We start from the raw sequence: 144,179 nt of genomic DNA on the forward strand, positions 1-144,179 counted from the left end.
TAAATAAGCAATGAAGTTTGCTATGATGTCAGAGAGTTGCTTTGGTTTTTTTTTGGAATGTATCTTGGCTCTAGAGTCCAAAAATAAATCGAATGACTACTATTGCACCCTGGGCAGGTAGTGTACTCAGGCAAAAGAAAACCAAATGTCCATGTTGGGTTATTGATGTTATGATGGTTTATTTAGTCACAAACAAACCCTTTGTTTCTTCTGCTCTGTTTAAAAAAAAACAAAAACAAAAAAACTCCATATGCCTGCCACCCAGGTGCACACAAGTCCAGCTTCCTGCATTTATACTTGTGAGTGCCCACAGTGTTTAAACTAATAAATAACTTCATGCAAAAACATGACTATAATGTAAAGAAAATAATCTATAATAAACAATTATATTGTTCTATAAACACCTGCAACAAAGACATCACTGGAGGTCATTTGGCTTTGTCTACACTATGTAATAAATAAGATGTTAAAACAGCAGATTATCTGAAGCTTATCAGTTATCATAAGTGCTGCCAGTGACTGTATCACATGTATTTTTTTTTTCCATAATTATAAAGCCATAATCATTGAGCTATCCGTGATAGGACCTGACCATGACCTGTCAAAGATGAGTGAATATAAATCGGGCTGATTAAAGTTGCTGGCAGAAGTGTACAGACTAAACACCACCACAGACATAAACATAAGAGGTTCAAAGATTAAGATCATTTATTACAGTTTCGTGTTATAATACAAAAGGACTGTACATGATATAAATTATTAACACAATTGCATATATTACATTGTTCATTTTATGTTTAATTCCCAGTCAATCAAATTGCACAAAACGGTAATAAAAAACATTCAAAATGAAAATAAATTAAACAGAGAAGGCAAAAAGCAGTATGAACGTGTGTTAACACAATAATGTTATTGTGTTGCCATGGCCATTTTGTTTCAGTGTCATGATAGTCACGTTGTTTACATAAATCTACATATGCCGTTGGCATTTTTACAGTCTGGTTGAAAGATGCTCTGTGTCCTCAGTTGAGCTGTGAGTTGCTGCATCGTCACTCAGCCTTTCACCCTCAGCTCCTTCACTCAGTATATCTACCACTGTTGACAGCATGGCGTTGGGGTCCAGCAGCTTCACCAGAGGCACATTCACACCTCTTTCCTGGAAGATCCGATTCTGCAGAGTCATGGCCTGCATGGAGTCGATGCCTAAGGACGAGAGAGGCGTTTCGTCTTTTAGCTCACTCTCATCCGAGCCAACGGTTTCGCTGAGGAGAGAGATGACGTAGTCTTTCGACGAGACAGAGTCAGCTTGGTTTGTTTGAGATTCTTTCTCTCTCGATTTTTGGAAAGAGTCCTCAACTAACGCGGACAGACGCATGGTCAAGGCTGCATTTTGGGAGAGGATATTAAACCGGATGTTTCTGAAGTGAAACCTGCAAACAGCCTGTTGGGGCCTATTGAGGACGAGGCATTGCTCCAAGCTTTTATGAATTTCAGGGACTTCTAAAATCATCATCCCCTTTGCCTCCAGAAATCGCTGGAAATGCTCCTTGTTCAAGAGAAGACCGACATTCAGGGCTCCCCAGTTGATGGACTGTCCGGGCAGCCCAAGTTTGCGCCTGTAGTGACAGAACATGTCGAGGAAGGTGTTGGCTGCTGCATAGTTTGTTTGTGATGCATTTCCCAGAAAAGCAGAGATGGAGGAATAACACACAAAGTAGTCTAACGGACAGTGTTGTGTTGCATGGTGCAGATTGAGTGCACCTTTTACTTTTGGTGTGAGAACTTTCTCATAGAGAGATCTGTCGAGTGTCTCAATCAGCCCATCTTGCAAGACAACTGCACTGTGGAAGACGCCTTTGATTGGACAACCAGGGAACTTGTGGCCTATGGCACTGATAACCTTGGGCACCTGCACGGAGTCTGATACATCACATTTCATGCTAGTGACGCAGTTTCCACACTGATTCTCTACGTTGTGTATGTCTTGCTGCACTTGCACCGTGGGCTGGCTCCTGGAGAGTATGACAACATATTCACCGCCTCTTTGTGAGATGAACTTGACAGTTTCAAAGCCCAGGCCAGAGAGACCACCTGCCACAATGTACACCGATTTCTTTCGGAAAAGCTGCTTTTTTGTTGGCATTAATGGAATCTGAGTGTCACTGTTATCCTTTTCTAGAGCGACAACAGCCAGTTTCTTTGTGGTGAAGTATGATTCTGGTTTCTGCAAATCAGATTCCACATTCTGGAAGGTGAAGCTGGTCAGACCAAGCTTCCTGTTTAACTTCAGTGACTTGAGCCACTGATAAATATGTGGCCTTTGTGCACTCAGTGATCCCTTTTGTAAAATGACTGGCATCTGAATTGTCTGCACATGAACACTGTCCTTTATACCTTGGAACAAATCCTGAGCAAATGAACTTTGAGTCTGAGACTCACAGATGACAACAACATGCTTCACCTCTGGAAAATTCCCAAGTTTTTCAACCAGGGCTTCATCAAATGGAGGCAAGAAGACAAATGCATCCATTTGTTTGGCATTTACAAATGTGCCATTACGTTGTGCTCCGATAATGACATTCCAGCCAGACTTGTAGGCAGTAAGAGCCAAGACTTTCATTAAAGCAGAGTCAGGGACACAGGATATGATTCCGAGATTTTGTTTGGCTCTGGGCAAGGCTCGGTGTAGGATTTCCCATGCTAGCACAAAGTAGGAAACACAAGGTGTGTTTTGAAGGAATGGGAATTGTTTTGTGCTGTAGCACACATACTCTGGCACTGTGATCTTGCTGCCGGCCAGCACGGGATAACAGCAGGCAACGTGGTCTCCCACTCTCAGTTTAGCAACATCTTTTCCAACTGCTGTTACAGTACCACTGAAATCAAGAGCTAACAGCTTGTGGTTCTGTGATGAATGTTTGTTCCAGTAGAGGGCCTGGCCAAATTTAAGATGTGAAGCACTGACAGGGAAGTAATCAGATGAATGAACACATATTGTACTGGGTTGGATTTCAACTGATTGGTCAGTGATTGTCAGGTCCCCTTCATTCATGTGAATGGCACTTAATTGGCTCATTGTATGTGCATCAGCCGTCTGAAAGATGCAAGGCTCGGACTTTGTTGGGGAAAAAATGTCCTGAGAACTGTCAATGATCTGAGGAGGAGTACGGGCAATGGAGGGTTTTAAAACCTCACCATTTTTTACCACCAACTCTGGGTACTTGCTGCAAGGATATGATTGTAGTACCTTAGATAGCGCTGTGATGTCCTGAGCAGAAACAGTGCTTAGATCAACAAGCTGAAATGAAAGCTCTGGTAACTCTGCAGCCAATGATCTGGTCATGCCAGCGAGAGCAAAGCCTGGACTTATGTGATCCACTGTGATATCAGAAGAGCAGTAGGTAACTGCTCTGATAGCGTGTGGAAAGTGAATTCGCTTGAGCTCAAGGACGATTTGACGGAAAATCTCACAGCAGTTCACCAAACTCTGTAGCACATCATCAGCTGTTTGTGAAGAAAGTTTGTCGTTGCCCCACAAAAACAACACTTCATCAAACTTTTTCTTGATATCTGTGATCTTGAGTTGTTTCAAGAGAGAGGGGAAGCCATGGCTCAAAATGTCTTTTGCATGTGTGAATGGAATGTACTTCGATTTTGAGTCTAAATGCTGTTGCAGACCTGTAGCAATCCCTATTTGGTCACAAAAGACCAAGGCTGTAGGAGGAGCAGATGTCACACTTTCAGGGAGTACACTGAAGGAATTATGGTAGAAGTACTCCTCAACCACATGCGAGTGACTTCCAAGATACTTGATAATCACATGCTTAACCTCAACTAACACTCTGCCTTCTCTGTCTGCCAAACAGCCACACACCTCAAAGTGATTGGTACCCACGTCGATTGCTCTCAAGTAGACAATCATCTCCTCTTGCAAGGGTTCAAACACTGTCAAACTTCCTATTTGGGCAGGAAAACCTGGCCGACCAGCAAAAATGTGCTCGACTGTAACTGGAAGAAGCTGCATCAGATAATCCAACACAACAGGATGAATGCAGTAGTCATGCAGCTGAGGCTGCAGCTCCTCTGAAACGGAAACAACCGCATAAGCCTCCCTGAGGTCTTCTCCATAGTGCACATTTGCCTTGTTCTTGAAGACATCGCCATACTGAAATCCCCCTTGTGACAGATACCCATAGAACTCCTGATAGCTCACGACAGATTTGCACCTTTTGAAGATGGAGCTCAGTGAAATGCACTGTTCCTCAACCAACCTCTCTCTCTTCGAAACAACTTTGCCTGATGCATACAATGCAGATGAAGAGAATACTGTGAAACTTGCCTCTTTCTCTTGGTGTTCCAGTTGCACTTTCACTTCAGGAGAATTCAGGGATAAAACATAAGGATTTTGGAACCTGACATTAAGCTGCAGAGAGTTGAGCGCTACTTTTGGTTTGGAACTGGCCATGAATGCGGCTAAACCCAACTCTGCATAGAAGGCACCAGGGATGATGGGTATGTCATTGTGTGTGTGCTGTTTCAGGTAGAAAGTCGAGTCTGATGTCAGATCACAGCGAAAAATGTTGCTCTCACTTCCTGTCTGAGAGAGCACAGGATGATCACTTGCTTTGTTGTTTTGTGCTGCTCCGATGATAACATCTCTGTCTGAGGTATCAAATTTGTATTGTGGGAAAGGCAGTGGCAAGGTCTCGTAGCCTTTGTAGAAGGTGTTCCAATCTACATGAACTCCCAGTTCAAACAGCTTAGAAACAACAGACACAATTGTTTCATGATCTTTCTCTGGTTGCACCGAGGCCAGAACAGCTGTGTTATTATTATTATCCAGACATTCAATGATGTTCCTCTGCAGTGCCCTTCGTGGTCCTATCTCTACAAAGATTGTGTTCTTCTTTCCTTTTGTTGCTGACCTGACTGCTTGCTCAAATGCTACTGGCTCACGAATGTTTCTAGCCCAGTATTCACCAGTGCAAAAATCTCCCTGCTGGAACTCCTCGCCTGTCACCGTTGAGATCAACTCTGTCTCAAGATCATTCATCTGCAGGACACCAATTGTGTCCTTGATTTCAGGCAGAATTGGATCCATCATGTGGCTGTGGTAAGCAGCAGGGACATCCAACACACGGAGGAAAAGATTCTGACCACTGGCTGAAGTGCTTAGCTCCTTATGGATGTTAATGATTGCATCTGCATCACCTGATAGGGTGCAGGACTGTGGACTATTGAAAGCAGCAAGGCAAACTCTACCAGAGTAACGAGGGAGGAGAGCAGTAACCTCTGATACAGCCATGTTGCTTATCACAAGCATTTTACCCCCAGTGACTTTCCTCTGGAGGGTGCTGCGGAAATAGATGACTTTTACTGCATCTTCAAGGGACAAGAGGCCAGAACAGTGAGCAGCTGCTACCTCACCCACAGAGTGTCCAAGTATTGCATCTGGCTTGACACCCCAATGCCTGAGGAGGGTGCAAACGCCAACCTGGATAGCAAAGAGCAATGGCTGGACAACCTCTGGGCTGTTGAAGTCACTGCTCTCAAACTCGCTCTCGAGTGTCTCCAGGATGTTCAGGGTACTCAGCCTTTTAAAATGTTGTGCAATTTCCGTGATCTTTTGTCTGAATATAGGCTCGTGTTTTAGCACCTGCGTGCACATGCCAAGGTAAGTGACACCATTTCCACAAAAGACAAACACTAACCTTGGATCTGAGGAGGATGCACTGATATTTTTACCAACAGCAGAAATTAGCTTCTCTTTAAGATCAACTACAGATGATACTACAATGGCCTTTCTGTATTTATGTTTCAGGTGGCTTCTTCTGCAAGCTGCCGTGTACAGAAGCGAGTTTAGATCAACTTGACTATCTGCCTCCAGCTGTCTAACGGTGTCTTCCATCATGAGAGAGAGTGATTTGGTTGAATTTGCAGACATGACAAAGTACTTTGGTTGTGTCTTGACATTCTGGTGCCTAATGGGTGACTGCTTATACTGTTTGACGATAGCATGTGCATTTGTACCCCCAAAGCCAAAGTTGTTCACCCCTGCAATTCTTGCACCAGAGGCTTCCCACTTTTCCACCTCTTGAGGAAACTTGAGGTTCAGAGCTTTGGCATCTACACTTGCCGTTTCTTCAGAGTAGAACACAGAGGGAACAATGGTCTCATGTTTCATCATTAGAAGAACCTTAATGAGTCCAGCCACTCCGGCTGCAGATTCTGTGTGTCCAATGTTGCTCTTCACAGAACCAATCCGCAGTGTCTTTGAACCAGGAGGTTTGGCTTTGGCGATGGCATTTGCGATGCTTCCTGCCTCCGTTGGGTCCCCGACCGGGGTTCCAGTCCCATGTGCTTCTATGTAGTGGACATCTGCGATATCAGACTCAGAGTAGATTCTTCGCAGCAGCTCCTCTTGTTGGGTCATGGAGGGTTTGGTGATTGGAGTCACTGAGTGTCCATCTTGATTGACCGCCGTTTTGCTGATGATGCCCCAGATATGGTCATGGTCTTGTATTGCCTATGAAACAACATCAAGTAGAGTTATTCGTTATTTTATTCTCCTTCATATCCGATGTAATATAATTATGACTTGGTGAAGGATATTTTTATATTTTCCAGCGTATTCTGACCTTTTTCAGTGGCTTCAGGAGAACAATTCCACAGCCTTCTCCTCTACCATAGCCATCTGCTTTGTTGGAGAAAGCTTTGCTGGTCCCGTCAGGTGAAATCATCTTGGCTTTGCTGAGAGCAACGAACACTCTTGGCTCTATGATACAGGTGACGCCTCCACAAACAGCCATGTCACAATCTCCTGATAAGATAACACAGGATTTTAACCCGGTAATAAAAGTCACCGAGCTCTGTGTGTGCTTTAATTGAGGAGATGTGCATTTTTAAACAAAGTTTTTCAATAAATATAGTATCATAAAAAAGTTAGTGACCTTGTTTAATGGCTTGACAGGCGAGATGGAGAGCCACCAGGGAGGATGAACAGGCACTGTCTATGGTCAGCGATGGCCCAGTAAAGTTGAAGGTGTACGAAACTCTGTTTGCTGCGATACTCATGGCAAGTCCTGTTCCAGTCCAGTGGTTGATCACACTTGGGTGGACGTGTGCAGCATTTGTTTCGTAATCGCGGTTCATTAGGCCTGCATACATATGACAAGAATATAAATTAGGGTTTTTCCAACATTCTACATATTTATGCACAAAATCAGCCAATTTTACTGTGTATTTTACAAAACAGTAAAGACACATGCATGTTTTTTAAGAGTCTTACCAAAGAAGACACCTGTCCTGGTGCCACTGGCCTTCTCCATAGGAAGTCCAGCGTTCTCCAAAGCTCTGTAAACACACTGGAGGAGCTGCTTTTGTTGGGGATCCATTTGTTCCACTTCACTGTCACTGATGCCAAACAACTTGTGATCAAATTCATTAAACCTGGAAACAATTGATCGAAAGCACTCAATCAGTATAAATGGCTGAGAAAAAATCTTTTTGACTAGAATTATTAGAATCAGTTTTACAAATACTTACTAATAATTCATAATTACTGGGGGAAGTGTACTAAGAGTATATAGAATAATAAAAATGTCAATAGACATTTAGCATAGAAAAGGTAAGTGGACTAATGTGCAGATTAAATGCAAAGTAAATGAATCACAGTTATACTCTATGTTGCACAGTAATACTTACAGCCTTGGTCTATTGTGTTATCTGACACAGTGAGGGTGGAATTCTACACTCTGAGTTAAAATACGAAGCTATTGTTTCATATCATTTTACAATGACTTGAACTCAGTGACAGGAGTTGGAATCTAGCAATATATATAATCTCTAAATGCAAACCATAAATCAGTTATTACAGCATGTTTATAGCAGGCTGGCTGCAGTTGTACTATGTTAATTTGCTTTGTTGCAACCAACTAAAGTATGTAAAAAATAAATATACAGATTTCTACATGTTTGTAAAGGTAAAAACTAGTTTGTTAGATGTAGGTTACCATTCTTCATTTTTGATTATTGAAAGTATAATCACATAAACCATGAGCTGAAAGGGTCATTTTGACCATATGATGGGTTTAAAGACCATATTGAATAGAAGATGATGCTACTTTCTGATTTTATATAGTACTGTATGTCACACGGCCTGATTTAATTTACTGGTGTAGTGGTTTACACTCTTGCCTTTGCAGCAAGAAGACCCTGGTGTGCGACCCGGTGGGAACAAGGGCCTTTCTGCATGGAGTTAGCATGTTCTCCCTGTGTGTGTGGGTTTTCTCTGGGTTCTCCAGTTTCCTCACACACTCAACAATATGGGGATTAGGCAAATTGGACGCTCTAAATTAGGTCATAGGTCTGTGTGTGTGAATGGTTGTTCGTCTCTATATGTGGCCCAGTGATGGACTGGCGAACTGTCAGCTGAGATTGGTACAGCATCCCCCTGGAACCCTCATGTGGAGGATAAAGCGGTAGAAGGTGGATGGATATAAATTATATATACATTTAAATTTGATTATATGATGAGATTAGGATACCGTACCCATCAATGAGAGCAGCCTTGGCGGTGCGGGATTTACCCGCCTTGTTGTCATCCGGATCATACCAACTGGCCAAGTCAAACCTCTCTTTGGGAATCGTCTCAGAACAGTTTCTTCCCGCTTTAAGAACCTTCCAGAAATTATCCGGCCCTTCTCCTGTTTGGAAACATCACTTTTTATTAGATTATTCTTTCCCAAACTTTAGTTTTTTTAGGTTGGCAAACTCTAGTGACCCAAATCACAATTTAAATTGTGACAAAGCGCAAATTTCAGTCCATAATTTAGCCATAACCGAATTGATAAATTAATAATTTCCAAGAGAGGTTTCGTTTTTCAATTTCAACTTAATTTTATGCACGTTATTTAAAACATGTACAAATAAATATTAACAAAAAAGGTTGGGAAAATTCTGCAAATATGTTTGGGGACCCAAAAAATATCTCCCGCGACCCATCTGTGGGTCACGACCCAGACTTTGTCTTGGCAGCAAAATAACAAACCAGCCCCTGACTAAGACGTCAACTCAACAAAACCATAAATGAATAGAACAATAAATGAATAGAACAAAAGCGAGCAAAAAATCTGAATACGTTTTCGTGAAATATGATGAAATATTATATATCTTACCCCCAGGAAAATTGCACCCAATCCCCACCACTGCGATGCTGTCTTCAGCTTCCTCCATCCTCACTGTACATCACTGTGAGAGAGAGAAAAATCAAAAATCTTTACTGCACCATCGTGGTCACTGTCACTCTTCCTCCCAGGCTTCACCACATCCAGCAGTGAATGTGGTTAATGGTCTGTTTCATTTGTTCAATTAGTGCCGTTTTAAGTCACGCACCATATCATCCTCACACATCCATACCGCTCGCCTTTTCTCCCACTGATGCTATCAGTGCCGGACCCGCGGCCGACTCTTATACTCAGCCTCTTGACCTTATCAAACATTAATGGTGGATTGTATACGTGGCCATGGAGATGAAGGACCTCAGTGCACACACATTTATGGTGCCTTTGCGAATGATTAGACCGAGTTTGATGACAATATGTTATCCAACAATTCTAGGTCTTGTTTCATTGCAGCTTATCACAGTTATAACACAGCAATCAAACACTCAAGGAGTTTAACTTTAAAATCTTCCTACTGGGAAATAGCTACACACCCGATTTCCTCTTAAAGAAACCTGAGCATTCACTCACAGCTTCCCATCAAGACACAACATGTAAAAAACACCCTGTATAATCAACTGTATACTACAGTTGTTGCGTAACAACGTGGCCCTAATTTTTTACTATGTTAATTGTGTGTTTTGATTAGATAATCTGAGGTCAAGGTAGAAGCGAAAGAGCAGCCGAATCAAACACTTTCAGTCCAAATCTTGACGTCTACAGTATAAGCAGCTCATCTATACATCGTATCTGCTACTATTTATGACATTAACATTGATCAGACATGAGTTTTTTTTTATTTATAGTGATAGTATTATAATATTTTAAGACACAGCCACTCTTATTACATTTTGGAAGAAAGCTCTCACTTGTAGAGGCCAATTTCCAGTAAGATGTGGGGTATTAAACTATGGAATGGCTTTTTTGTGAGGTATGGATGTGTATGTATGTATGAAACTAATCCTATATTCCGTATAATATTGTGAATTTACAAAAAAATGTGTTTTGGTGGAGGAAATAAGCCCATTGATTCCCCTTGAACTTGTGTATATTTTAAATTGTACAAAATAAATCAACTAAAATCAGCTAAAACATACAGTAATATCCATAATATACATATGTAAATCATTATTCATCTAGTACATTTTAAATACTGACAAAATAGCAGTATTACATAGGTTCAATGTATATCAACGTGTTATATTTGACAAAACACACACTTGCAGTCACTATTTTCCCCTTGGTGTGTGAGATGTTTCTCTGTTTAACTAATGTTTGTGGTTTTAAAAAACACAATTAACTGCTTTCGCCGACTTTAACGCAGCAGCGAAACTATTATCGATATCAACTCTAGACATCACCCAGACACACACATATTCATGCACATGCACGTACACAAACGCATTCATTTACATAGATTAGGCAATAGGAAAGACACACACAAAGGAAATGTGGAAACACTTGCTCACCAACCCACAAATGAGAAAACGGTTGAATGAGTAAAACATAAACTATATTGTCAAGTTAAATCAAACTAAACAGACTCACAATGTTAATATTTCTTGGCAAACATAAATACTTTTTACTTTTTATTTTCTGCAGAACTTAAGTTACCTATTGTAAAACCCCAGAAGTGTGTGGCAGTGTAACCTTTGATTTATAACCTTTATCAATCCACTGCAGTTGCACAGAAATCAAGTTTATAACTCCGTGTCACCAAGGACAGGTGTAATAAAAAAAAATAATCACTTTACTGACACGATAAGAGAGAAACTTTGATAAAATAATAATTACAGTGGTTGTTTACTTTTTCCGTATGCCGTTGGCCAAAAAAACCCACAGCGTATAATAACACATACAAGGAAATACAGGCACAAAATGATGGAGTGTAACAAGAGTTTATTGACAAAAAATATAGCACAGGTACAAAAATACAGCAACCTGACTTGTAACAAAACTTTTGAATGATCATCATTGAATATTGATATGACAGTGTTTGAGAATACGGACGGTCGACTCTGTGATACAGGAATGACGTAAATATGTGCGATTTTGTTTCCATAATCATAAAGATTGCAGCGTTAGCTAAGCTAGCAAACTAATGCAAACAGGGACTGTTAGAAAGCACATGTAGTTTTATCAGTGGAATAAGAATGCTTCAGTGTAACCCATTTTAGCCTCATTCTGATGTGATGGAGAGCAAACGACAGGTCAGCTCCCACAACTTCTCCGCCATGTTGTCGTCTTTTCCTGCCGCCGAGCAGCTGGCAGGAGCACAGTCGCTGTTGGTGGAGACAAAATGGAGGAAACTCTTAAAGCAGCAATTCCCAAAACTTATTTCCTTATTACTTTTAGTTTTGTCGCCATCTCATCTCCTCAGGCTGCAGCTAAAACCTTTCAACATTCAAAATACAACCTCAAACATGAACTGCTTATAATGTATGATATATATCTCATATATAAATGATGTTTATTTCAATGTTTTGCATTTGAATGTGTATGTCTTTGTGCTTTCTGCTTGTTTTATGGCGTTGTAGCGTCTTTCTGCATCGAAGGGTAGAAAGTGAGATGACTCGGCTCCACAACGTGAACCACTTTTGCACAATTGGCACAGACAACTATTGGCAACTAAATTAGTTGCCAACTACCGGGTACGCCTGTAATAATCTACAATTAAATCTTCGCCTACATTTTCAGCCAATTTCAACAGCTCCAACATCAAAACATTCAACTCAATCATGCTAATATTCTATTTGTTCAGCTATTTATTGATACCTTTTGAAACTCTTAACTATGATCTACTTTTATCTGTCATTGTTTTCCATTGACAATGAATATGTCCTAATCTACCATTAATCTGAAGCAGAAACCAGTTTACACCCCAAAAATATTCTTGTGTTTACACGTATATGATGTAGTACCATACCTGTAGTATCCGCCGCTCTCTTTCTCCAGTGACGGCTCCACCGCACAGTAAATGGTGGTCTGAGCTCCCTGAACAGAGTCTTTAGTGAAGGGACTGACCATCTTCATGGCAAACTGCTGAGGGCCGCTCAGATGACGCCACAGATCTGTCTGGACGACGCCGGGGTGGAGAGAGTACGCCGTCACTCCTGTGCCTGGAAGAAAAAGTCAAGTAGAGAAATGGATGGAGTCTTGCAGGTTCAGTCTTGCAAATAGGAAGTCAAAAGTTGCCAGTATGAATGAAAGTCTATGGGAAAGTTAGCATTTTTCTGAGGAATTTATATACTAAATTGCTTATTTCATGTCTTTTCTTTGATAGAACATGTCAAATTCTCTTCCCCTTCAGAGGAAAATAGACAATAAAGTGTGTTAAAGCTACATTTCTCACCTTCCAGTCGCTTCGCCAGCGAGCGTGTGAAGAGGACGTTGGCTAACTTGCTCTGAGCATAGGCCGTCCCCTTGCTGTAACTCTTCTCGCTGTTGATGTCGTCCAGATTCATGCCTCCCCAAGAGTGAGCAGTGGACGACACGGTGACAATCCTGGCCGGGGCCGATCTTTTAATCAGGTCGAGCAACAAATGTGTCAACAGGAAGTGACCTGGAGAAAAGAAGTAAAGGGGTTACGATGTTTTGAAACAGAGGTTTTAACAGGTTAAAATTCAACCGTTAGAGGACACTTGATTGACAAGTGACATTTGAGACCTTCGTCTGCAACAGGAAGTCAAAAGTCTTACAGTGACAATATGCTGTTGTAAAATATTGTTAACAGCTTTATACAAAACAACATTTATAGGAGTACCGTTCATAAAATAAAAAAAACGTGGACTGTAACTATGTGATCAAAACGATTAAACAAAAAATGTTTTTCCTCACACGGATGATCTGCTTGTTCGTGCTAAACCTGATTAGATTGTACAAAGAGCTCATTGTTTTCATATAGCACCTGCTCTTTTAAAGGTCCAGTGTGTAAAATTTAGGTGAATTTATTTCAAATTGGCAGAAGTTAACATGATTTTACAGGAGCCTGCAGTGGACAAAACTGCACATCTTTTGAGTTTTGATGATAACTGTAGGCTACTTAAATTTAACACACTGCAACATTTGATTATAGACCAGCCCCTTAATTTTTCCTGCAGCTCATTTTCTATGTATAACAATAAAATGTGGGGAAACAAAAGCTCACTTTAGTTATGTGACTCGCAGACAGAATACTGTATTTACCCATGTGATTGACACCGATCTGCATCTCAAATCCATCTGCTGTTTTCCCATAAGGACACATCATCACGCCAGCGTTGTTGATCAGGAGGTTGAGTTTTGGCTCATCTTTAGAAAAAAGTCAAGTATATATATTTTTTCTTTGAATCCATTCATCTTCACAATGTTTTTTTTTTGTTCGTTCTCTTCATACCTTTGTTGATGCCTTCAGCGAACTCTCTGATCGACTTTGTATCTGCCAAGTCCAGTTTCTTGCAACTTATATTTTCGTTCCCCGATTTTTCGATGATCTCTTTCACGGCCGCTTCTGCTTTCTCCATGTCCCTGCACGCGATGATGATCTTCGAGCCTACGCAGAAAAAAAAAAACAGTAGTAGAAGGCATCAGTGGTTAGCACTCTTGCATTTGCATCAAGAAGACCCAGGTCTGTGACCTGGTCGGTACAGGGGCCTCCCACAGTCCAAAAATGTGCAGATTTGGGTATTAGGCAAAGTGGACCCTCTAAATTGACTGTTAGTGTGAGAGTGGATGGTTGTTTGTCTGTGTCCCTGTGTCGCCTTATGTCAGCTGGTATTGGCACCCTTCCCACAACCCTCATAAAGTGGTAGAGGATAGATAGATGGACAGATATGATGCATCGGAGTACGAAAAAGCCATATAAACTAGTGGTGATCTGTGTTTATGCACAGATTATCAACAGATAATACTGTAAACTGTAATGTGAGGGTTAAAGGGCGGAGAGCACCCTCTCGCGACAAAATGTGTCCATTACTAATTTATTTATATAGCATATCGGGATGCAGGATATTGGACTTTTTGCTGATAACTGATACCAAGTGAAATTAACATCTCACTTTCCATACTCATGTCACACCAGTTGTAGATATAAATTGTCTTCTTTAAACAAATAATAGTTGTACAGGGTGCCAGAAAAATAAGGAGGGAGCATTCTTTTTAGCCAACTGTTGTAGTTATTAGTCATATCAGCAGTGTTTGCCAATATCTGCTGATACTTATGATAATCCCTAATACTGTATGTATATAATTAACACTAAACTGGGGAATATCATTACTTTTAAATCAATAATATAATGATATTTACTGTAAAGCATACTAACCCACCTTGTGGCAGAACCTAAATGTAATATTGAACTGTATTCTTTACTATTATGTCTGTTTGGTAATACAGCAGCAATAGTCACCATGACAAGGCAAAAACTCATGTGACTTTGTATCAGATTTCCACACATAAGGTGTTTCTGAATCACAATTCTCTGTTGTTTTCACCTCTTTTCGCCAGGTCGATGGCTGTTTCTTTGCCGATGCCAGTGTTGGCCCCGGTGATGAGCGCAGTTTTCCCATCGAGCCTTGCGTCAGAAGACCAAGGTGTCCGGAAGAAACTTCTAGGATGTTGTGAAATCACCTTTTTAACGTCTTAACCAAAATGACAAACAAACAACAAAAACACACGTATGACGAGGCCGACTTACAGGTAAACTAAAACAAATATTTGAGTTTACAAACAAACACACCAGAAGCAAAAACACACTATTCCAACAATAAAAAAACGAATCATTAATCAAACTGTTAAGCTATCTTTCCTCGAATAATATGTACACTTGTTTGAACAGCTCATACACAATTTAAATATAAGCGTCATGGAATATAGTCCTTACCTTATCGTTTGCATCTCACTACTAGATTTAAAGTCGTAACTTTAGGGAAAAAAATTAGAAAAACTGTAAAAAATAAACCTTTAATATTCTTTTCGCTCCCTGACTGAAGTGGACTGAAACAGAGACGAGGAAGTGTCTTTACATCAAATCCACTCATGTTTGATTAGCAGTTGTTTCAGCTAATCAACTGCTACGTCATCCTTCATGTACGATGCTGATTGGTTGAAGACTAGGACTCGCTCCTCCCTCTGTGGAGTTGTGTTCGATTGTGGATAAGGGCTGCTCCGGACGGGCGGGAACACTGTCCCCCGTTTTCTATTTGAAAGGGCGAATCTTAAATAAAACAAAAATAAAATTGGCCCATGTGATTGTATTATGATGCAATATTGTTTCTTCTATTAATGATGTTTTCCATTATACTGAAGTAAATAAACAAATAAATACATGAATAAGCTCGTCATGCAAATCTTCCTGCGCTGTCATTAACACCTTTTGTCCAACAGATGGCAGCAAATCATCATATATTTCGGACTTTTACTCCAGTAATATCATAAAAACAAAGAAAAGTGACGTAAACGTCCACCAAATGCATTTTCTGGTAAGATACCTGTACTTTTACTCAATTATCCCTTTGAGGACTTTATACAAGAATGTCTTGAAGTTAGTTATGTATGAAAAGCAACAAAAACGAGACAGAAACTCGTCATGCAGATCTTCCTGCTCTCTGTCATTAGCACCTTTTGTTCAGCAGATGGCAACAAATCACCGTCTGTTTCTCCTAGACAGAGCTGGAAAAGCCTGTTTCACTGTGACCTGTGTTTGCAGTGTTTTGTCTGTAGACAGCTTAACAAGCTGGTATTTGGGTAAACCGTGTCCTTGGCTGCAGTGAAACCTCTTACTACAAGGAACAAGAAAAAAATAAATACATCATGAAAACACCTATTCACTAAGGAGATTGAATGAATCATTAATTCGTACATCACAGATATTATTACAGCAGAGCGTGGGAGTTTACACTGTGTGGACACAAGGTCACTAAATCAGGAAATGACAATGCTCATCAGCTGATTTTTTTTTGTGTAAGCAAACGTTTCCTTCCACTTTTATGTTTTTTTTTTCTTCTGCTGGATCAGCCAGTGTGTGTGTGTCTGTGTATGTGTGTGTGTGTGTGTGAATCTGCATGTAGATTCACACACAAATACACACAGACTGATGTGTGCATTTGAATTTGCTCCACTCTGATTAGAACAAGTTAAAAATCAAGTTTGTGTGCACTTCTCCTGATTGCACACACAACCCTCCCTCTTGAGTTCTCCATGTTTACTTTAGCAGAAAGTGGCTGTTCATTAATTTTTCATATGCTCTACAACAGTGATTTCCTTTATTTTATATATATATATATATATATATATATATATATATATATATATATATATATATATATATATATATATATATCTTTACCACAAAGTGAATCTCTACAAAAATCAGACATAACAGTTGACCGATAAGATTTTAGTGGCGCCGCATTAGCAGCATCCCAGAGAACCAGAGACAATGAAGAAGGCAAGAGGATGCATTCAGTAAACTATCAGAACAATCCATTAGCTAAAATGGGACTATTAACTTTGGCAGATGTTGCGGAAGAGGATGCAGGTTTTTGTTTTGATTTCGAGCCGGGAGAGGAAAAAAAGGGGCCAAAATAAAACAAATTCACAAACAGGAGATGAAAGCAAAGCTCTTATTTTGAAAGTAACTTTGAAATGATGGAACAGTGAAATGAAATTGTTTGCTTTTGTGACACATTACATTACACCAAACACCATGTACTGCACTTTTCATTTATGGAATTAAAGTTTATCGTGAGATATAATATTTCACATCATGATAAAACAGTGAAATACAACTTTATTAACATAACAGTGAGTGAACAATAACGTAACATAAGATTTCAAATCAACTATTTGCGGAAAATAAGTTGAAAAAATACTCTTAAGACATTATTTAACTTAAAATAATAAAAGTGTATGAATAATAATAATACAAATACATCCTCCAACCTCCTTTTTCTGCCTCTAACACTAAACTATAAGCAGAAATGCTCTCAATAGCAGCCGTTTGTGCATCCTTATGATTTATCTATAGGTATAAACAATAGAAGAGATGATGAAAAACTACCTTGTATGTCATATCTGACATTTTTATCTATGTATGTCTATTTTAACGCACATTTATGCAATGAAATGTGATCGATTGTTTATGTTAAGTGTCTGAGTGTTTGCTTTTAGCACTATACAAATGATTTGATGGTGTAAATGTGTTTTCCCCCCTGAAGTTTAACTGCAATATGGAAAATATCTTCTTATGCCTCTGACACTAAACTATAAGTCGTAACTATGGCAGAAATTTTGATTGTGCAAAAACTACTATGTATGCCATAGTATCCTTGCATGTCTATACGCATGTGTTCAATGGTCGAACACATGGGGTAAATACAGGACTTTAAAGTGGAGACTGCAGTATTTACAAAATACAGGTTGCCATAATTTGAATGGCGGTTCTATAAAGGTCGTCTCAGGAGAAAGAGTTCAAAAGAGGACATTTTCTGAAAACACTGACTCAGCAAAGCTCGGACGCAGAGTTCAACAACAAACAGCCTAAAAGTAGTCATTTGGAGAATAACCATGTTTAAAAATAAGGAAACCTCATTTCCCTGCCCTCTGCAGCTTCTCGTCCCGCTGCACTGTTTACATTATAACATTATCATTTCTAAGGTCACATCCCTCGATGCCACACACACACTCGGCGGCCATCGGTCTGTCCTGTGCAGTGACCTTTCATCTAAAACCCTACAATAACCTGAGGCTGTGGGACGATAAACATCTCCCAGTGTCCTCTGTGTCCGTCTCCTGCCCTCACCTTCACGCTGCAGACTGAACCTCATCAGCCACGTTCTGTCTAGTCTGCCTCTTGTTTCCCCGTCTGCTCCGCTCTATATTTGGTTTCTCACCCTTTTAGTCTCGCTCACCTCTTACATAACACTTAATCGCTGCCATTCATTCGCTGTGGAACTCTAAATCTCTGTTCTCCGATCCAATCTCTGACGTGCGACGGGGCAACGTTTCCCCACAGATACAAATCTACGCCTCCCGTGATTACAGTTCGTCTTTTCCTGTTAAACGGTGGTGTTTGTTGTGCACCAGCGATGACAGAGACCTTCATCTGACCACTGTGCTGTGGTATCATTTAGCCGTGCCACGCCAGCTTTCACCATAATGGAGCTCAGGCTCTTTTTCTCCCCCCTCATTCTTTGAAATGTGTCTGGAGAAACAGAACAGAACTTTGTCTGACACCGGGGTTAAAGGTTGTCTTAAGGTTCACATTGTACAGACTTAGTCTCATAAAGAGTCAAATTGACTCCCTAAATGAGGACTTTTTAATAGAGTGTCTGAGTTTTTCCTTTCAGACCACATTTACTCCTGGTCCTGGGGATTTCAGGTGGGACACACCTGAATGTGTTGGAGCAGGGAAACATTTAAAACATGAAGGAAAGTGGCTCCCCACCACCAGGAGTAAGAAACCCTGGTATTTAACATTTCTTTAGGGGAAAAATGTTCTCGTTTAAGGGGGGAGGGGGGGGGGTCATGAGCCCAGGGTGCTTTTTCCTTGTTTGTATGTGAGATGGGTTGCAGGTGTGCATTGGTCTTAAGAAACCTCTAAAAACATTTGTTTTACTTCAATAAGGAGTCTTATTATTCTTGTTGCAGTCAGGTTTTTCCCCTGGGTCTGGTCGTAAAAACGGGTTTCGTCTGGGTTTGGTCCAGATATGAACGTCCATGAGGTGAATTAAGTGTACGTTTAGTGGCTTTTTATTTGAATGCGTTAGTGTTGTAGTTATATTTTGACTGCACCAAGAATAATGGAACTGCGACGTCTGCTGACCACCTGGCTCTGAGAGGTTTGAGGAAGTCACCTGGGACAATCGGGCCTCTTGTACTGGTACTTCCTGTGCAGGACCAATCAGCTCCCAGGATCCACTCGCACATGTGATTCACTCAGACATGCACACCTGCAACCCATCTCACAATCCCACGCAGACACATCCACACAAGGAAACGTCAAACCAAGAACACTTTACACAGATGTAAATAAACTTAAATAGTAAGATAAAATAAGATTTCAAGGCCTTTAACTTGTATATGATTGAAACAGAAGCAGTGCAGAGAATAAGAAAATAATACCACAAAACCGTAATAATCAAAAGTAATAGTAATTCTATTTTCTCACACATGATCCACTTTTCATTTCATTTGCCCTTCACGTCCACCTTTTCATCTTCACTCTTTTCATCTCGGCTGCATCATCACACATGTGAGAGGCTAATGTCAGATAAACGGAACGTGGCAGCGTTTGCTTAAAACCGGGCCCCTTTGAAGGCGAGCGGACGGTTATTACAGGGATCTGCTCTGAGCCGCAGGGAACAGGCGAGCAGCTGCTATTTATAGAAGTGTCTCAAGGCGTCAGTGTTGAGGAGTTCTGAGAGCTGCAGCAGAGACAAGTGTATAGTCCTGCAGAGGAGAGAGGGCACATGTGTTTGGCTACTTTATGACATTAATAGCAACACTGGACACAGAGTCGTATTTCAGTGTGAAAGTCTGGGAGTATTTTTTTTTTTAATAGCACATCACTAGAATAACTATTTTTGATTTAGTTGTAGTTGCAGCCACTGGTCTTATGTTAGTTATCAATGCGTTTTTATTATTATTGTTTATGAAACCTCGTTGCACTTAAAGGCAAATCATTTCTGCAAACTGTGTAAGTGAATGTGACGTGTACATGCACATGACTGCAGCTCATAGTTCTCTGTACATATTGTCAAAAATGACAAGTTTTGCTTATTGAAGAGGTGACCATTTGACAAAATAAGTCAAAAAATTATATTTTTTGAAGCAGATCAACATTTGGAGTGGATTTGATAGTGGGGATGGATACGGGAAATATTTTTTTTACGAGGTACAGTGTGTTCATTTTAGCAGCATCTAGTGGTGAAGATGAATGTTGCAGCTAAATATCCGTCACCTCACCCCTCCATTCCAAGGGTGTAAGAGAACCTATTTAGCTTTCATTTAGCTTTGTTTAGTTTGTACTAGTGCGGTCAAACATTAACGCGTCAACGGCGTTTAACGGCGTCAACGTTAACGCACGTTAACGCGCTTCCGTGACGACTGACCGGAAAAAGACGCCATGTGTGTGACGTCATGTTTACGTGACTCCGGATTGTTAAATTTAGTCTCTAAAGTAACGCTAAACTTTAAAAACAGAGGCACACATACTCAGTTACACAGGTACGCTGGTTATTTGTAGCGCTGCTCTTTTTCGTTTAATAAACGGACCGCTCCAGTTCGACTGTAGGCGCGCTAACGGCGCTAAAAGGAGCTAATGCAGCTAACGGAGCTAACTGGTAAACGGTGCCTGGAGTCTTTTTGCACGTTTAACGCGCGTTAATCTTTTACACAGCACTAATTTGTACCGTCAAAACACATGGCCCCTGATATAAATATAAATGATTAATTCTGGGATTTTGAAACACATACAAAATCCTCCAAAATGGAGGTTCTTTCTGTGGAACAACAAATACGTTTAAAATTATTTATTTTATCTCATTTCATCTTCCAAACAACACATGGGCCTTTATTACGTACTGTATCTTTTTCATATACAGTCATACCTCTAATATGTTTATGCACTTTAATGTGTTTATTCTTCTCTAAACCGTTTATTGTAATGGCTCATGAGCCTTTGAATTGTCCCCTGGAGACAAATAAGGTCTTTTAAATTGAATTAATTAGTGACTAATCTGTTTTTTGCATTGTGTCTCTTTTCAAGTCTCAGAAGAGAGAGAGAGAGGGATCTGGGTCTTGATAAAACTGCTTGACACCATTAAAGGTTAAATAAAATAAAACAATTAAATTAATACTTACAAAATAAAGCACATGATTACATTTTTGTGAGCTAGAGATTTCTAAACTGGCTTAATTTATGCAGATTTTTTAGTCTAATCTCTAATCAGTGTTTGAATCTCTCCCTTTTTTTTAGCTAAGTGGAAGTAAAACATCCTTGAATAATTGTCGCCGACGGCTTTAATTGTTTTATGATCTTTCTACTGTGCGAGAAACATTTTTTCCTCGTAATCTTACACAACTATGTATTGTAACCGAGCCTTGACTATCTTTACATGTCCTCGCCTCATGACACATTTACTCTCCAGATACAGTCACCTTTGCCAAATACTGAGCTTGGGAGCAGCGTTCTCATGTCATTCTGCCATCGGGTCTTAATATATTATTTTACACCACGTACAACCAGAGGGTGAACATAAACTTTATTACTCTCAGCTTTTTATTGGCAGACAAAATATTTCCTTTCTGTTAAAGTGTAACCCTTGTTACTTCCTGCAGACAGATCAAGGGCAGCAAGTGTGAACTTTATCCAGCGTGGAGCGCTAAGGGTGTCATTAATCCCTCACACTTAAGCAACTGGTGCGTCTGTCTGACACAGCAGCCACAGTAACATTATCAGGTCATATTATCTGATCCAAGAGAGGCACAGATAATCTAAACCCTGGATTACTGTCAAATTAAGGCCTCAGGTCGATGTGACCTGACAATCTTAGAAGTAAAGATGTGAGTAAAATAGCAGTCTGGAGCAAAACCAATCAAAATGGCAACTAGAGGATGATAAATATGACAATTAATAAATACTTTTTGTGTATTTTTACGTCACCTCGTGTCAATAATGTACATTATTTTCTAATGATGTACAAAAAGTATGCCCAGAAAAGCCCAGAAAGGATCCATGCTGATGCTTTCAGGTATCAAAGTGATGTGCGTGTTATTTATTGGATGCGTTTGGGAAAGGGTTTTCCTGACGAAACTGGAATATTTGTTTTAATACTGCTCAAATGTTTAGTTTTTAGGCTCCCTGGCCATTCAATATGGGAATAAGTATGAAAAGCATAATGTGACTGAAACGGATTCAAAAAGGTTTGAGAAGCTTTTAATTGGCCACTTTCATATCTCAAAATTTACAATGCTTCATACAGCAGGCTCCTAAAAGTCTGGCTGATAGCGTCTGGTGTTTGTTGTGTCACCTGCTCTCACGATTTGACATTTATATCAGGCAAATTCATCAGCGCGAGGTGGAAGAGCAAACTTTTGTTTGTTTTCACGGAACGTATAGTTTTCTATGAGTGAGCGGTAAATCAGGGCCGAGACGGAGTTCCTCTGAAAACAGAAACGTTCCGCTTTAACAATGTTTTAACAACAAATCCGCTGTTGGTGGTAGTTAATGAGGCAAAGAACCCCCAGTATTGCTGCACATTCAGAATACAACTGTCAAAAAAAACCCCACACAGCAACATATGGGCTGCTGCTGCTGCTGCTGCTGCTGCTGCTGCTGCTGCTGCTGCTGCTGCTGCTGCTGCTGCTGCTGCTGCTGCTGCTGCTGCTGCTGCTGCTGCTGCTGCTGCTGCTGCTGCTGCTGCTGCTGCTGCTGCTGCTGCTGCTGCTGCTGCTGCTGCTGCTGGGTTTGAGCAGAACTCCTCGCAGCCTCACACAGACTAATCTTTAACCAAAAATGACACACGGACAAGACAACACAACTCGACCGTGGACAGTGAATCTCTAACCTGCCTTTGTAACCTCCCACCCAGACTGATTACCATCAGCTGTGGGAGAGGAACACCGGTGCAGCCAATGTCTCCTGATTACAAAGATACTGACACTGAAGGAACATTTACCTGATCGACCGGTGTGGCCAAATCAAACAAAGGAGGACATTAGAACTAAATATTAATCACAAATTTGCTGTAATAACTTTCATTTTTGAATTTCCACTATGGGAAATAAACTGAGGTACTTATCTCCTACTTCAGTAAAGAGCCGTCTCACAAATATGATGCTGGTAATTTGATCGTCCCTAACATGTGGCTACAGTGTGTTTCAGTTTATCAATGTTTATTTGCCCAGTCATTTAAAATTCATGATGTTTGCCAATATGTGAGTGAAATCACATGCTCTTGTCCGATTTATCGGCGTACTTGCTACATTTTGAACATTTTGGAATAAAATATTTATATAACGACTCGGAATGTAACTGTGTAGAGATGCTAAAGCACATCCTGTCCATGACTTTGGAAAAAAATGACTTTGTCAGTCCCGCGTGTATTGTACACAACATGTTGACCTTGTTTGAACACTCCATGACACCTTGACTGAAATATATGGGCAGGACTTTTCGGCGATTCCTGTTTTCTGTTGTATCTGAACGCTAATCCCCTAATCCCTGAGAGCGATTGTGAAATTTACCACGGGGGAAAACATCACGTGCTACACCTCTATACACATATACAGTAATAAATCGGACGATTTTGTTAAAGGAGCTATTTATTTTCAGCCTTAAGGTATCTGTTTTCTGTATCTGTCCCAGACATCTCCATATCTCCATCTCTACATACCACCAGGTGTCTTTTGCGTTGGTATGGACAATACTTCCTCTAGAGGGCAGTGACGAGTATCTAGTTGCCTCAACAAGGTTATTTTATTGTGCTTGATCCAAAAACAGACAGAAATGGAAGTCCACTGAATGTAAGTCGTTTTCTGGCTGCAGGAATAAACCAGTAAGCTCTGGCAGAATGTTTAAAATTGGGCTTTGCAACTGTAGGTTGCTTCTTTGTCGTTTTCCTGACCGATTGGACTGTTGACTCTATACTGCCCCCCATGATTTCCAGTGGTATTTCTCCATTTCGTCCGTCATTGCAAGCTCTCCTGCTCGGCTTACCACACCCGTCAAAATGCATGCAAAGCACGAATGAAAGCTTCTGTCCGTGTCCGTCCTCTGCAGCTTGCTCATGCATCCAGCGCAATCCTGCAGCCACGCTTTACTGTGAAAGGTCAAACGTTAAGCTGAAATGATTTCATAAACAGCTGTCACCAACTTCGTTAGCCACCGGAATGAGCTTCCCGTTTCTTCCCTGCAATTTACACCATGATCATTTACGCAATAGTACCCCCATAGGAATAAGGTGGGTATGGACTTCACAAGGACACAAGACGGAGAGTACATTGTGTGCTGAAAGCAGAGCTGTTGATGGATGAGTGCAATGGAAAAACTCATCAAACGGGCTCAGAGTAATGGCGCAGCTCCCTCTTCAAGACGGCGACCTCTGGACCCCCACTCTCAAGCAGTTGGAGTCCAAAAAACACACAAAGTGAGTGTAGATGATTAATTGGGAGCAACTTCATTCAGGGGCCCCTCACTTTAGACAATTGGACATGGGTTATTTCCCTGAAACAATGAAGATAAGGAACAACTATACATCCTACTTAAGGGTTATTATGCCCTCATAGAGTTAGAAGCAGTGGACGAAACACAATCATGTATAGGGATTCCACATCTGGTCGGTGTGTTTAGACTTTGCACGATAATTGCGTAAATGACGGTTGTGGTATGCACGCATGCATGTGTGTTTGTGTGTTTACTTGAGGCAATTCAAACCACTTGTGAGGGGTCAGTGAAGTTTCACCGTCATCCACCAGAACACAGAACACCGCTTTTGTTTAATCGGTTTTCCCTCTCAGGGATTATGTTATATAAGATCTCATGTAATCCCAATTTATGCTACAATGTAAACAAAAAACAAAACCTGAGCAGGGCTACACTAACACAGTTTGCAGTAGGTTTCTATAGCAACTAAAATTATGTTGTTCAGACAAAAACAAAGGACCCAAATGCAGGAGAACAAACTACATACCAAAAATAAATAATGAAAGACAGGAAGAGGTGGTATAAAGTAGAAAAACAAAACAAGGAAACAGAACAGGATGAACCAAAGACACTGATGAGATGATTGAACACAGGTGAGTCACATCAGGGCGGGGCAGACGTGGAGGGAAAGGTGCACACACTAAGAGGAACTCCAGAATTAAACAGGAAACTAGCAACCAACAACTAAAAACTCAGAAAGTTTGACACAAACATACAAAAACTGAAAGAAAATATGTTTAAAAACTCCCATCATTGTGTGTGCAAAATGACTAAGAAAGAGTTAATGCAGCGGTCCCCAAACCGAGGGCCGTGGACCTGTACCGGTCCGTGGGTCATTTGGTACCGGGCCGCACAGAAAGAAGAAATCACTTACATTTTAATTCAATTTGAATTCAATTTAAGGTATATATCAACATTAATGTAACGTTTACAGCTGTTTTGTGTATCTTATTTTGAAGGCACGTTTAATCGTTACCATAGCGACCAGACAGCTTTAGGGGGCCGGTCTGTGAAAATATTTCCTGACATTAAACCGGTCCGTGGTGCAAAAAAAGGTTGGGGACCGCTAATGTATCAAGTGCTACTCTTTCATTACTTATCTATTAATGCAAAAGAAACGTCATTTGCATTAACCGTCCAGCACGGGCTTCAAACTTGGCAGGTGACTCACTCAGGGAACCGGTGTGTGCAGTGAAGACTTTGAGGCTGTTTGGTTAAGGAATGCAAGAAACATCAATAAAATAAAATAAACAAGCACAAATTTAACGGCTACTGCACTGGTCTATTTGATAATTGACTTTGAAGGAGTGCCTCCAATTTGGTTGATTTTAGATTATTCTAAGAGCAGTTTTTTTTTTCATTTGCTCCACTACGTGTTCCACTAAACACTGCACCACACACTGACTGTGTCAGAGAAGAATGTAACAACTGCTGCAGCATGTGTGAGGACATAAATCAACACACAGTCCTGGTTATAGTCAGTGAATCTCTGGAATAAACTTAGAAGAATAAGAGCAGCCACTCTGAATAGACTGGAATACATAGCGCTTGTCAGTGTTTCCATGCAGAGCACAGTTGTGTTTCTGTCAGGAGGGAGAAGGGGGTAATTCGCTATACAATAGGAGAGCGAGGAGCTCTTTGCTATTCATCGCATGCAACACATTCTCCCAAAACGAGCCAAGGAGACGGAGGAACAGAAAAGTGGACTCTCTGAGGAAGAGAAAGTATAGCAGGGGTCACATGCATGTGAATGAGGGAGGAACAAACTGGATTTCAGCTGTGAGTCTCAACACTTCTTTCTGTTCCTACAAGAAGAAAAAAAAAAAAAGGGTCCATTGACTATTGAAATTCCAACCATGTCCCGGAGAGTGTGATCCTGAGGATTTTAGGATTCAGCAGATACTGAAGCTGCTGAATGAAAACACGCAGGTTTGTTGACCGTCACCAGAGACAAGCCAGGACTTTAATCTATACTTTGTTCGACTGTATGGAAATGTGATGTGCTGTGATTTGTCAAAAGCTCCATTACAGCATACTGTAAAAAAAGAAAGAAGACATTAAATAAATGTGTATTTTTTTTATTTATCAAGGCCTCTTTTCATGTTTTTTTGGATTGCTAAAACAAGTACAAATACACAAAGTTCGTATTTTACAGTCGGATTTGCCTCCTGCATAGACTGTTCTCCCAAATGCCTTTCAGCTGCAATAGCTGGTGTTTGACCAGAGAGGCAGTAGATACACATATTTTTTATCACAACATGCATATTTAAATATTTTACACTTCACTTTTACAATTTGTATCAATAGAACATTTACTGCATACCCATATACGTTGGTTTAGGAGTTTAGTTATGCTTCAATCTAAAGCTGGGGTAGGCAAGATTTTTGGAAAACGTTTGTATTTAGCCCCTCCCACCAGGGGATGTGAGGCAATCTCTCAAAGGCTCCGCCCATAATGACACAAGCTGGATTTTCCATATCTCATTAGACTCTTTTATATTAAGGTTGCTTGTGTAATAGAACGACCAAGAGGAGGCGCCCTAGTTTCTGTTCCCAAAGCCTGGGAACAGAAACTAGTTGCGGATCTTCCCAGGTCAAACAAATTATGTCATGTAGAAAAAGTTATGATGGGACTTTGATGAACAACATTTAAAAAAGAAAAAAACAAAAATAAAGCATGTTGTCTACCGCAGCTGTACATGAACAATAACTAAATCCTGTGCTATTTTAGTGAATGATCTTTTCAGGTTCACATCCCATCGCTCATGAATGATTGTCAGGTGATGATAAAGAGCTAAAAAGAAAGAGTGATGACAGGATTAGGTCAGCTAAGAACCTGCGCAGACGAGTCTCTGATCTCGTATTCATCATATTTTGGAATCACACGCATCATCTGTGTTTTCATCCGCTCTTACACAACACCCTGGTTTCTGCGCCTCATAGTTACAGGAGGGTACGACAAGGTTATTTGAGGGGAGATTTGGCACAAACAACATGTACTGTATGTGGAATCCGTGCCACGCATTGTTCCCGATGCCAAGCAACCCATCTGCCCCTGGTTTCAAGCTTTGAGGGGCCAAGAACCAAACAAGAGTGTGTCTGTGAGTGTGTCAGGGTCTCTCAACTGAAAAAGAACTGTGTTGTATTTATTTTATTATTATTTTATTTGCATATTATAAACAGTGGGTAACCCTCAATCGGTCAGTTGAAAATAACATTTTGGGAATTCATTATAAGGGTGTTAAGGTAGTGGACGATGTAAGAAATCAATTAAATTACATATAGAACATGCTATTTAATTGGCTGTTATTTCACTAATAATGTAAAGAAATTCAAACATTTAACCTTTTAAAGCCCTTTCTGGGGAGAGTGACCTAATTTTGTCTCGACAAACTATGGCTCGATAATGTTTCACCACGTCTTATCTTCACAGCGCTTGGCACTGAACCTGCTAATCACCACTGCAAGTTAATAATTTTGGGTGTAGTAGTCGCGGTAATGTTTTACTGTCAAACACGTGATGTGGGTAAAAGGGAGAACCTGTTGTTTGTGGGCAAACAGTGACTCTGTCCATCCATTCATGAAGAGGGAGAACATTGCAAACGTCACTCTGAGTGTAGTAACTTTACTCCAGCAGCGGAAAAAACAGGGTTTTTCAGTGACCAAAAACATGTTAAATCTTCTCTGAATAGACAATTTAAACAAGGGAAACACATAAGAAACAATTTAAATCATTAAAATTAAGGTTTCTGAATCCTGCTCCTGCTCCAACACACCTGATTCAGATGTTCTCATTAGGTAACACTGCAGAAGCCTGACAATGAGCCACTGATGTGACTCAGGTGTGCTGCAGCCAGGAAGGCTATAAAACCTGCAGAGCAGTGAGTCGCCAGGACCAGAATTGAGGAAGTGTGTGGTGTGAGTACAGTACAGCAGTGTTTCCCAACCCTGGTCCTCAGGGAACACGGCCCTGCCATTTTATATGTTGCCGTGCTCTGCTTTGTGAAAAAAAATATCCCAATTTTTTTTTTTTAAGAAAATTGACAAAAGTTTTGGAAAAAAACTTTTTTTTAATAATAAAAAAATTTGAATATATATTTTTTTAAATGACAAAAGTTGAAACATATTTTTTTTTTTAAACAAAAGTTCATTATCAGGTTTCTGCAGCGCTTGATGACGACGAGCTGACGATTTATTTGAATCCAATGTTTTTGGAGCAGGGCAACATCTAAAACATGGCAGGGCAGTTTTTCCCTGAGGACCAGGGTTGGGGAAATACTGCATTACAGCATGTCCAATTCCAATTTTGTCTTAAAGTGTCACATTAAGAGTGTCCAATTTGCCTCTGCGTGTTTATTGGATGGCGTATAGTCACTACCTCAGGCCTCAGGGGTTGTTTTTCAGTGTTAGCTTTGCTTGTCATTGTTTTTAAAAGCCACGTGTGTCCGTATCTGGTGCATTTTATGCTATTAAAAAGACAAATGCAGGAAACTGGAGAAGTGAATGATTCTCTGCCGAGGAGGTGAAAGCACACGAGCAGATAAAAAATAATAAATAGCGGCAAGAACCTTCACTGATTGACAGCTACACGGTTCTTGACCTCTGGACCCTCAGTCTATCGATCCTCTTTTTCTCATCAACAACTCCAGTAGACTGCACAGGATAAGGAACTGCAGCAACATTTATCTTCATTTAACTGACGAGAAAGGGGAAGAGGAGAAGCTGAAGCTGTGTGTATTAAACACAGTGTATGCACATTGTGAACCTGCCTATATATATAATTGTGAAATATGAAGCATGAAATACTGCCCCCATTGGCTTTAGACCAGGTTTTTGTTGGTCAATGGCACAGTGGCTTGCACCTGACCACACCTCAGTTAAAGACCAACACACCTGCGAGTGCACTGATGCACGCACGCAAGTGAATCTTTAACGTAAGACTTTGTGATGGGACTGTTGTTGAGTCTGTCTTTTGTAGCCCTTTTAACACTCGTATAAGATTGGCGTGTATAAATTACACACATATCATCAGTCACACCATTGCCATTGAGACTCTCGGTGCAACACAATATGATTTGTTCCTGATTAACTTGTAGAAAATGTCAAAACCTAACATTACCGTTCAGGTATTGATATAAATGATTCATCTTATGCAGTTTGAGTGACTGTGGCCTGAAGGTAGCAACTCAAAAAGCATTAAAGTGGGTGCTTGATAGAACCTAGTTAAGAGATATATATAGATCTGCAGAATCTGCAGGGATTCAAACTGAAAGCCTTCTAGCTATGAGGAACCAGCGCTAACCCTGCCCACATCCGATCTAGCACTAGTTTCAAGCTTGGTCATCCAGGTCAAAGATCATTTCCCCCTGCACAGTCAGCTTCTATACTGTCTGAGGCGACGAGTGAAATGTGGTAAACCTGTTTAACCAGGTCTCCTTCAGCTGTTACGCGGTCCGTGAACTCGCTCGAGTCACTGTGACTCTGGCTGTGTTTGCAGCCAGGCTTCGGATTAAAGCGGCTGTGTGTTATACTGAGATAATGAGATCTTCTTTCTGAGGGCGGATCTCAGGGAAAGACCTGGACATGTAACTGAGAGGGAGAGACACACCGGCTCAGTGTGTTAAAACAATGATTTTCATTCTTTCTTCAGGAAATATGCAGCGGACACGGAGGGCGGCTTTAAAGCATCAGGTTAAAATCCTCAGAATCACAACTAAGCCTCAGGTGCAAACCGCTGAATTAGCACAATTAAAGCTGCTTTACTTATTTATTTTTCATAAATGCAGACCTTTGTTTATTCATAATCACCTCTAAAGAAAGGTGGTGGATCACGGCTCCTGTAATCCCCACATACCGAAAACACAGTTTTGTTATGACTTTAAATATTGGTCATTAACCTGTTACTTCCCTTATTTATCGGGAAGTAACATACAATTATGGCCCAGGCATTGCAAGGCTCTACTGACCCTCTCAGTCTACACTGACTCATACACTTTTTTACACAACGTTTAATCGGTAAAATTATGTCATTTTCACATGGACATGAGGTAACTGTGACCTTGACCTTTGACCTTCAGCATCTAGACTGATCATTCAAGGGGAAATCACAATAACAATATTAGTGATGATATTTCACAGATAAGGAACAGTATATAGCTCATAATAAAGAAGTATTTATGATGCAAAACAAATGGATTCATGAAAAGAAACCCATACAGATATATGAGTTGCTATTATGTGGCGGCCAAATTAAATCCATCTGAGGGCCACAACATGAGACCTCTGAGTTAATGTTTCCCATGATGATGTCCCGTTGAACATCCATAGAAAATTTGAAGAAACTCTCTTTCGCTGCTCTTGAGAAATCACTGTAAAACAAAACACAAGCATATTTTTTGAGGTCCACCATAACCTCAATGTTTGATCTGTTTATCTTTGAGTCCAAGTGAACATCTGTACCAAATCTGAAGAAAATCCCCTCTGACAATCTTGAGAAATCACTCGAGGACACAGTGACCACAACTTTTGACGTGTGGTCACGGAAATCCAAACAGTGTTTTTCTTTAAAAACTCTCGACAAATGTCAAATAAGTCTGTCGGCTCTACGCGACTCTCTCCGTGTTTCTCGGTATATAGTTGTGATGAGAGGTCGTGTCGCCTGGCAACATTCCTGCACTGCACACAGGAAGTGATTTGTTTTATGTCAAGACAAACGGAGGCAACAGAAACATTGCGCTGAAAAACAGGTTTGAGTTTGACAGCCGTGGACTGTCTCCACTCGCTCCTGTTCTGCAGCTGTATACACACAAACGCTACCTCAGTCAGGTCTGATAGTTTTGCATGAAAGAGATTCTACACAGATGAAGGAAGGCAGCAAACGAATAACGTCAGTCAGACCAAACAGTACGACAGCAAGAGTCCCCCCAGGTTACGTACTGCAGCTTTAAATCTTAATCTTCTCTATTTTTAACACACTTTAATCCTCGACGTGGTTTTCAGATTTAGACACTGTTTAGACTTTCTTTTGTTTGATCCGTCTGCCGTCTACTATTACAGTACACACGTCTTCTACATCCCATAAACAGCGGTGACCGCTGCATGCTCGGTGCGGTGTACAAACAAAAGGCCGTTCCCTCATCTCGCCCTGTATTAGTGTTGATATGTGGGTCTCAGGCAGATTAGTATCTCGTTGCATAAGAGGAGCTGACGACCGTCCCCTCTGCACCTCACAGGGGAGGAAGTGCGATGACAATCAGGCCGCCCCCCCCCCCCCTCGCTCCTCTCTCTGTTTTCACTTCAAACGCTGTGGCCACTCGTGTTTGCTTTGCCAACACCGCAGACACAGTCAGTATCTGGTTTGTCAGCTGGTAACGGGGCCACTGTGGTGACATCAGACGTGTAGCTGTGCAAAAATGAGTCCATGAATGAAATGTAAATCTGAAGAACGTAACATCAAGCACAGTTATTTTTATTCAAATGAGGTGCTGTGTTTATGAGAAGCACACACTGTGAACATTTAAATGGATTTAGGTCAAGGGTCTCCCTGTCTACAGGAGCAGTATGAAAACAACACCCAGTGTAATCAGCTTTTCCAGTTCCTCCTGTGTATAATTAACTGCAATCATCGTTATCTGCAGCTCATTAAAGGGAGGAAACAAACGTTTCTGGTATTACATAACTTTTCATGCTCCCGCTTCTTGTCTATGTACAGTGCCTTGAGATAGTGTATGTTATGATTTGGCGCTATACAAATAAAAATTGAATTGAATTGAATTGGTATGATGGAGTATTACGACCAAACAGCAAAGAAAAAAAATCTAATTTGAGCTGCTGATCGTCTTTGCTTGATTAATGGTTTTAGTCTCCTATATTACAACTTTATTTTGGTAATTCACAACTTTATTCTCGTAATGTTACGACTTTATTCTCATAATGTTAAGACTTTATTCTCGTAATGTTACGACTTTATTCTCATAATGTTACAACTTTATTCTGGTAATATTACGACTTTATTCTTGTAATTTACAACTTTTTTAACATTATGACTTTATCCTCATAATTTTACAAGTTTATTCTAATATTATGACTTTATTCTTGTAATATTAAGACTTTTTTTTTAACATTACGGCTTCATTTTAGTAGTTTACGACTTTATTCTCGTAATATTACGACTTTTTTTAATATTACAGTGTTTATTTCTCGGACAATTAAAGGTGCCATATGTAAGAATGTGGTCAAAAACGGTTACTACATTCAAATTCAAAATGCAGAGGTCTTTTAGGTTTCGTTTTCTAACGTAACTGGCAACCCGTGGTTGCTCGGCAGCTAAGACTCTACTGACTGCAATGATCGGTAGACGGCGGTAGGTGGCGCCACATGCCAAAACATGATTTCAAAACATAAACATGATTTGCGGTCTGCAAAATATTTTCAGTTTGACCCTAATACTCATCGTATTTTACTTGCACTGCAAATACAAATTCTATTCACAGTTTTTAGAGCGACTGTCATTTCGTATTCCTTCACGGGGGCCGTGCGTCTGCAGGCGAGGGACTGACTGTGGTGGTGGACGACACTTGAGATGTTTTTGCTTCTGTGCTCTAAATGATGGAGACTAAATGATGAAATGTTTATTATTTTTAGCAGTTGCTTACATTTGACAGACAATACATTTTGATCTTGTAGGGGGAAAATGGTAATAGTAACAATAGAATAATAGAATAGTGTGACCATAAAATGGTCAATATTAGTCAATATTAGGGTCCTTCTGCAAGGGCTGGAACCATTTGCTTCTGAAAAACCCTTTCCCGAAGAAAGGCTTTTGAAGGGTTCTTGGTAACACTAATGGTTCCAGTAAGAACCATTTTGATCCAGAGAACCCTTTAAAACCCCTTTCCTGAATAAAGGGCTTTAAAAGGGTTCTTGGTGGAACCCTCCAAAAGGGTTCCAGGCCTTTATAAAAAGGTTCTACTTGGAGCCAAAAAGGGTTCTCCTATGAGGACAAGCCGAAGAACCTTATATGGTTCTACTTAGCACTTTTATTTCTAATAGTGTGGCGTATTTTTATTCACTCCTTTATTTTACTTAACATTTTATAGATTAGAAATTTTAAAAGAGTGTCCGAGAAAAAAACAGGCAACCATATATAGGCTTTAGACAGGACAGGGTTACAACTCTTCAAACGTACAAAATAAAATAAAAATATACACAAAATATACAGAATATGACATAATCTGCAAATTTTCCAACAAAATCAGATTTTGAAATGACAATATTGTATACTGCGTACGTACTACGTGAGTTAAAAAGTGAAACTTTTCCAGTGGGTTGAAAATAAAAGGGGATTCAGCTTGTAACAGTTGTGAAAAACGAGATGAATTCTGATGAATGGCTGAAATGTTGATGAATGATTATTTAAATGTCAAATTTAATTTAAAAAGGACACTGAGGAGTTCACCCCCTTTCACCTCCTAAAACCGTTGATCTTCACAGTTCCTGTAGACCTGGGCGGTATTTTCTCCGTCCCCTAAATGAACTTACAGTACAGAACAGTTATCAGATTGACTGTATGTTATCAGAGAACCAATATACAGTTTGGCGCCAGAAGTCTGGAGGAGACAAAACACAACCACACCCTGCCAACCATGAAAAAAAAAGGAAAAAATAAAAACAAATGAATATTGATCATGGCATTTGAAAGTATTTGAATTTAAAATCACACCAGAGCTCAGGCTGTCACAGTTCTTGCAGGTGGACACAAGGATAACATTAGTAAACCATTAACTTTTACATAACTGCACAGAAACAGTGACTCGTCAAGACTTACACATGCGTATTTCCTTCCTAAAAATGAATAAAAGTGCAGAAATATATCAACATAAATAAATAATTATGCACCTTTAAGGACCATAATTTACACACATAATGCTAGAGGAAATGAATACTTTAAACTAAATGTGCTGTATAAAATCTGGTATTTTATAATCCACATTGCATCTCTTTATAATCTGTTTATTGCACAAATCCCAAGATTACAGCATTGTTTACCCTAGTGTATATACTATAATTTCTGATCTGTTTATACTGTGACTATGTTGTTATTTCGTGCCTAAACTAAGATAATACAATGGTTTTAATTTCATTTAATTGTGATTCATCTCAGGCATCATTCAAACGCTGCAGTCACTCAGTCGATCACATTCATTCACGTCTCTGCTTCCCAGACAATAAAAAAGCCTGTTTGTTCAAACACATTCTCAGAGCAGGACGACCTGTGTGCGAGCGTTCAGAGTGTTCAGGCGTGTTCCTTCATTTTCTCAACACGTGGGAAACAAGGTGAGCATTTTTACGACGCCATATTTAATAACATGAGAACCACTGTAGCTGCTGGAGAACAAATACACAACTTCTTCAATTTTTCATGATGCTACGTTACAGGGAGGGAGAGAGAGAGAGAGAGAGAGAGAGAGAGAGAGAGAGAGAGAGATCTGAGTCACTGATGCTGCAGAAAAAAGAGAAGTGGTGATTACGAGGGAAATTTCTGTGGTTTGCTATTGACACATTTAAGGCGTAAGTAAACATGTACTTAACAATAAGAAGATTCTTCTTCTTATTATTTTTATTTTGCCGATCTGATCTTGAATTTGACACCCTTAACGTGCGTGAAAACGGACGAAAATTGCCACAGAACTGGCGAAATTTTTTATAAAATAATGGACTCAGTAGCGCCCCCACAGGTCAGGCTCCTATGGAGCGGGCCGAAATTTAGTTGCGCCGAATTTTGCGAAAATCGTTGGGAACATTGTCCGGCCCGAGACGAACACAAAAAATCCTCTTGACACCATGACCTCAACTCAACAGGAAGTCGGCCATCTTGGATTTGGCGTATATCTTGAAGTTTCGTAACTGAGCTTGCTAGGCCGAGGCCGTTTATTCTAGGAACACGAGCAATGCGCCAAATTGTACTAGTTAAGGTTGTATTTGTCAAATTTGTAAAACAGGGGGTTGGATAGTTCAGTTGGTTTCAGAGCTGACGTCCCACGGGACAAAAGGCCCATTGAGGCTGGGTTTGATTCCACCCGTTGGCCGTGTCTGCCCTCCTTTCACACTTCACTGTCCCATCTAATTAAGGCCACCTTTAGCATTTAAAACGGTGACTAAAATGGCAATTGAAGTCAATGCCGGTTCCATGGTGGTCAGATTCTGAGAGAACATGGAAATAACATGCTATATGCGATTATACCTGTCTTTACACTGTGTTCATGCCTTTTTTTTCAATGTTTTTGGTTAATTTTCGTATATGTTAGCACCAGGCGGAGAGTGAAAAATTTAAAGTGTGTCTGCAGAAGTGGACAAACAACAGTCCCTGAATCATGGTCATTTTATGTCTTAATAAGAAATAACTTGAATCACAGTGTCTCAATATCACAATAAGATGTGATCTTAAGATTGTGTATTTATTTTCAGGGCTTTTTTCAGGGCTTTTCAGTTGCTAATTCAACCTTTTCAGTTGTATTTAAAGAGCAAATTTCCCCTAGATTGGACCGATCTGGTTTTCCTCAGGTTTGTCAAATACTAAACAGGAAATGTGATAAATGTTGCAACAATTTGACCATGAACATTTACCACAAATGCAAAACACTGATTCTGACATCAGGTGTTTTCTTAGCCACGAACCCACAGTATTGGATACAAGTTACAAGTCGTGTTATTTGCATAGAGCACACAACCATCTCCCATTCTGTGCATGTGAGACCAGTCTGAAGCTACATGAACCGAGTTTCCTTAAAGACGAATGTGAAATTTCATTGCTTTCGTCATTGTTTCTTATCTATAAAGGTACAGTGTGTACAATTTAGCAACATTCACTGTGTGTTGGAGAAACTAATGTAGCTTTGAGTGAGAACTGAATTTTTTAAACTGTAATTATTTGAATTTCTGCCCAATTAAAATACATCCCCCACCATTTTACACACTGAACCTTTAACCAACATGTTAACGTACACTTTTCCAAATCTGTCGTCTGCTGTTGTGCAGCTCTCGTTTTAAAATGAAGGTTTTTGACATAATTATATTCCTTTTGTACATCCAGTGAGAGTTCAGATTCACCGTGTGGTTTGAATTAAGCATTATTTAACATCATAATTAAACATTATTTTCATCCACATGTCTATAATTACTCAACCAGACAAGCCACGAATCCTCATCCTCCGCTATCTCAAAACAAACACGTTGACGTGATCTTCTTTGATGACGATATTTAAAAGGGAACAAAGAAACGCTGGCGTGTCTAAAAATGTTTCCCCTATAATTCCCTAGTTACTCCATTGTATTTATGTCTTAATGATTGTTTTGACTGTCTATACTTTTTTCATTTCGACTAGAGTAAGTAGGTTTTCTACTATACTCTCACTCACTAACTTTAAAAAAAACTATTTTCTTGTATTTATGTGTATTTAAAATGTCATAGACGGAACTGACTGTGGTAAGTTCGTGACACAGGTCATTGCTCATGGGTAAAATTTGGGTATGAATTTGCATTGAGGCTTCAGACATAAGCAGCTTATGTTACATGGGATATTTTTGTTGTACATCATTGCATAGCATATTATATAGCATAGTATAGGAGACTTTGGAAAATCTCTTGCATCTCCAGCCTGTTTGAAAACGAATGAGGGCCACTTTATCACCTCATCACCGCCTGTTGTTTCCTTTCTGAGTTTCAGAGGTTCTTGTGCTGGAGATATTTCCGGCAATCAAAGGCTTGATCTTTTCACATTGACGTTTAAGGCATTTCCTTCCCTGTGTAGATGGCGCCAGACAAGCGCTTCTCTGAAACGTCTTTAGAAGCATTTGACAGTTTTTGCGTTGTTTAGTCGAACTGCTGCCGCGGCCATATCTGTTGTAAGCGATGCAGACAACAGATATGGCTCATTTGTAACGTGTTTAACCAAGAGGACTTGCTGCATTCTTTTTGTGGGTCTGGTTTGTGATGACTTTGACTGATTACTCTCTGTGTGGTTAAAACTTGGATCTGCTTTTATTACTGAACTTTACTGAACTGTTTATAATGATACAATTTCCCAATGAACTTTAATTCTTAATAGTTTGTTATCTGAAATTGTGCCAAACAGTTCCCCCCAGGGATTAATAAAGGATTTTCTGATTTTAAACCATTTTATTTTGCATTATTGATCAATAATTTTACAATAACCTTTGAGCGCAATGTAAATGGAGTGATCTGAGAGCGAACTTGACATTTGCAAGACTCAAGAATAAAGATTTTAGTCAACATAAATGACTCTTTTCTCAAAGTAGTTTTGTCAATGTTGCAATTGCACTTGCCCTTAAATCTCTTGCTGCCAAATAATTTACGTTCCTCGTCCGAAAGTCTTTGCTATTCAAATGAAATGTAAACAAAACATACGCTCTTTTACATAATGTAAAGCAAACACAAACGCATCTACAGTACTGATGGCGGTCAGGGTCCAACCTTGTGACCCTCCCTTATAAAATGATAGCAACATTGCTGAAGTAAAAAAAAACGTGTTATTTTTATACAAACGGCTGAGCAGCAAATGTTCCTTCTCTTCTCTATCTTCACAAGTACAAGCTAACAGCTGGTAACGTGAGAGACATGACCTCTGCTGCTCTACAGGAAACTCTACTCCGGTAGGTAACGCTAGCCATCGCAGCACTGAGAGGGCACGGGAGCATGGAGAGGAATGGTCAGGTGCAAGTGGACGAGACGACAAAAAGCTTTTTATGCTGAGAGAATGTGGGAAAAAAAAAGAAATGAGAATTAACTTCATCTCTCATGAAGTTTGTCTACCTTTTTTTTTGTGTGGGGAAAAAGAAAGGACAAAAAAAACGTGATTATAAGAGAACTGGGACTGGTTTTAATGAATAGATGCTTTCTTATCAGTGTGACCAGCAGAGCAGCAGAAGGAGGAGAAGGAGGTGGAGATCACTTGAAGGTGACCTAGATAAGGTTGTTCCTGTGCTGTACAGCATGTGGCTCCACGCCCTTCATGCTCACTGTTATCAACAGCAAATAGCAACATGTTATTTACGAGATATGACTGTGCGTAAAAAAACAGCCTCCCAAAGACGGAGCATTTCGTGTTCTGTCGAATGGCTTTTACATGGACGCACTGTAGCTGCTCAAACTCACGCACAAATTATGATTTTCACGTCCATGAAGCGACTTCACCACAGGTGTTTCTGTTTCGGAGTTTGATTCTGCAAACATGGACAATTTAGATCACATCCGTTATTTAACCAAACCAATGAACACACGGACAAACGGACCTAAAAAGGTACAAATGCTTTGTCGCTCCAGTTGTACCCCATCAGGGTACAAGCACTGTACCTTTCAAATGTGTACCTCTAAAGAAACATTTCTGCATCCCTAGTGACAAAAATGTACATGTACACACTGAGTAAGGTACAATGCTTGTACCCTGATAGGGTACAACTGGAGCAACAGCAAAAGGTACAGTCTCGTACTTTGTTTTCTTAGTGTGTATTTACCACAAGTGCCTGAAACCACTTTCAGAATTTGACCTGTAGAGTAAGTGATTTCCTTCACTTGACCCACTGACTAATATTTAGCACTTAAAATAAAGCATGAGTTTGTTCTTCAAGGAAAGTTGGTTGGTTTGAGCCAATAAACTAAAACTAAATCTGATGGATGAATGGACAAGTGGAGCCACTGCTGCAGCTCTAAGAACACCAAAAGACAAATTTACGACTTCATAACACTCAGATTTAGACTCGTCCTTGTCCACTCAAACATAAAACGCCACACATGGTTTGTTCGTGCCTCATTTGTCCCAATGACCCAGTGAAATATCGGTTAATCCGTGGATTAACCCCTGCGGATTATCCCATGAGCTCATTAAAGTTAGAGCAGCAGTCGGTAGACGTTGTGCGCACATATTTCCTCGTCAAACAGTAGGCGAGAGTAAAATGAACGAAGACGTTTGTCGCAGTGAATTTGAGATCTGCCTGATGTGTCAGTGAAAAAATAAATAAAAAATCGCACTTTGAGAAGTGGATGTTAATATGAAGCAGTAATGGAGACTGTGAAGCAGGAAATGACAGAGGAAATATGCTGCTGAAATGTTTACGTAGAGCCATTCTTCGTCACAGTTTTGGGGGAGGTGGGGGAGGGGGGCTTCCTGGATTCTATCTTTAAAACTGATGACTTTCACACATGGATTCCTTACCTTAACTCAAGGGCGGTGGTTTTTCCGAAAAGGAAGAGCAGCAAATGGCAGGACATAATGATCTGTATCTGCATAATCCACACAATGTTCATAATGATCACACACAACAAATACAGTTTCTTCTTTTTGTACATACAAACAGCGAATCTGGTATTTTATAAAAACAAACACATAACCTATATATAACCATAACCTATACAACCATTACCTAAACTATGTTTTAATGTGCAGTGAAAAGATATGTTGCAAAGTGAGACTTTTTGTAACTGAGCAAAACTCGACATATTGTTTGTGCAAAATTTGACTTTGCAAGACTTTTTCAGAATTCACACCACGCTTTAATACCAGAGAATTTGGCTCGTGAGAGCCTGTTTTCATGTGAAGGATGCTGCACACAAATCGCCTCTGTTCACAAAGACCAGTCAGAGGCAGAATAACATAAAAAAAAGTTACATATTGTAGCTTTAAACAACACTCTGAGTATTCATAATATCCATGAACTTTAACATCTTCAGTTCCTCACACAAATATTGGCCTCTTCGTCTATTTTGTATTATTATCTATTATTTCTAGATATCAGCTAAGGGCAGGGCAGGAACTATGGTGCACGAAGAGAGCCCTCAGCCTGCTATAGATGCAGAACCATTCACGATCGATGTCTGCCTTCCTCTGTGGAAATGGAGGTCAGACATCATTGTAATTTATCACCCAGATGTGCTACGTCACGGACCACATACTGCAGTGGTGTGTGTGCCTTACGCTGGCCATTCTCTCAGACGGCCCTCAGCTCATCTTCTCTCAGATTAGGAATGACAGTGTAGTTCCTGTTCCCTGACATGCTGGATTATGCTACAAGATGCACCACTGGTCAGAAGCCTGGGGGTGAAATGTGTGACATGTGAACTGTGTCAAATCTCTGCTACGCGCTGACCTCTCAAAGACTTCACCCTGATTTGTTTGCCTTCACCTTTTACACGTTCAATAAAATCAATTGAAACAACAAAGCGCCATCATTGTCTCATGTATGTTCAGGCCAGCGTGACTAATGACAATCTGTTACGACTTTGACGGTTCCGTCCTTGACTAAAATGACCAGGCCGTGTGTTGCAGCAGCAGCAGCGTCAATTTATCATGAAGACGTGTGTTTAAAAGAAAGGAAAAAAAAAAAAAAGACCAAACCTGCAAATAAGCGTGTCCACATCTGGGTTACATGATGGCACACAGCGGGATTCTTCCTCTCGCACAGCTGTCACAACACGGATGATGAGATGAAAAGATGCGACACAAAGGGAATGTGGGTGAAATAACAAGACTGTGAATGTAGGAAGTCGCACTGAAAATGGCAACAAAGGGATGAAGGTGAGCGACGATGGTTGTGGGTAAATAATTCAGCAACAAGCCTGATGAAAAAAGACACCTTTATGTATACTCAACAAAAGTATAAACGCACAAACTTGAAATGGTGAACAAAAATAGAATGTCATGACATTTGCTCAGATTCTTGATGCATTTGTTTATGGGATGATTTGTTTTGCTCAAACCCAGTAGTCCAGTGTCACTTGGCCACTCCTATTGACTACAATCTCAGATTGAGTATTTCATCTCACGAGAGTCATGGAGCATGGCAGAGTGGTGGTCAATATGTGTGACCAGTACACAGAACACTCCTTATGGTCTGGTCAATAAAAGGGCACACCAAAATGTGGACTTTTGTCACTTGTCAATTGCACTCAGCATGCCATTGGCATTGACCGTGCACACGCCTGCCGGGCCACGTGTTACCACGCCCGCTCAGGACCGGTACATGCGGCTCCAGCACCTCCGTGATCTGCCAGCGAGACTGTTGGTCTGCACAACAGGCGGATTTCAGCGCGTGAGCTTGGATCATCGACCCCCATTGTGTTCTTCCTGCCATTAACTCCAGGACTTTTGTTTTGAAATTGATGCTAATGCTCGCAAATTAAAGCCACTTCATTGATAAAGTGGGTATAGTACTGTTATTTTTGGATAGTTACTCAGTTTTGTCACGTAACAATAACTACAAGTTTTCCTTTGTGCGTTTATATTTTTGTTGAGTGTACATGTTGAGGTCAGTTATGCCTCTTTCACACTAAAATGTGTGGGTGAAGCTCCTAAAAATAGTGATCAACACTAATCTTAAAAGTATTTGTTGTGCACTGTGTCATTTGTGCATGAATTATGACGTCATAAACGTGGCAGACTTGGTCTTTTTTGAAACCAATGTTTGGTACCATGTGTTTACTTTATGAAATTCACAATTATATCTAAAGCCTAACTTACTGAGCATATTACTTAATAGTTAATTCACCAGTAACACAACAAAAGGTGTGAGCCTGTGTGCTAAAATGTTTTATTTTGGGGGTAAACTGTTGTTATTCCTCATTGGAAAACTATTTTTAATTGGCTTGAAATCAGCAGTTTTGCCTGAACGAAAACACAGCAGTGTCTCCGATGCCCGTTTTTTTGGACTTTCCGGTCTGTCCCTCAAGGTCAAAAGTCACAGTCATTTCTGTAAATCCAGACTTCACTCTTGCTCTAACACACAGTTTGAAAAAGGATTGTGTAGCAGCTCCCAAGACCTAATGTATTAACGCTACAGGATGTCAGGATGTTGACTTAATAATGTAATTACTTTAGCACATGCAGTGGAAAAAAACAACATACATAACAACAAATACACTCTCATGAAGTTTTCCCAGACTTTAGCCTCCTGTCTTTTAACAACTATAGATATTAAACTTATGCAAACATTCCATGCTGTCATTATCAGTGTACCGGAACATTTGAATGGATTATGAATGGACGTTTCTTTCGGTATAGATGTCCTCAGTTCATCGTAATGAGGACAACACAGAAAGACGTGTGTGTCTCGTTCTCACGTGATCCACACAACCTTTTTCATTCCTAAGGTACATAGAATGTTTAAAAGGCAAATTGCACGCGAGAAAATGCTTTTCACGGGTTCAACTGGTTCAACCACCATCCATCCATCCATCCATGCTGATTATCTTTTGAGGGTTATACAGACAGCTGGAGCCATCCTCATTTATTATGACTGTTAATCTCTAGTTTATTGATTCCATCAATAATCTAACTTAAACAGATTATAAAATAGCAGATGCTGGTGATCACATTTGCCCCTAAACCGTCTTTCCCATTTAGTTCTGAATCCATAATTCATGATTGATTCTGACTGAGTTTTGTCAGACGGACATTTGAGCAGTCGATAGCTCTCATGTTTATTGATATTTTGGTGCATTAGATGTGAGAGGCCACAGTGGGGACAGGGCAAACACACACTCTGTCCACAGAACTTTGTTTTCATTTCACGCCTCAGCTGAACAAAAAGAAGGAGGGAAGTTTTGTCGATTAATATTTGTGTCGTCTTCCTGTTGTAAAGAGAGGTGAGAAGTCAAGTGTTGCACGCATTTCCGAGGGTGAAATGCCACTGCTGATTAAAATCTTCACCACACTAAGGTGTTAGTTACTAACTGGTTGTCTGCAGTGTTTTCATCATCATGTGTTCATTATTCACTCCCGGGTCAAAGGACTCCACGGCGGTCATGTGCTTTCATTGGCTACAGCAGCCGATCACATGACACTCAGCGGTGATCTTATTCGGAGCAAACAAACACTGTAAACATTGTAAACAGTTATATGTATATTTACAGATCAATTGGAAACTTCTACATATAATCTACATGCTGATGTGTCCCAGGGCGGCACACTTAACCCTAAATTACACCTGGCAGCTGTGCCGGCAGGGCGCGAAATGGGTGTGATAGATGTGCGAGAGGAAAAAGTGCTACATACAGACGCACCGTGTGAACGAGTGAACGGCAAAAGATGTGGTGTCAAGAGCTCCGAGTCGCCTTTAAGCCGAGAAAAGCGCTGTATAAAAAAAACCTGTTAACTTTTATTTACTTAAAATAACAGCAGGGACGAGAAGGAGCAAACTTCACAGGAGGTTGAATTATTATGCATCACCACGTGTATATTGTATATTTTTTCATAGGAAATGCTAAAGTATAGGGTTATATTTTGTATTTATTTTCTTTTTTTCTGAGAAATGAATGCCTAGATCTGTTCACACCGAAAAACAAACCGTGTATTTGGACTCGAAATTATGAATAATTATGCGTCATTTCATAGTGATGGAGGTGCACGACTCCATCTCCACTCTCTGATCCAAGTGAGGGAGCAGTACTGCAACCTTATAAACACCACACACACACGTGCGCACACGTGTTTACTTTAAATGTTGTTATGCAAATGAATGATTTGTGGTGAAGGTAAGCAAACTTTACACAGTTTCTCTTTCATCGCATGACCTAAATGCAGCACGTGTGCACTCTCACCTCCACAGTTAAGTAGAGATTGCTCCTGCATACATGCAAAGATGGATAGGAAGTTTGATAAAACACTATTTCTGGCATCACTAACTATATATATCTCATATATCCTTATATATTCATTATTATTCTTTCTTCAAAAAATGGTGCAGATGATTTCTTTTTTTTGTTTGTTTTACCACTATTTACAATATTATATAACACAGCAATTTGCAGAATAGATTTCGACTAACATATCACTTTGTCATACACTCTTAGAAATAAAAGTGCTAAGTAGGACCATATAAGGTTCTTCGGCTTGTCCTCATAGGAGAACCCTTTTTGGCTCCAGGTAGAACCTTTTTAAAACCCTTTATTCAGAAAAGGGGTTTTAAAGGGTCCTAAGAGTGTGCTGACAAAGGAAATAGAAATGGAAGAAAAAATCAAGAGAAACACAGCTTAGTTTAAAATATATTTATTTCCTAAAATGTCCACTTCCAAAATACAATAACGACAACATATACTCATTGGACGGCCCAAACTGGAATTGGCATAAGGCTTTTTTTTTTTTTTTTTCTTGTACAAATACATCATCTTACTTATTAGTTTTTACTGTTTCTGGGACAAACTTTGGGCTCACAAAGCAGAATTCATTAATTATTCTCCTGACACCAGGCTGACACTAAATATGATCTTTATCAGTTGGCAGGTTCACTTCTTCCTTGGCATTCATTTGTGCATTCGCCGCTATGGCACTAACTATATATGCATTTCACAACAACACACTAAGGGCTAAAGGAGATTTTCATAAAATAAAAAGAAATAGAATTGTTGTTCCTCTCCGTTGCTATAATATCAGAGCATCAAAAATGTAATGAGCTTTTGGCTGCTGGACAGAATTCATGAATTACTTAAGACCTGTTTTGCATACTCTCAGGCTAAAAGAGGAAAACAACAACAACCATAATGCCTAAAAATCAAAGCCCGGCATAGGGATGACACCCGTGATGGATTTAGAGATTAAAGTGTGTTTAAAAAAACGCAGAAACATGACGTCACCACTGTGATCAGGAGCGTGTGGCACTGCAGCAGCACTTTGTCCCCGTGTCCTCGGTCACTCTGCGATGAAAAAAGCAGGTCAGTGACTACAGACGGGACATCTGCAGGACACCAGAGGGGATTTTCTGCCTCAGTCGCCTGTGATGGAGGCGTCAGCCATGTTTTATTGAGCTGCCATGAAGCAGAAGCGTGCAGTCGGTCAGAGATTACAGGCGGACTGCAGCGCGCGGACGATTATCCTCCTCTTCTGCTGCGACGATCTTGTGCTTCGTGGACTCGAGAGCACAGTTTTGACTTCCACGTTTCAATCGTTTTTGTTGTCATCTACACACTGGCGTGACGTCTCAAAGCTGAATCCCGGGCAAAAATGCGGCCTCCACCACCGCGAGGTGCTCGTCATGAATTCATGAAAATCACAGGCATCTTTGCTGGCCCAGCAATAGAAAGTGTGGTGCGACGGGGGAATTCATTTCTTTTCAAACTGGATGGAAAGAGATGTGTGCTTTTGTTGCTCACTCATAGAGAGGTGACGCTGGGTGTCTGACTAAAAAGGCAGGGGGGGAGGGAGGGAGGGAGAGGGTGAGAAAGGGCAGCAGAGGGGGGGAGGGGGCATTACTGGAATGAGGCACGGACAGGGCGACCCTTGAGCGGCTGGGGGGGTCGGTAGTTGTCCATCATGCAGCACTCGGCCTCACCGTCGGCAGAGAAGAGCAGGCTGCGGAATTTGGCCATCTGTGAAGAGCAGGAGAGAGAGAGAGAGAGCGGTGGGGTTAGTGGTTGCTGCTGGTGACCTCCTGTGACTGTCAGTCACTACTGTGATGATGATGAGTCACTGAATTAACAGCTGAACCTACTGTATATGCATGCCTGTTATATTACTGGCACATGCATTTCAATGCAGAAACATATTTTGATTGGATGCCGTGTTTACGCAGCATGATTTGACTGGCTCGTGTTCCTACTGATTGCTTGGAAAGTTTTGCTTTCTTTTCTCAGACCCACAATACAGCTGGTGTGAATTAGTCTAGTGCTAAGTTAAAGTCTGCAGCCATTAGGATATAATGCAATTCGTCAAAATAATTCAGTCGGTGGGTGCGTCACAGTTAGCTGATCGTGAACCCTTGATATGTTCTGCTGTTCATGAATGACATGACCAGGCTCATGTGGCACCAACACCCTTCATGTTTACCCTCAAACACAGACAGCATGCAGCCGTATAGAAATAACCGGGCAGCGACACGAAGTCTCCAACCGCAGCAACACACCTGACAAGAGAGGCTGTTGTCTTAAGATTAATGAGTGGCAAGAAGTCAAATAAGTCATGTTTATGTGCAATTTCCAGAGGTAAACAACCTTAAAATCGCAGTGATAACATAATGTGCCGTTATACTGTGTTTACTCAAAGATCTCACACAGTTGATGTGTGGTCTATTCACCTACTGAAAGTGACGCATGTGTGGGACGACCGCTTCCTGTGAACTTCCCACATAGTGACTCAAAAGTACTGTGGTAAGTTTTTTTTTTTTTTTTTTTGCTTTTTTTTCTCTCAGTAACCCTCTTCTTAACCTATCTTTGAAAACAAGCTGCTGTATTGCCTTTCCAACCCATTACTGAGGTCTCTTCTACTCAGACGTTCATTTAGAGATTTGCAGACAAGAGTTATTCTAGACTGTGGGCACAAGGCCAATCACTGCACTCTCTTTGCAGACCTACCTGCTCGGGGCTGACGCTCACTGGCTCTTTGCACACGATCCAGGTAACGCTCTCCAGCAGAGGGGGTGTGGTCAGAGAACCATCGTAGGTCCAGTAGTCGAGGGAACCAGGGAGCATTGTAGCGGGGTCGAAGTTGGCAAAAGAGGTCTGCTTTCCCTGAGAATAATATAGACAAGTCAGTCATGTGTCATAAGAATCAAATCAAATCAAATATGGATTTTTCTTTTTTTTTTTACAGAAACTTACTTTGGACTTGATGGAGCCGAAGGCGTCAAGAATCTTCTGAAGACTGGCATTTTCTGCACCAACCTGCAAAACAGTGAAGTGCAATAATCAGGATCAAACATTGTAGTAAGTGAACTATGTAGTAAGTGAACCATCTATAATGTACATTGTTGGTCAGGTTTGTGTAAGAAAATATGACTTAATCATTTTGACAGACCTGCAGGAAAACTCCAACGACAGCGAGTCCGTCTGGTTTGCTAGCGGCTTCTCCAAAGCTCGGGTACGCGGTGTTCCAGTGCACCAGATGGAGCTGTAGGAATAAAAGACAAGCAAATCAATAAATAAATAATGCTGTCGCGTTGACCCAGATTCATAAAGAATGAATCAACTTTGTTATTTATTCACAACACTGGGAGAGGTTTCACCATAACATAACACAACATAACACATCATCAAGATCACATTTTCAAAATCTCACATTTGATTTGAGGCAACAATCATAGCAGAATAACACTTCACAATACAATTCATTTTGTTTCTGATTATTTTGATGCTTCACTAAAACTCTGTCATTTAAGATTCTTCCCTCCTATATGCAATCGGCCCCTTTTCCTCACCTGCAGCTCATTAGTTCCCCCGTATTTATACCAGCTCACTATCGCGTGACCTTTGGATTCTCGTCTGTTTACTGGATGTGTTTGCCTTGTTTTGTTGGACTGAATCCCTAGTATTTTTGACCCCTGTCTGTCCCTGTTTTGTTTTGATCAAGTAAACTGAACTCTCCATTGAACTGACTTATGTCTCCGTCTGTGTTTCTGGGTTCTTCTCTGCCAGAACAACTGCACAAGAAAGTACTTCTACTACTACTAATAATAATAATAATACTACTACTTACATGCTCAGACCCTAATAACTTTTCTTTGTTTTTATCAGATTGCAAGATGGTAAACATGCAAGAAAAGGAAATGTTCTCTCCTCCAGGTTAACTTTACTCCGAGAATCATTTAAAGCCTCTCTCTCTACCCAGTGTCTTCATTTTCAGAGCAGTTTCGCTCTTGGATTTGACAATCTAATCTCCAATCTGCACTCCTCCCCACTTTGCTACACCAGCCTTCAGTCTTGTTAGGAAAAGCAGCTATGTCATCATCATCATCGTCATCATCATCGTCAACACAGAGCATTTCAGAGCATCCTCACCTCAGCAGCGTACTTGGTCCCGGCCACTGTGTGCTCAGAGCCTCTGTCGTCAGACCCCCCCCAGTGGAAATGAAACTGCTTGAGCCTGTAGGTTCCTGAGATTGGCCCTTCTGTCAGAGCTGTGGACAGGAAAAAAAACAACACATTTCCTCCCATCAGCTGAGTGAGGCCAGTGCTGCACTCAGCAAGTCACACTTTGGCTGATAACGCCGAGAAATATCTTCCCTCAGCAGAAAATACTAAAATCCAGGGAATGATATATTAAAAAGACACACACTTACACACACTCCACATACACACTTGTGTCCGACTTCCCATTTCATGGAAGCAGACAGTTCCTGTTGTGTAATTCCTGCTCAGACTTACACTCACAGTCTGAAATGATGTCCAGGTATTGTTAATGTCACACTGACTCCCACTGACACACAGTGTCACAGTGAGTCTATTTATGCAGCGGGAGATAATGCTATTTCTGGTGCTCGCACACACACACACACACACAGATATGTGTTTCTCAGCACATTATATCCACCTCCAACAAAGAAAAGGTACAGATTTCATCATAAGGCAAAACTAAAGTGACCAGGGTGTCTGGGAAAACCTGCGTATAGCCGGATTATAAATAATGTATAATTTTTCCGTGGTAGACCCATGATGCATGACTTGTCGTGTGATGATGATGACACACAGTCTTTGCTCAAAGGGAAACAGGGTGGAACAGATGAGCATTGGCTGTATTTAGGTCTGATTCTTTGGAAAACCGCTCATTTAAATGTTGACGTGTGGTCACTAGGGAGTTAAGAATATATCAAAGCACTACAATGTCATGAAAGCTCATAATGTGATACTGTGTTGAAGCACTGCATCGATATGGAAATATTGACAATATTTAAGCCTCAACAACTAGTTGGCAGCAGGCTTTTTACTATAACAGTTTTGGAGGAAAGGAATCCAAATTTTTATCAATTTATCTTCAATATATCGCAATGTTTCTAATGGCAGTTGCAACTTCTAACGGAAAATAAATCAGCTCTTTAACTTACTCTCAGTAGTTAGTAATTAGAATTTGCGAAAAATAAGGTTGATATATAACCATATATGCGTCTTTATCCTATTGAATCACCTTATAGGACAATAAATACAAAATCCAAAACATATAATAATAATAATACAATAAATAAAAAGAAAAGATAAGTGTGTGTAAACATATTTGTGATAAGTGTGTCATGAGAAGATTAAAGGTCTTTTGTTTCGGTGAGTAAACACTTTCCCCGCACATTAATAGTTAACCCAGTTTTATCTGCAGAGTAACCTTCACTTCCCCCCCCTTTTTCTTTTTGGAGCTTTTGACCTCAGTGACAGCAGAAAAGAGCAGGCGTGGGAAAGGTTTACCAAGGGTTTCATTACCAATTCAATTAGTATGTGCAGGCCTGGTGCTTGAATGCACCACCTGCAGCGTATTCATCTCTTTTAATGAAACCCCCCCCACACCTAAAGGCTCCAGATTGAACAATGAAACTGGGGCGCGTGACTCATGCATTCATAATATTAACATAATATTAAAATGGTCGAGGAGACTGCAGCTGCAAGTGCTGCAGAGAGAAGACTGCAGCATCCTTGAAAACCACACAATCTTGTAGCTTCATTTCATCACCAAACATGAGCAGTAAATTATGAAAAATACATGGAAATAATGTTTTTAAAACGCCAGATTATCACTGACTCAATGGAGGTGACTGAGCATCATATTGAGATTGATATTTCACTGACTTGAGCTGTCGTTGTCGTCGACGAAGGTCACTTGGAAGGAGTGTCCGTTGTTGAGGATGTCCAGGCAGGTGGACGGGTCGTACTTGAGGTTGAGCGGCTTCAGCCCCGCGTCGTACGACGCTTCACCGGGGATGATGTCAATGGGAGACTGACGGGGTCCGTCAGCGATGGGGAAGTTAGCAACCCATTTGTCGGGTCCTAAAAAAAGAAAAGAAAAAAAAAGACACAAATATTCATATATTGGAACATGCGTAATCAAATATGGATTCTTCTTTTTTGTATTCATTTGTGGTGCGTAAAAATGCGCACAAACAGCAGTGGCGCGTGAATGCACCACGATTTCATTCATTCATTCGTGGACTGGTTTTCACAACATCGCTCCGTGACTGTATTATTACTAGATTATAACAGCGCTACATAGGAGTCCGTTAACGCCTCACCGTTGTCCGCTGCGTATCCCCAAGACATGATGAGAGCGTGAATGTGCGAGAATGTAGAGCGGTAAAGTCCCTCAGCGGCAGATAGCAGACAGTGTCCTCAACTTGACAGCTGCAAGGCTTTTATACACGGTCACTCAGTGTGTGTGTGTGTGTGTGTGTGTGTGTGTGTGTGTGTGTGTGTGTGGCTGGTGTTGATGTCTGCGTAAAGACCGCGGGAGGAGTTAAAATGCGCAGTAGCGCCTCAACACCGTGGATCAATGAGCGTCTTTCTCCGTCTGCAGCAGTGAAATCCTCTTTGACAAGAGTGATAAACTGCTTGTTGTCTCTTTTTTTAACGCACTGGGTGACTGTTTTCTCTCTTCACTTCCCTGATAACGGGTCGATCTCGCACCAGAATGAAAGAGAAAATAACGGAATTACGCAACAGTGTCGCGCTCTGAATGTCAGCCACGAGCGTTAGGGCAATTAGTCACAACGAGAGTGGGGATATGTCGTGTGAAGTCGATGGAGAGGAGAGGTTCAGTTGAATTATTGTGTCCGGCTCAGATCAAGGTGTTTTAATACAACAACACAAGCGATGATACAGACTCTTAAAAACACAGAGTGGCTATGATCCAACAAAAACACCTTTCATGTTGCTCAACGTTTTGTTTGCTCACAAAACACACGTATAACATTACGTCATATTTATTGCGTGATGATGACATTTAAAGGTCCAGTGTGAGATTTAGGTGAGGTTGATGAAAATATTCTGTGGAAGATGGTTTTTTTTCCAATGGGAAACGTTGATCAAATGTTACAAATATTCTTTATTATTAAAATGCCCTGAATGTTGCAGCATGGTCATGTTAAACAAACTCATATGTACCCGATACATTTGGACCTCAAGCTTTTATCAGGTTGTTAAAAAGATATTTTGGAACCAAAGACCATCTTGTAATTTTTCCACCTATTAGGCCACGTTTCCACAAAATGGAAAAAAAATATATATTTTTTTGCGTTACCTAAATAATTCCATCCCATTTTTATTTACCCTTCCCTTGGGGTACCAGAGTTAAAGGTGCATTATGTAATACCTCTAAAGCAACTGGCCATAAAATCCTCCTAATATGTCACAGACTCAGGAATAATGTTCATATAACACTGAACTCGCCAGTGTAGTAAAACATATTTGCATTACAAAAATCTTTTGCAGACTGCAAATCATGTTTATGTTTTGAAATCATGTTTTGGCATGTGGCGCCACCTACCGCCGTCTACCAATCATTGCAGTCAGTAGAGTCTTGGCTGCCGAGCAACCACGGGTTGCCAGTTACGTCTGAGCTACAACGGCGGAGAAAACAAAACCTAAAAGACCTCTGTATTTTTGTGTAGTAACCACTTTTGGCCACATTCTTACATATGGCGCCTTTAAGTTGTTCGGTAGCTATGAACAAATACTCGGTGAAAGCCTCTTTTTGAGACACAAAAATAAATCCTGTCATGAACACATACTGGTGTTTTTTAATAAATAAATAAATCCAGTCATTTCAAAAGCTGCAGCCTTTCTCATTTTCACATGCTCTTCTGAGAAATTGCGCCTGCTTTTCTCAAATATGAAAACACACATTCATTTATCACAGAAATAATTGAATGTGTCTTTGTTTTTTCAGTATTTTACAATCACACCTAAATATCTGTTGCTTATGGTAATGGTCCAGCTAAGAGCGAACAACTGTGGTGCGACACTGCCACCTGCTGTTAGATGGTGCATTTGCAGAAATGTGTCTCAGTGGTTCATTTATTTGATGAAAATGTCTTGGAGCAAAAAGACTTAATGGAAGTTAATTAAATGTTAATCCAAAGCAGTAAAACTGAATAAAGACTAGGATAGGCTTTGTGTGTGTGTGTGTGTGTACCTTTTATTACTGCCAATATCTGACCTATTTTGAAGAAGTATCAAAGTCAACTATATTAGATGGTTCTAAATGTTTGTGCTTCGACTTTGAAATACTTTTTTGTTTCGTTCCATATCTACATTTGGGTTTTGGGTATAAAAAAATATTAACACAAAAAAATAGTAAATAAACGTCAGATCATTAATGCTCACAAACCCTGTCTGCAGGATAAAGGGACACTCCTATAATTTCCTTGGATGTTAAGTTTCCTTTTCAGAATGTTTTGGTAATAATAATTTAATTTATTCCTTTTGATTCATTTTAGAGCAGTGGGTGGTGCACGGTGCACTGGAGCGACAGTGGCTGTTGCCATGGCATCGGGGGCGTTGCCATGACATCATGAGGAGCCACCGGGAGGAACTGACGATTGGAGCAGCATGGTTCTTCTCACCTGAGGAAATATGATTGAGCTCTTGAAGTTACACCGTTGTGATGTAAAATAGGTCGAGCAAAGGCAGATTTTTATTCCCAGTAAAATAATTTGCTCTCTCATCCTCCTCCTCTTCCTCACATATACACCTCACACACTTGTATAGTCACATTAGATTAAGATGAAGCAAGAGATAAGGTGACTCTAATTATTATTATGTAGTTATTTGTTTAATTTTCTGCAAACTCTAGTCAACATCCCTCAGCATTTCGATTTTCCTCCAGTGGACCACTGGTGGTACACGCACCACAGTTCGAGAACCATGGTTTTAACCCTTTAAGGCACAACTCAACCATTTGGTCGACCACACTTTAAGTCACTATATCTCATTGAAAAATGCATCAATGCTGAACTCACTAACACTTAATGTGACTTGTTCTGTATGTTGTACTTTATGAATTATGAAAACCAGGTTTATTATGAACAGACGTCTCAACCATTTGGTAGAGGCCTGTATCTGAAATACTGTAGGGTCTAAGGGTTATCATAAGTAAATAAAAAATAAATAAAATTAAAAAAATGCAAAGAAATAATTTTTCCTTTGCTTGGTTGTTGGTGTGTACCTTAGGGCGTTAAAGAAGTTTGGACTGAGATTTCAGAGTTAAAAAAAAAATGTGATTGAGACCTTTGAACTGTGGAGGGCAGCATTGCACCTACTGGAACTTCCATCCATCCACAAGAGGGTTGCGGTGGGTGCTGTGCCTATCTCAGCTGACATAGGGCGATAGACACATAGAGACAAACAACCGTCCGCACATATGGTCAATTTAGAGTGTCCAAATAATACATTTACCTAATCCCCACATCTGCATGGGGAGAACTTGCAAACTCCATGCAGAAAGACCCTCGTCCTGACCGGGTTGCGAACCCAGGAGTGCTAACCACTTCACCCACCATGTGGCCATGTGTGCTGGAACTTACTGGAAGAAAAAGATTCATATTTAACATGTTCTTTAATGTATCACAACTCTATTCAAACACGTTTAATTCTTCTGAATTGACCACCATGACCAAAAGTACTGCAATCGCTCTTCATTAAAAGTAAAAGTCTTCCTTACGCCTGCAAACTCTTCTACTCCACTGATAAAAACCCAAGGAAAAAGACTCAATAAAGATGGTGCAAGCAAAGCAGAGGTCATTCGTGCAACCAACACCAGAGGGTGAAATCTCAATCATCTGTGTTTGTTAAACTTTGCCATCTTCTCAAAGTGCATCCATGATTCATGATCTGTGCTCTAGACAGACCTGTGCTGTTTTCCCACTCCAGTTTTGGTCTCTCTCTCACACACAGACACACACGTGTACACACACACACACACACACACACACACACACACACACACACACACACACACACACACACACACACACACACACACACTTTGTAGCTGCACCTTCTCGCTGTGAGCTGACAGCAGTGGAAGACAAGCTGGTCTCCTGTGAACATGCAGCCTCAGTTTTAGAGTTATATAGATATTGTTTTTTGTCTGATATCCTTGAAGAGTGTCCGCCTTTTTCCTTTTTTTTATTGTTTGCCCTCTAGGCCTCACACTCAGAGGGTTTGTTCTGCAAACTTCTAGACTTCTAGTGTTGTGCAGGGAAACACAAAAAAAGAGATCGACCACAAAAGTGAAGAAGAAAAACACCTGAAATGGTTTGTTTTGCCTCAGTTTTGTTGCATTTAGAGTCTATATTTAAATGTTTTGATCCACAGTTTTAAAGAAAGAGCTTTAAACATAAGGTTTATGGGAATATAATTTGCTCTCACTATTTCAATTAGATTAGATTAGATTGTTCATTGTAAACTGGGGGAAATTCATCAGTTTTTACTCTTTAAGTGTGACCGTGCACTAATAAGCTACAGTGTGTGCAGCTAAATATCTTAATCCTAATCCATCTCCTGATATTAATGTAAAATGCTCATTCTGGACTAATGAATTCATACAATCAGGTGTTTATACACTTTCTAAAAGTGATGTATAATTCTATCAAATGAAAATACAATTTTAACCAACTGATTGTTTGGTTTTAAACAGTTTTGCTCGGTCTCTGACCTAATTTTGTAACCTTGCTAAGTAAGGTGCTATTAAAGGTGCTAGTAAAGAGTAACCTGTTTTTTATTGTTATCATCTTTTTCTTTTTCTCCTTCTGACTCTTTGGTAAGTTTACGTTAGCAGGAACTAAGGACGCATTTTCACATTTTGTGTTCCCACTAGCCCACACAGCAAGTTTCCCCTGCCAGGCTCCGCCCCTCACCTTCCATTGATCTTTTAATGCAGGTTACCGTGGCAACCATGATAGTGGCTAAAAGTCTGTTCGCAGGAAATAGCACGCAGTACGCTCTCACCCCGTCTTTATTCTTTTTCATCTTCTTTTTAAGGCTCAGTCGGTCCACAACGATAACCTGCGAAGCCAGTCATTGCGCTGCCTACTGGCAACAGGAAGTTCTCCTTCACTGACGAACGTTGTTTCATTGACATGAAGTTTTCAGGGTGTGGTTTGCAGCCTATTGCTATTTTTATTTAGAGAGAAAAAATGGAGAGGTAACAACTAAGGTTGAGCTGGTTTGATCACATCTAGAGTCGTAGCAGCAGAGAAGTTTCATGGATGTTGTGAAGGAGGACATGAGGACAGTTGGTGTAACAGAAGAGGACACGTGAGGGGACAAGATGGAGACAGGTGATCAGCTGTCGTGACCCCTAAAGGGAGAAGCAGGAAGTAAAAGAAGAGGAAGAAGAAGGGAAGAGAGGCTGGAATACCCTGGAAATAAGGGTAAAAAAAACAGAATGAAAGGAAATTACAACTCTCCTTTGAACATATCTGACATGTCGAAAAAATAAATAAAACAGGGAGAAAAAAAGTGTCTTTCAAGTGGAAAACAAGCACCAGAAACACAAGAACAAAGCAAAAGCTGTCACAACACCGTTCACACCCGTGAGATTTGCCTGTTTGTTCCTGCTCCAGTGTCATTGGTGGCGTCACAGATCAATGCAGTGAGAAATTAGAACGGTAGAGAATGTGAATCAAATCTTCACACAGAGTCCAGAGGGAACACGCAAAGTGTTTCAAGCTCTGTTTGTTAAACAAACAAAGCAAGAGGTTGGGAACTCTTTAATATCACCCAACATTTGAATTCTAATAAATATAATTCATGTAGATTATAATAATATTATTATTACTGACCAAGAAAGAGCAATGCAGACTGAACACTTTGCTCATTTTCACTCTCTTTGAAGTTTATGGAGCTGCCACGGTTTTACTTTCATGAATAAATTTAAGTTTCATTTTTTTTTTAGAAAACAGAACACTGTGTTGTACATGAATATTAATGTATAACGTCTGATGCAAAAACCACAGAGCCTCTCCAGGATGTTTGTTCCTATACTTTTCAGTTTTTATCTCTCAATTTTTGTTATTTTTTTGTTAATTTTTGTGCCTTAAATACATCTAACATGAGCGTAAGTTGCATTTAATGTACTTTTTGTGCAAAGAACGAATTACTGGAATAATGTTTCTGATTTTTTTTTAACTCTTAAGACAGCAAATAATAATTATTTCTTGATTAACCGATGACTAACTCTTTATATTAGAATGCATAAATCCTCATAATAATCCTTTAAAGCATCAAACTAACTTGAAATTAAAAGCTTACATTTGAGGAGATGACTTCTGATGAGACCTTGACTTCATCTGCTGCAGTGTAATGTTGTCAATCCTCAAATATTTCAGTCTTCAGTCTTTTTTTCTATGCAGGTGTATATTTCACATTCTTTTATGTTGTATTGTACTCCTGTTATACTTGCAGTATATCCTGAATTCAAACTTTGTGGCTGCATCATGACGTCCATAAGCTCCGTCTCAGCACCACACGCTGTCATTTCTAATAGATGTGCAACCTGCAGATAAACTATAGATTTTTTTTTTTTTACTTTTTGCTGCCGCCTGTGAGCAGCAGGCTGTTATCAGTATGCTGCTGCTGCTGCATGTCGCTGTGGCAACTTGACAGCAAAGGTCACTGGTGTACCGGCGCTCGGCTAATTGCTTGTCTCCGGGGATGAACTCTGACTGAGTTAGAGGCTCAGTAAATCTGGACTATCGGGTGAGAGCATGGGCGAGGCCCATAAACAACCCAGCGTTTGACTGTGTTGACGCAAATTTGCTCAATTTTTTTTCTTCTTCTAATTTTCAAGGTGAAGGCGACACAAAAATCCCCCTGACTGATGGTCTTTAAATCATTTGAACGCACATAACTTAAGCGGAGATGTTTAGAAAAGAGTAAACCTCAGATAATGGCGTTTTAAAAATACACTTCGACAACTTATATTATCACTTTTATCACAAGTTAGTGGGACAAATCTGTCATTGAACAGCTGTAGGTTTATTCACTCACCAGACACAGAGCTGTATTATACACTGTCATTTAGAGACTCTTGTCTTTTAGGATATGTTTTAAGGGATCACAGTTGATTTAAAGGTGCATTATGTAATAAATCTAAATCAACTGGACATAAAATCCTTCTAATACGTCACAGAGACTCAGGAATAATGTTCATATAACAAACTGAAATCACCAACAACAAAAGTACAGCCAAAATATTTGAATTAAAAAAAAATATTTTTCAGACTGCAAATCATGTTTACTTTTTGAAATCATGATTTGGCATGTGGCGCCACCTACCGCCGTCTACCAATCATTGTAGTCAGTAGAGTCTCAGCTGCTGAGCAACCACGGGTTGCCAGTTACGTCAGAAAACGAAAACCTAAAAGACCTCTGTATTTTGAATTTGAATGTAGTAGATGAAGAAGAGTTGTGTAAGTACAGTGTCTCCAAAGCTTTCTATATAGTGCTGTAAGGACCCACTACAAGAGCATGTTTGTGCACAATTACAGCCATTTCTGTAAAAACAAATCTCATTTTGAATAAGTTAATGTGTCTTTTACAAGAGATGTTTGATAAAACTTAATTTTATGCATGTTAGGTAAACATATATATGGAGGATGAGACCTGACATATTAATAAATAAATACAGAAATACAGAAATAAATACTTGTATTTATTTATTTATGTATTTATTCCTGTATTTATTTATTGACATGTCAGGTCTCGTCCTCCATAATATACACACACATTTGAAGTAAAAGTTTGGGAAAATTTATAAAATTAAGTTGGGGACCCTAAAAACATTTCCACCATATGTGGATCCTGAACCAGTCTTTGAGAACCACTCTCTTAGTAGATACTGGAACCTTGTACAATCCGATGTAGTTATTTATCCGGATGATTCTTTGTACTGCAGCCACTTTTCGGTATTAATGAACAACTACTTGAAATGACAAATGTGAAAAATGGCAGCAAAACCCATTCCCCGGTCCAAAAATGTACCACAAACAAAAACAGAATCACAGGAAAACTCAGCAAATAATAACAAAAAAGCTCCCAAATCAAATCAATCCAGCTGATGCTTCTCGTTGGAGGGGGGAAAAAAAAGAACAACAAACATTTATTTATGGAAAACTTTTATTATTTATTTCTTTGACTGGAAGCGGCAAAAGCGAGGAGCAGATGTTGTGTTCAAATGTCAGCCTTTGAGCAGGTGCTTCCCTGCTGGGATCCAGATGACAGAGCCACAGCTCAGCTCAGAGAGAGAGCTGGCATCACTTCACACCCCGAGGAGACACATCACGCATACGTTGAATTTTGAATGAAATTGTCGCGAGCTGCATGAGAGTATAGGGAGAATGGATGTGCAGGTGTCAGGTGGAGGGCGTTCTCTGTGCGTCTGTCATCCCAAATAAGACACCTCCACGGTTCGTGCTTGACATACAAGCTTTGTAAATGCTTCCTCTGATCAAACTTCATGAAACAACATCAAAACCAGCAGTTATATGAGAACTTGGCTCTCTCAGTGTCTCACCGAGCAAACATTCAGACAAGATGCAGAAACAGAAAGAGAAAGAGACTAATAATTAAAAGTGAGTCATTTGGACATTTGGGACCTGCGTTGGAAATGTCCACTAGATGGTGCTCTGGAGGGGCTTATTAATGTGTGTGTTTCTGGAACAACTGACCTTGTCAGGACCAGTCGTCCTCATGTGGACCACAGCCTGGTCTGGTTAGGCTCTGGTTTAAGTGTGAATTGAGGTTTTAATTGAGGTTAAGGTTAGACATTAACTGGTTATATTTCAGGGTTTAGGATTGGTTTGCAGGCTGCCAGAAATGAATGCTGAGTCCTGAAATAAATAGCTTTTCTGTCATAAACACTGACCAAGTTGTCCTCATGGAGACCAAATCCTGGTCCTAATGAGGGAGAACATGATTTCTGAAAAAAAAGGAGCTTTTGATTAAGATGCAAATTGTGGTTGGGTTCAATTTAGTTCCAATTAACGCTGTTTTTTAGTGTGTATCTGCGTCCTTACCTTGTTTAAGAAGCCCTGAAGGTTCTAAACAAACAGTTGAGCCACTGCATAGAACACTGTGTTTTATTTTTTATTGTAATCTCGTGGCTGAGAAACAGCGTCAGAAATTAGGATTTATATCGGCTCGTTTACAGCAACTAGGAGGTTTTTGACCATAAAAACAAGTTAATGTATGCCGGTTAAGTGGTTAAGGGTTAAGGGTTTGGCTTTTAGTTGTGATGGTTAAGGTGTCCTCGCTGAAATAGCTGTACAAACGAAAAAAGAAGCTGAAGGCCTTTTAGCCGGACGCAATTCCAGCTGCACAGCTGGGTTTTTCTCTCTGATAGGACGAGCGGCTAAAGGAAACAGCACCTGTACTTTTTCCTGTGACAGAAATAAGAAACACTGTGTCCAGGCAAGATAACGGACAGACGGTGTGTGTGTGTGTGTGTGTGTGTGTTCTGTCCCACTTGTGTTTTCACGTTGTGCTTTCTACTGCCTTGCCCCGATCGCAGCAGCATTCGTCCGCACGAGCCCACATCTCTGCGATTCCAAAGCCTCGGCTGTGACGTACTCTCCTCACGCCGCGCACCTATGACCCTGAGAGAAGGCCTTGTGAATTCATTTAAAAGAGGTACCGTAATAGTTTTTTAAAGGTCACATTCATTCAGATTAAATGATTAGTCTTAATAAAACCCGAACATATTATCTTGACATGGCAATGAAACATTTCTAATGCTTCTCACTGAAATTGCCATCGTTTTTATGTATATTTACTCGTAAAAAATTCTCTCCACTGTCTTCAGAAATTAAGCCCCGCGATTAGCTGTTACTTTTTATTGTCCCTAAAGGCCAACATTTAAATTAAAGTTTCCTTTTTAGACCAGAGTTCAGGTAAGTAATGACTCACAGGAGCCTGAAATTCTCCATCTCACACTCTCCTGCCTCCAGACTTATCGTATGTGTATCTGTATATTTTGCTTCACTGAATATCAGGGATTTTTTTTTTTTTTTTGCTGTTGCTGCTTCCTCAGTCACTGTAATAGTTTTTCATTTGATTGAGAATCTGTTCCTCATAAATGTGGGTACGATTTAACCCCAAGCCTGTGGAACTTTGCACCAAAGCCATCACTCTCAGCAGAGGGAGGTTCGCTTCAATTTCATGCATCCCCCCAAAAAAACGAATTCTTTAGATTAATATCAGGGAGGAGGGATCATTTTACGACTGATGTAATGTTTTTTTTTTTCCTTTAAAGGTCCAGTGTGTACAATCGATGAGGGTGATCTATCAACACATACAGAAGACAGCTTTTTAAATTATTTCCTTTATTTATTACCGGAAAATTAAAAACTGTTGTTGTTGTTGTTTCTAATGAACCTTTTACATTACACCATAGTGGCTCCTCCTCTTGCAGTATATATATATATATATATATATATATGTATATATATATATAAACATGTTTACCCTGAGATAAATCATATACACTGAGATAAACATAAGCACACCTCACCTTGGAAGTCCCTTTATCACAGATTGTAATAAACCTTCCTTTTCAAATCTGCCTTTTTATGTTATGTCATTTTTATTTTTATTTAGTACAGCATCTTTGTGAATCTTTAAAAGCACCAAATAAATAAAAATGCTGTAGCTAAAAAATAGATTGTTTTGTTTTCACCGTCACTCCCCACGAACCCTCTCTGCTATAACTTCCGGGTTCAAATGAGTCAAGTTGATAGATTTTCATCTGCAATAATGGTTAAAAAAAACAACATCTCCCATGATCCCACGCTGTTTCTGCAATGTCAAATCCGGTGTTTTGTTAATGTTTTGATTGAGAAACCTGTAAAGGTGGAAATTCAACACTGAGTAACTTGATTTGACTCAATCTGCTTTGAAAGAGCAACATTTTTGGAGTCATTCAAATGCAGCAGAAACAACAGGTTTGATGTGATATTATAACAATTTTTTTTCTTCTTTCGGTTTCTTGCTTTAGGGGTTGCCACAGCCGATCATCTGCCTCCATCTTGTCCTCTCCCTTGCTCTTCTGGTCCTCGTGTCCTCCTTCACAACATCCATGAACCTCCTCTGTGGTCTTCCTCCATCCTCAACATCCTCAACACAGGTGCATTTATTTAAAGATACGAAGTGTATCATTCTTTTTTACGACTCGATTCAAACAGAAAATCAAATGATTAGGTTTCAGATACTATGACAATAAAAGAGCAGCGTGTTGACTCTCGCTATTTGAAATTAGGGTTCGCTAAAGTTTGGGTTTGTCCACCATGAGCTTGTAGCATCCATTTTCAGCTACGCGGGTTCAGAATCCATCGACACCCCTCGCTGCAAACCCGAATCTGTATCACTCGCAACCAATTGCCAAAACAAACAAACAAACAAACAAACATCACGGCTCTGCAGCTCTATTTTCCATCTGCAACAAACCACCAGAGCGACAAGTGACAGCAAGCTGTTTGGTTCGCATTGGGAACGAAATAGGTTTCACACTTCGGGGAACACGCCACACACAGTTGCTTTTTTTAATAGGATCCAGGGCCGGTGAGGGCCCACCTGCAGGTTCTGTATGTGGACCAGTATGAGGCTGAGGGACCCGAGAGAAGCCGCAGACAGGAGTGAGGCTCAGAGGAGATCTGCATGTGCTTGACAACAAAGAGAGGAAGACGGGGAGAAAAGGAGGTTTCTGGCACATCTGTCAGACGCTTGAGCGAAGAACATCTGTTCGTCCTCTATCCTTCACGACACCACGTCACCGACTGAAACTCGAGGTTTCTAAAAAGAAAACAGCTCTCCTCTGCCTCGCCGTCTTTGTTTTCACGCGCGTACGAGCGCGGAGACAAATATACACAGAGAAAATGTTCAGAGCAGCTTAACATATAATGTAAACAGTGAGTGGAATATGTCTTCTTCTTCTTCTCCAGTTTCTTTCCTGGGTGTAAAGACAATCACAAGAATATAAATAAAGCTCGCACATTACACAGTACAGCATTCAATGTAAAAGTAATATAAAATAAAAAAGTTTGCAAACCATAACTTATACGTTTTCAGTGAGCCTCAACATATCTAACTCTAATTAGCTCCAGAGCTGGTTCATTTCTTTTTATGTATGTGTGTATTTATACTTATAATTAAAATTAACTGTGCAAAAAATGAGGTCTTTCACGATTTCATCTTGGATTTGCCCTGATGTGATGCAGTCTTTTATCTTGATGTTTTATTCCTGTTAGTACGTCTTATTGTTTTATGTGATGTTATTCTTTTTTCCCATTCATATTTGCTTTATTCACTTTATGTTTGCTTCTATTTTTATTTAAATTGATTTATATATATATACACTATAGCATATATACTATTGTCGTAAAAAGGTACAGCGAGAGGAGCGTTGCAATTTGCAGCTTCACTTCAGCACACGCCCAATGGAGACACTAACAGTCGCTCTCATTTATTTTTTTGGGACATCCCCTTTTCCTCCCACTGCACACATTTCACTGATGCTGTTGCTAGGTAACCACTATATTTCAAATTTCTTCTTTTTTTTTTTGTCCTTGCCTTTCTTTACTGGTGTAAAAATGGACCTGGAGGCTCAGCAGGAAATAAGTGGTGTCACATAGATGACTTCCCTGCATGAATCACACTTCACACTTTTTACGTTTTAATCATAAAAACGGTCCTGACAATCAATTATAAGCACAGAGTCCCGATGTGATGAAGCAGATGAACTGAGTTTGAGTTTCCTGAGCTTTTTAAATTCCATTTAATCATTTAAATTTCCACACAAAAATAAGCACATGTATCGTTTATTTTTAATGATCAACTGCTGTTTAAGAGTCTGAGTTACATACAGTATATTTACTTAGAACCTACAAGTGCTGCACAAACCTTCCGATGATGTAAAGAATGTCAAGAAAAAGAAAGAAAAACAAACTCCAGGCAAGAAATAAAGCTTTGATTTCCCCCCCCCCTTTTTTTTTTTACTCCAAACAGATGCTGTGGACGTTCCCTGGAGCTCTGTGAGTCCCAGCTGTTGCATTGTGGAGAACCTACAGTCTACAGTCACCTATAGGCGATGTACAAATGTAAATAAGTACGTTATGATGCTGAATAAGAGTTTGCATGCTCAGCAAAAAAAAAACTGCCTGAATACGTAAGAATGAAATCTCACCGCTGATTTGTTATAATAACACTCTATTGTCTATTTCAGACCTGCAGTTTGCTTCTTTTTTTTTTTGGACATTTAGCAGAAAGAATCAACTTTAAGATTGTTATGAGGATGAATGTGATTCACACCAAGCCGGGAACATCTTCAGTGTCAGCAGAGGAGGATGGTGGCCTGGATGTGAAGTGCTTGTTGATGAGAGGAAGTCTCAGACGCGGAATAGAGGAGGCTCCGCTGTCCCGGCTCGGGTTGAGCAGGTCAGAAGACCGTCAGGGATCCAGGAGGGCAGCAGCAGCAGCAGCAGCAGCAGTGTTGAGGTCACCACAAGGGATGGAAAGAAAGAGAGAAAGAGGACAATGTTGTGCTCTGGCTGTGCAGTGGCCCCGGAGGCGAGGTGGTGGAGCTCCTTTCAGCACAGAGGCAAAGCAGCAGCAGCAGCAGCAGCAGCAGCAGGAGGATTGTAAATGTCAAGTTTAGTTATAGTTATTACCGCATTTTTTTTTTTCTTTGGTAACAAGGAAACCAGATATTCAAAAGACTTACGTGAAATTATTGATTTAAAGGTCCAGTGTGTAACATTTACGAGGATTTACCAGCAGGAATTTCTACGGCTCAAATAACAAACCCGGCCACAGTGTGTGTTTTTTTGTTTTTATGTCCATGCAACATGCTGATGTGAAAAGAAAAGTACTATAGAATCACTGTGCTGCATTTCTTAAGGAGCCCATGTATATCAAAACCTTCCTAATGTGATGCACTGAGACCTGCGCTCACTTCACCACTGATTCCCGGGGAGGCTGCTTGTCTTATCTGTTCATAAAGTTACTGATAAATGTGATGACCACATGAATTAAAGTTGAAGATATGTTGAGTGAAATAATCTGTAGTTATACGACTCCTTTTAACACGTTGTTGGTGTTGTTCCTAATAATATGATCATGTTAGAGTCTGCAGGTTTTCTGACATGACTTTATTTTAACATTTTATGATTATTATATTAACCATAATAGTAATGATAATAATAACACATTAGCGTTATTTGTACACCACCTATCCAAAAACATTTACAAATTTGAACTGCAAATCACAAAACACAAAATACAACGAGGAAAAGTGGACTCCTCCTTGTTTAGTGCAGTCCGTGTCCTCCCCTCTCTATAAATCTCATTGGAATGATCCACTTCCTGTTTGCCAGTGGGACCTTGCATGCATGCTGAGCCAGCAGGAGCAGGAGAAGACACCGAGGAGGAGCAGCGGGGTCAAACATGTGGTAACTGCTGCTTAAAAATGATCCACACATTTCTTAGATGTTCTGTTGACGCTCTGTTCACAACTGTTGTTAAAGTCCGACCTGAGTGATCTGATAACAGGTGTTCAGATTACACCTGCTGCTGCTCCTAATGCTAATGCTAATGCTAATGTGACGTCACTGCTCCACAGTAAACAAACACCTTTCATTTAATTTCTCTTCACAAACAACAATTGGTGTTATTTTCTGTTTGTTACGCAAATACAAAGAATCCAGGAGATGCAAATATTATTATTTTCTTTGTTTGGTCCAGAAAATGTTTGAAAAATGTTGATCAGTGTTTCTCAAACCTGTTGAAGCATAAAGGAATTGAACTTTCAACATCAGTGAGCAATCTTTTGGGACCACGTGGTGGTTTTAGACGACATTGCTGTATTATGACTTTTTGGTCAAATTTACATAGTATAGTATGACGTTTTTGTCAAATTTAGGACCAAACATTTTTTTTCCATTTAAATTTTGGACGACATAGTATAGTATGACTTTTTGGTCAAATTTTGGACGACATGCTATAGTATGACTTTTTGGTCAAATTTTGGACCAAACATTTTTTTTCTTTTTTTTTAAAGTCAAATTTTGGACGACATAGTATATAGTATGATGTTTTTGACCATTTTTGGATGACATACTATGCTATTATGTTTTTGATAAATTTTGACCATTTTTGGACGACATAATATACTATGATGTTTTTGATGAATTTTGACAAATTTTGGACGATATACTCTACTATGACGTTTTTGACCATTTTTGGACGACATACTATACTATGATGTTTTTGACCATTTTTTGGGCGACATACTATACTATGACATTTTTGATGAATTTTCACTATTTTTGGACGACAAACCATACTATCACGTTTTTGATGAATTTTTACTATTTTGGGACCATATACTATGCTATGACATTTTTGATGAATTTTGACTATTTTTGGATGACATGCTACATACTATGATGTTTTTGACCATTTTTGGACGACATATGATGTTTTTGATGAATTTTGACTATTTTTGGACGACATGCTATACTATGATGTTTTTGACCATTTTGGGACTACAAACTATACTATGATGTTTTTGATGAATTTTGACCAATTTTGGACGACATACTATACTATGATGTTTTTGACTAATTCTGACCATTTTTGGGCGACATACTATACTATGACATTTTTGAAGAATTTTGACTATTTTTGAACGACATACTATACTATGATGTTTTTGACCAATTTTGACAATTTTTGGACGACACGCTATACTATGACTTTTTGGTCAAATTTTGGAAGACATGCTATATTATGACTTTTTTGTCAAATTTTGGACGACATGCTTAAAACTATAATGTTTTTGTCAAATTTTGGAACAAAAATATTTTTGCAAAAAAAAAAGTCAAATTCTGGATGACAAAGTATAGTATGAGGTTTTTGGCAACATTTTGAACGACATGCTATAGTATGACTTTTTGGTCAAATTTTGGACGACATGCTATAGCGTCGTCTAAAAATATTTTTTCCAAAAAAAAGTCAAAATTTGGACGACATAGTATACTAATATGTTTTTGACCAAAATATTTTTTTCAAAAAAAAGTCAAATATAGGACGACATATTATAGTATGACGTTTTTGTCAAGTTTTGTACGACATAGTATAGTATGACATTTTTGTCAAATATTGGACGAGATAGTATAGTATGACGATTTGGTCAAATTTTGGACAACATGATTTTACAGCTTCATAAATGTCAACATGTTCTGCTTTCCTTGCTCCATAAAAACAAAGAAATCATCCAAACTCAATCATTTTTGGTTTGTGGACAAAACAAGACATTTGACCACAACATCATTTCCAGTTTTAAAAAAAAACCCTGATCTACATTATGAGAACAATGGCTAGTTGCAGACCTAGAACAAACACAAATGATGTACATGTGTATTTGTTTATGGAGCAGTAAAGTGGTATTCATCTGTGATTTTGTTACCTCAGACGGACGTTAACAGCACTTGTCAACAGAGCCTCTGTTTAATGTGTCTGCATTGATTTTCATTGTTAACATGTGACTTTAGTGAAAACAACATTCACTTGTTTATTCATGATTCGGCCAGTCCAACTCAACTGCAGCTGTTTGGAGCTCTTAAGTGTTGGGATGTTAACACAGAAACTTCACAAACACTCATTTTGGACAATAGACCTTTTTAAAACATAAAATACTTATAGTGTTTGAATAAATGTTTATTGTCCAAAATGAGTGTTTGTGAAGTCTCTATGTTAACATCCCAACACTGAAGAGCTCCAAACAGCTGCAGTTGAGTTGGACTGGCTTCAGCATGATAAAGCAGCAAACAAGTGAATGTGGTTTTGACTAAAGTCACCTGTTAACCATGGAAAAAGGATGTGCGCACATTAATCACACAGATGTCTAATTAATGTGCAGATGATTTTTAAGCAGCAGTTACTGGACACCTGGACCCCAACTGTCTGGTGGACTTTCCAGAGTGTGAACCCCTGTCATTTTTTTCAGGTTTTTTTAATGAATTTTTGTGCAAAAATTGTGAAATAAAATGTCATAACCCCCTCCTGTTATGTCTCTGGGGGTCCGGGGGGACACAAGCCCAGCCCCGTTCTCCTACCTACACACCACATGCACATGCACCGCCACCTGTGAGTAATCTCTTGGGACCACGTGTTGGAATCGAACCAGCCATCACCAGACTGACACAACCTTGCGGTTGCGAACAATTCCACTACGCCACACATCCCTGTGAGATTGGGGAGCTTTTGGTGCTTTTCAGTGTTCACTTTGCATGTGGACTCTTAAAATGTTGAAGTATAAGGGAATTGAACTCTCAATCTCAGGACTTGAGCTTTCTCATGCCTGCTCTTTAACCAACTGAGCTAACTCCACACTCTTTTTTCAGTTTTCGAACACCTATTTACTCTTTTTGGTTGAATATTATACTTAAAACATTAGTCTGTGTAAGATTCGAACCCTTGCCCACAGGAGTCTCAGGAACTCGAGTCACTCTCTCTGTCACATGAGCTATTTGTCTTTCGGTGCTTTTTCCTAAAATTTGGAAGCCTTTCAATGATAGAACCCACGACATCACAGTTTTTGAAATACTTAAGGATGTCAGTCCGACGCTGACCGCCAAACGGTTAGTGTAATGGTTTGGACTCTTGCCTTTGGAGCAGGAGACCTGGGTTCAAGTCCTGCTTGGATCAAGTACCTTTATTTGAGCAGTTTTGCAGGTCCTCTAAGTGTTTGTCGGAGGAAGGCTACCCGCTCCTACACCCCACACACACTGCATGCCCCAACCCCCCAACCACAGTTCATCAGTGTGTGTCTGAAGTCTGGTTGTATAACCATCAACACTGTGTCAGTACACAGTGTGTGTGTGTGTGTGTGTGTGTGTTAATCACATGGGAATTAAAACTGCATGCATAAAGGTACTTGGTCCAACCGGGACTCGAACTTGGGGTCTCCTGCACCAAAGGCAAGAGTCCAAACCATTACACTAACTGTTTGGCCTCATTTTGCTAAAATTGGAAGACTTTCAATGATAGAACCCATGACATCACAGTTTTGAGATACTTAATGATGTCAGTCCAAAACTGACGCCAAACAGTTAGTGTAATGGTTTGGACTCTTGCCTTTGGAGCAGGAGACCTCAAGTTCGAGTCCCGGTTGGACCAAGCACCTTTATGCATGCAGTTTTAATTCCCATGTGATTAACACACACACACACACACTGTGTACTGACACAGTGTTGATGGTTATACAACCAGACTTCAGACACACACTGATAAACTGTGGTTGGGGGGTTGGGGCATGCAGTGTGTTTGGGGTGTAGGAGCGGGTAGCCTTCCTCCGACAAACACTTGGAGGACCTGCAAAACTGCTCAAATAAAGGTACTTGATACAAGCAGGACTTGAACCCAGGTCTCCTGCTCTTAAGGCAAGAGTCCAAACCATTACACTAACTGTTTGGCTGTCACTATCAGACTGACATCCTTAAGTATTTCAAAACTGTGATGTCATGGGTTCTATCATTGAAAGGCTTCCACATTTTAGGAAAACGCACCAAAAGACAAATAGCTCATGTGAAACAGAGAATGACTCAAATCCAGATGCCAGACAGTTAGTGTAATGGTTTGGACTCTTGCCTTTGGAGTGGGAGATCCCAAGTTCGTGTCCCAGTTGGACCAAGTACCTTTATGCATGCAGTTTTTCTCCCCATGTGATTAACACACACACACACACACACACACACTGTGTACTGACACGGTGTTGATGGTTATACAACCAGACTTCAGACACACTGATGAACTGTGGTTGGGGGGTTGGGGCATGCAGTGTGTGTGGGGTGTAGGAGCGGGTAGCCTTCCTCCGACAAACACTTAGAGGACCTGCAAAACTGCTCAAATAAAGGTACTTGATTCAAGCAGGACTTGAACCCAGGTCTCCTGCTCCAAAGGCAAGAGTCCAAACCATTACACTAACTGTTTGGCGTCAGTTTTGGACTGACATCATTAAGTATTTCAAAACTGTGATGTCTTGGGTTCTATCATTGAAAGTCTTCCAAATTTCAGCAAAATGAAGCCAAATAGTTAGTGTAATGGTTTGGACTCTTGCCTTTGGTGCAGGAGACCCCAAGTTCGAATCCGGGTTGGACCAAGTACCTTTATGCATGCAGTTTTAATTCCCATGTGATTAACACACACACACACACACACACACTGTGTACTGACACAGTGTTGATGGTTATACAACCAGACTTCAGACACACACTGATGAACTGTGGTTGGGGGGTTGGGGCATGCAGTGTGTGTGGGGTGTAGGAGCGGGTAGCCTTCCTCCGACAAACACTTAGAGGACCTGCAAAACTGCTCAAATAAAGGTACTTGATCCAAGCAGGACTTGAACCCAGGTCTCCTGCTCCAAAGGCAAGAGTCCAAACCATTACACTAACCGTTTGGCGGTCAGCGTCGGACTGACATCCTTAAGTATTTCAAAAACTGTGATGTCGTGGGTTCTATCATTGAGAGGCTTCCAAATTTTAGGAAAAAGCACCGAAAGACAAATAGCTCATGTGACAGAGAGAGTGACTCGAGTTCCTGAGACTCCTGTGGGCAAGGGTTCGAATCTTACACAGACTAATGTTTTAAGTATAATATTCAACCAAAAAGAGTAAATAGGTGTTCGAAAACTGAAAAAAGAGTGTGGAGTTAGCTCAGTTGGTTAAAGAGCAGGCATGAGAAAGCTCAAGTCCTGAGATTGAGAGTTCAATTCCCTTATACTTCAACATTTTAAGAGTCCACATGCAAAGTGAACACTGAAAATCACCAAAAGCTCCCCAATCTCACAGGGATGTGTGGCGTAGTGGAATTGTTCGCAACCGCAAGGTTGTGTCAGTCTGGTGATGGCTGGTTCGATTCCAACACGTGGTCCCAAGAGATTACTCACAGGTGGCGGTGCATGTGCATGTGGTGTGTAGGTAGGAGAACGGGGCTGGGCTTGTGTCCCCCCGGACCCCCAGAGACATAACAGGAGGGGGTTATGACATTTTATTTCACAATTTTTGCACAAAAATTCATTAAAAAAACCTGAAAAAAATGACAGGGGTTCACACTCTGGAAAGTCCACCAGACAGTTGGGGTCCAGGTGTCCAGTAACTGCTGCTTAAAAATCATCTGCACATTAATTAGACATCTGTGTGATTAATGTGCGCACATCCTTTTTCCATGGTTAACAGGTGACTTTAGTCAAAACCACATTCACTTGTTTGCTGCTTTATCATGCTGAAGCCAGTCCAACTCAACTGCAGCTGTTTGGAGCTCTTCAGTGTTTGGATGTTAACACAGAGACTTCACAAACACTCATTTTGGACAATAAACATTTATTCAAACACTATAAGTATTTTATGTTTTAAAAAGGTCTATTGTCCAAAATGAGTGTTTGTGAAGTTTCTGTGTTAACATCCCAACACTGAAGAGCTCCAGACAGCTGCAGTTGAGTTGGACTGGCCGAATCATGAAAAAACCAGCAACAAGTGAATGTGGTTTTCACTTAAGTCACATGTTAACAATGAAAATCAATGCAGACACATTAAACAAAGGCTCTGTTGACAAGTGCTGTTAACGTCCGTCATAATGTCCATTATTGTCTGGATTCATGGTTTGGTCCATAAAATGTCAGAAAATGTTGATCAGGTTTTTTTAAACCTGGAAAATGATGATGTTCTAAAATGTCTTGTTTTGTCCATAAACCAAAAATGATTGAGTTTGAATGATTTCTTTGTTTTTATGGAGCAAAGAAAGCAGAAAATGTTGACATTCAAGAAGCTGTAAAATCAGAAGGCTCAGTTTAATTATTAAAAACTTGACTTCTATGCTAGCGCCCCCTACTGCTATTTTTTTATGCTTATTTATTTTGCAGAATAAATTTATTTCTACTCCAGTATTTCCACTACAGAAGAGACTTAATGAGCTCTGCAGTTGGGCAAAAGGAAAGACATATATCGGTACTGTTTATCGGCATATTGGATATGGGCAAAAAGTCCAATATCGGGCATCCCTAAAAATGCATTTTCTGTGATGGGATTATCATGGGATAGTGCATGACCACTTGCAAGTACAGGCGTAAATGAGCCCCAAGGACAGATTGTTATCTGATCTGCCAAACCACTACAGGAGGTGGTCAGAGACACATTGTGACAACATTGAAGAGAAGTGTAAATGCAACGAGTCTCCGATGCGTCTCGTGTCTAACGTGAAAGCGGCAACAAAATTGCAGCTATACAATAGTGCAACTTTACGTACAGCTAACGTTGTTGTGGTTGCTATGGTTGCACACCAGGATGTGAAGCTGTTTCAGTGTATTATTAGTCGTGGTGGTGGTGGGAAACAAATACGGTGAAATATCAGTATAATATACAGTTTGTGTGGCAATATTATATGGCTTTTGAGACACCAAGTATTATTTTTTTTTGTACATTTTTTTAACTGATGTTACAAATAAACGTCAAACTTTTTTGTGGATTGGCATTAAAAAATAACTGAATAAATTAACATTTCAGTCCACTAGATGGAGCCACTACTCACTTTCACTAACCGCTGTCAATATAACGCAATACGATTTTGCATCATCGTGCCTCTGATGATTTTAATATTAAAGAACCCATATTATACCCTATTATCCCAAGTTAAACTAGTTCCTGATGCCCTAATGAACATGTCTGTGTCATGCTTTAGTCAAAATATCATAAGGGTGAAGCACAATAGCAGTTCAATAACCCTGCCAAAACAGCCCTTTTCAGAATGCTCGGTTTTGTGCCTGGTCATTTACATGTGAATGAGACCCAGGTAAACACACACCCACTGCTTCCAGGGGAGTATCGATCTAACTTACTATCCACAGCCATACGGTCGCCACTTATCACCTATTGTCATGCACCGTCGTCCCAACCCCCGCTCCATATACCCCATAGTAATGTCCGTTTACCCGCTGTTACTGCATTTCACCGTAAAACATAGAGTGACCACGATTTTGGCTTCTCGCGATCATAAAAACATTAGAATCGAAGAAAAACGATTTATGCGCCGCGCATTTTATGGCGGGGTGCCAACATTCACGGTGAAATCCTCGCTATGTCGTAATTCCGCGGGAGGTTTAAACATCTCGTGTTTTATCGCCTATACTTACACTAAGTGGAACCACTAAAACATGACTGAGTCTTGTTTTTTCACATTTTGGGGACTGGTATGGCCCCCTGAGTCCCAAATATAAGTACTAAAATTATTAAAAAGTTGATTTTGCACAATATGGGCCCTTTAATTAATTATATATATATATATATATATATATATAAGTAGGGATGCAACGAGTACTGCATTATTAAACCATTGATAAATGAATTGTCAAATACTTTAATAATCTATGAATATTTTTTTGTTAATTGTTTTTCTGTTATTACAAATGTTTAATATTTTCTGGTTTCTTTGTTCCTTATAACAAAGAAATAATTAAAACTGAATAATTTTTGGTTTGTGGATTTAAAAAAAAGACATTTGAGAATCATCATTTCCAGGTTTGAGAAACACTGATCAACATTTTTAGAAATGTTAACATTTTCTGGACCAAACTAAGAAAATAATAACATTAACATTTCCTGGATTCTTTGTCTTTGCGTAACAAACAGAAAACAACATAAATTGTTGTTTGTGAAGAGAAATTAAATGAAAGGTGTGTGTTTACTGTGGAGCAGTGACGTCACATTAGCATTAGCAGCAGCAGCAGGTGTAATCTGAACACCTGTGATCAGATCACTCAGGTCGGATGTTAACAACAGATGTGAACAGAGCGTCAACAGAACATCTAAGAAATGTGTGGATCATTTTTAAGCAGCAGTTACCACATGTTTGTCCCTGCTGCTCCTCCTCGGTGTCTTCTCCTGCTCCTGCTGGCTCAGCATGCATGCAAGGTCCCACTGGCAAACAGGAAGTGGATCATTCCAATGAGATTTATAGAGAGGGGAGGGCACGGACCGCACTAAACCAGGAGGAGTCCACTTTTCCTTGTTGTATTTTGTGTTTTGTGATTTGCAGTTGTGTTTAATATGCGTTTGTGTTTGGTTTATTTTTTATTGGTGTTTTCTTCCTATTTGTAGTGGTGATTTGCACTTCATACTATACTATGTTGTTAAAATGTGACCATTTTTTGAAAGAAAAAAATTGGTCCAAAATTTGACAAAAACGACATACTATAATATGTCGTCCAAAATCGGACAATTTTTTTGAAAAAAAATGTTTTGGTCCAAAACTTGACAAAAACGACATACTATAATATGTCGTCCAAAATCGGACAATTTTTTTGAAAAAAAATGTTTTAGTCCAAAACTTGACCAAAACGTCATACTATACTATGTAGTAAGTCATACTATACTATGTCGTCCAAAATGTGACCTTTTTTTGAAAAAAAAAATTTGGTCCAAAATTTGACAAAAACGACATACTATACTATGTCGTCCAAAATTTTACAATTTTTGTGAAAAACCATTTTTTGGTCCAAAACTTGACAAAAACGTCATACTATACTATGTCGTCCAAAATGTGACCATTTAAAAAAAAAAAAAATTTGGTCCAAAATTTGACAAAAACGACATACGTCGTCCAAAATCTGACCATTTTTTTGAAAAAAAATGTTTTGGTCCAAAACTTGACAAAAACGTCATACTATACTATGTCGTCCAAAATGTGACCTTTTTTAAAAAAAAAAAATTTGGTCCAAAATTTGACAAAAACGACATACTATACTATGTCGTCCAAAATTTTACAATTGTTTTGAAAAACCATTTTTTGGTCCAAAACTTGACAAAACGTCATACTATACTATGTCGTCCAAAATGTGACCATTTAAAAAAAAAAAAAATTTGGTCCAAAATTTGACAAAAACGACATACTATACTATGTCGTCCAAAATTTGTCAATTTTTTTGAAAAACCATTTTTTGGTCCAAAACTTGACAAAAACGTCATACTATACTATGTAGTACGTCATACTATACTATGTAGTACGTACACATATAAAGCTGAGTCGGAACTACACCGAGGCTAGAGAAGCACATGAAGGACAAAATGGGAAAAGAATAAAAGTCAAAAATAAACAAGCAACTAAGCATATTTATGCAGACAATAATAATAAGGCGGCAGCATGTGTTAACACTTTAGTTGAAATGTCAGGAGGAGCAGGACTTCTAATTCTGCATCGTCTCTGCAGTGCAGATGATTCATTATATTCCCGTGTCAAATGTTCACTGGACGTGCGACAGAGTAAGAGGATGAACATACACTGAAAAACACACCACACACTCTGGCTCTGGCTCTGTGCTTCCCAGCGATCCATCTGCGTTTCTTATTGAGTCACAGCAGTTATTTTTACTGTGCATGACTCATCAACACACACACGCACACACACAATCTTGGGACAGTATTCTTAGCGAGGACACTCGGACATAATCCAAATTCTAACCCTAATCCTAAAACCTAGTCTTAACCCATGGAAAAAGCCCTTTAATTATTATTATTTTGGTCGTCATGTAGATATGTACAGTTGACACACACACACACTGTGTATCCACAGTGTTGTTCTCAGAAGGCAATCTAACTAATGAAGTGTGTGAAAAGACATCTGTGTTCCATTTTCAATTTGCCATTGACATTAATGACCTCGCAGACACATTTATATGCGGAAGGATTTACAGCACGTCTTTTCACAAGACAAACCATTTTGACATCTGCAATCACAAGGCTGGATTTAATGTGTGTGTATGTATGATAATAAAATAGCGTGCCATTTGTTCGTGAAACCATATTTGATTAAGCTTCACCCATATTGCAACATATACAGTGTCTACACCGGTGTGTGTGTGTGTGTGTGTGTGTGTGTGTGTGTGTGTGTGTGTGTGTGTGTGTGTGTGTGTGTGTGTGTTGAAAGTGAGTGCAAATCAATGTCTCAGAAGATTTAAGCCCAAAAAGCAGAAAACAGGAGCAGGCAAGGTGCAGCTCAGTCAATCAGTTTTACTTACAGAGGTCAGCTTACCAGGTAGTCTGTCCAAATGCAAAGGCAAAAAAAAAAAAAATCCAAAAAGGGGCAAGCAGATGTCAACATGAAATAACACACTGGTGTTCAAAGACTCAGGTAGGGGCACAATACCTAAGAATGCTGGAATGTTAGAATATAGGCCCAAGGCAATCTGGCAGAGAACTGTGGAAAAGAGGTGGTTTGTATTATTATTGTCTAATTGTGGAAATGAGCCACAGGTGGGCAGGAGATAATGAAGCCAGATTAAGCGATTACCATACAGCGTCTGAAAATGACAAGAGTTTATAATACATTTTCATCTTTGAGGTGTCTACTACACAGAGGTGGAAAGCAATGAATTGCATCAAATCGCATCGCTGTAATTGTGTACGTTTTTTTGTTTACCTTTTACAGTAATTTTATGTTTTTTTTGGATGTACTGTACTTTGCTATGTTTAAATAATAATTAAGCAGTTTGTAAAGGTTTGCCTTTAATTACAGTTAATGTGTAATTTGTGTCCTTTTTTTGAACGACAAAAGTAACTAAGACACTTTTACAAAGACTTTTCAAAGTACATTTTTAGACCAGTACTTTTACTTGTAAGTAAAATTTTGGCATAATAGTGGTACTTTTACTTGGGTACAATGTTTCCGTACTCTTTCCACCTTCTGCTACTACAAATGGATGCATTCTTTTTTAAATGTTGGTACGATTAACATGCTCAAACATTTATAAAAACGCCAAGATGGATGCCAAATTAAAACTTCCTTGTTTGTCTGTGAAATGTTTCCACCAAGTTTCATGAATTTTTAGTTTTGGCTTTTCCCCCACCTTTGGGGGCGCTAATAAACCAGTCAAGAAGCAGAAAGAGGAGGAGAAAGTGTGACAGTAAATAGCTTAGATATACTAAAGGCACACATTGTAAGCAAATACTGCCACTATTACTACTACGGCTAAGAAAAGGGTTAAATCTGTCTTAGTGGAGGTCATAAAACCAACACAATGAGCTGAAAGATGCTAAAATGCAGACCCAGTGGTCACGTCAAAGCCGGAAATCCTTAGATTTAAGACAATCATTAAATCAGACGAGCCTCTCTCACCACGTACAGTCAGCCGTCTCCTGGATTGTTGGACTCTCCGGAGCTCGCTCCACCACCTCCTCCTCATAAAGTCCTCCACATTACCCCAAGCAGCTGTTTGAGAAAATCAAATTATGCACGGAGATAAAATTCAAATTCAGCAGCCGCTCTCAGTGGAACTTATGATTTATTGATAGTGCGGAGCAGACATTAACGCTGTCATCGAGATTAAACCTCATCAGGCTAAAGTTAAGATCAGCTCCCACGCCACGATGTCTTTATTATATTTCTTGCCGCTTTGCTGGGAGGTTAATCCTGTTTTGGGGCCACACTGATTGACAGTCATTGCAGGGTTTGTACATTAGTGCTTCCCTTGTTACGTCTAACCTTTTGAAAGGTTGCACCATTTCATTTGACATTTCAGAAACAGCCCTTTCGCTGCGAAGGGCAAACCATCACTGAACAACAATGAACTTCTTTTGTCCGACGTGTTGCAAAAAAAACCGAGAACAACAGAAACCTTTTGTGTGTGTGTGTGTCGGTAGCACCTTTCTTTTTATGACATTTAAGGAAAGTCCATTGTGTAAAAAAAATTAGCAACAGGGAGACTGTTGATTTTTTCTTTCTTCTTTTTTAAAAATCATCCCTTTCCCAAGTGCATCATGGAAGTACGGTGGCCTCTGTGGACCTGAACGAATGTCTTTCTTATTCACATATATTCATATACACATTTTGCCAATAAACCTTCCAAAATGTTACTTACTGTACTTTTAAAGAAGCAACAGACTTGAAAAAAAATGTACCAAAAGCTGTCGTAGCCAATAGATGGACAGTCTGTTTTCTTACCATCAAGCCTTAAGTGTTTTCTTTCAGTGGATCTGATGTATCTAAAAGCAAAATAATAAATTCATATTTTAAGTGGAAATAAAACAAAACGCTGAATGTTCCATATCAATAATTCAAGGGAAACATAATTCACAGACAATCCCACATCATTAAAGGTGCATTATGTAATAAATCTAAAGCAACTGACCGTAAAATCCTCCTAATAATGTGTCAAAGAGACTCAGGAATAATGTTCATATAACAAACTGAACTCACCAACAACAACAGTACAGCCAAAGTATTTGCATTAAAAAAAAAAAACCTTTTGCAGACTGCAAATCATGTTTACGTTTTGAAATCATGTTTTGGCATGTGGCACCACCGCCGTCTACCAATCACTGCAGTCAGTAGAGTCTTAGCTGCCGAGCAACCACGGGTTGCCAGTTACGTCAGAAAACGAAAACCTAAAAAGACCTCTGTATTCTGAATTTGAATGTAGTAACTGTTTTTGTCTACATTCTTACATATGGCACCTTTAACCTTGAACAAAGTAGCACAAAGACACTGTCCTATTAAAAGCTTTCAAAAACACTCACTTTCACTTTTATCTCACAAAGACAAACTTAACAGAGCAAAGACAGTACCAGCAGAAACCACAGGGGGGCAGTGTAGCCACTACTGAGCCCAAACTCTTAAAAAAAAAAAAAAAAGTTTAATGACTTCATGAATTAAATGACAAATAGAGTTAGACAAGAGACTTTCCCGACACAGCTACAACATCATGTATTTACACTCAGGGGCCAATTTATTAGGTACACAAGACACCTGCTTCAAGGCTCAATGCAATGATGTTGTGACTTTCAGAGATGGTCGTCTTTTGTAATGATTATTTAAAACGTGACAGTCACGTGAAAGTCACTTGAAGCACCTTTTTTTCTTGCTGTCATGTGATTGGCTGATTGAATATATATGCGTTAACAAGCAGCTGTTTATGAGGTCTATGATTAAAATCCACCTCTGGCTGTATGACTTACTCCTGTGTCTTATCTCACTAATGGAGTCGTGTCAAATTGACAATCTCATGACATTTCAACAGTGCGGTGGAATTAAAGTTCGTTATCCTCGATCATATCGTATAAATCTGTGTGAGCTCATTCCGTTTCATGCTTCTGTATCTGAGTAATTAATAAAATACTAATCATGTACGAAGTTGAAATTAGATTCCATCTCATTACCATCAGTCAGGACCTTTTGCAGTTCTTATGCGAAGACTGTAGCACTTTAGATTAGGATGGATGTGGTTTTTTTGGGGGGGGGGAACTAAAGCAGTGACTGAGCTGAAAACTTTCTGTCAGAGAAATCAGTTCTACTGTTGTTCCCTCACTGGGTCACAGTCGGGGTTTTCCTTTCTTCTGCTTCTTCATACAAAAGGAAAGTCCTTGCACCGCCTTGGCCGCTGCTCCATCATTCCACTATGCCGGTATTGATTGCATCAAGTTCTCTCCAAATGGATGAATAGAATAACCTTCCTCCTCTGTGTCCATTTCCTTTTCTGCTCATGGCAGAGACACAGAGAGGCCGCGCCAACGCTGAGCCGGACAAACGAGGCAAGAAAGATTAGTCCGTGTGTTTCCCGCTCCGCTGATCATGGACCGCTGGGCTCACAGCAACCTCAGACAATTCCTCTCATCCCCACTCCCATCAACCTTCGGTTTAGCCCGGCTGGACACAGCTTTCACAGAATCAATCAGCATTGAGATATGGGCAGCTGGCACAGCGGTGACCGATTTTGGCATGCAAGGCTCTCCCTTAATAGACAAAAAAGACAGGGGGATCAATAGTCAATTTGGCCTTGGAATGAGGCTGAAATGGATGAAGGAAAATTCATTTTATTTTTCTCTTCTTAGCAGAAAAAGTTGGGAAAAGTGTGATGAACACGCAACGCCTGTACACCTGTGAATCATCCATCTGTACATGACACACAGTGCAGATAACACTGTAAGATAAGACTGTGATCTACATGGATATTTTCATGGTATATAGAAATATACAGATTTGTATTTTAAGTCCAATTTCTTCTCATAGACGGTGTATAAAAAATGATAGTAGTCTTCTGGTTTCCTCCCTGAAGCAAACCTGGAAGTAGCCATTATATGAAATAGCCACAAGTCTATGGGAAAATTAGTTTTCCCAGAGGAGTGAATGGTCTCCATCGCTAGGTCCAGGTCTTCAAATCTTCAAAATGAGATTTCACGTTTTCACTGGTGACGACATGACTGGTTGGCTCTTGTTTTCCGCAAGGTTTGTGTTTCCATTGTCAAATGTAAAAGGAATCAAAATCTGTCCCATCCCACTTTTAGCGTCCAGTCTCCAAGGGGCGGGTGGAGCTAAACACAGAAAATGGTCAACTTCTGGTCATCAGTGAGCATGGAAAACACTGTAAATGTGAGAGGAGTCATGGCAGTTTGTGTTTCCTTTTTAAAAGAATAATGCCAGTGCTCAACAGTGATAGTTTTGTTGCGTTCTTTGCTGGGCCATGTAGCTGACTCCACTATCACAATTCAGTGGTGGCACCCCACAGTGGAAACGCGCTGAACTGCCTGAATAACTAGCCTGTAAACAAACACACAACGTGACTGGTACCAACAAGTAATAAAATAATAAGTGGACGGCCACAAACTCATTTTTTGGAGCATGGACAGCCTCCTGGTTCTACTAAACATGAAGTTATTTTTTTCACTGAAGATAGAATCTTCCAGCAGACACATTCAAAGGTGAGGTGAGAATAAGCCCTCACCCAGAAGAAGTGAGACTCAGTAGTTATTGTGCATCCTCATTATAGAAACACATCTTGACATGGTGAAAACATTCATGCATTACACTTTGCTGCAAATATAGAAAATGACAGAAATTGTTGTCTTGCATGCACAAAGAGATCAAGAGAGCAAGACACACGGGTGTGGATGTCGTATATTTAGTTTCAGAAAGTTTCCAGGCTTTTTACCACAAATTGTTATTCATTTTCATTTTTTTTTTACCAGAATTATGTGAAAAACATGGAGTATTTCTGCGAGTATTATGATATAAATATGATATAAATGTGTCATCCTAGGCTTATTTTTTTCATATTCACTACAATATTAATGCCATCATTTGACTCTTTGTGGGTGATCTGAGCCCCAGGTTTTGGACCAGTCGATTTTACCTAGTGAAATTGTATATATCAAGCTGATAAACATGCTCTGCCATGCCTCGGTAAAAAGCAAAATTCCGCTCATGCACTTTTCATCATTAAAAAGCCTATTTTCATGCAGAGCGTGTGCTTTAATTTCACTAATAACACTGTACTTACATTTCACTTGAGCAGAATTTTGAATGCAGCAGTCAATCTTGTAATAAGGTAATTTTTTTTCCTACTCAAATTACCACTTTCCTCCGTAAAAATCCATAGTGTTTGAGTGCCGGCTGCACACATCTCCATCTCCCCCCCTTTTAGAAACACAATTTTAGCCTTCTCACATCATTTGAATGCCTTGTCACAATGTAAATGATAATTATGACAGCTGGGACCGAAATGACAATAATTTTTGGTTGTGAATGAACAGACAGCGGCCTCTCAAGAGCATAATTGGAGCAACGGAAACCTGAGGGATTGTTCTCTACACATTTACTGCCCGTAATTATAACGTGACTACACTATCATTTTCCCATTGAGGCACATAATAACATATTTCCATTAGGAGTCTGTATCCACGAAAAGTTATTCTACTTCTCACACAGCGTATATAGTCGCTATGAGCCGGGGGGGGAAACTACGGACAAGCGTTGATATTTGATTTGTTGTTTGATTATAAAACGTTGATCAGTTAATTCGTGATTATTATTATGTATTGAATTTGTTGTGCGTACTCTATGTCACCAACAATCCATTGACTTAAAAATGTCCAATTTCTTTTTACAATGATAGAGCTTAAAATGTATATTTTTATCAGTCCAAAAAATGCATAGGACTTTATTTTGCCACATTCTTGTTGTAACCAGAGGCGATTCTAGAGTTTGTAGGGGCCCTTAGCAAAGGGGGCCCTTCCAACCAGTGTTTATCACCATTATGTTATAAATAATCTGACACCAATGAAAAATGTATGAGTTCAAAATATATCTATTTATATCTTAAATATGAATATATATATATATATATGTTCATTTAATATATATATTTAATATATATATATATATTAAATGAATGAAATAATATAATAATATAATATTTTAATAATAAAAAATCTTGTAATTAAAAAGAATGTGAACATATAAATGTAAAGAACAATAAAATACTGTAAATAGCTTTTAAAAAACTATATAAACTTAAACGTAAAAAAAATACATTACACTGTAAAGAACCCACATTATAAAACAATATAAATATATAGAACAATAAAATACTGTAAATAACTGAAAAAAACACAGAAACTGAGTATAAAAAGATATGCATTACACTGTAAATAATCCTCTTCATTTTCCAACTTGCAGACATTAGGAAGATTGGACACTCACAATGGGCCGTAGGTGTGGGGATGAGAGTGAATGGTTGTGTGTGACCCTGTGAAGGATAAAGAGGAAGAAGACACTCCCAATCACTTTTTTTTCTCGGTGAGTTTGACCGATTTTGTGTGAAATCAAAATGTTTCAAAATCAGCTTGAAGTTAAAGCACATGCTCCTCTCTCTCTCCTGAAATGCCCATCCCTCCTGAAAACATGGCCTGAGGGTGCTGGAAATGTTCATGTTGTTATCCTCAGGCTGTCCTCCAACCGCCTCGGCCTCACCACAGGCAAAGTACAAAGGAAGGGATTCAGGTGTGGAGTGACACCTTGAGGCGTGCGGCAAAAAACCCTGCAGCTTCAAAAGAGCCGAGTTGAAAACGATCCTCTCCCTGTGTCTGTCTGTCTGTCTGTGTCTCTGTCTCACCCTCTCTCTCCTTCATGTCACAGATTCAGAAACTCAGATAAATGTGTCTTGTATATCTCGTAAGGTCACGGCGCCCGGAGTGTGACTGAGAACTTTTTCTCTGGATTAGAGTGATTTATTGATTCAGAACAATTACCGCAGAACTGCAGGGATAACAGCCCCACACGGTTGCAAAGGTAATGAGGATTACTTAGACCCCACCACCACCACCACAGTGTAGGTGATATATTTCACCTCTTTTTTTAGTTTTCGTGCTGGCTCCTTGATGCTTTATTACACAACTTAATCCGCAGGCTGTTGCTTTAGCTTGACATTTGTGTTTCATGAAAAAAACAATTCTTGGTCAGCAGTCACATGCATTTCATTTGATTATATCACTTTCTTTACTACGAAACAATGAAGTATGCCATCTGGAGGTTAACACGTGTCACTGCAAGGTACAAAGAAAGCGTTGGTTGTGGATGTGGGGGTGAGACATTTTTGACCGGAACATCAAAAATGTGCGAAAATAATCAATAAACTCCACGTTCAACGGATATGGTTATCAGTTATTTTATTTTTTCCAGATACTAAGTATTGTGGATTATTACAGCAGCAACTGTAGAAATCGTCAGCTCCCTCTTGTGGCTAAGAGGTGCGCTGCAGATTTAAAACGTGGGCTAAAGACGACAGACAAAAAAATGTTGTAAATGCGTCCCCTCTAAAGTCTGTTTTATTATTTTTAACATGATTCTTAAAGAAGCACATAGTAGCAACTTAAAGAGGCAAAAAGATTGTTGAAAATGAAAAAAATATATAATACAAGAAAAGTACACCAACAGAGAGGCAATTGTTACCTAAAAGACATGGAAGACGACTGCATGTAAACAATGCACATGATCATTTTATATACAGAGAAAATGAAATGATTTACGGAGGGAAAAAAATGCAATATACAATATGGTATCAGTGAGTGACAGTTTGAAATAAACCAATTTGATGTAAATTGTCAATAAAATGTTGTCTCAATGAGGTCATCTAATCGTCCTCTCTGACGTCTACTTTATATTCTATATAGGTGTGATCAGGTCTCATTTTTCCGAAAGTGGCCACGAAAGTGCTGCTCTTCACTCTTCTGAACTTCCCCGCTTTTTTAAATTTTCAGTTGCATTTTATCTCTGCTGCAACTGCAAATCCAGACCTCACATACAATACGTCGCGGTTGTCCATTTCTGACTTAAAATCCAACAGGATTAACCTTTATGACTCCAGCCGCTCTCCCCATCACGCCTACGCCCAAACGCAGTACGTCACTGTGATGTGAATCTGGCCTCAAATTACCCACTGATGGATGGTTTCATGACGGCTTTTTACAACACACGCCGAGGGAGTGATTGTTCTCCACTGTATCCAAATCAATGTAATATTGTCACACTGGGACAGAAGAGTGTCGGAAATAAACCGGCACTGTGGCATTCAAATCCTCTTTCCGTGTGCGTGCTGTCAAACGTCTGAAAGAGAAGATCAGCTCCAACATTTCACAACACGACAACGCCACGAGTGTCTCCACTGAGAGCAGCTCGAGCATAACGTGGTATTGGACGTGATGACACTTCAGCGGGTCATCCTTCACTGCTGCTGCTGCTGCTGCTGAGACTTCTGCTGATTTCATTATGGAGATGAAAACCCGGGATAACTCCGATTACTGGCAACATGCGCAACTTCGTTTCAACGCTTTTCAAATCAAACCTGCAAAACAAGCTCGCCATGCAGCCTCGAGCTAATATAATATAAATGTTAATTGAGATTTGTGCAGTGAGCAGTGGAAATTAATGTTTGCAATAAAGCAAAAGGCTCTCACAACTTTCTGGAATACAGCGGGGGCTTTTACACTTTATATTTAACTGTAAATGAGAATATACACTAATTCCTTATGCGCTGTCTACTCAAGGCATAACATGCCATGCTGTTTTTCTACATTTCCTGCATTTCCTGGTGTTTTGAATGCATTTTTTATTGCGTCTCCTGCTGTAAAACTGCAAAATAGCCCATTATGGAACTAATAAAGGATAATCTTATATTACATATTATGTTCGGTGAAATATTTAAGACGAAAAATCTGGCTTGAAATCGTGTGTTTATTTTCTCTGCCACTGCATCCGTGTGCAGCGTTAGTATAATTTAAAGATGCAAATCTGTACACAAGCAAATCACTGAGCTGGATTCTCACATCATTTACTCCCCTAATGGAGGATGACAAGTTAAATTTTCTGAATTGAATCTGTCGGCTCCCACACGTGCATTGACTGAGTAATAAATTGTTTAAATTCTGAAATTCTGCCTGCACTTTCTAAATCAATGTAGTCACCAGCAGCAGCCACAGCAAAAATGCATTAAACTTGACATCTCCACTGGAAGTAAATCTAAAGTTACTCTCATCCTAAGGGTGGATGTCATTGCTGATTATTCATGTTTTTTCTATCTTCCAAAAGAGATGTTCATCTCTGTAGAAACTCTGGAGTAAAACCGCGGCGTATTAAATCAGAGGTGAAACGTCTCCTTGTACACACAGACAACATCTGTGTTCACTCACGCCGAGGAGCGGCAGGGTGGATGTGACACAGCAGGTTAATTGTGTGTGTGTGTGTGTGTGTGTGTGTGCGTGCGGCGTCGACGCTGGCTCTCATTAACCTTACTGCATTACCTTTTACTGTGGGATAAATGGAGGGGAGCTTTAAATGGACCATCTGTCTCTGCCCACCTACCTTTACTGAGCCTCCCAACAGAGAGCAAGTGACACAGGGAAACCTTTCAAGGACATTAGTGTTGTAATCTAACGAGGAGGTAATAAGACACAAAGGCCCTGCTGCTGAGCTCAGGCAGGTTACAACACTGAAATTATTAGGGCCAATTCCAATTCCTATCTTAACCCTCAAGTTCAACCCTTAATCTTAATTGGCCCTCAAAACCAAGTGTTGAGGGTTATTTTGTCACTTAGAAATGGGACACCCCTTAAATGCAGATACGTCCCCACAAAGTTTTCTATAAACAAGGCACTGTATTGGTTGTGTACATGAAAACACCTGAGCGGTGCTTTGAGATTTTCTTTTTTAAAAAACCCTGGTTTCATGTGGATAAAAGAGCTGAAATCAGACAAAACTTTTGCAGATTTTCCTGAACTTGCTTTTGATCCTCTGTTCCGGCTAATTTATTTCATAACTCAAGAACATTTCAGGTGATGTTCATGCACCTTGTTCTTTTTTCACAGAGACATTTCAGTCGGCATCATTGTTCACCTGCAGCTCAAACTGTTCCTCCCAGCTGTGACATTTCACAGCCTCACCATGAAGTTTTAAAAAGGGTCAAAATCAGCCTTTATATTATATTGTGAGCGCTGCACTTAGAGAGCTGCACTTGGCTGTCTGCGTTTTCACATAAGCCTTGACTGCACTTAAGCCACTGAAAACTTGACTTTAAAACTTCAGTATTAAATATCATGACTATACTATTGAGTAAATGTTAAAATAGGCGTGTGTTAAAAAGCTTTAAATGGAAACTGTGGCCCCTACAGAAAACACTGCAGGTGGCGGTTGCCAGATCTTTAGAAATACTGAAATGTGACACTGCACGTGTACAAGGTGTCACATTGTGTTCATGCACATACGCTTCAGTATTGTTGTGGACATTGAAAGTCAAAGTGTCTGCTTTAAAGCCCTCTTTTTTATCTTCTCCTCAGCCATCTCGACCATGCAGCTACTTGCTCTCTGCACAATGGAGCAAGAGAACAAAACACCACAAAAGAACATTTTTTTTTTTTGTAAAAATCACTTCTATCAAACATTTCATGGACAGTGTGTCTCATGGCTGCTCTTCCTGTTTGTCGCAGACCAGAGAGGAAGTGGCATCACCATAAATAGGCTTTGACAGGAAGTGATGTCATAATAATAAAAAAAACCAGTTATCATTTTAATTTAACATGTTTCCCCAATCTGTGACAACATATCATGGTACCTATATCACCTGTAAATAAGATTAATTAGGTAAATAAAGCATATTGAGTGTTATTGTTAATGAAATGGTTACATGCCTTTTTCAAACTGAGGTCACTTGTAAAATGATCCAAAATGATATTGAAAAGTGTTTTAAATCTTATTTCGTAAATTCTCACCCTTTACTTTTGGTTAATCATATTCCCAACTAATGCATCTTGTTCCTCTTTTCCTTTCCCCATTTTTTTTTTTTTTTTTAAATAAATAAATATATTGTTGCCTTTCTGCATCAGATAATGGAATCTTCTCTTTACCAACCGATGAAGTCTTCCTGAAGCAACCGTGGCACAAGTTGTTTTTGAGATAGTGGGGATGTTGCTAATCATGCAGCAAATTTCACAGTGATGAGGTACAGTGATGTGACAAAAACAAACAAACAAAGGACAGTGAAACAGTTATGACTTATGGAAATAATCGAGCTTGACATGATTTATGTATTCCTCGTTGTCACAAACTTTGAGACAAACTCATGTTAAAGGTGCCAAACACGGTTACTACATTCAAATTCAAAATACCGAGGTCTGTTATGTTCGGTTTTCTGACGTAACTGGCAACCTGGGGTTGCTCGGCAGCCGAGACTCTATTGACTCGACGGCGGTAGGTGGCGCCACAAGCCAAAACATGATTTCAAAACATAAACATGATTTGCAGTCTGCAAAATATTTTTTTTAATGCAAATATTTTGTCTGTACTGTTGTTGTTGGTGAGTTCAGTTTGTTATATGAACATTATTCCTGAGTCTCTGTGACATATTAGGAGGATTTTATGGCCAGTTGCTTTAGATTTATTACATAATGCACCTTTAATCAACAGTGGGTGGACAGAACAAACTCCCAGCCGAGTGGAGTGTGCGCGGCGATGTTTGCAGGCCATCAGCGTTGACATTTGTGAAAAACAAGATGACAAGCTGCTCTTGTTACTGCTGATTGACACTAATTTGACACGTATTCAAACATGGTGTTGCACAACTTGTTAAAGTGCCATTCCGATGACAGCCGTGGCACATAATCAACTATATAAATCATGATTATGAGAAGTGTGCATTGAAAGAAGCTGCACGCTAATGAACGGGTTTTTAAGTGGCGCGTCTCGATGTTTTCTGCCAAATATTTACAAACCATCCGTAGCTATGTAATTATCACGTCTGCAATTTGTGCGCAAAGATGTTGTCTGTTTGTCCTTCACGTCGTGATGTTTATTTTCAAAACAAAGTGTCGATCACGGAAACGTTTGACTTGTTAAATGTGTGACACAAACATATTTATTGACTGATAAGAACACAAGTAAGTACGACAATGGGTTTTTTTTCTAGCTTTTACAACAGTTGTAATATACCGTTTTGTTTTCATACATGAACAGAAAATACAAAGGTACGGTAAACATGCCTCTTGATAAAAATATCTTTACAAAAAAATGTACATTTCTATACAACAGTTGTCAGTTACACACCTCTACGGGCTCCGCGGTTTTGTTCAAAACCCCCCTCAGTCATCCTAACAAACTGTCAATATAGTGTTTCAGCAACATTTTAAAAGCAATAAAACGGTCTCTTTTAAAATCGTATTTGTGACTGACAGAAACGCGATAAAGACTATTTACACTGTGAACTGAAAAATGAGCCAGAGATGCTTTTAACGTGACCCCCGGATAAATAACAACAGTTAAAAGCAATGAGGGTTTTTTTTTTTTTTTTTTGGCAAAATATTGGACACGTCACCATACTGTTCAACAGGCTACCAGCAAAAAAGATAAACATGTAGCAGAGCCATTTCCCTTAAACATGTTTTTTTTGGATACAAAAATAGTGCTAAATATTACACGTTATCATCATTCACCAGACATTTATTTTGTATGAGCTGCAGGAGAGTCAGTATTTTTTTTTTTGTATTTTCTTGCCAGCACAGAGAATTTGTGACCATGTTTTGATGAAATTGTGCAATTGTGTTTCCTTCTTCTTCTTATTTTTTTTTTTAACTCAAACTTGAGACCAAAGCTTTCAAAGCTTTTGTGAAAATAAAACAACCAGATTAGCTTTTGTGTAAGATGATAAAAGCACTGAAATGTTGTAGATCACTGGGTTATTGATGCAATTTTCCTGGGAACCATTTTTCGAATACTGGGTGTCAAATAATATTGTTTTTTTTAAAAAAGCTGAAAGTTCTGCTAAATGTTTCAACCTTGATTGAATGATTGAAAATCTGTCTGCTTGACTGGAGTTTTATTTCTCCAATTTGAGTGAAACATCCTATAAGAACCATCATAGATTATAAAAATGTAATATTAGTCAATTTAGATGTTTGCTTTCATGCTTCCACCTAAAAACCCTCAGGTGGGGTGTGAGGTGTGCACAGCTAGTATAAACCAGGGGAAGATTCTCACTTGGTAGCATCAATACAGCTGATGATGTCACTGGCCTAAACATCCAATGCGTTTCCATTCAATTTAAAAAAAAAAAAAAAAAAAAAAAATGGATAGTGTTTATTAAGATAAAACCTTTTTAAAAAGGTGTCATTCTTGGGTTTTGTGTTATTTCCTGTACTGTGTGAGCCTGAGACCCAAGAACTCCAGGTGCTGTTGTAAATTAACCCATGATTTTGAAAAATCTTGGTGCATTTCCAACGAAATTACCCAGGGGAAAAAAACGTTTCCTTGATCGCCTTCAAACAAGACCTTTAAAAGAAGACGAAGAAAGAAAAACCTAGCCATTTCGAAAAACATGGAGTAAAAGAAGAGGACGTACGACCTTTAGGACGTAGGATCTTTTGATCGTATTTGCTGAGGACGGGGCTCAGTGGGCCTCCGAGTCGGTTCCTGGAAGTGTTGGTGGAAAAGGGACTAATAGCAAATAAAGTACTTCTTCTTCTTCTTCTTCAATTTATAAAGAGAAAAAAATCAGAGCAAAAATTTCCATCAAATCTTGACCAAGTGCAATGAAAAGCAAACACATTGTGATGTACAGCACATGATGTGACCTAATTTGTACAGCGATGTTTCAGCTCCACTGAAGAAACTAAAAATAGTGGCAGATGAAAACATTAGATTTGTGCAGATAATGGTTCTTCTTCCTCTGAAATCCTTCTGGCCTTTAAAAGTGTTCGGAAAGCTTTTACTTGGATTCATTCTTTCTTTTTTTTTTTTTACAATACGACATCATCAGCCTTCAAAAACACCTGGTTTATATTAGCCGAGGCTCTCGACAGTAAGTACAGTGGGAAGAAAAAGAAAAAGAAAAAAGAACCAAACATGATAATGAATGAATAATTAACAGCAGAACATGCTGACATCCAATCACCTGTGACGTAATTCAATTTGTGGGCAATTTAATTATCATCGGGTTAATTATCGTTGCTCTGCTGCAGGTTGAGCCACTTATGAAATGTTGGTGTGTGAGCAGCTCCACGTGAACATGAACATGAACATAATGAGAAGTGGCAGAAATCACAAACTTACCACAGTTAGAAAACTGCACCAAATGACTGGTCCAGTGACAGTTTGTACAGTCACAATGATACTGACTTTAATGGGGATTTTATGTTCTGTTTCATCTAAAAAATGACAAGACTAACGCTATTTCATGAGGACCCAGTGTCTTTAATCATCTTATTGTGTGTATTTATCAGTAATAACCATAAGTCATCGCCATTCGCTGCACTCCCCCGTTGCCAAATATCTCCTCGTGGAGCGCAACAGAGACGAGACAACAATTCCCATGATCCAACGCTGCTTCCCAACATCAAATTCAAGACTTTTGTTATTGTTTTAATTGAGATACTGTGTGTGACGAGTGTCAGAGGTGACAGCAGCGAAAGTGGTCTACAAGTGGAAAGAAGGTCTACAAGATGGTAGTAAGACCTGCTATGATGTATGGCTTATTGGAGACAGGTGGCAGAGCTGAAGATGCTGAGATTTTTCATTGGTAGTGACCGGAATTAGAATTAGAGGGATAGTTCAGGTTGAACAGGTTTGGAGGGACAGTGAATATATTGGACAAAGGATGTTGAAGATGGAGCTGCCCGGCAGAAGGAAAAGAGGACGACCACAGAGAAGGTTGGAGGACTTATGAGGACAGTTGGAGAGGACAAAATGGAGGCAGACGATCCGCTGTGGCGACCCCCAAAAGGGAGAAGCCAAAAGAAGAAGATTCTAGAGATAAACTTTAAAAAAAGTTTTCTTTTTCTCCTGCATCAACATGAGCTACAGAAGATAAAAAAATCACTGCAGACTTCAGAGAGAGAGAGATGGAGGAAGAGGAGAAGAAAGGGGTGTTGGCTCATTTGGAGCAGCAGTCTATGTTGGGATGCACAGCGAGAGCGTGGAGGAGGGCACTGAGACTCTAGGGTAAGGCTTCCTGGCAGGAGGCCGGTGCCAGCGTTGGCTTTCGACCACAGGAAGCCCTTTCTGCCTCTGAAACTTGGCAGGAGCTGGAATATGTGATGGTACAGTCCTGCGGGGCGTTTTGTGTGATAAATGGATAAAGCAAGAAAAAAAAGTCATGCTCTCAGCTACCGGCAGTATGTACAGCATGAATGAACTCCAAAACGAGGCAGCAACGACGTTTCATAATTTTCTCTGGTTGTTCTGACCGTCATTTATTCATGTGATTCTTGAGCGATAACAGAAATTCACTGAAAAAAAATTAAATAAAATTACAGCGCAAACACATTTCATAAAAGCGACAATAAAATGATCAACATCGTCAATGTTCAAAGTTTAAGTCCATTTACGTCCTTCTTTTTTTTTGTTTTGTGGTTTTTCAGGACCAGGATTATCACATGATACCGTCAGCCTCTTGCAATGAAATAGACGTAGCACAGAATATCCAGGTGGGTCAACTCAGGCCAAATGCATTAAAATGGATTTTGAATACATTTTCTCGGGGAGAGCAAAATCACAGTCAGGTCTGTGCTGCACAGTTGGGGAACCTAAATGTGATTCAGCATCTCCTGAACACACAATTTATAATCCAGAAATGGGTGTCTTGATCCCTCAGAGATCCTCTGTTCCGTCTCCTGAAGGTGAATTCTTACAGAGGTTTCCACTCTCTCATCCTGCAGTGATTAAAAAAAAGAGAAATCTGACGATAAACAACCAAACACACAATTATAAAACTGCGTTTCCTTCCTCTAACATGGCGGCTGTTGTATAATCAGATGGGGATTAAGCTGAGTTTTAAAGCCTTTTCCGTTTTAAATGGCCCCAGGCATCAAATATCAAGGGAAATGCAGAAGTGTGTTGCTATAACCAGAACTGCCTCTCTAATCCTTCTGGACATGACTTTTTGAGGTTCTTCTCAATGGGGATTTTTTTTTTTTTTATCCCTGCTACACTCACAAGCAAAAGACTTTAAAAAAAAAACAGATTCCCAACAACATCAGGAAGAACCTGTCATGTTTTAAAAAGGATATGATGGAAAAAAGTTTGTGAAAAAGCAAATGAGGGAATAAAAAAAAAAAAATATACGAGTAACAGTTTATTTTAAGTTTCAGGTTTATCTGTTTGCTTTGAACATTTCCTAGCATTTCCTAGTTTCAAAATGATTTGAAACCAAATTATGACATGACAAATGGACACATTTAATCATTACTGAATCATAATGCTTCTTCTAGAACAGTTAACCCATAACCCAGATAAATCTGTTATAACCGCAATTGCAGTAATGATGACCTTTAAAGATTTGCCGTCATGGATTTATGGGTTAAATGCTTCTGATTGACTTATTCATAATTTTTACGCCTACAACCATGGAAATTTGCAGCTCAAGGGCTGTAATTAGCTTAGCTTAGAAAGCAGTAGGATATCTAGCTCTACTGTAGCTTGTGTAATTCTGACAGTTTAACATGTATTATGTACTACTATTCACCATTTTGTTAGAGGGTCCAATGAAAGTAGCAATATTTGTGCATTTATAGATGCAAAAATTTCATTTGCTTGCAAAACACGAGGTGAAAACACCAATCTTTGTTTTTCCAGAATCAGAATTGCCTTTCTTGCTACTGCATGTTTATGCAACATGATTAATCCTCACACCGTGGTCCACATATAATAAAAACATGCAGGTCACAACATGAGAGTAATAATAGATCGAGAACAGATTGTAAAACCAAAGCATCAGTGAACTCGATTCTCTAATGTTTCAAGCTTGACTACATGATGAAATCATTTTTTCCTTAAATAGTTGCAAAAAAAACCCCCAAACAACCATAACAAAAGCACTACATGATACCAAGGCTTGAAAATATGCAGTTGGATCTGTGAGATAATGAAATCTGTAACAGAGCTTAACTCAGCGTAACAACATAAATCCTGTGCGACATGAAAAGCCCGGGCAGTGCCGAGCTAAAGGATGATGTGGCCGCGTCATTACCCGCACACCGAGAGACGAGCGGCGGGAAACTTTTTTTTTTTACCTTAGGTCTCGCTCTTCATACCTCCTTCCACACAATTCAATGAGATGAATGCTGTTTACGGGCAGTTCTGGCCCATTGGAATATCGTTATTGCTCCCACTGTCGAATTTGGCATTAGCTGCCCTTCAGTGGAGCTGGTTCCTCAAATGTCATGACGCTCGTGATTAAAGAAGTTAATGAAGACACGCTGCGTCGCTGTACTACAGAACCTACAACACAGACGGACACGTGGAATAGAAATAGAGCTCTTACCTGATCTCAGTTGTCAATATCTGATACATGGTTCTCTATCTGAAAAGCAGAGCAGAGAGAAGGAGGTGAAAACTCATCGCGTTTTTTAAAGTGGACATGGATTTAATCTCCCGCCAAAGGTCAGTATGTTCGGCAGAGGCGTTTGATTTTTGCGGGGTACATTATCCTGCTCCGTGATCAGTGTGACCTTCAGAGAAACAAATAAATCTCTTTCAGCAGTTTCTCCGAACAATAATCTCCTCCATTACCGAGAACACAAGGCTCTCATCAAGGAGACAGAGCCCATGCTGATGCGATTAAGGGCTAATAAATAAAGCATAACGGGACAAAAGCATGGCCCCGTAGCCTTGTCTGGGATAAATTCTCGGATTGGCACCACTTGAACCTTGAAAAAAAACTATAATGTGAAATAAAAAAGAAAAGATATTTGGTTTAATTGATGCTGAAGCTCTAATGATGATTGTTATTATGGTTATTTAGCAGAAATGTAAACACCACGGTATAAAAGGTATTTGTGTCAATGCAACAGAGCATAAAAAAAATAAAAAATAAATGGCAGATTCCTATTTTCTGGCCAGAGAACCTTCATCACTAACAACACATGAGCGGAAATCAGGCGTTCATCTGGAGGATCTGTCAAAAATCATTTGATTTCTAAGGGTTTAAAATTGTAGCGGATTGCAAAGGTTTTAATTAAATAGTTTCATAATAAATAAGTCATACATTTTTGGTAACAATTTTCATATTTTCATTCTCAAACTTGCAATAGAATATAAAGTGGTTACATTTCAGGGTTTCAATGAACAGAAATAAAATACAAATATTTAAAACGATGCTGACGATCATTTGAAAATGTGAACTGTTGTGTATTCATTTACTTCCAATTCCATGGTGGATGCCATGTTGTAAGTGAGGGTTTCAATGGGTTGCAATATGCATCTTCACCCCTAGATGGCACTAAATACGACTCATTGGTCCTTTATTATTTTGACTGTGTGGTGAGGTAATGTTCAAAAACTGAAACGCTCCGTTTGAAAAAGAAATAAAAATACACCAAAGGTAGAATTTTGTAGTTCTTCTTTTGGCATCGACCCAAATCCAGAGGCTCCATATTGTCAACACAGACGATGCAGACCTGCTCCGGCCATTCACCCTGTTGTAAATTCATGTAATATCAAAATGATCTTGGAGAAAAGTGACAATCCTTATCTCCCTTGTCCTACATTCAACATTTCATGATAAGCTCCATCACATAGCAGTGTCTTAAGCCCTTGGCTTTGATTGTGGTCTAAAAGTGTGTGCAAGAGTTCGAGCCTGAGCTTATTAAGAGCCATAATTTGCAGTTTGAGCCGGGGTCGACGGGGAGAAACTGTCAGTCCGGGCGCCATTCACTCATGTGAAGCCACACTCGGTGAGATCTGTGGCCATGAATAATTCTGAAAAATTAACTTTCTGAAAGCAAAGACCGTGTGCCCACTTGAGAGCTCCCCAAAGTGCCTCTCTCTCTCTCTTCATCGCACGCTGTCAGCCCTGTCAGCCGTTTTTCTCTTACCAGATGGTGGTTGCCCTCGTCGTCGTAGTCGTCCTCGCCTCCATCGGTCATCTCTCCCGCCTCCACGTCCAGCGCCCCGTCCCCGAGTTCCTCCCCAGAGTGTTCTGCCGTCTCTGACGCGGACTCCTCATGCAGGGAGTCGCAGTTGTCCTCATACTTTCTCTGAGACTCTGGGCGAGACACGGGGGCAATGTTGTTAACACACGTTTTCAAGGACTTTTCAAAGGACTTTCCAGAACCAATTCCCTTAAATTCGACGACCAAATGTGCTGACACCGCTTAAGTTGGGAGGGCAAACTTGAATGTCCACGTTTATTGATTTGCAGCACACTCTGCATCTGGACAAGTGATTGCCCTTAGGGTTGGGGGCAAGTCAGTCAATATAATGTTCTATGGTGAGACTGAGATCTTGGAATTTTCATTTCCCAGGCATCACGTCACTTGCGCTCTCTTGCTTAATGTTGCCCGCTCATTGTTCTGCACGGAAACTCACGTCGACGGCGGAGCGAGACAGCGGAACAAGGGAGACATTTAGCTAAATATCAACTGAACTTGAACCCATGTCTATTTAGGGTCATTTTCAAAAACTTCCACGAGCCTTGACATTTTTACACGGATGTAAAAGAAAGTATAATATAATGCGCATGAAGTAATTTGTGCAGTTGTTTGACTCTCTGAATACAGTAGAAAGAGAAGAAGCTTGAGTTCCTCTGAAAATTGCTTCGTGCTCTCGATATTTCCTTTTCTACTCGTCTCCTCATTGTGCACCATCAATTTAATGTCCCTCGTCTCTCCCGTCTGTGACTTTCATTTCCGTTTATTAGCCTTTTTTTCCCCCCTTTCACGTACATCCTGTTCTTCTAACAATAATTTTGTTTCGTCTGTTCTCCTAAACGCCGCTACAGGCTCAGCAGTTCATTCTGTTCCGCGGTGTTCAATAAAAAGGGGAGGAAAGGGCAAGAGGACATTTACATCAATCCAAACACATTAATTTTACTGCTCTACAATCCGGAGATCTTTGAAAGTCTCTAATAATAAATCTGTCTTGGCTCTAGTCCTGTTTTTTTTCCCAGTTATTTCAAAAGCGGAGGAATGTTACGTTTACAAAGACAAACCAGGAAGTCGTAATCTGCTCAGTCAGGACTTATATTCCGATGACCTGTGTCCATGTAAACAAAGCTATTATATGATCACACAAATTGTTTTCCTTGGATAATGTAGAACCGTTTTTTTGGTCCCTGCTGGTCCTCTAAACTAAACTGGACATAATAATAAAGGAGCAGAAGATGTCTCACTACTCTGAAGCTAAAGTCTTGATAAATGTTTCTGGAAGTCCACCCAGTGTTAAATTGAGAGAAATGAAGGAGCACTTTGGAGAAACTACTGAGGTGTGTTCAGTCAGAAAGCAAAGTGATTTTTTGCCCAGTGCACTTCAGATAAATTTGACCAGTGGACCAAGAAGGCCGATGGACCAGCTGTACAATACATTTGCTATTAGCTAACAGACACAGCAACTGTGCCTGTTGACGTTTTTTGTCTTCAGCTCACCAGGATCTGCAGTCTAATGTTTATGTATTTATCTTCATTTTGTCCCCTTTTTTATTTTAATTTGTGAAGCAGATCCATAAAACAATGAATGATTCTGTCCCGCTTTTTAATGTTGAGGGTATTAAAGTACAATTAAAGATGGCCGTGTATCTTTGAAGCCTGTAGAAGAAGCAGTTAAAATACAGAGTGAACTGAAAAACGTACACGTACAACGTCACATCACACATATTCCGGGATAATTCAAGGATTGTATAGGACAGACTATGGGCTTTAGCATATACCCTTTAGATTGTGTTGGAGCATGTTGTGTGAAATGGAACAAATTGGTTTGCTGTGTTATTTATAATTTACAACCAAAAGTGATTCACATCAGCTCTGATAACTAAATTCATCGCTTTTGCATTCCATTCCATTTTCTCTTCCACTCTTATATTCACTCTGTGTTTCATTCAACACTGCCAGAGGTTTTTCATGTTGGCTAATATCTAGTTCAGGGAGTACATTTCACTAATTATGGCTTATTATTTTTGTTTTTCCAAAAGTCTAGTTGGATTTTAAGCCGATAAAGTACTTTGATGGATTTCATCTTCTCTGTTTTGTCAATGGTGTTTTTTTACTGTTCCATTTAAGAATTCCTCCTCACTTTTAAGAAATAGAACAATTGTGTGAAGGGGAAAAAAGAACACTTGAGACAAAGTCTTTGTGACCTTGACAACAATCTGATACTGTCCTGTAGCACCGGGCATCTCTAAAATCCCTTATACACACTGAGTCAGCGTGGCGGTGACGCCTGTTTGCTGATATGACAGAGAGCTCTGCTGCTCTTATCTCACTCAGTGTCACAAAGACATATGGCCAGCGCATGCTCTTAATTTCCCCTCCCTCTGTGGTCGCTGTGCTTTCCCCCCCTTTCTTCCCCCTCCCTCATGCCGCGTTCCTGCTCCTCACCAGATTCGACTCGCTGCTGCTTCTCAATCTTCTCCAGACGTCCGAGTAAAGAGTCGATCTTCATCTTAATCTGAGTCAGCTCCCGCTTAATAGTCTGAAGCTGGTCCGTCTTCACTGCTGAGACACAGAAACAAAAGCAGACACAGAATGACTTCATTTATAGCTACTTTTGGATGGTATTATAGTATTTTATCATTTCTGTTGCTACAGCTCATCCACACAGATACTTATCAGTACTTTTATTGACCCTTTTCTATAATGTAATGCTGAGGACGTGTGAACACTGTGAGGATGATTGTACTTCTTAACTCACCAAAAGAGGACAGGCTCCTCTATTTCAATCAATGGACTCCATTGTAGAGAAGGGCCGTAAATCTCCTAATAATAAACCTGGCAACATTGACATTCTCCTGAGCCACGTTCCCTCACTTACAGCGACCGCTTTGGCTGTTTCTTGACTGATGTTCATCATTATCATTTAGCACATTAGTGTTGGAGCCGAGAGCCTCCACATCGAAGGCTGAAGTTGTGAGCAGACGTCTTAATATTTTTTCACAATTGTCAGTTCAAAGTGTGATATAGTTAGAGGTATGGATCGACAATGCTCAGGAATTGTACACACAGTTACTGCGAATAGGACTATAGCGTTTACATCAGTCACAGCCAGTCCACAAGCAAAAGGAAAACAATCCGCATTTTTTACAGCACTTTTACTTATATAAAAGCTGTGCGTGTTGAATATAAAGATGGGTTTTAATGATTATTGTTTCGTTAAAAACTAAAGGCCCCTCTGGAAAGAAATGTTCCCCACCCCTGGTTGCGTTTGTCATTTGCAAAACTCGTTCTACCGACTGTCTAATGTAGTTTATTACAGACTGCACGCTGTCGTCTGCTAATGTGCCCAGGTTTTAATTCTGGATATCAAATCATCTCTCTGTGAGTCGCATTTTTCCTCCAGGAAAAAGAAGATTTCAGTCTGTCCGACTGCAAAGTTGCCCAGCTGAAACTGGGGACCCGCTGCTTTCAATTTGAGGATTAGTACAAGGCTTACGCCCACCACTCTGTGCAACACTGCCAATATCTTACAGCTGGTGTGAGATGTTTACACAGAGTCATATTACAGCATGAACATTCACTCTTCCAAGTAAATTATTATCATTACTCAACTAATAGCAGGTACTAATTTAGTTATTTTTCTTTGGGCTTCTCCCTTAAGCCTCCCTCTGCCTCCATCTTATCGTCTCTCTTGTGTCCCTTTCTGTTACACCAACTGTCCTCATGTCCTCCTTCACAACATCCATGAATCTTCTCAATATGGGCTTCCTCTTTTCCTCTGTTTTCAACATCATTTTTGACCAACATAATCGATATCCCCTCCTCCGCACCATGAAACTCTCAGCATCTTCAGCTCTGCTCTCCTGTCTTTTAGACAGTGCCACTGTCTCCAAGCCATACGTCACAGCTGGCCTCGCTACTGTCTTTTCGACCTTCGCCTTCACTTTTGCTGCTGTCCATCTGTCAGCCCTGACACTCGTCTCCGCTCACTCCAACCCTGCCTGCATTCTCTGCTACACCTCTCTTGTGTGTGTGACAAACATCACATCGTCACAGAATATTTATTATAGCCTTTTCATGATTATTTTAGGTGTACATTATACATTAAGTATTTAAAATGTAATCACATGGGGGACATTGAGTGAAAAGTGTAGAGTAGAAACACACAGTCATCCATCCATCGATTATCTACCGCTTTATCCTCAAACCAGAGGGTCGCGGGGGGTGCTGTGCCTATCTCAGCTGACATTGGGCGATAGGCGGGGTACAGCCTGGACAGTTCGCCAGTCCATCGCAGGGCCACATATAGAGACAAACAACCATTCACTCACAAACCTACGGTCAATTTAGAGTGACCAATTCACCTAATCCCCATATCGCATGTTTTTGGACTCTGGGAGGAAGCCGGAGAACCCGGAGAAAACCCACGCACACACGGGGAGGGTGAACATGCAAACTCCTTGCAGAAAGGCCCTTGGAACCCGGGTCTTCTTGCTGCAAAGGCAAGAGTGCTCACCACTACACCAGCCGTGGGCCCTACACACAGTCAATTTAAATATAAATATAACTAACCAGCTGCATGTATTGTCTGTGTACAACATTAAATTAACGAGAACCTCTCTCATTCTCTCTCAAAAACCCACACAGAAAGAGCCTCTGTTTACTCCCATATTAATAATTGCTTTCCTCTTGCCACTTTGCTTTGGTCTCGGTGCGATCTTCACTCTACAATAATCGTGAGGTTTGGGTAAATTAAGTGTAACCACATCATGTCAAAGTCGGAGTCTGAAGCTCGATGTTGTATGCAAATAACTTCTGCTGAAAATAAAATAAAAATGTTTTTCATCTGAAGGACGTTAATGCGATCTGGCTTAGCAGCATGCACTGAGGAGATTAAAAGACTTTGGACCGTAAAGTAATAAGATAATCTCATTCCTTAACACTTGGCAGCTGAAAAATGTCTGTTTTTTTGGGTAGGGAGGGGAGAGCCAGACACCAAAAGTTGAGGAGAGAACATAAAATTCTCTTTGACACCTATCGCGCTCTGTCAGGGATGGAGAGAGGATGCGTGAGTGCTCGGTAAATAAACCCACGACTTCCTGTAAAGCCTCAGCCAGGAAAATCAAGAAGCAGAGACATGCACGGAATCAAAACACTAGTTGTTTTTGTATCATGTCTGCATGCGGCACTTCAACTTAGTTTCTTTGTGGATATTGACACCCACGCCACATCATAATGCAGAGGCTCCTCCTCATATCTGAATGACTACTATGCATGAGCTACATTGATGCATAATACATACACATCTACAATTGGAGCAGATGTCAGTGCATGATAAAAAGGCATGACATATTAGCCTGCTCTAAACTAGAGTGCCCATGGGGACATTTTAATCTTTCACTGAAATTCATTCTGACAAACAAAACTCGTGCTGCCTCTACTGTAGGTATGAGTCATTGTAGAGTCTACTCGTTTCTATATATGCATTCTTTTTAAAAAAAGAAGCAGGGTGATTAATGTGCACATGGAACAGACAGAAAAAGGTGGTTTATAATGTTACATTGGCGTCATTACACATGAAGTTTGTGTATATGGAAATCTGAAGAACTAGTCATCCGCCATCAACCCCAAAGGTAAAGAGATACACATATGTGGGACACGCGGAACTGCCGCTATCTCCATTCTCAGCTTCACCTGCTTCTGTGTGTCGACAACGTCCATGAATGCACACTCGTACACACTCACTTCCTTATTCCAAAATTATCTGAGCTCACAGTGGGCAGCTTACTAGTTGTCCTTTGATGATAAGAAAGTGCGGAACAGTTTCTAATTTATCGCCGCCTCCAGGCCTTTTTGTGCTATCAGTCACATAAGCTGCAGATAGAGAAAAACACACAAATCCTAATCCCATGGTTTCATCAACACAGCATCTAGGGATGGGGTTAAAGCAAAAGAGGAAACAAGAAGAAAATGCTATTGTCTATTCAATGGGCATCAGGGAAGATTTAGGGAAAGAGAAGTGGATCTAATTTTGGGAGCTCATGCAGACATTTTTGGTTTAAAGAAAGTGAGGCTCTGCATAACTGGTCTGTGAAGATTAAACCGGACAAAGATTTTTGGAGCTGGCGATGCTGATGTCAGATGATGACAAGCTGGAGATATTTACTCTGTGGGGGATTTGGGGACAAAACTTAATACACAAAGAAAAGAAAACCCACAATTTCTTTACTTTTATTGTGTCTTTTATTGCTTTTTCATGCACTCCTGCATCGCCGCAAAACAAATTCAAAAACACACCCGCATATCTTATTTTTTTATTTCATCATCTTTTATGCTCCATGCAGTCTCTCCCATCTAATATTAATTAGATGGTTTATTGTGTACTTTTAGGAAATGTTATCTTCTACATCCAAGCGCAGACAAATGGGCAGTCTTCAGGTTGCAAAGCTTACTTCCATTGGGAAGACTCAATCATGACAGTTTTTGCGGCAAGAAATTCATATGTGCCGTGCTTTATCATTGATTGTCCTCTAAATAGGATCATGATTTACAAAACTGACATCATTTTCTACTGAAGAACTGAAACTAGTGATTGAGAGCATCTATTTTGAATAAGAAAATGATTACTGACCTAATAAATCAAGTGAGAAGTTTTACCATAGACTTCCATTAAAACGATGGTCTTTAGCAACCAGAGGCATCACTATTTAATGTTTTTATTCAATATCTATTTGGCCTCAGGAAGAAACCAGAAGACTACATCCATATATGCATATATTACATACAGTCTAGGCTTATTGCTACTACTTTCTGATCTTCCCTGTATAAGTTTTAAATGGCATCAGTTTGAATCAGAACTAGAAAAAACTAAAAGTTCCCAGTTTGGAACCGATATTGCCCCCTGTGGACATCTGATAAAACCTAGTCTTTTTACCCTGGACCTTGTATTTTTGGTCTTTTTATTCCCATAAACATTTAGTAGTAAAGGAGTAAAGACATGTGAGGCTGTCTGCGGTTGTGGTGTTTCTACATTGTGGGAACATCGATGTGTCTTCACACCCATATAATGGGGACACATCATCTTTACAGGGACATAGTCCAGCACTTCAATGTGAGCCGTATGTAGATGACAAACTATGTCCTTTAAGTACTAGCAATGTTATATTCAGAGGACTGTTCACGCTAAAGTAACTAAATACAAACAGTGTACGTTTAAAAATGAATTTGTGTTCTTTCCCAAATTAGCCTTGTGTCGCACAGCCTTTCCATAAACACATCCAGATCTATCCATCTTCATTATCCAGTCATGTGACTCTTTATTCTCCCTTCAGTTGTTACTCATACACGGCCCAAGTAACTCAGAATGCCCAAAGTGACTGGCCCTGTTGTTTGGACAAGCTAACCTTACTTTGCTGCCCAATCTATCTCGGCCAAAGCTTATTCAAACAGTGATTTTTCATGGTCCTGGCAGAGGGAAATGACTCTCTGAAATATGCAGTAACAGTGTTTAGACAGGAGAGAGAGAATCATGTCCAGAAAGAGGATGGGAGATGGGCCTTTTTTTCACCACTTTTTCTCTGTTATACTAAATGTAACTGTGTCATTGACAGACCTTACCAAGCTGCTCATGCTGATAACACTGGTCTAGACGAGCAACACTGGAAAAAACACTGTAGCCAATTACATAGGCTGCGGATGGAGACTAATGTTCAGAAAAACACAGCTGACCACAGCTCCACGGAGATGCCCCCAATCTCACATTAATTACACTTTAGCATGTTTTAATGCCTCTCCAGTGAATCAGAAGACCAAATGAGATCCAGATGGATCATGTGTGATGGGAGTAATGCTGTTTACTCCATGGCTGCTGCACAGAAAGCTTAGATTACATTTGTGTTTGTGATTTAGCGTTTTCCCTCTACGCTGTGATGCAGCTTTTTCTCTGAGCTGCTGGAGTGAGTTAGACGGCTTTTTTTTTTTTAAGCAAGCACGGCTGAGTCATGTCACCGCCTTTTCTCTTTGAGCCGTGGGTTTTGAGATTTTCATTCCATCTCCGGTTTTTAGTTTGAAAAACACATAATCTTCGGGAGTTAGTGATGGGCAACTGGACTTGTGTGAGTCATCTACACCCAACTTCAAAATGATTTTGACCTCGATGACTACTGATCTACTTCACAGACAAAGTGTAATTAGGTTGTGCACTTAGAAATGAAAAAAAAAGGATCAATGAGCAATGTCTGAATTATTTGTCAACAGGAAGTTATTCTTCTTTCACAGCCCTATTAACCCTATAACGCCAAACGTATGTGATTAATTTGTTTTTGAGCCCCCCACATGAGCAGTGTGACAATTTTTCCTTGACAAACCCGATGTATACAATTATGGGAAACCCGACAGAGATGCAAGCACTGCGTAGGCCGCTTTGCCTACCATCATTCAAAATAAAAAGGTTGTGAACTGCAAAATTAGTAAAAATAACTGAAATGTTACGTCTTCCAGGCTTCCACCCTGACCGTTCCATTGCTGCATTGTTTTTGTTTGATTTGTTGGATTGGTTTGTGTATTTTTTGTTCAAGAAAAAAAAGAATCTTTGAGCATTTGCGACCCGCTGTATCAAATATGATACAAATTAAAACCCCTATATGGAAATTGATATTTGAAAAAAAAAATGTGTTTGTTTGTTCAGAAGGACCAAAGGCTCCAGTTTCAAAGTATTTGAATTTTCTGTCAATTATTTAATGGTTTGGCCTTTACAGGGTTAATGATGAGTGGAAATGATCTGGAGGTGGAATTGGATGAAAATACCCAGGTCAAATATCCACCTTTACAAGCAACACAATTAAAGAAGTTAATTAATTTTTACTCCCCCTAGATTGAGAAGAACATTTATATGTGCAGCTGGTCACAAATTCACCAAATCATTCCTTTACTAAATCAGTATTGCAGATTAAAATGCTATACCTAGCATTTTATTAATGTAATACATCTTTGGTAAATTTGAATCAGCTGCTAATTTCAAGGTGTATTTTTATGATTCCAAATGTATCAGGATGATTAGCACAATTAGGTTTACAATAATGGTTCTATGAGCCTATGATGACTTTTGTTGTGTTTGTTTTTATATCTGTCCGTTTCTGATGTGTATATGTTATGCACTCAGTATGTATGATGTGTATTCATGAATACAAACAAAATTGTCCATTGCAATAAACAAGAGAAGCGGTTGTACATACATTTGGTCCCAGAGGATGTGGGAGGTCTGGAGGATGAAGAGGAGGAAGAGGAACCTGTTTTCATGGGGAAGGTCTTCCCACGGCGGGAGGAGGGAGTGAGCACCCTGGAGCGTTTGAGGGGGATCACAGCTCTGGGTGGGGGAGCCACTCTGCCATGGTAGTCAAAAAGCCTCAAGAAAAGGGGGGAAAAAAGCTATTACGCTACAAGTCACTGTTTTCAATAAAAAGTATTGTAGCGTGTGAAACAAAACTGAAAGGTTTTTCCTTTTTATTTCACTATCACTTCTTTTTACAGCCCGTTATGTTTTTCCAGTATTTTTCATTTGATTTGTTTTATTTTGCACAATAAAATACAGCCCCACCAAAAAAAAGACAAATATATAAAACATACAGTGCAGGGAGAGGCAGAAAGACTGACATTGATTACACATCATTCACAAAAAGTAATATAATGTGGTTTTATAGACAACAATTACACAGAACAATAATACATAACATAAAATAAATAAAAGAGGGAGGAATCCAGCACTTACGAGATAGGTAATTTGACCTCTCTGATGTTCTTTCTATGTGTCAGATATTAAGAAAGATCAGGATGTGTCGATTAATGAGTTGAAAAAGAATAGAGCACTGAATTTGCTTTAAAACTCATAAACTGCAAAGACTATTCACCATACTTGAAAACATTGATGTCATAAAGAAGAATCTTGGATTCTTTTCTCTGTGCATGTACAAAAGCCAGATAATAATTGGCCAAACAACTCTTTGCCACTTTTTTTTAATACAATTATCAAGGGTATTACACGCATGCAAGTAATCCCCTCACAGGTCCTTTGAAAGAAAAGAGGATAAAAAGTAGAAGGTGCTAAATGTCAAATGAAGGTGTCAGCGCTGACTGCAACAGCAGACATGTGTCATGGCTCTCAACAAGTCTGACATTTAGAAAATGGCTCTGTGGATAATCACTCTTATCACTGGCAGATAAACGAGAAACAACGACACGGTGCGTGTGTTCAGCCAGCCATTTTGACAATTTGACTCGTCGAAGGTGCCTCTGAGGGAAGGTTAATGAATCATCTCTGACAAGGCCAACGTTTAACGAAGAGTTTTAAATCTTAAGAGAGCGCTCCCACTCACACTCTAGCAAATCCCTTGAACTCAATATTGTTGTTGGTATTTTCCAATCAGAATGTAGAAACCATAACCAGACATTTGATGATAAAATAACTGTCAGAGTGATGACACCACATGTTGACACCAGTCATTTAAGTCCACAGACTGAATTAAAAAGCTCAGATAAAAAGAGAGACTTTAAATTGAGGGACTTTGTTTAATTACTTGTGCTTATAGGGATTTGAAGATGAATTACACAACTGAAAACTCTTTAACCCTTTAACACTGAAGCCTCAAAATGTCTGTCTGGACTTTTAAAAAAAAATTATTTTAACCCTAAAAAGGCCAGAACATGTCCTGTGAGTAAGTGCTTTTGCCCATTTTTCCAGAATAACTTTCAATATCTGGTACACGGACACCAGATTTTGCATATTACATTTGCAATTTTAACAGTATAAAACATATTCTAAATAACCTTTATTTCAGTCTTTGTCTCCATGTCCAAAAACAGGCCAAAAAACGTCAACTATATACAGGTGTTTTCCCGACTCGCTCCTCTCTGGTGACAAAGATGCTGATTCTCTGCTCTTCTGCATCAGCGCAAGATAAATTACTGTGATAACCACATGTTGGTTTTGACTTGCAACTTCTCAGCTTTCAGAAACTGATTTTTTTCTGATAGCACAAACTGTTGCGTAATCACAGTAATGTAAAGTGCGCTTGCGCAAACGTGTTGTCTGCGATATGCTCGCCGTTAAAGGGTTAATGACCTCTCATTTACAGATCTGTAATGGCCCACAAGGAACACATGGCCCATGTCTTTGGGGACATCTGTCTGATGTGAGATGGTTTAGTAATTATACGATCCAACCAGTACTTGCTGTACTGTATTGTGAACAACCATTCAGTACTACTAATTTCCACTGTGTACATAATATAAAAAAAACATGGCAAGGGAGCAGTTTACCTTGTGTTTACATTTTACTGAGATAATGGCAGAAAAAACCTCAAGTGCAAGTTGCAAGGGTTCAATGAATTCCTAAGGACATGCACAACAATTCAAAACGTGGATGCAGGATTTACAGAACGACCATGATGTGTACACAATTGCATAGCTAAAAGCAAGTATATTCATGAGGTCAGATTGGCACATTTTCAGGTGTAGCAACTGTAACTATGGGGTGAGGGGCTAAGCTTAGGGTCAACAGTTTTCTTGTGACATGCCACAATTCTTGATGTGATGTGAATGACACATACCTGCTGTAGAAGTCGTCCCTGTAGTACTCGTAATCAAATTCATATCCACTATGAGAAAGAGAGGCAGAGACAAAGACAGGTTGCATAAAGAGGAGGCATTCTCGACCTGTCAGAAGTAAGCAGATCAAGCCAAAGCTGTTTTGACTCGATTGGACACCCTCTACAGCTCAGTGCAGGTTAGGCAGTGAGCCTAAGCCACGCTGGGATGCAAAGACCACAGCTCAACAAAGAAAAAGGAAAAAGTTTCAGAAGGAAAATATTCAGTCTGAGAGTGAAAGAGAAAAATCTTCTTCACAAATTTCTCAGATCCTGCAGAGCAAAAAAAGAATTCAGAGGAAAGGACATGCTCAGGTTGATGAAGTCAAAAACAAAGAAAAGGAGCTGTTTTGAGCTGCGTGCCATTCACAGAGGAATTTTAATTAGCACTAGTCTAATACATTAGCATTCCAATTAAGAGACGTGTTCTGTTACAAGTCCATAATTACTATATTACATTGTGGTTGTTTTCAGCTCCAACTATAGAATGCAAATTAGGGATTACAATAAACACAATGCACATACCAACACATTAGTAGCATAGAACACACATTTCAGAAACGACTGAATTGGTATGGATATTAATTTACTGACGGTCGAAGCTATCAGAGTAAACAGAGAAGAGGAGGAACGCGTCACATTAGACTGCAGTAAACAAACACCGCTTTGATCTGGCTGTGACCAGATGTGTACGGGCAGAAAATCAGGTTAATGCTTAATGATGCTTGCAACAAGCACATCTCCTTTGAGCTTCACCGGCCCGTGCCGAACAGTCTCCAGTCAAGGCTGAGAGAGATGTGGTGAGCAGCACTGGAGAAAACTCAATTAAATCGAAACAAACAAGGATCTAAATCTGACTCTACGTTCACAGCAGCAGGATTTGGAGGAGAGTTAATATTTATAGCAGCAGCTGCTTCATAGAGGGCGAGTCTTACCTGTAAACGGCTGACAGCGGCCGCTTGTTCCCCGGTTTAGGCCTGTATGGCTTTGGCTCACCCGCCATGTTTATGTCTGTGAAAACAAACACAAACAGAATATTGAATATTGATCTAAACATACACTTATAGTTCATTTTACAACCTTTGATGAATAAAAAGTCAACTTTTTAATTACAGTATAAATTGTTAATATATGGGCTTTAAATCAATATATGATATTATACAAGGATGAGTGATTATTCCTGTGTTTTAGATGATACTTATTGTAGCCTTTATTAATTTCTGAAGTATCAATTTGAATGATGGACAATATAATTTATATAATTCATGACATGTGAAAAGAGTTCTTGAAACATAAGCACTATGGGGAACAGAAACTAATGATTTGAATTTAAATATCACCAAACACAGTTGTTCACAGTTGTTGAGTGAAAACCATCAGAATTTGGTTATAAATATGTAGTTTATGCGTTTATACCACACGCATTTGATGCAATTACATATTTTGCAATACGAGTTTATGGGGGTTAAAAAAATCTGTAATTTTTCACAATATTCATAATTATACCATATGAAAATGTTTTACTACTACTTATAGAGGGTTAAATTCAGTCACCACTATTTGTTTATTCATAAAAAATGGGATGTATTAGATACTTTCATTCAATGTATGGTTGACTACACCCCAGTGTAACCTACAATAATTCAGAAGAGTGTTCAATGAGAGCCAAACTTTCATAAAATCCCCGCTCGGAGCGACGGCTCATGATTCTAGTGATGTTACTGCACACAGCTCAAAGCAGCACCCAAACACAAGGCAGCATAAAAGCAGTGCTTCATATTAAGGAGAGTAAAACATCTCCTGAAGCGCTATTTCCACAGTGGAACTGAACCTTTTAATGCGACATTTAAATATGCAACACACAAAGCTGCAGCACTGGAGGACACATTCTCTAATGTCGGGGTGCATCGCAAGAGCCAGTTATCAGGCAGCACGAAGGCTGCAAAATGGAAGCAGGAGAGGATCCTTGAATGCACAAGAGCAGTGAAAAAGAATAAGTACAGAGAGAAGCCGGGAGCTGAGGAAGATTTAATTTATAAACATCTGTTCAATCTATGTGTGAAAAAAAATAAAAGAAGCTACCATCGGATGTAGAGATCTGCGATCAAACCAGTTGCAGTTGATGCAGAATCTTACATATATTGCTATCTGTGAATTGCCAAGGGTGTTGCAAGGTCCTTGAATATTTTTTCTGCACAGTCTGAGAGCATGTTGGGAGAGGAGCCAGTGGGTCAAAATGAGCTCCCAGACATCGAGGAAACACTCCAGAAACTCTGTGGATGCACACGAGTATGTCTACCGGACCTGTTGGTCAGAGTTTGGACAAAAATCCCCACAATGACATGGTTATTTCAAGTTCTTTTAGTGAAATAGCGTAATTGCTTGATTTAAAATTATAGTTTAGGTATTCAATAAACAGATGACACTTGATTGCCTGTTTAGAACTGGGGTTCACTATTGACAACAAGATATTGAACGCAACATACAGTATGGAAGCCATTGATAGTGGATGTTAATCCTCATAAGACCATCGTGATAATCAGGCATCGCTGGCAGACTTGGTTGGATTCACTTTGACTATCTTAGTCTCACTGTGTTAGTTTGGGTTAAAAAAATACAGGACACACGTCAGGTTCGGTCAATATTATATAATGATATATATATGGGGCAGAAACAGTCACACAATAATGCACACATGAAGTTATTAAAACAGTTAAGTGCCAGAGAATAATACTAAGGGTTAGATAGTATTTAAACTCGCATCTACTATTGTCAAGGTTTGTCAGACCAAAGGCAAGAAAAACACCATCACCTTCTACTTAAAAACTGATTTCCTTGGATTTCGCTCAACCTTTTGCAAACCCGCCTGTGCTTAAAATAAGTGAAGCGCTCAGAGAAAGACCAATTAATAACGAGCAGAATGACAGCAAAGAACAATTTATCAATCAACAAGATGTCCTTGTGAGAATAAACCCCAAACCTCAGTGAATAATAGCTTCTCGCATAAATTAAAATGCACTTTCTGACAAAAGTGTTTTTTTTTTTTTTATGTAGCCACATAGTCTATCATTTTGTTCCTCCCAGCGAGACACATATGCTTAACTAATTTCGGCATCTGTCATGCCACCACCTCCCGCAACACCAAACATGTGGAAGCAGCCCCATCCCCTGGAGTAGATTCGCACTGGGGTGAAAATAAGCTCCTGGCCAACTGTTGCCTCATCTCCCATAGGCTGCTCTAGTGAGAATTAGGATTAAACCTTTGGTCTGTTTGTGTGTGTACGAACTGCTCACACATGCTAAAATAAAGACTTGTTTTAGCCAGAGCTGCAGGATGTACCAGTGTATGTGGCTGTCTGCATTCTTGACAGAACATGTTAGTATATAAAATAGGGGCGTGAATCTCTCCCTTAGATGTCAATTAAAGAATAGTTTAAATTCTCTTCTCTGACAAACTCACTACAGGTTCACAGTTAAAAATAACAATCATCTCAGAGATTACTTAAAATATAAGTCTATCTGACACATCCATGCCCATAAATTTGTAAATGTCTTCAGCGTTTCAACCAAACAATTTCATCGTAAGAAGTTCGGAATTAGGAACGTATGAACAGACCTAACTGTTATGAGCATAGAATTTCCCTCAGGTCTGTGAAGAAGCAACACAGTAACAGCTTCATTTAACCGATTTAAAACATTAAAAGTTCAGACACTGATCTGTTCATACAAATTTATGTATGAATGTAAATGTATTTGTGTCTTTTACTTTGTCACTGATTGCCAATTCATATCGATCAAATTTTTATTTACACCCCTAATGATAATGCTGATGGATGATTTTGTTTTAGTTAAAGATCGCAGGGTCGTACCTTTAATTATACTGGAGCATTTAACTGAAGTGTATGTCAAGATCAGCCTGGTTCAAGGGTTGAAGTAGATTGAAACAATAAATTACCCAATTAATCAACTCTTCTGTTTAGAATTAACCTGTAAATAATTGAAACTTCATCTACTAGAGGTGCTTCGATTGGTTTTAAGGCTCCTCTTCTGGCTGTTAATAGGCTAACAGCAAGCTATGTTGTTAACTCCGTTATTATTTGCCTCCCAGAGCATTGATCGTCTGCTGCTGGTTTACTAGAGGCAACAGCTGAAGCACAATCAGGGCTGCAGCTTTTACACCCTGGTAACATTTTACTATCCTGCATTGTGTTAGTGTTAAAAAAAAAACTACAACAACAACAAAATAAATGCTAATAACTATTAAGGTTCATCTGTTATGCACCTTTAAGCAGAAAACTTTGTATCATTGCAGCACTGAAAACCGCATACAGGGTCCACGGCCAAAACTCTCCGGTGTTTGTCAGTTATTCTTCCCTTTCTCAGTGATTCATTCTGGTTTTTTTTATGTTTTATTTTCCCTTCTTTCTGCAGCTGGGTCAGACAGGAATGAGGAGTGGAGCTGTCCGTGGTGCTGAACATGTTTCATAGGATTTTTAAGGTCTGAAGTGCGGCTCGGTGTGTGCAGCGAAGATAACTTTTTTTTTTTACAAAGGTCGCGACCCTGGTGCTGCAAGAATGTGCACTTGATGCGACTTTGAATTTTGAAGCCGCTGGAAATTATTTATGGGCAATTTTTTTGAGCTCATACTGTGTTTTCTCACAGAGATGGGGGAGAGACTGAGTGACTGTGGATGGAGAGGGAGACACACACCCAGGTATGAATAAATATTTCAGGTAGAATTGTTATTGGCTGAGGAATTGGGAGAAAATAAATTGTTCAGCAGGCATGGAGCACAGGTAATCAATGCAGACAAACCTGTGCCCCACTGTCAGGTAAAAACAAGGATCAGAGACTCCCTGAAGGAGCCTGCCCATGTGTTTTATTGGTCTCATTTGTTCCATTACATTTCTGTCTCCCTCAGACTATTCTTCCCCACATTTCCTGTTCTCCTTATCCCTCAACATAATTTTCGCTCTCTCCATCGACCTCACTTTGCCTCCCTCCATCACCTTCCCTTTTCTTGCACATGGCACGATATCTACTCCCACATCGCCATCCGTCACTCGCTCTTCAGCATCACATATTTCTTTCACTACATATGTTGTCTGTGTGAGCAGAGGAAGGTCATTACGAGATGTTTTGGTGCCGAGTATCACCTTTGCCGCCAGTGAATACCCTGCAAGTCTTGCTTCTCCCCTTCTTTTCATTAGTAAGGGATGAATAGCAGCAGCTCAATGGAAGTTGTGGCTTTGGGTAAAATCAAAGGATGAAAACTGAGCCATATGGTGACACATTGCAGGGGAATCACTGGAAGGCAGGAAAATACTCCAGTGGAAAGCAAAACGGACCCAAAAACATAAGGAGACCCTCATTTTCTTTCGAGGAATATGTATGAGCAAGAGGCCACAAGAAATCAGCCTCTAATCCATCTCGCCTCCTCACCCATTTGCACTGCTGTTAAGATATTCAAAGTCAAAGAACTTTATTTGTCCTCAGGGGAAGTCTCTGCATGAATGCCTTCAATGATTGTTTACACGGAACTAAACCAAGCCTGGGATTTAAGATAATGTGCCGTGTCCAGGATTTAGGAGTCCATGTCAGTGATTTTTCTTTTTTCTTTTTTTAAACACAAATCAATCTCAGGAATAGGGCAGAAAGATTATGAATAATGTAACTGATTATTTTGACTGAAATTGCGATTGCGATATAATTTGCGATATGAGTGGGAATGGTATTTTTTGAATAATTATTTTCATTACCATTTATCAATTTAACATATTTTACATGATCACTGTGATATTTGTGCAGATTTTGATTAAATGTTGATTAAATGTTGATTAATTGTTCAGCCCTACACAGGAGCCACATCTGCTTCTGGCTTAAAGGTCCAGTGTGGGACATTTAGAAGTGTTTATAGGCAGAAATTAAACATACTACACAAAATATGTTTGTGTAAGTATATAACTGCTTTAATTTCAAAATAATGTGGTTTTTGGAGCCTTAGAATAGTCCTTTTACATGTACTTTAATCACTGTTATCATTGATAAAACATTATTATAATACACATGGTTATCACACATTTTCTTGAAATGTAATGACACTAGCCAACTTTTTTTTTTTTTTTTTCATTTCTGACTTTTCTTTTCCCTTTGGAAACGTGGCTAAGAGGCTTTCAGCCAATTATGTTTGTTCGCATGTTTCATGCTCGTTATTCCATAGACCTTTTTCTCCACTTTTATGCAAATGTTCTAAAGAACTCTGAGGGGGGAGACAGGGCACAGCACTTCCACCTTGATCGTGATGTGTAAAAGGTGTTTCTGTCTCTCTGTTTCTTCCTCAAAGACATGGTCAACCTTGATCTCTTCTCTCTCTCTCTCTGAATTGAAACCTATCTAATACCCCAAGGCTACAGAGGAGAGCAAGCAGGTATGGATAGCAGGGGTCACCACAAGGTCAGGAAGAGTGTGAGAAGGATAGATTGTGTCTGGGTGAGTCAAAGAGGCTCATTGCATTAGTGTGGATAGAGGGTGTTGGAGGATAGACAGAAGGGCAGCTTCCTTAAAAATCAATTTCTCTGTTTCTCTGAATTCAGTCTCACAGCTTTCGCAAGCTGCCGTTTTGCTTTCTTGTCAAATGTATTGATAAAGATTATCATTCAAACATTCGTCAAGCCACATCCATAAATGCAGTCTGTTGCAAACTGCGGTACTTGGCGGCAAAAAACAGGCTCAGCATCTCAAGCAGGAATCAAAACCCGCAAATGTTTCTTGCACTCATTTTGAGTTACACCAGCTGAAACAGAAAAACACACCAAAAGCTGTAATTTGCATGTCAAACTAACTTGCTCCTGCGACAGTCTCCTCACCGGCTGAGGAGACTGCAACCAAAGCACAGCTGGTTTTGTGGGTTGAGTGGTGACCCGTTTGGACGCCTGCTGTCTGGCAGCGAACAAGCTGTAATTAACAGTTGTCATGAGTCAGCTGTCAGCCCTAATATGTCTGGACTCTCTGGTGCTACATCTGCGAGAGAAGACCGCAGTGATGAATCAATGCTGTACTTGATGAATAGCAACTTTTGAGATATTATCAATAATTATTCTCACATATTTTCCATTTATGCAATAACAGTAATTTGACTAAGAACTCAATGCCTTTGGTGGGTTTTATCAGCATAAAAAGTGACATCCTATAATGCTAGTGGTTGTTCTGCTCTCGGGTCACATGACATCATGCGCATGTGATAAACAAAATGAGTCAGAGAAAAAGAAAACAAAAAATTAAGCTCAGTTTCAGTTGCTACACTTTTTTTATCTTTTTACTTTGGTCCCTCATTTATAATTTACAATGATAGAACTATTTTAATGTGCATGTACATTGAAAAACACAAGATGAATGCACATTAACTGTGCAGGATATTCAAAATGTGCTCGAAAATATTATCTGAGAACCACGAGTGCCTGTACAAGATTCCACATGCAAGGGTACAGTATTTCACTGGAGCACTCTCTTGATCTTTCATGGCAAATCTAAGCAATCCAAGTAGAGAAATGGACGGTAGTGTGCTTTTAGTAGCACTGTCATTACTGGAAAACAATTATTCCCCCAAAATAATTCTCATTAGTGCACATTAAAGTGATGACCCTGACATAAATTGTTAACCTTTAACATCGAACGTATCGCTGACACAAGTGTACTTTGGAGTACTATAACATGTGGTTATTACAGTAATTTCACTCGTGCCATTTCAGGAAGCCGGAGAATCTGTGTCTGTGTGACAGAGAGGAGACAGTGGGAAGAAAACCTGGACATAGTTTCCATTTTTTGGCCTGTTTTTGCACATTGAGGGACAAAGAAAAAAGGACAAAAGCACTTAGTTACAGCACATTATCTGGTCCTTTTGTGGTTAAAATAAGCCCAAAAAAAAGTCCAGGCGGACATTGAGGGTTAGATTTTAAAGGTATAATATTATTACATCGCCCAAAAGGCCCATTACATATTAATTATATCACTGAGAGAAATTTAACTTAAAGCCAGTGATGTCAAAGGGATCAAATCAGTGATATTCAACTCATAGGCTAGCCCTGCCAAACTCAAACATCTTGTCACTATCAAAGTACAAAAAAATCCTTTTTCTCCTCATTACATTATAAGTCGTGGCGTCTCCTTTTGAGTCATTTTGCAGATGAGCAGCACAGCGACCAGGTGATTGACTGCAGTGAAATCCCTTTCAGACGCATCAGCGAGGACCTTCAAAGAATGAGAAATGTGTTCCCATTCCTTTATCGGAAACTCCACACAGACCAGAGCTGATGGCTCTGCAACACATTAGCAACTTTTTTTCTCCCCCCTTCAAACGTATTTTTTTTCCCCTCCTCTCCTTTCAAACGCCAACTGTCTATTTGATGAGATAAATATTCAAAGGCAACGACAGGAAAGAGAAAGAATGAGCGAGCGCGACGCAAAGGGAGCTGCCGATCATCTCCGTTCGGAACAAGAAACTCTGGCGCCAAATTCCCTGATGTCCTAATTAATTGAACAAAGTAACTAATCAAGCAAATTGTTCCTCGGCAGGAGAGACGTGGGCAGAAGAGGGAAGAAAAGAGCAAGGAAGCTGAATCATGCAGGTGATGGATGTGCAGAAGGGACAGGTAGGAGGATTGGGGAAAATTTGTCTCCACTCTTGCCTCAGCTTGGCAGCCTCTGATGCAAACTCCTCAATGAATTGTGAATCTGGACAAGTCTGTGAGGCAGACAGAAGGTCTGAGGTGAAGGGAATGTCGCATTTAATACCGAAAATCGTTCATCATGACCTGCAGGCAAAGCCCTGGCAGGTGTGAGGAGTCATAAAATGCCAGATACGGGTTTCACGTTTGACCGTAAAAAGCTATATTGAACAAACAGACGGGTGACTTAATTGACAGCTTTCATCAAAATCTGTCAATATATGGGATCACAGCAAAGGTTTTCATTTTCTCAAAGAGCTTCCAGCTCCCCGCTGAATCACTCTGATCAGAAGACGATGCAGTCTTTAAAACTTTAAAACTAAAAAAATAAGAGTTTACCTTGACGCGTCAGCAGAAAAACAACTCAATTATGAACACCTCTCAACAAAGACAGAGTTCCCCGGGAGACTAATGCGGTCTAATTACACAGAAAACAAGTGTCGAGGAGACTGAGCGAGGAAATCTGCATTACAAAAGGTATCAAAGGTACAAATGCAGAATCTTTGGAGACCAAACTTCAAACAGGAGAACCATGACTCAAAATTCAAGGTAAAGTGAGTCTCTACATTATTTATTTATTGTTTTAGAAAAATGTTACCCTCCACTAAAGCTTGTCGATTACTGTGCATCAAATATTTTACATTTCATGAATCCAATTTTGAATATAAAATTGATTCCCCCTTCCTTTTAAATTATAGAAATCTTTCGAATTTGCCCACTTGTCCAGATCTTAGATCTCTTTTGACATACATTTGGATTCCTTAGAATTAATATATAATATATATGTATATTTAGTTTCTCTTACATGCACAATATAAAAGTATCTTTCATGAGAAATAAATCACTGGTTGAACGTCCTAAAACATGGAGATTTGATGCTGTAATTTATTATTTAACAAACCAAATTTATTTCAGTTTAAGGCTGTTAGTAGGATAAAGTCGATGATCTGACGATTGTGAACTAGACATTTATTAATGAATCTTCCAGGACCATTCACCCCTTTGAAAGACTCATTTCAAAGTATACAGCCAAGAAGCGCTTCAGACCTTTTAAAGTAATTACCGTGTGGTCCAGCAGATGCGAGTGGAGCCTGGTAATATGACCACTTATTCCATCCAGAAAAATAAGACTAATCAAAGTAGTTCAGGACGAGTTTTGGTAAACAACAGTAGTCGACACAGCGCAACACCAGTCAATGACCTACACTCTTAGAAATAAAAGTGCTTAGGCGTGTCCTCATAGGAAAAGAAAGGTTCTACCTGGAACCCTTTTGGAGGGTTCCACCAAGAATCCTTTTAAAATCCATTATTCAGGAAAGGGGTTTTAAAGGGTTTTCTGGATCAAAATGGTTCATACTGAAATCCTTAGTTTTACCAAGAACCCGAGCAAACCCCTTTCTTCGGGAATGATCCAGTCTTGGTACAAGGTGTTGGCATATACAGTGTCTTGTCTTCCTCTGCTATTATCTCGTACATGCCGCGGTATTTCGTTGACCGCTTCTTCACAAATAGTACGAGTTAAAATAAATATTGTCAAGAGGGGGTATTTCTGAATATCCTCAAAGGAATGGCACATATATAAAGTTGAACAAAGCTTACATGTTAAATTAGACAAAATCCACAATCTTCACATCCCTCTTCGATCCCTCCACTCTTAATGCAGCAGAGCAGATTTTTTAAGTGACTACAAAAGACCACTACAACGCTGGAGCATCGCTCTCTGCTAACACTCAAGTGTGACTCTCAGTCTGCTGCCCTGCCTCCGTGGCTCTCTGCAGCTCCGTGGACCAAACTCCAAAGGGGATCAGCTCATAATCCCCGACCCCTTCAGGCACTGGCAGAACAGATAAAAAAAAAAAAGAAGCCCGGCATCGGTTTGAGATCACATCCCTCTGTGTGACCTGTAAAACCCAGTGAGCCATCTCCCGTGAGTCAACAATGATACACTTCAAAAAGCAGACGATTTGGCCGGCCGGATGGATGAACATGGCGAGCAGTGAGGAAGCTTAGCGGTGGACGAGTCTGGCATGAAAACAAACACAAGCATTTACACCAAGTGTCTCCTCAGAGACTCAGTCCAGTCATGGCAGCTGCTTATAATCAGGGTTCGAATTTCCTCACTGCTGAAATTAGACTCCTTTAAAAAGGTCCAGTGTGTACAATTTAGAAGGGTTTATTGGCAAAATATATACACACTGTCCATGAGTATGTATGTATATAACTTGCTTTACAAACAAAGTTAATAAGAGTTGGTATATGTAGCCTTAGAATAAACCTGTTTAAAAAAGAAAAAAAAAAGAGCATTTGTTTACAGAGGCCATCTTGTGCTGCCATACAGCCCAAATGCACAAATCTTCCAGAAGCTTGCACTGCAAACAAAGAAGAATGATATGGTATGTGACGGCCATGATAGTCTCCTGATGACGTTAGGAAAGGGAGGAGGGAGCAGAAGAGTCTGCCATTTGTTACAATTTGCCTGTCTGTCACCAATTCCTACACTACATTTAAAGATATAATGTATAACATTTTTCCAATACATTATGAGACAACCGTTATATATTTTTAAGTAGTATCGCAATAAAATTCTGTATTTCTATTGAAGGTAGCAATTTCTTTTTAGCTGTCTTTGAATGATGTCTCTGTCCTTTCGTAGTGACGAGGAAGAAAATATTATTTACTACTCTTTAGCCAGAGTGTTGTGTGTCTTCATTTTGTTTCTATTCATTGCTTGCATTCATCAACAACGGTTCACGATTACAAATTGCCATTTGGGAACAAAACAAGACAATTCCCATGATCCCATGCTGCTTCCCGACATCAAAACTAGGCCTTTTGTTATTGTTTTAAATGAGAGACCCCGAGTGGCATAAATTACACGCTAAGAGTTGAAACCATAAAAATAAAGTGAATCACTGATTGAGAGAAATGTGACACGACTGTGTGCAGACCCATGTCGCTCGTCTCTGCGTGCGAGAGGGAGGCGCCACGATAGGACGACTAAAATACAAGTTCTATAATTATTTCACCGTCTTTGCCATGACAACTGACTGATGTTATTTTTTCTCCATTTTTTTCCAGAATGCTCAACCGCTGCAAGTCTTATCAGGCAACTGTGCACATTACAGTATTAATATGCCACCATTCGCCAAAGCCTGTTCCTGCAAATATTCTGCTTCATTGCGAGAGCAATAAAATCAGCTATTCTGAAAAAAATAAAAATCCTCTCGCTGAGAAAAGCTTATCGCACACAAGAATGTGGATAATAAGGTGTCACCTACTGAGTGACTGTATTAGTGTTTTGTCAGGGCTCATACATGTGTGTGTGTGTGTGTGTGTGTCACTGAATGCCCGTCTTTGTCTCTGCACTGGCTGGGGCTTCTCATGGCCGGAGTCCAAACAGCCTTTGCTCCAGTAAATGCGAGTTGAGCTGCTGCTGCTGCTGGAGACGAGGACTCCAGGGAGGGAGGGGGGGTAGAGGGAGCGACATCTTGTGACAAGTCTGTCACATTATTTCATCATCGATAGAGGAATCTCATTAGGTCCTTTCTGACAGATGGAGCCACATTTTCAGAACGGAGTACAGTGGGAAGTCCGGGTGGGAAAAAAAGTTTGGAGGAGGCAGAGAAGGTGAAACATTTAACTGTAGCAGTTGGTGGCAACTCAAGCATCTCGAAATTGCACGTTTTTTTTATCTGTCTAATACCGATATCATCGGCCTGAGAGTCTATGAGGGATGACCAGTTTGTGTTTCTACTGATACGCTGTCAATCCGATGTAGTCACGCCTGTCAAACTTAGCGGCTAATAAGAAATTTGTGCTGATGCATTTATGATAAGGCCGGGCTATATCGCTTATAAATAATATCTCGATATATTTTGGCTATACCTTGATGAGATATAGGGATATAATGCTGCACACAGCACACAGTTTCTCTGGGTTTTTGAGATTGTCCTTCAAAATAAACGTCTACTCTTTATGATCTGTGTGTAACATGCTTAAAGGGACACTGCGTAGTATTTATGGGTTTATATGACACCAAAATCCACTTTTTTATACATATTATGTGCTCCTGCATTGTCTAGTCGCTGTATAATAGTTTTTGTTTCAAAAAGTCACGTAAAAAAATAACATGGTCACGGGCCGCTGTTGCATTGCCACTGTTAGCAGCAAGACGCCATGTTTCTACTGGAGCCTGTATAGACAAATCAAGTCCCGCCTCCACTGACGGAGCAGATACGATATACAAAAGACACACTTATACATCTGAATAAATACTAGAACCTCATCTGCTGACACGGAGAAAGACAACGAAGACGACATTTGACCGGCTGAGGATACCGCAGTGCTCAAGGAAGGAAGGGGGTGAGCAGAGGAGCAGCTTGTTGTTGTAAATTTCAATCTCTCCTCTAGATGTCACTATAAACTACTTACTTCACCTTTAAAGCAGTTATTATTTTTTTATTTCAAATTGGATTTCAATTTTGACCAGTATTGGATTGACACCAATACCGTATCTAACTATCTATCAGCTCGCCTTAGTATCCAGAGACACATATACACGTATCTGACAAAGCCATTTCAAAAACAGACTGCTCAAGCTGTGTAACATATATTCTATATCTCTAAAAAAAGGAAGAAAGTGCCTCCTCACAAAAAAGGGACAACACACAGAAGTCTCCTCCCTGGCATTTCTGTGTGATCACATAGCAGTGCCAAGACACTGATAAGTACACAGGTACTTTTTCCTCAGAGCAAGTGTTGTGTCAAGACAAGTCAATGAGCACCTTTGTGTGTTAGATACTGCTCTTCTCTTTATCGCTTTGAATACGGAACAGCTCAGTTCCTTTGTGTCACAAATCGAGTCACTGTGAAAAACTATCTCACTGGCAAAAGGAATAAAGACTAAAGGGCGTTAATATGAACACTGATTTTTTTTTCGACATGATTACACCATGCTATCAGGTGAGTGCTATTGTGTGCAATCGCAATATGATGAATCAGTATTTTGCACTGTCCTGATATATTGTATTGTGACTTTAATATGGTGATGTAGGTGATTCCCACCCTACTATCAGTTTAGATCAATTACTCACCGACTGTTTTGCCTTTCTCTACAGAGATGTCAGAGATGAATACTGCAGAATGGCAGATGTCTTCTGGTCACACGATGACAACAGTACTAAGAATTAACATATTTAGGGTTTAAGGATTGTCTAAGGTTTTGGTTTTAGTTTGATTTCCTAACCAGGTATCTTGACCAAAGCCAAAACTTTGACGAGCGCATCTGTAATCTCAAGCATCTGGAATGGTCTATATTCTGTAATTGCTCATGGTTTATTTATAAGAACAAGTGGAGTGGTAGATTTCTGCAGCTTAACCACGGTTTGCTCTGCACAGGATTTGTATTCCTTCTCATGGACACGCAAACTGAGATCCGGGGGTAAATTGGAGCTGAGCTGAAATGAAGAGCAGAAAAAAAACTAAACCACACACCAAGTCATTCACACAATCACACACAACTGCAGCCTTGATATGTGGTTTAAGATACATCGAGGACATCTGGCAGCTTGCCTCTTGTGTGCCCCCCCCTTCACCATCAACTTCACATACAAACATCTGCAGCACAGAAAACAAGGCTAAAAATTAAGCTGCACGGAGTAGATTCTTTGTATGATCAATTTTCGTTACCAGTCTTCGAAAGTGTAATCACACGATTAGACACGCTGAATGGAGAAACATACGTCACAACACAGAGAAACCAGATCCTGGTGGTGCAGAGGGCTGGAACCCCATTTAATCTCCCAAAGATTCCTGAGCTGCAAGATCTTAAATATTTATGGTCTTCATTTTAAACTCAAATACTCTATCTCACGCTCATGGCTGTCAAGAAATGAAAGAAAAGGAAAGCATTTTCACCTCCTAATCACATTAATTACAAGACAAAGAACACAAAAAAACATGCTCAGTGTTGCAGGGTTCACCTTGACACAGAACAATGTGAGAAACACAACGACACATTTCACACACTTGACAGGGATTTACTGCCACAAATGTGACCTTTTCTTACTAATTTCAATTCATTCACACCGTTAATAGAAGCTTTTCTCGTTTCTATCGCAGCAGTGTCGCTTGGAGCACATTTCACAAAATGAGCCGCTTTTGCCAAGAAATAAATAATTTCACCACTCTCAGGCTCTTACTTATTCCAAAAGTTACACCTACACAAAGCTCTTCACAGTTCACGTGTCACTCACACATTCACGGTGCGAACATTGCTGAACCTGCACTATGTGTTGCTGAAGAAAAAGAAAACTCGCCCCCAACACTTACTGCTGCTAAAAAGACACACAAGACCCACTGTCAGAGAGAAATTTAATCTATCAATATCAATAACAGCAATCGAAGTGAGCATCTCTTGAAGCCACCGGTGTTTGACAATGTAGTTTCACACCAAAAAAAGAGGCTCTAAATCTTCACACAAATCCAGATGAATGTGTGTGTCTCATCATAGCTCCGCCCCCAAAACACTGGAAGTCATCGTCTGTAATGGAGCTGAGAATTCTGGCCATTTTCCCATGGATAATTTTCGACACTCTCAGGCTAACCTATTCCAAAAGGTTACACCTACACAAAGCTCTTCACGCTTTGTGACCACTGCTGAACCTGCACTATATGTTACATAAAAAAATAACAACCTACAACAATGCACTAACTGATGGTAGAAAGACATGTGTTAATAACAACATTTGTTCATGTGAGCATTTCCAGAAGCCGCCAGTCTCCCCACCCTTAGGAAGAGGAAGTGTGGGCTTTTGTTGCAAACTGCAGTGTCACCACCAGAGGTCACTAATGCTTACACACTGGACTTTTAAATTCCAGTATTATGAGGGCTAAAGACCCCATCCTTCTCTCTGTGTCAAACTTTATTTATTAATGTCTATCAGGACAAAGGCAGCCACTAACCATCATTTTCATAATTGATTTTTTTCTTGATTAATCAATTCGTATTTTTTGGTCTGAAAATATTATAGAAAATATTCGCTGAAGCACTTGTTTTAATTATCCAAATATTTGTAATCGTGAAAAATCTATTACACGCCGCTTTAAGGAACTGGACCTGAAAGTGCATCTGATGACCTGTCTCTTAAGCTGCAACACCGATAACTACTTTTCTCCTCCCAGAAAGTTTAAAACAAGACACCTCAGCAGCAACTGCAGCCACTTACAGTCTCTTCCTGTCTCTAAGGACTAATAGCTGGCAGACACAGTGCAGCACAATAGTTTTAACAAGCTCAACATCTTCACTAATTTGAACCCATGCAGTGATATAATGTTAGGTTTTTGTTACCCCCCACCCCACACATACACACACACACTGTCTCCCTCCTCACTCTTTGGCTGAGACCTGAATTTCTTCCCTGTTTCGTGACAGTGACTCCTCTGTGCCGAGTGTCCAGCTGTGCCCAGCCTGCATATCCACACCGTTATAAAACAGCTTGCAGATGTACAGTTGGTGGAGACAGGAAGGGGAACACGAATACGTGCACCTGCGGATTATTGTGCCAACAAGATAGCCTAATTAGTCAGCCCCTTGATTTTATATACCTACACGGGCGAGGAGACGTCTTGCATTTCTAATGTCTTCATGTTTTTTTAATCTGAGCAGAAAATGCTCTTTTGCATATTCATGGGGTCTAATATCCATATGCTTTAAATATTCTAACAGTCTGAGACACTGAATGCCATCAGTATTACACTGTTTTCAGGCTGTAATTGCAGATTATACTAAACTGTTACAATCTGGTGGTTAATTTCTTAATTATAATAATGACAGTATATTTATTGTATGGCTAATAACGTGTAGTAATTCATTTTATGTTTGACCCATAATCCTTGAATCACATATATGCAAATCAGATGGACATTGATAAGATTGAAAGGTAAAAAAAACCCAAAAACAATATTGCAATAAAATAAAGTAATTGCTCAAACAGTTGCATAGCAAATCGTCTCATTATTATCATTAAATCATTCACTTTGACTATATCCTGTCCAACTACACATGACTGGAGTAATTAACGGATTATATGTAAATATGTGATGAACAAAAACTGGTAAGAAACTGTATTTTTCTTTTTAGGAGGATATAATCTATATCAAAATATAACTAAACACCCACAAAATGAGTGTTGTCAGGAGCAGAAAGAACATTTTGCATGAAGAAACCGAGCAGGTGCAGCAGGGATGTGGCTTTTCTTTGAGGAGCTGCTTGATACAAAAGATTTTTATCACATCAGTGCGCAGCAGGTGATCCGACTTCCTATTGGTCACCATTAGTTCTCCACTGATAAATTAATACAAATAATTGTATTTTACAACACTTAACTGTCCGAGAGTGGAACAAAACAAAAACATTTTATGTCGCTTCAACAAAAACTGCACCCATCACAGGTCATGTTTTGCAAGTTGAATCCACTGCATCGCATCATCATTTAAAACAAATAATAAGTAAATAAACATCCTCAATGTTTCCTGGAGCAGAAATGACGCAAACTTACATCGATGGTTGCGACGCTTCCCTTTGTACATGGTCATAATGTAGCGGTCCAGCTTTGCGCGCGGTCAGATTCTCGTCCCGGTGCGTAACGCAGACAGAAACAGAGAGTGACAGGACTGGAGAGCTGCGAGACTTTCTGACTGCAAACGAAAATTAGCTCCGCACACACATACACGCACACACACACAATGAGAGAGAGAGAGAGAGAGAGCGAGAGAGAGGATCATACCAAGCTCACAGACGAGAGGGGGGTCGTGTTGGTGCCGGTGAATGAGCGCAGTGCCAATCAGACTTTACAAATACAGGGAACAAGAGGCAGAGGGACAAATGTGGTCTGATTAAAGCCACAGTGGAATATTCTGTCCTCTTAATTCTGATCACATCTTCCCTCAATTTACATGAGGAGAATGGTTCTGCTTGGATATCCCACAAATTTAACCCCCTACCCCCCAAAAATGTTGATGGTATCTTCGGAAATGAGCAACATATATCAATTAAAACTTTTGGATTGTAGTTCAAGATAACAAAACAAAAAAGGACACATTTGAATTAATTTATTCTCCATCCCAAACTATAATTTCTGCAGTGCAGTGCAAACAACACAACTCAACAAAATACTGGGATGAATTGTAATGTAGAATGATGACATTCAACAACTGCCCTGTATCCTAAGCCCATTGATACATGGTCGAGTAATAACCTTAATAGTATTTTATTGACCCACAAGTAAAGTTTATAGAAAATATATGAAATCAATGTACATTAAAAAGATCCAATCTCATAAGATGTGTGCATATGAGCACATTTAAATGGTAAATGGTGTGTATTTATAGAGCACTTTTCTCTTCTTGATGACCACTGACGACCACTTAACTCTAAAGTTTTGCCATTCACTCACACTTCCATACATCACATCTATATGCAGCACAGTATCTTTCATACTCATCATTAAGTGTCTTGCCCACATAAGATTAATAATTGAAAATCCTTTTTTTTTTTAATATTCAATAATCAGTCAAACCCTGCTTGCTCATTTCTAGTCAGGCTGTACATAAAAAGGTCACCACTCAAGATGAGCGTGTCAAAACAAGGCCAGTTTACAGCGACGGTTTTATTGGCTGTAACACACTCACAGGCACAGCAGTGTTTTACTTTAATTAGAAGTGAACATCAAGTGCAGCCGACACACCTGAGGAGAATTCCTGATCAGCAGAGTACGGGGACCGTTTGTCATGTTTGGCCTGTAAGTGAGAAAACAGCGTTTGGACGGATGCCAGGGACGTCTGCATCAAAATGGTGGAGGACTGAATGAGTCGTCACTTTCTCCTCCGAGCGTTTGCAATTTGTATTCCTCAAATATACTTTCCAGGAGTTAATTCACAGTTCACACTTTCACTTTTTTTTTTTAATTTTCTGTCAATATAACCTTTGAGAGAGGACAAAATCAAGGACTCTGTATGTTTGAGTGTGTGACCTTCACAAAAACACCATGCCTGCTTAGTTCGCACGGTAAAGAGGTCCCTCTCTCCACCACAGGAGGTGACCGCTCTCCACAGCAATACTCTGCCTGATTACTATCTCATACCATTGGCAGATAAACAACATCCTACTCCAGCCACAACCTCTGCACACTTCAATAAAGGTGCATCTCATCTTACTTGCAAAGGGAACCGTGTTGCTAAGGAGACCAGGAAAAATGAAGTGACATGGATGGTGATTCTGTGCACTTCATTCCACTAGATTACATTAATATTGTGTGTTGATTTTTTTTTTTTTTTCCTTTCGTCGTGGGCAGATTAAATGTGTGGTGGACAGCAAACTGCAAGGAAGTAGCAGGATTTGAATCAATATCTCTGAAAGAGCATCTCCAGAATAGCAAATGATCTTTGTTTCTACTTTGAAACTTGGAGAAAGACAAGCCTCGCTGAGGATTTAGTGAAAACTGGCAGTTCAAATAAATCAATGTCGCAGATCGTATGCTGGACGGCAGGTCAAACTAAGTTTAAAATAAAAACAATTAAAAATATGTAGCATTTTGTCACTGGAATCAAAGTGTTTCTCCAAAAAGTCATTTTTTATGGATGAATAGCACAAAAACAGGAAGTCAGAACAGCCTTTAGCAAATCTGTATGAAACAGCATTGCGAGGACATCTGCTGTTCATGATGGATTAGTACAACAAAGAGGCTCAAGTCTTTGGAAGTGCACGAGCAAAAATGCACAACATCAATTCTAATTAGCATTGCTCATCGTATAATTAATTTTCTAACCTATTACGCCCCAAATGAGGAATATAAGACAAAAGACCAGCTGTATTTAATTCCCTCACTTAGTACAAAGCTCTTTTTTTGTAATTCTCATTAATTAGTTTCTCCTTTTCTTTGTTAGACAAACAGAGATTTTCTTTCTACTTAAATGCCCTTTTGTGAAACAGCCCCGTGTTTAATGGAAATGACGGTGCTTCTTTCTGCAAAATAATCATTATGTTTCCCATTAGATTTTAGAAATTGCAGGGAAACATTTGCTTAAGTTTTAAACTGAATATTTCATAACTGCATCCATCGAGTCGAGTCACTGGCTGTCTCATGAGAATTCTGTAAAAAGAACACAAACGTGCACGGGCAGATGTTTTTGGACGCATTGGGTTGAACGAAAATTTTCATGATACTGTGCCCATGAGGCTTGGTTTGCTTTATCGATTTGGTTTTTCAGTCAAACTTTGAGGCATTCGTTTTCCCTACTTTTTTTCCCCAGCTGTAAGAGAAAATGACTTTCTGGGCACTGCTTGTTCAGCATTTAAGTACGACAGAGTATTCGGGCCAAACTGAAGAGGAACACTTTAGAGAATAAAGTCGTAATGTCATGGGAATAAAGTCAGAATATTGAGATTATTTTTGTTACCATTATCAAAAGCAGCGTTTCCCAACCCTGGTGCTCAGGGAACACTGCCCTGCATGTTTTGCCCTAGCCTGCTCCAACACACCTGATTCAGATGAACAGCTCATTATCAGGCTTATGAAGAGCTTGATGACGAGCTGATCATTTGATCTAAAATATTATTACGAAATACATTTCCTCCTCCACTCCACAAAAGACATTCATTCCTCCAAGTCTGTGTGATTCTTTCTTCCAGACAGACTCGGTTTCTTACACAATCTTTTCAAACACAATACAAAAAAGATGAAGTATTTCTTTATTTGTGAAGCCCAGATGAAAACACAACTTCATAAAACGCACCAAAACTCTTCAGTTTGGCCCTAATACTCTGTCGTACCAAAGAGCAAGCAGACATCTACCCAAACAATTCATGGAACATCTGTTCGATAATTTCATAATGGGTCACTTGACAGGTGACTTACAAAGGGGCACCAGTGTGTGCAGTGTCGGCTTTGACATTGTTTGTATGAGAAACACAAGAGCTATTTGTACAAAATACAGCAAAATATTGCAAACAGAGCTGCCTCTGCCCCCCTATCTCACAAAAATATACACAAAAACAGGCACGTATCGAATGGGCGCTGCACGCGCACTGTATGATTGATCAGCTCCAGAGTCAGATATTCTCCTCAGGAGTTAATGGAGACCAAAAATATGCACCCACATTCATCATGTGACAAGTGTTATGTTTCCCCAAGAAAACAAAACCTCAAGGTCAGTGGATGCTGTTTGGGAAACTAACAACAGAGCGAAAAAAAAGAAAAAAAAGAAGGGCTTTTGAGTGGGAATTAAACTAACAACAGCCACCCACTAATTCTCCCAGAATTACAGATAAACAACAACAAAAAGGGAACACAAAACTGAGAGTCACCGAACAGAGCCGACAAAAAAATAAAGGAGCAAAAGGAGAAACACATTTCTATAGCAGACATAGTCATTTTGAAGGTGTCGACTCTCTGGAGACACACAAACTAAACTGGCTCAAGCTTCTATATAAACTCACAGCAGCATGATTGTCCTCAGCTGTGGCAAAACAACACAGGTGCAGCCAATGGCTCCTGATTTACAAAGAAACCTGTCACCAAAAATCCTGGATCTCTGTCCCTGACATAAAAAACAACAACAACCATGACAATAAATTATTTCTGTGACGTTTACTGTGTTTTCTAGTCCACAACATCATACACATGTAAATTATGGGTTAGGTCAGTAAACACGGACATTTTCTCTCATATCTCATATAATCCTGCTCCCAGTCTCTCGCTGTCTGTATTTTCTGTTATTGTACAGGCTTAGTCTGCTCTTGCCTGTGCCTCAATCCTGGCCCACGATTGAGAAACACTGGCCTAATTTATTGTTATATTGTTTTGTTCTTTTGCTCTTGGTTCATGTTCCCTCTTTCTCCTTCTATTTTATTTCTATTTAACATATATTGTTTGATTGTTGATGTGCTGTCTCTCCTTCCTCCTTGTTACTTGTTTTCCTCTTTCCCAGTTTTTTCCTTTCACCATAAGGTCCTTTCAAAGATGTCGTTCTGTTAAAAATATTTTTATTTATTTGCACTGATGCCCAGTGCTTGTTCTTTGCTTCTTTCTTAACAGACAAGACTATGATTAGTTCTTGATTCGACTGTTTAGCACTTTGTAATGTTTGGAAAAGCTATATAAATAAAGTTTTTGCCCATGTCCTTTTACAGTGTTTATGTGTAAACAGGAAAAAAAAAAAATATTTTTCATTGTTCGCATACTGGAACTGGTCTTTCTCTCTTCAAGGTTTTACAGAAGAGGTTATATTGCCACCTGTTGGCTTGGCATTCACCTGACAACACTTAAGGGTGTGTTTTTTTAATGTGGATGAACCAGAGGAGGAAAACCTTTTCAAAAAAGTACCCACCGACATGTGGACTAAGCCTAATGCTGCTGAGATGTCTGCACTGCGTTCACAGCATCCACTGCCAAAAAAAGTTTAGTATTAGATTTGGTTCCAAGTCTTTTGAATTTATCCCACGATATTTCTATTTGAGGAATCACCTATAAACTTTTATCTCTCCAAAGGACAATGCTGTCAAATTTGGACGGTGACATCCATCACTGCCTCACTTCCTCTCCTATAATCAGCCACCGTCATTTCCCTTGCCCTCCAGCTTTCACCACATATATCCGATAAAACAGTTTTACCCAGCAGTCAAAGAGCATGCAGAATTTCTTTTTTTTACAGAGAAGAGGGAGATTGACGTAGCTTGGATGTGACAATTTTGGAAAAATCTTATTTTTTCCGAGGACCACATCAAGCCAAACATGTCATCACTCTTCCGAAAAGCTTCCGGGAGGACACACATGCATCAAGCTAATCTAAAGTGCACTGCAGTCCCAGGCAATCTCTGCTATTGCATTTTGAAACACGGCGCCTGTTAACAAATGATCCTCATTTACAGCAGAGATGGAGGGATGCAGTCGACGCCCAGGGGGAAGATTTTCTACATGATGGATATAAATCTGCTGGAGCTATCTCATCTCATTGGCCTATGACTTACAGCCTCTCGTAGCTCATTAGACAGGCACTGCTCTTGGCATCGAGATACTGCAAGTGTATCTGCTGTGACTGCTTAGCAGTCTGCTACAGCAAAAGTGTCTCTCTTTGCACATAAAAAGCCAGAACAGCTCATTTGTTTGGATTACGTCCAAGTCAATGAGCAATAAAAGTCCAAAAATGCCCAAGATATCAAACACGCTTCTCACAAATTCTCAACAGTACCATCCATCTTTCTCATGTCGGTACATTATTTACTGAAAGGGGCTCTGTCCTCGCAGAGAATTTTATTTTTTTCAATCAGCTGTGAAAAACAGATGAAAACTGATGTTTTTTGGAGTTAAAAAAGCAGAAAAAAAACATCCTGCTGAGTATTGTTTCAACACAAGTCTCCCTCTGGTTCCATTTCTGACTGTAACCAAAATCTGGGAAGGCAAATGGCACCCCCTAGTGGAGAGCAAACGCTACAACAGCCGAAAGAACATTGACGTCAAGCAAATTAAAAATACATTTCACCTGTGTTGGGTTTTCTTTTTTAGCTTTATCAGAGAGACAGACCCGTATTCAGACCTACATTGTACATGCAAATACACATAGAAAGATTAGATTAGATTAGACTATTTGACTTGACTGATTCCCAAATCCACTTGTTACAGCAGCAATATGGTCAGATGTAGACAGGTGTCAAATAGAATATGATCTAAAATAAGCAATAAACTTAGACATAACCAGGATTTATTCTTGAACTATGTCTTATCATTCAGTGTTGACGATGATGTCAGAAACAAGAGTCATATTTAGAGGTTAATCAGGATCTAAGGCTGCACGAGTGTGTAATAGTCAGCCGTTAAGCAGGAGACTGATTATCCCAGCATGCCTTGGACTAAATTTGTCACCTGATGTTTTGCCTTCCTCAATTTAAATATAACTCTGTGTAACTGTGTTTGTGTGTGTATACTTGTATTTGTTACCTCTTTAGGACATTTTCTGGCATACAAACTGACCTTGTCAGGACCAGAAACCGTCATGGAGTCCAAAACCTGGTCCTAATGAGGCTCGAAACTAATTTCAGAGGAACTAGATACGTTAGGATTTGAATTATGGTTATGGAATGTCAATGCAGTGACAGCTGCACAAAATGACAGAGAGTTTATTACAGACCAAATATAAAGTCGTATGGAAATGGCCTTGGATTTCTGGAGCAGTTCGAAAACATGCAAACAGGATTATCAGCATCAGCAACATCCTACTTTGATAAATCACTGCACTCGGTTCAGCACAAAATGTTTGTCATGCTTTCAAAAAGCAGAAAGCAGTGGGAATCAAAAAAGTAAGTAGTTTATGTTTGTCATTGTCTTTGAAGTGAAATCCTGAAGCAGAACACACGCAAAGGGTTTATTTCCTCAGGCTTTGACACAAGTAAACTAATCTGACTTCTTTAATTTGCCCCGGATTTTGTCACGATGTAACATGAATCTGGCCCACATCCTCTCAAGTAAGAGCTCATTTGATTCCTGCATCTGCTTCTGTTCTTTTGTTATTCCCCCCCCCCTCGCTTTTCTGTCTTCTTTTTCTCCTCCTTCTCTTTCTCCTTTCTTCTCTTTGTGTTTCCTCTCTCCTCGCTCCATCTTTCAGGGTCAGCAGAGTGCAAAGAATCACATTAAGAGATATTCAAACGTTGAGCTAATGGCAATCGCTGTTCGCACAGGCATTAAAGGATGCCAAATCTAATTTAGCTCAGACGGTATCAGCGCCGCACTCGTTCATCAGCAGAGATAAAACAAACCGCTGAGGGTGACAGAGGTTAGAAAGACCCCGTACATGGATTATTATGTCTTCTGGGCGTAGTAGAGCTACAGTGACAAGCAAAGAGAGCATTACAGTAGATTTAAATTCAATAGGAATTTTGAATATAGTAGTTTCTAAGATGCATCACGATGTGGACATGGACAATTCAGGCTTTTGCAATTAAAGCTGTGCAACTTTGCTTGATAATAACTGTAATGGAATCAAATCAAATGGAATCGTGAGAGCAGTGAACATGCACAGACATAATATTCACAATGACATTAACTTATACTCCCATCACATAGACCAGGGTTTCTCACTCCTGGTCCTAGGGAGTCTTGCATGTTTTAGGTGTTTGCCTGCTCCATCACACCTGATTCAAATAAATGGATCATTATCAGGCTTCAGCAGAGCTTACTGACGAGCTGACCATTTGAATCAGGTGTGTTTGAGCAGGGCAAACACCTAAAACATGCAGGACAGTGGCTCCCCAGGACCAGGAGTGAGAAACCCTATAGACAGAATGTATAAAGACAACATATCATGCAGCTGAATCAACTAAATGCATGATACAGATGATCCTAAAGTTTTGTCTGAAAGCATGCTACATTTTCTGCTTTGTACACCATGGTCCATGTGAAGAGAATTGATATAAAGTGATATAAAACCAATTTATTATTTATTATAATTTTATCATCTGACATATATCTCCTCTTATCCCCTGATTTAAACACTGTTTTATAAGAGCGACAACAGCAACAACAAAACAACGGGAGCATAGAAGATGCATCACTTCAATGAGTCACTAAAGTGCTGCTGAGCACTGAAGTCAAGGTTTTAGTGCAAAATAAGCAGATTTATTTCATTTGGAGCACATTTTATACCAGATGTTCTTTACTCACCATAGGTTATGGGGAAAACTGACTACAGAACACGTAAGGCCGGAGCAGCAAATGCCCCCGAGTGCGTACTAAACTGATTAATGAGCATTTTATCGCTTATTAATCTAACATTTTTTATGTAAGCGGGGGGATTTCTTTCATTTTCACCAAAGAAACTCAGTTTAACATGAAATTTAAATCTCCATTAGACTAAAAGTGGTCCTTACAAGTATATTAGTGAGATATGATCACATAAACCCACAAAGTGTGAGAGGAAAAAAACAATTTCCCAATTCCTGTTCGAGTAATGCAGCAAATCTGTGTTCTTATACAGTGTACACAATAAAACTCAATTAGATAAAATCCACAGCCAAGCACAACATATGAATGAAAGCATTACAAAATGATGGAAACATGAATAAGAGAGAATATTATTATGAAGATATTTATATAATACACACATAAACCTTTTACTACGCAGCATGAAAAAGTGCAGTGCAACAAGATTATTGCACTCGTGAATTTTACAGTTGTTTTCACTGACACAGAGAATAAAAATGCAGATGTATAATAACCAGGAAGTATAGTTCAAACTTACAGGCACATGTTTTGACAGTGTTGAGGAACGGTGCAATAAATACAGCATTAATAACATAATAAAGCGATATAACGTAGTGTGGATTTACTTCAGCAAAACTGAAACTGCTATAATATCACCACAGACAGATAATGCATTAAGTAAATCAGGATCAGAAACTACTGTATGTTGGCAGCTTTGCCTCCGGGCCCTCAACGTGATTTGTGCAAAATCCAATAGCATTTATACGGTGACATGCTCACAATTTTTGATCGTGAGGGACTATGCTATTAATATTGTGCTGAGTGGATCCTGTTCTTCTCAACTGCTGACAAAAACGAGATTAAAAAAATCACCCAACTTAATCCAGTTATTCAGTTCACTTAGTGGATTTGTGTGGGTGTTTTTTTTTTTGTTTTTTTTTTAATAAAGAAAAGCCGATGTCCCGGCTCAATATTACAATGTAACTGAAACTGTCAAGGCTGCATCTTAATACACACACAGGCAATGTATGTGTGTCACAGGTGGTAATAACTGCTAAGCACCACAGTGTGGCGCTCAACAACCACATTAAATACAACCAGCCTGACTCTGCAGACACCACTCTCTTGATTCTGTGAGCTTCACTCACTCCACATATGAGGCAATGAGGCAGACATTCATTTCAAACTGAATTAACGCTCAATGAATCCACCACCCCCTCCCCCCTTTTGTTATAACAAGAACCCGTCTCAGCCGAGCCTCACATTTCATGTGACAGGACGACTGGAGCAACTCAAAGTAATGAAGGCAGCCCATCTTCCCCTGTTAGATGAGCTGCATAAATACAGACACGTCTCATTAATAATTCTGTCACACAGGTAAGCTATGGAGAAAACCTGTGAAACACTTTAGAGCTCAAGTCCCTGAACTCATCGACTACAGAGGCGCACTTCAAGCTGCTGTCAGAGAAAGGCTTAAGTAAAAAATACGTGTTAAATAGCTCTATTTTCTGACAACTATCTCTGATCTGGAGTGTTTGGTCAGTGACACGATCCTCTCTGCTCATGAGGGTTAGCCGTTTGTGTGTGGATAAACCCCCCCCTCTCCCCCCACCTTCACCAAACACATAGATACGGGGTTGTAGGGAAAGAGGTAGAAGGAATGCTAATGAGAGCAACAGACAGGAAGTTAGCCCAAAGTGAGCCAAAACATGACACCACTGACGGCACCGTCAAAGGTCCAGTGTGTAGAAATGGATCAGTATGATATAATTAATCATAAATGTTGGGGAAATAAATAATGATTGTGTTAGTGCGACTAAAACTGGACGTTTGAAATAGATTTATTCATCTTCTACCACTTTATCCTCCCCATTTCATGGAGCTGATGGTGCCAATCCCAGCTGACATGGGGCGAAAGGAACAGGGGTAAGTCCTGAACAGTTCGCCAGTCCATCACAGGGCCAACATAGAGACAAAAAACAACCATCCACTCACACCTATGGGCAATTCTGAGTGTCAAATTAACCTCTGCATGAGTAACTGGAGAAAACCAATGCGACCAGCAACCCTCTTGCTGAGGCAACAGTGCAAGCCACGTGCACCACTGTGCGCATTTAAAATAAACGTTTGTTAACTGAAAAGCATAAGAAGCGTCTCAAAGTCAGACTACCACACCAGATAATGCGACTGGGAGTCTAATTACTATGCCAAGTATAAGTTCAACCCGACTCAAACTGACTGAGGGCACTCGGCGTATGTTCCACATTTCCTGCTCCCAGGCTGTGACCTGGAGATAATAGAAAAAAACTGCTACACAGAAGATAAGAGAGAGAAAAACCAGGTGAAATCCAGACCAGTGCACGTTTGGACTAATGACTAAATGTATGGATTGTAGAATGGCACCCGACTAGCCACCAGTTTAAGTAGTTTTGGTCTGTGGCGTAAAAGGTCAACCACAAAAGTGCTTGACAAACTAAAAGGGGGCATACCGCCACCTAGTGAATTGGAGGCAGACGTGTGTCATTCAATAAATCAGTTCCCCGCTCGTGCTTGAATACTGGGACATGATAAGTGGTCCAATAAATGGCAATAACTTAACTGTGCATGGAAACATACTGAGTGACATCTGATAGTGAGACTGCAGATTATAACAAATCATCCATCCCTTTCCCAAGCATGTAATGGAACTACGGTGGCCTACACATACCAGAAAGAGTGTCATCCATCTTAGCCCCCAACTCTAAAATTCTGACTTCTGCCTATAACTGTGCACCATTTTTATGAGACTAATATTTTTTTTCTTTTGCTCACATAACAGTTCCCTAAAACACTCAATGGCACTGATTCCACATGATAGTACACTGTAATCCTGTATGTATCACATTTTATTCTCGTCATCCTGTCTGTGTATCCGTGTGCAAAATTCCTGCTTTAATATAACTATCAGTTTTGCTAGTTGTTTACCGCTTCGCTGTGCTGCAATGAGGCTACAGGCTAATAAGCAAGTGTGAACAAGCCATAAGGAGTTGTCAAGGTCATGAACGCACTTCTTACCACCTGCTGTTTACTGAAGTCAGCCTCTTCTTGTGCGTATAAAGCTCATGTTTGCTTATTTTCTCCCTTGGAGGCATAGAGCAGACAGCTGTGCGCTACGATTCCTCTCCCATAACAGCTGCAATCGACGTTTGGCCACCCTGTCATCTTAGTGCAGCGCGCGGCTTTTTACCGCTTTGGCTGTAAAAAGCAAATTCTTACCCAAAGTGAGTTTCACAAAGTGGGCAAACCGTTTATGCCTTCACAAAGTAGTCAAATAATAGAGTCGGTCGAGGTAGAAGTTATTAACACACACTGATGTCCTCTAATTAAATCTATAGCAGCTACATGAGAAGATACAGATAGAGGAGAGGAAGCTGGGTTTGAAAATATGATTTCAGATAAGAGAGACTGAAAATGGCCTGCAAGAAATATCATGTTTTGCCACCTCAGCTGCAAAATAATCCCTCCACTCCTCCAGAATCGGACAGATTTGGGGCTTAAGAAGGACAAGTGGCCATATTTGTCATGCACCGCTGCTTTAAACTGTGCTAAAAGTGCCTTGCGGTGGTTAGGGCCTGACTATAAACTGCGTCTGGATGGTGACACAGAGGTTTCTGCTGGCTGCAGCTGATGCAGAGTGTTGAGTGCAATAAACTTGAGGTAGTTAACCGCCATCATACTCGGCGTGTGACCTTTACCGGACACTGTATCCCGAGGCTGGGGAGCCATCGCGAGTCAGGTTTGTGCTCCAACCACTAGATACAGGTCCACAGCTTTGCAGCTTAATTGGTGACGAAAGCCTTGTGAGTATGGCGTGAGGAAAAAAAAATGCAAAGTCAAATAAGGATATGTGAGAGGAAATGTGCACACATGAGAGAGCAAGACATGGCTGCAGGCGAGGTTATGGGTTTACAGTGTCCATCTTCATTCAGTGGGCAAACTCCCCAGTGAGTTTGTCACAGTGATTCTTAATTTGTGCTAAACAGGGGGGAGTCGGAGAGGTTACGCTGCAGTACCCTGTGAGCGCTGGTCTGCAGGAACCCTACGGGGGTCGCAGTAATTATCACTGCATTTGTAAATTCACTAGTCACGAGCCATTAATCACACAATAAGTCACCTTTTACCGCCTGGAATTCTCTTTTGTCGTTCAGCCCGAGGTTCACGTCGACAATTATGGCATGACTTAAGAGACAGACTTGACTGACTGGATCAAAGATTATGGAGTGTGAAAGGGCAGAGTTCCTTCTCCAGGAGTATGTGTCGAGTCAGTTAGGAAAGGTTTAGCCGACGCTGCGCACAAAAAGGTCGTACTGCAGTGCACAGTCACTCCGTCACTGCGATTGACTGCTCACCTGCATGGCACAAACACAAAGTCGTCTCGTTGAAGTATTATCTCACAGCAGAGCATCTGCACAGACACTAATCCCCAACAAAAGCCGTATAAACACTTGATACACATCACTGAGAAAATGTGAGCGTGAAAGCACCAATTTAGTTTAATGTTTTAATGTTTTTAAATCATAACGGGCAGTCTTCTATACTGACTGTATCGCACTGGTACGTTTTACTGCTTTATATAATTTATATCAACAATGCACAACAATTCTGGGCAGATACACACTTTGAAAATGTCAATTTACGGCAAAGCCTATACTGACACCAACATATTTTGTTTTGTTTGACTGGCACAACAAACTCTTCATTATAAGGACAACTGAAATGTTTTAAGTCTTTCTGCTCTTTGCACTTCCTCACTCTGTTTGAAATGCAAATTCCATCTTACAAATGTATTATTTATAACTTATACTTATAACTTGGATCGCAATCATTACAGATCTTATTGAACAACTTATTCCCTTTCAACGAATGTCACGTTCTTTGCTGATGACAACAACATGAATATCAACCAATACTGATGAACAGCCTCCAAATTCAAATTCATATTATTTTGTGGTCTATTAAAACTTTTTGGCACTAGGATCAGACGAGAAGACAAATCACAGACACAAACAAACGTCCTAATTTCATGAATTGCATGAAAGTGTCATTTGCACGGAAATAAATGGAATAAGAAGAGAAATAAAAGTCAAAGCGGCCCTTAATTGAGAACGGGCCATGGATAACGGAATGATGTTTTATCGGAGTTCCTCTGTGGCCTGATGTAAGCAAATTGAAATGCTGATCCTGGTAAATTAAATAAGTTTGCCCCCTCACAAACTTTACTTTAATTCTGATTAAAATCACAACAATTATTATGTTTTACTGTTGTATTGTCAGGTAACAACAAGCACACATATTTGCAGCAAGCTAACTCCAGCACAATTCCACATCCCCAATGCACATGTATCTCCATGCCTCCAATGTGAACCTGCACTTGTAAACACTACAGGCATCTTTGATTATACAGAGAGAGAACAATCATCTGTTCTCCTTCATTGCTCCAAAGCCAAAGCCAAGTCCTCTCACTCTTTCTTTCCCTCTGTAGATGGGTGTTCATGAACACATGCTTCTCAGGCTTCAAGCTAATCCTGTTTCTCACTGTCCCCAACTGTTCATCTCACACCGGACTCCAATCAGTTTATTCACTGACTGTTACCAGTTAACAGAGAAGGACAGAAGCCTCAGGGATCCTCATTAGAGGAGGAGGAGGCTTGTTATGTGGCAACATACAGTATGAAGGGGTGAATAGTGAAGTAGTTAACTCTTCTCTTTCCACAAAGTGGTATATTCAGACACAATCAACCAAGCACCGCATAAGACAATATGTTGCTAAGTTTCAATCAATCAATCTTTATTTGTATAGCCCACAATTTACAAAACATAGTTTGTCTCACTGGACTTCACAGGGTTGGTAAGTTTCAACTTTATTTGCTATTTTTTGTTTGTTGAAACGTGGCGCACAGCTGCGGCGCAGCTTTCATAAACACTGTCTTGTGTTTATACTTTGATTCAGTTCTAATTAGCAAATTTTCCTCTGTGTGAGATTTTGTTTTTGTTGCTGTTTTTAAGTTACATCAAGAGATACACTGTAAAAAAACCAAAAACTTAAAAGGCAAATAAATCAACAAATAAAATCAATGAAGAAGAAGAAGAAGAGATAAAGCTCTCTGTACAAAGTAATCTGGAATTCACATAGTAACATCTCTCTGGAATCTGCGCAAATCCACTATAAACTCAGAAGTATCGGGTCGTTTTGGGTTGATATGACATTTTTCAGTTTGAGCGTTGCTGAGGAAGCATTTTTCTTTGTTTTGCTCAAGGGCACTTTGACACATTGGCTGTTGCATTAGGATAAAAAATGCAAACTGCCAAACAACCAGCAAGGTGCTCTAAATCATGCATGAGTGATTTTATTGTACAGAATATAATACTCAGTCTTCAGCCACTATTATATTTGCAATATTTTAGCAATGCAACAATGACTAAATAATTATTTCTCAATCTTTTTAAAATAAGGTAAGCAGTAAATGTGTATGCAGAATTTTTAATGTCATTGGTAAGAGCTGTATGCTCCATACATGCTCCATGAAGGTTGCTGCTAAAATCAAAAGCCTATAATGTCACTATTCATTTATTAATATTCAAGAAATGCCTCAGCATTGCAAACACAAGCATAACTCACTGGAAGCTTGCTAATTAAGACCAACTTTCAATCACATTATTCCATTCTGAATGCCAAAGATCACATAATTCGAGGCTCCTCTCAAAGAGAAATCAGACATCAAATGGATACTCAAGATGTGGCATTCAAGCGGTTATAAAAGAAATTTAAATTATTCCCTCTGTAAAGCGTCTGAATGGGAATGGTTTTATTTTTCAGCATGACAATGATCCCAAGCTCATTGCCAATGCATTGAAATCATATTTTAAAAGGAAACACAGCTGATAAAACACCGACTTACACAGAGTCCAGACCTGAATATTAGAGGCCGTGTATGGGCAAAGAAAATGCACAAAAGGCAAAGTCTGAAAGAAGTCTGACATTAGATTTGCCAAGAAACACTTCAAGACAGTCACACAAAAAAAGAACGAGTTCAAGGCCAACAACAAAGCCAGAGGAGACTTTACACCGTATTGGTATTGTATTTAATGTATGTATGCTACTGTCCATTCAAAGGTAGGGAGTCAAGTTACCTCTCATGACCCTCATATAATAATCTGCAGTGTATCATGCAGTATATAATTATAATGTCTTCTACATACGCACACACACACACACAGATGCACAGAGCTTTCTGGAGCCTGCAGAGTGCTGACTCTGATTCTCTTCCTCTGCTCCCAGGTTTCTAATCAGAGAATTAGCTGCAGTCTTCCCTGCCAAAATCCACACAGTAATCCATCTCACTTTGTCCACACTGAGGCTCATGCCCTGCTAAAGCATTTGTCAGTATGTATGAAAGAAGGAGGGAGATAGAGAATAAGGGACAGGCAGGGAGAAGGAAATAAAAAGAGATCCTGGCTTGCGTTTCTGGTTTGGTGGCGGTTTTTATTGAAGCCTATTAAGTGCACAATGGCAATCTTTACATTTCTCCAGTGTTGTTTCCACAAAAGAACCGCGTTTATACATTCCGAATTCATTACAGCTCAGAAAAATCCTCGGCTTGGCTGCATCCTAGTTGTTATTACATGACTGAGAGCCACTGCTGTGCGTGTGCACGGTGTTATGGATGCTTTTGTCGAGCGCTGGGTCAGGCCAACTGTGCATTCAACGTCCGGCCCAGTCTCTCAGAGTGTGACTAATGAGGGAGGAGACGGACAACCATGGTGCATTCTAATCACCCACAAGGACGAGGAAAGATATGGAGGGAAAAAGGGAAAGAATGGGACTAAGATGAGACGGAGAGAACAAAGGGAGAGAAACCATATTTAAATAAAAACAAACACAAATAAAACAGTGAGAGAATCGTTGGCTCATTTCTTAAATCCTTGTCTCCAATCTGAATTTTCCAGCATTTGCAGCACACTTAAGCCCACATACAAGAACACTTGCACATGCTCATGAGACACTGAATACTCTCACGCAAAAACACATAGACACGGAGGACACAGAGGAAGCCTTATGCGGTTAGTGTTGGCAAGGCTCGAGCCAGCAGACGGAGAGGAATTGGCCCACCTACAGTATAGTTGCAATTCCCATGAGGCCTCCCGCTCATGACTGTTCATGCCTACAAACCTGGCGTGCTCCAGTTACTGAGCTGTGCAGTTATTGTAGACATTGCTGGAATTATCTGCGGAAACTTCAAAGCGAGAGAACAAGCCTGTGAATACTAATATTGAGCGATACAGAGAATTATAAGAGCATGCGGAGGAGATGCAGGAGTATTGGTTTGGAGAGACATAAAAGGAAAACATCCTCAATGTGTTTTCACTAATAATGTTAAGCCTGTGATATTCGGCGTGTTGAAGGCGCTCGCTGACGTCTGTGAGGAGATGCTGCGGCTGACTTCTGCATTGTGCTCGACGCTGTCATGTTTGTCTGGAACACATTCCTTTAATTGATGTCTCCAGATTTAGGGCAGTGGTGAAAACCTGTTTTTTAAAGAACCAGTGCGTAATATTTAGGAGGATGAATTGGCAGAAATTGATTACCTATAAATATGTTTGAAAATGTGTATGAACTGCTTGAAAATACAAATTGCTTGGATTTTATAGCCTTAGAATAAGGACGTATGTTTCGTTCTTTGAAGCAGCGGCTCACTAAACTAATGAAAAACATCTCCCCTTACATAAACCTGATGTCTAAACCTAAAAATGGTATGAAAAGGTCACTGTGGTTCTCTAATGCAGTTGGAAAAGGTAAAAGAGGAGTCTAACATTTCATATCACTAATTCTTACATACTGGGCCTTGAAAGCTTTGGTCTATACTTAAGTTTCCTTTTATCATATGTGGTGAAATTCATGTCCCAAAGACCATCACAAAGGTTGTCTGGAAAAATGCCAATGTCTGCAGTATCTCTATTCCTATTACAAACACAACTAATGAATTTAGACCACATGGTATGATTGGCTGTTGTACAATGCTTGTGCACCGTTGATGTCAAGACGATAGACACAAATTGGTGAGGAAGGCATGGGGAAACATCAGAGAAAGTGCAGCCGGAATTCTCACTTTAAACTCCCGGAACATAACTTCCAGTGTTTTGAGGCAGATGCTTTGACGAAAAGGGCAGGTGTGAGGTGGTGCCGAGATGTAATAGTTTGATGCATGTTTCTGCATGTCAAGGAGGAAATGAAAATGACTGGGCAGGCAGATGACGCTCTCGGGGGATCACATTTACCCATTTGAATTGATGTGAAAAGATGTCCCCATTGCAGATTTTTGGCAAAACTTTGGTGTGCTATTTTAATGAACCAGTTTAGAGTATATTTTGTATTTTGTTAGATGATTTTAAATGCTGATATATTCTGCTTCTTTTTGCCCATTTTTGACCAACATCTTAGAACGGATCCACACATACAATATACACAAACCCATTAGGTGTGTTTGTAGCAAGTTCTCCTTCCACAGGTCCCTCCCCTTCTTCCCAAGATAGTTCAGATTCTCTATCTTGGGCTGCTTGCTATGCATCATGTTGGCCCAAAATGACGATTGATTGCAGTGCCACTGCCTTTGTAATCCGCTTAGGATGGATTTTGCATCTAAATCACTTTATTATTTATGTTCCTAACTCTTGCCAATGCCATTTGGAGGCAGTATGATTGGTGATCCATCACACATTATCCTTCAGTGTGGTCATTAATATTGTAATGTGATGGACCTTCACCATGAAACTTCCAGGTGGAAGGGAACACAGATCTCTTCAGGGAGGGTCACGATACTCAGAACAGGAGTCAACAGAAGGGGGATTATCAGGTGTGCTGCTACGAGGCAGACACTCCAGAGGTGTTGTTAGTTTGCCCTCTCTTTGCTATTAACCTCTCTCTGCCATCCCTTTTCTCCTCTCTCTATACTCCTGGTTTGCACAGTAGCGCGTATCTTCATAGAACAAAAAAAAAAATTGGGTTGCTATTCTTTTATAGTCCTTTTCCATGTGGGCTTCAATCACCACCTGCCAATCACATGCCTCTGCTGCCCCCAGGCAGATACGCATACGCACACAGTGGCACATAAAGGATAAGAAACTAGGTTTATAGATGAGAAAGCTAAAAAAAAAACATGTATTGCAACTAATCCTACCACACACAAAACACTTGAGAGGATTAGGGATAGGTAGCGAAAACCTGTATTAAAATCAGAATCTCATCAAACACCACCACGATGAATATTTATGCTCATTGTAACTTTTCTTAAAAACAGTATGAAAAAGCTGCCAAAGTCTGGTTGCACATGACATTACTCTGTGCTGTTTACTCCAGCCATCATAGTGGATCAGTGCTTGTTATTTTTGCCTCACTTTATACTTATATAATATATATATACCTCAAAACACCAGGCTTGTACTGTACAGATTTGGACACTCAGCACTTATATACAATGGAGGCCTGGGGCATGCTAGGAAAGCTCAGGGCGAAATAAATGAAAAATAAAAGAAAACCTGTCACTCTTTGTCTCCATAGCAGTCCACTGAGTCCACTGAAGAGTCGGGCCACAGAGAAACAGCAGATACATCTCAGCGGGCGGAGCAGGAGCCCAGCTTTCGACGCATTTCAGATGCATAGATGCCAGCAATCATCGTGTCACTGTGTCACGAGGGATTCCCCCCAATCTGCTTTTAGCCAGAAGGAAGGGAAATACAGAGAACTGTGTTCCTCACTTGAGTTATGCCACAGCACAACAGCTGGCCTCAAATGGCTGCAACACTCGTGGTGATTTTTAGTGAAATTAAAACTGAAATTGTGAAGAGCGATTGTGATGCTGTGTCCCACTCATAATAAACATTTATTTAAAGCCGGATTTGAGTATGTGTTGCAATTTGAATGCTAAATGTAGTGATGTTACAGAATCAACCCAATTGCCAGGATCATATGCTAACGTGTAACGTTTTACAAACCACATAAATGAACTCACAATTGCTATTTACATGTTTACAGACAGATAGATATTTGAGGTTATAAAAAAACATTTCCTGCCTTTAAATGTCATCAGGTTTAGGCATAATATATATTATACATTATATTATAATCTACTCTATTTTGGAAAACATCATGGTTTTTGGTTGAAGCATTACTACTGATCTATCAACCTAAATAATTAACTATGATTTGCTAATGCAAGAATGATAAATTAAGGAAATTCATTATTTATGTCTTGCATTTTAAGGCTGATGATTTGGTCACTACATTATTTCAAATTGTTAACACTAATGGTTTACAGTAGCACCATGGACTGTTCACGTTAGCTCTGTAAGACTAAATATTGATAGCATCTGTTTTCAAGTGAGGTGTTTTCAAAATGGAAGAAACGTCTTCAGTCCTGGATGTGTCCGCATGATCTCCGGTTCATAGTCAGTGGGATAACAGAGCATCGTTTATCATATAGGAGGAGGAAATGACAGTGCGGTATGTGTTTCATCCACACAGACACACACACAAAGTGACAGTCTCATCTTCTGTGGTGGTGACAGGCTATGACCTCTGACCTTTGTGTATCACTGAGTGCAGAGATTAGTCATCACCAGCGCGTCTGAGCTGCTGAATTGGATCCGTGCAGTGGCGGCATGATGTGATTTTTCCACTGACCTCTTTTCTAGTGACCACTGCCAGCAGAGAAGCATGCTTTCTGAAATAAAAACATGATGTGCTCCTTCTATTGTCTTGATAAACAGTGGCAACGGATGTTCAAACGAGCAGCATATATGAATGCAAATCCCCCAGCGACACAGCAAAATTAGCTTACCTACAGATGTGATCTCCAGAATGAAATTGAGGTGCAATCAGCCTGCAGGTAATAGGGCTTTAATGAAATGTTTTTGAACAGAGACGCAGCTCCAGTACGGAGGTCATTCCTCAACTCCGAATCATTATGTGAGGCTGATTCATTTCTCAACCATGTTAACACAAAAAGCATCAGCTTGCGAGGATGACATCTTGGGTGTCCTTAATTGTCAGTTAGAAATGTATTAAAATGAGCCCAGAAGTGATGAAAACATTTTCAATTATATTTGCTTTCTCCGAGTCAAGCACACACACGTGAAGATAGTCAAATATGTGCAAAAGTCACAAATGAATCACTAAAACTATCATTATGGCTATGGTAGAGTGCACAGAGATCATTTCAGCTGTGTTAATAACTGATGATGTTTTTCTGCATATCCACTGATTACTGCATCCATAATGCCAAATATCAAACTATGAGATGCCTAAAGCACACAAAAAGCCATTAGCCACCATTAATCAGGCAAAGAGAGATCATCATCACTTGCTCTTGTTTATGTTTTGATGAAAAAGTGTTGAGTTAGGGACAAATAGTGTATATGGTTGAATTACTTTTCATATTTTCCATAAAATCACATGATAAAGTCTCTTTTAGTGGAAATGTCAGAACATTTCCACATAAACGTGCAAATACGTTTAAGTAAAGTAAATAAGTAAATACTTTTAGGATTCAGAATATAGTTAAGGATTTTCAATGTATCAGGTATTTACATACAGGTGACTGTGCTGGTTTACTGCTGCGTTTAATCTGTGATTTTTTTTGGGTAGTTTAAAACATCACA

At 39.8% G+C, this 144,179-nt stretch overlaps 4 protein-coding genes across 5 annotated transcripts in view; all 4 read right to left on the reverse strand.

Moving 5' to 3' along the window:
- Positions 1 to 991: 991 nt before the first annotated feature.
- Positions 992 to 9,234, reverse strand: fasn2 (fatty acid synthase 2; the record flags this gene model as incomplete). The annotated part of the gene is made up of 6 exons (XM_083901532.1): positions 992 to 6,526; positions 6,639 to 6,820; positions 6,951 to 7,157; positions 7,289 to 7,449; positions 8,552 to 8,705; positions 9,177 to 9,234. 6 exons carry the CDS (start codon positions 9,232 to 9,234, stop codon positions 992 to 994), a joined length of 6,297 nt encoding a protein of 2,098 aa, XP_083757658.1.
- Positions 9,235 to 11,262: 2,028 nt separating this feature from the next.
- rdh12l (retinol dehydrogenase 12, like) lies at positions 11,263 to 41,521 on the reverse strand (the record flags this gene model as incomplete). Its single annotated transcript, XM_083901533.1, has 7 exons — positions 11,263 to 11,503; positions 12,148 to 12,340; positions 12,574 to 12,783; positions 13,407 to 13,511; positions 13,597 to 13,752; positions 14,691 to 14,837; positions 41,386 to 41,521. 7 exons carry the CDS (start codon positions 41,519 to 41,521, stop codon positions 11,401 to 11,403), a joined length of 1,050 nt encoding a protein of 349 aa, XP_083757659.1. The 3' UTR covers positions 11,263 to 11,400.
- A 2,929-nt stretch (positions 41,522 to 44,450) lies between these two features.
- On the reverse strand, positions 44,451 to 50,519 carry LOC310937143 (carbonic anhydrase 1). Its single transcript, XM_083901347.1, has 7 exons — positions 50,390 to 50,519; positions 49,950 to 50,147; positions 48,180 to 48,298; positions 47,200 to 47,292; positions 47,004 to 47,066; positions 46,758 to 46,913; positions 44,451 to 45,776 (listed from the first exon to the last, which is right to left on the reverse strand). Exons 1-7 carry the CDS (start codon positions 50,415 to 50,417, stop codon positions 45,657 to 45,659), a joined length of 777 nt encoding a protein of 258 aa, XP_083757473.1. The 5' UTR covers positions 50,418 to 50,519; the 3' UTR covers positions 44,451 to 45,656.
- Positions 50,520 to 90,771: 40,252 nt separating this feature from the next.
- The window catches only part of LOC310937088 (RNA-binding Raly-like protein), a gene marked incomplete at its 5' end in the record, with an annotated part of 58,306 nt that continues 4,898 nt past the window's right edge, over positions 90,772 to 144,179 (reverse strand). The window contains 8 exons of one of the 2 annotated variants that reach the window (XM_083901281.1): positions 90,772 to 91,159; positions 92,770 to 92,808; positions 94,322 to 94,491; positions 96,818 to 96,934; positions 103,606 to 103,775; positions 105,976 to 106,023; positions 106,947 to 107,022; positions 123,294 to 123,412. In XM_083901281.1, the coding sequence (XP_083757407.1) occupies positions 92,776 to 92,808; positions 94,322 to 94,491; positions 96,818 to 96,934; positions 103,606 to 103,775; positions 105,976 to 106,023; positions 106,947 to 107,022; positions 123,294 to 123,330 (651 nt within the window). In that variant the 3' untranslated portion in view covers positions 90,772 to 91,159; positions 92,770 to 92,775. Of the gene's footprint in view, positions 91,160 to 92,769; positions 92,809 to 94,321; positions 94,492 to 96,817; positions 96,935 to 103,605; positions 103,776 to 105,975; positions 106,024 to 106,946; positions 107,023 to 123,293; positions 123,413 to 144,179 lie in introns of those variants that run through there. The other variant, XM_083901280.1, reaches the window with a different exon arrangement.

The sequence above is a fragment of the Microchirus variegatus genome (genome assembly GCF_963457635.1).
Source record: "Microchirus variegatus genome assembly, chromosome: 15".
NCBI classification, from domain to species: domain Eukaryota; kingdom Metazoa; phylum Chordata; class Actinopteri; order Pleuronectiformes; family Soleidae; genus Microchirus; species Microchirus variegatus.

What these genes read in the sequence shown, in the direction of transcription:
- LOC310937143 (XM_083901347.1), bottom strand. Translation starts at nt 50,417, where the DNA reads ATGTCTTGGGGATACGCAGCGGACAACG. An exon ending in GGACCAAGTACGCTGCTGAG is followed by an intron (nt 47,293 to 48,179) that starts GTGAGGATGCTC and finishes TTATTCCTACAG; the next exon opens with CTCCATCTGGTGCACTGGAA. An exon ending in TCGTTGGAGTTTTCCTGCAG is followed by an intron (nt 47,067 to 47,199) that starts GTCTGTCAAAAT and finishes ACTGTTTTGCAG; the next exon opens with GTTGGTGCAGAAAATGCCAG.